This window comes from Leucopleurus acutus (genome assembly GCF_964270905.1).
Source record: "Leucopleurus acutus genome assembly, chromosome: 3".
Lineage (NCBI taxonomy): Eukaryota > Metazoa > Chordata > Mammalia > Artiodactyla > Delphinidae > Leucopleurus > Leucopleurus acutus.
This window is the reverse complement of record NC_139145.1, coordinates 11,993,874-12,133,576: the sequence shown is the minus strand read 5'-3', so window position 1 is coordinate 12,133,576 and position 139,703 is coordinate 11,993,874. Positions and strand designations below refer to the sequence as shown.

The following is a 139,703-nucleotide window of genomic DNA, read 5'->3' as shown; positions in this document are numbered from 1 at the left end:
CTTGTATGATTCCAATTATGTAAAATGTCTAGAATAGGGAAATCCATAGAGATAGAAAGTAGATTCTTAGTACCCCTGGGCTGGGGAAGGGGGAGAGAATGGAAAGTGACTGCTAAGGGTAAGGGGCTTCTTTGGGGGATTATGGAAATGTTCTAAATTTTACGGTGATGTTGCACAACTGTGTGCGTGTGTATGTATATATATATATATATACATACACACACATATATATATCTGTAAATGCAATTTAAAAAACCATTGAATTGTACAATTTAAATGTGTGAATTGTATGGCATGTGAACTATATCTTAATTAAGCCATTATTAATTTTTTACTTAATAAAAAAAATTCTAATTGGGCTCATTTGTCACCTCCTCCAAGAGCCCCCCCTCCTAAAATAAACCCTCCAATTTACCCTCTTTCCTCTTTGCTTTTCTTCACAGCCTGACATCGTGAGTTCTTTCCTTTTCCATTCTCCGTTTCCCCTCCAGGAGAGCCTCTTTTTGCCCCAACAAATTGCTAAGCCCGGAGCCCCTCAAAGGTGGGGCTGCACCTTGATCAGTTCTAGCGCCTCCCCCCGCCCCGCCCCACCCCCCCGTCCCCCGCTGCTCCAGGATCTGTACTGGAAGCAAGCAGATGGGGTTTGAGTATCTGCTACTATGAAACACAAATCAGACACCCCTCCATAATAATAATAACTACCACTCCATCTCTTAATGAACGTTAGCGATTGTTAATCGCTCTGTCCCTGGCGTTTTACTTTTTTTTTTAGTCTATCTAATTTTTCTTTTTTTTTTTTTTTAGTTTATTTTTGGCTGTGTTGGATCTTCATTGCTGCGCGCGGGCTTTCTCTAGTTGTGGCGAGCAGGGGCTACTCTTCATTGAGGTGCGCAGCCTTCTAATTGCGGTGGCGTCTCTTGTTGCGGAGCACGGGCTCTAGGTACGCGGGCTTCAGTAGTTGTGGCACGCGGGTTCAGTAGTCGTGGCTCGCAGGCTCTAGAGCGCAGGCTCAGTAGTTGTGGTGCACGGGCTTAGATGCTCCGCGGCATGTGGGATCTTCCCGGACCAGGGCTTGAACCCGTGTCTCCTGCATTAGCAGGTGGATTCTTAAACACTGCGCCACCAGAGAAGCCCTATTTTATCTAATTATTGTAACATTTCTAGGAGGAAAAACACCAGTATTATTCCCATTTAACAGAAGAGAACTCGAGAACTCCGTTAACACACCTCCGGGAGAAAAGAGACCCGGAGTGGGAAGAAGCGCCGCGACCTCATCATAGCCCCTGGACCACCCGAGGTCCGCTTCTACCTACATAAGGATCCCGGGTAAGTAGAACCCGGAACTGGCCACCGAGACCTCCCGGCGTATCTACAACGCCCTGCATGCGCGCGCGCCGACGCTCCCTTACGTCGCGTTTGAACAGGAGTGCTAATCTCCCCCCGTCTTGGGAGTTGTAGTCTGGCCGCAAACGGAGGCCGGGCTGCGAGAGTTTGGTGGATCTGGAGCCAATGAAGAAGCAGATCTTATTGAGCTCGGGGCCGACGAGCCAATGGGTTCACGGCCTCGAATGGGAGGGACTTCCGTCCACGAAGTCGAGATGAGCGGCTGCGCGAGGCCCGTCACTTCCTTTTCGAGGGTGGCGGCGAGCGTGTATAGGGCGCTATGAAGGCCTCGGGCACGGTAAGACAATCGCGGTGGGGCAGGGAGTCGGGAAACGCGAAGCGGACCGAATCGTGGGCCACGGGAGGAGGCATGGGGCACGCGGGAAGTGCGTGTTCCGGCTAGGTCCCGCGCGCCGCCGTCCCCAGTTGCAGCCAACATGGCGGCCACTGCGGGAGCCGCGTGGGGAGGCCGGTGCATGGCCCTGGCCGGCTCGGGGATCGGGGAGGCCGAGTCTCCTTTCCAGGGGAAGGGACAAGTTGCACGGCGTGGAAACACGCGCCGCGGGACCTCATCGAGCTTCCGAGCCTCAGTTTCCTCGTCAGCAAAGTGGACAGGGTGGTGGGAGGGCGGGGTGGGGAGGAGGGCAATAGAATTCTGTTTCTCCTGGCATGGCTGTGAGAGAAATAGAAGAAATTTATTGTAAGTTCGAGCTGACATGGAGAGTGCGAGCCTTATCGCTGTGGAGAGTACTGGGCAAAATCAGAGGGTGTTAATAGCACAGAGATGGAAGAGTAGGCCCTGGGGAGAAACGGTATGGGTGGGTCATTTTCAGCTTTCCAGCCCCAGTTTCCACACTGGAAAAGGGACCGACCGCATCGGTATCCCTTCCTGAATGGGTGGTCCGGGAGGCCGATGAGTCAGGTTGACAGAAGTAGGAACCGAGTTTGTGAGGTTTGGAGTTATTTTCTATTGATATTAGTAAAATGGTGACGGGTCATCTTATGGAGATGGTTCCTCTCTAGTATAGCACAGGATTTGGACCTGGCAGATATCTTCACCTTTTGCATCTGTGTAAACAGGGAGCTTACACTTGGGAGTCCAAACCCCTTGGACAGCAGCTGGGAAAACTGAGGCAGCTGCAAGTCATGACAGCAGAGCAGGGAGCCCAGAGCTGGGCAGGGAACTGGATTCTTGTCCTGGTTCTGCCTGGAGTTGGCTGTGAGATCCCAGGCTGGTTACTGTCTCTGGGGTCTGGAATGAAAGAGGATCTTGGCAAGTTACTGTGAGCTGCAGAGATGCTCTGGAGGAAGGAGACAGCGTGACTGTTCCAGGCCAGCCCATAGAAAGGGAGAGGAAGGGAGCGGTTGCGACGCTCACCCAGCTTTCCTGAGCCAAGGGCACACAGGCACCTTGGTTAATCCTCCCCACTCTCACTCCCTTTTATGTGGAAGGTTCAGACAGTGGCATGACCCACAGTCAGCCAGATTTCGCACAGAGGCCCTGGGGTGGGACTTGCCCTTCTCCGTCCCCTGATCCAGTTGTCAACGGGCTTGGGAAGGGGAGCAGAGTGAGTCTCCACAGTTACCTCTGGGCTTTGGGTGCCGGCCCCACCTCGCCCCCGTTTCTCTTTCAGCTTCGAGAATACAAGGTGGTGGGGCGCTGCCTGCCGACCCCCAAGTGCCGCACGCCGCCCCTCTATCGCATGCGGATCTTTGCGCCTAACCATGTTGTTGCCAAGTCCCGCTTCTGGTACTTTGTGTCTCAGCTGAAGAAGATGAAGAAGTCTTTAGGGGAAATTGTCTACTGTGGACAGGTATGGGGTGTTTGAGGCTGGGTGGGATCCGGAGAGGATTTACACCCTCCCATGGGACATCTGTCACCCCACAGAGTTAGCAGACTTTACAAACTCTGGCCTGTTCCCTTGTGCTCTTCAGGCCCTAGGTTGGGATGGAATAGGTGGCTCGGTGCCCTTTTCCTAATGAGAAAGCCCAAGGCCCAGGGAAGGCCTGCTGGGACCCCTTGGTTGAGGCTGGGCCTCATCTGTAAAGTGGTGGGGGAGATGTTGGACTCTGCACTGTGAGGCTACGTTGGGCAGCAGATGGTTTTTGGCCCGGGTGGTCCCAGGAGAGTTGTGTTGAGGGGTGGTCTGGAGCTGTGTCGGTCCCCATGGGGGAAGCATCTCGGCCTGGACTGCTCTGCACCCCTGCTGTTGCCATGGGAATTCCCCTTGCACAGCACATTTCCCCTCAGATGTCTGACGGTGCGGGGACTGGGAAATAGGCAAGAGAGGCCTGGGGGCTGGGCTGTCCTTTGGAGCGGCAGGGCGGGGCGGGAGCAGAGGTTCAGGGATGGAGGGGGTCAGATTGAAGCTCACTTGCTGCTCTTGCCTCAGCTGGTCTCCTCTCTTTGGCAGGTGTTCGAAAAATCTCCCCTGCGGGTGAAGAACTTCGGCATCTGGCTGCGCTATGACTCCCGCAGTGGCACCCACAACATGTACCGGGAGTACCGAGACCTGACCACAGCTGGCGCTGTCACCCAGTGCTGTAAGCCACCGGGTCCCTCCTTTAGGCTCACAGGGCAGGCACTTGCGGCTCAGTCTGGCATCCTTCCTGCCAGACTGAGGCAGGACAAACGCAAGAGCTTCCTTGGGGGCAGGTGGGAGTCCCAGGGATGGTGACAGGGGAGGCACAGGAGGTGTTGCTTTGGGGGCAGGAGGAGTGGAGAGGATGCCCCAAGCACACCTTTTTCTGGAACCTTGGCAGCAAGGGGACTTAGGAGATTGGAGGGAGGGTACTCGAGTCATTCCTGAGCTGGTTCAGTCACCCACCACCAACTGCATCTGGAACCTCCTTCTTGAGGTTTGAGGTCAGCCCCTTGTGTAGAGGCAACTGCTGCTCAGAACCTAATCCAGCCCCTGTCCAGTGTTGGGACCTGCCATTCGCAGCCCCAGGTGCTCCCAGGGTGGGTCACCTACCAGGACCAGAGCCCAAGCACCTAAACCCAAGAACTGCTGTTTCTTGTAACAGCAGTTTAAACAGAGGTGCTAACAGCAAGTGGATCTTGTCGCCTTTGGGGGCCTGCAGCCATGCCCCTCAAAGTGAATTTGGAGGTTCTACACACTCGGTAGCCAGTACCTGCTGGGACCAGGTGCTGTGGCCACTTGTTCCCCAAGTGCCCCCATTCCTGATCCTTGTAGACCGAGACATGGGCGCCCGGCACCGCGCCCGGGCCCACTCGATCCAGATCATGAAGGTGGAGGAGATCGCAGCCAGCAAGTGCCGCCGGCCAGCGGTCAAGCAGTTCCACGTGAGTGCCCTCGGGGCCCTGCTGGGCAGGCAGCTCCTCCAGACTTGGGAGATGCAGTAAAGCACCGGGTTTGACGCAGGAGCCCAGTGGGGGTGGCCACACCTCAGTGGTCCCTGGGAGACAAGGTTAAGAGCCTCCCCACAACCCCCTTGCCTGCCTTTTCTTATTACAGGACTCCAAGATCAAATTCCCACTGCCCCACCGGGTCCTCCGTCGCCAGCACAAGCCACGCTTCACCACCAAGAGGCCCAACACCTTCTTTTAGATGCAGGACCTCCCTGTCCCCAGGTCTGCCCAAATAAAACTCGCTGGGAAAACCGGGCGCTCAGATACAGTTGTTTTCTTTGCACACCCTGCAGAACTCAAAAGGGTGCAGCCAAGCTGTGAGTGCTCTGGGAGGAGTCCTCTCCTCGAGTAGGACCCTGACATTGGGTTCTCCAGAAGGGGAGCTCTAGGAATGGCCAGCCCCTGCCCTCCTCAGCTCTCAGTGCCAGCAGGCAGCTCTGTGCTGTGAGCTTCGGGGTATGCTGTATGGCCACAGGTTTGGCCCCCAGATCTTTCTTACCTGCCTTGTTAGACACAGTTCTCAGCTCTGTGCCTCCCCCCGCTGCCCCCCATTTCTGTGGTGGTGAGATGACAGCTGCACCCTGGGGGAGATCAGGTTGATGGGGTTGGTTTCATTCTGTGTGTGGCCTTCCCCACCCAGCCTACAACCCTGGTCAGGATCCTCACAGCAGGCACAAGGGGGCGTCCAAGAGGGTCATGAGCCTGCTGTGCTAGCTTGTTTCCCCTTCGCCAGCTGGGGGCCCCTTGAATGAAGCTGTCCTAATCCTGCCCAAGGAGGTCAAGGTTTCACAGTGGGCATCTGTCTCCTGGAATTCCAGGCATGAAGCTAATCCCACCCTGGCCTGAGCTCCTCAGCCAGGAGGCTGAGGCACAGCTAAGCGCTCAGATGTTGGGAACATCTGTCCTTGGTGTGTCACCCTGGGCAACCCTGTCCCTTTGAACCTTGAGTGTCCTCTTCAGAAGGTCTGGACACTGACCCGATTTGCTCAGTTGACAGGCCTTAGGGAGTCACTACTCTGCAGGCGGTGGGTACACAGGTCAACGAGGACCTGCCTTGTGTTCCAGAGAGCCGTCGATTGGGAAGAAGCTGAGGCACAAAGAGGTAGCTGAGGGGGCGGGGAGAGCAACCAGTCCTGGAGGGTGGTCCTGGATAGGGGCACAGTCTCCCCTTCCCCACCTGTGGCGGTGGGGCTAGTTGGCAGGATGATCCTGGGTGGTGTCCAGAAAACCAGCTCACTTCAGACCCCACCTGTTCTTGGAGAGGTGCCCGAGGCAGGGCTCAGGCACAGCTAGCCATTCTCGTGGGAAAGACAGGCCCTGGGTCCTTGCTGGCTGCTTTGCCTGTTCCGACACCGGTGCTTCTTCCCCACCTCCCGGGCCTTTGCACTTGCTGAGCGCTGTGCCTAGACTACTCTCCACAAATCATCACTGCCTCACTGAAGACTGTAAACCATTGGTTTTCTGTCCCCCACCAGACTGAGTCTGAGAGGGCAGGGACCACGTGTGTCACTGCGTCACCAGGAGGAGTTAAGTAAGTCTGAGAAGAGTGGTGATGACCTGTATCTGCACCACGTGGGGTAAAGTCCTGGGTCTGGCAATGCTGGGTCAAATTTTTGATGTTAACTCTGCCAAAATGTCTTCCACGGATGTACCAGTTCATTCTCAACAGCACTTAATAGGAAGGGGTCATGTTTTCCTCCAGCCTTGCCCACAACTTGGGTTAGCAAGCCGGTGGCTGAAAAAAACCACATCTTAGGATTTGAATTTGCTTTTCCTTATGTGAAAGCCTTCTGCCCTGATACAAAAGTCGTTTATATGAAAGAAAAAAATCTTACGAAGTTGAACCACTTTTTAAAAGCTCTGGCATCATTATTCCCTGGCAGTCAGGTGGTTAGGACTCCGCACTTTCACCTCTGGGACCCGGGTTCAATCCCTGGTCGGGGAGCTAAGATGCTGCAAGCCATGTGGTGTGCACCCACCCCACCCCCCCAAAAAAAAGCTCAGGTATGTGGGGCAAAAGCCTGAAAAAAAATCTACATATGTTGCAAATACTTTTTTCCTCAGGGTACTTTCTGATGTTTAAGGTGTATTTTGGGGGGCCAGGCCAAGTTTTTCTTTGTTTCCCTAGTTGATTTCATTAACCCTGTGCTTTCTGGCAGAAATTCCTAAATATTCCTTCTCTCCTTCCCCAGTAAGAGGAATCTCCATATCTAGATGGTACCCAGAAGTTTCCCAGCCTCCTTTTAACCTAGGGATGGGCATGTGACACTAGCAGTAGTGAGGTGTGCCATTTCCAGGAACTACCATCTGGCTAGAATATAGGCACAATGGCTGGTACTCCAGCAGCTGTTTTTACTCTGGGTCTGCATGACTAGAGCATGAGAAGTAAACACCTTTGTAGGCTTTCCAAAGCTGGCTGGAGGTGAGGACCACTGAGCTGAACCCTCAATCTCCAGTGGGAGTTGAGATGCCAGGACCAACCAGCGCAAAGGCCCAGAGCTAGGAGGAAATGGGCCCATCCATGTGTGGTCTGTGAGGCAGGACTGGCCACTTGGATCACTGACTCCTCTCTGTGGTCATCTGGGGCCCAGGAACAGGTCCTTGCCCGGACTCACCCGGCCAGCCCAAGGATGGGCAAGAATCTGGAACCCAAGAGGCCTGGTGGACCCCTCCCTCCTCCTCAGGTGCTGAGACACTCCCAGGGCTTGTCAAGGTGCTGGCTGTCACAGACTGGTCAGAGCTGGGAGCCCTGGGGAAGAGCCACCCATCCCTGACCCACCCTGCACCTCACTCCTGTGTCAGGACCAAGGGCAGGTGCCAGGGCAAGACGGTGGGGGTGGGGGTGGCAGGAGACCTGTAGTAGATCCTGACACCCAGAGACTCAGAATCGTAGGATCAGAATCCTTAGGACTTGGAATCAGAGAATCTCACAATGACAATGACCATGACAGCCACCAGTGGTAATAAAGGTTTGCTTTTACTGAGCGCAGGGTTAGATGTTCAAGGACAGATACCCAGCAGGTCATGCTAGGGCTAGAGTAGCTCATGACCTCTCGTCTCCGCCCCTTGCCCTGTCACCAGGGAGACGTGGGAACGCTGGAACCAAGGCAGCAGGCAGGAGTGGGGGCAGCAGACACCCACCCAGCACCCCGACATTCCTGCCCCTTTTGCTTAGACTGCTGCTGCTGGGCCTTCAGGGATCGCCCTGCTCCTCTCCCCCCATCGACAGGGGGTCCTGGGGTCCTGCCTGCCCTCCTCCCATTCCATGAGGAATCACACAGTCGGGGAAGGTGTGACTGCTTCCCCTCCCTAATCCCTGCCCTCCTCCATACTTTCTCCTCTACCACGCCCCCTGCAGGGCTTCCAACTCTGGGCCTCCAGTGCAGGAAGTCCAGAACATGTCCTGAACCCACCCATTTCTCCCCACCCCTCAATCGCCGCCTTGGACATGGTGGGCTTTTCAGAACCTAGAACTCTCGTTAGGTCCCTCATTTGCTCCAGACTCTTTAATGGCGGCCCGCCCCCACTGACCAGCGCCCTCAGAATAAAACCCAGAAACCCTCGCCAAGGCTCAAGGTCCACTGCGTCCCTCCCTGTCCTGCTCCTTCCCACCTCAGGGCCCTCCCCCCAGCTCTCTCGAAGCCTGGCTCATTCTCTGCCTGCAGGGCCCCTCCCTGAGACCCCACATTAAGTGGCCCCCCAGGCTGTCTCCATCTTTGACCTTGCTTCACTCTTGTCATCTATTAGCTTCTGAAATGGGTATTCATCTGCTGGCTTGGTCAGAGCCATGAGGCCGTGAGCGGGGTGGGTCTACCTGGATCCTGTTGTGTCCCCAGTGTCCTGTTCCTAGAACCTCCCTGGGGAGATACGACAGGTTTTGCCTGAGTTTGCATCAATTTGCATATATTTGCATTCGCTTGCTTGGCCTTGTGGGAATCCTGGATTTCCCCTTTCCCACCAGGTTTTCCAGGAGGATGCAGCAGGGGAGTAGAAGGAGGAGGAATTCGGTGTCCTCCCCATCCTCCTGGCACAGGTGAAAGGTGCACACCAGCAGGCAGCAGATGCAGGGAAGAGCAGGCTGGCTCTGCACCCTTGCGCGGAGAGAGTGAGAAGACGGTCCTGGGCGAAACATGAGGATGCCTGGGGGACGCTGGACCCAGCTTGGGTGACGTGTGTAGGCCAGAAGAGGCCACCAGGGGGCGGCAGAGGCTGGGGAGGGTTCCAGTGCCCTAGCATGAAACCGGGCAAATTCTTAGATCCCTCTCGCTTATGGAGGAGGGAACCCAGCTTTTGGAGGTCGAACTAGGACTTGAACCCAGAGGTCAGAGCCTCCAGATGACAGTGTCTGAGTTTCTTGATGACATGACCCTAGACAAGGGACTTCCCCTTCCCCCGTACCTCTGGTCTCCTCATTTGTGCGACAGGGACATGCCAGACACTACTTCCCCAGGTAGTCCTGTCTCCATTTATTCAGGTTCATGGCCACAGACAATCCGTCCCCGTGGCCTCCATTATGCACTTAATGTCTGGCACAGCGTAGACACTCAGTGCATGTTTGGTGAAGGAACCAATGAATGGACAAAGAAATGAATGAATGAGGTACTTACTCTGTGCCAGGCTTTTGTTATGCAGGTTCAATTTACTCCTCTGAGGCAAGGGCTATTTTACCCCCATTTACAGATGGGGAAACTGAGGCCCAGAGAGAAGCAAAGACGTCCTCAAATAGGTATGCATTCAGGACTTGAATGCCTCCCACTCAACTTAGCCTGAGAGTGGGGTTTGGTTCTAGAGAAAGGGAGTGGGTCATGGTGCCAGTTGGGGGCGGTGTTTCAAGCAGAGCAAACTTTCCTTATGGGACCCTGCAACCTTGAAAGTAAACCCCACTCCTGTGGGTGAGTGAGCTCCCCGTAGCTCAAGGTGCAAAAAGCACAGTGGGGATTTGAATGGTGCAGCCACTGCTCCAGGCTGTGTGGCCTTGGGTGAGTGACATGCCATCTCAGAACCTCAGTTTCCCCACCTGTCAAAGGGAGGCATTAACAGCTTATGGTCAGCGGAAAGTGCCACACGAAGCAAGCGGGGGGCATTTGGGAGCCTCCCCAGCTCCGCCACCCCACTCCCCCCAGCAGCCACCTACGTGTCCTGTCCCGGCTTATCCGATCGAATCCAGGGAGGAAAGGGTGCGGGTCCTGCCCGCCCCCACGTGTGGGGGCGGAGTTTTGCTGACCCGGGAGCCTAATAAATCCACAGCCCGCCACCGCGAGCTGCCCCTTTGAGCCCCACCGAGACCTCCTGCAGTCAGCGCTGAGCTCAGCTCCCAGGGAGAGGGACAGACGTCTGGGTGGTGGACGCACAGCTGCACCGGGCCATCGGACCGAGTGGGGGGCCAGGTGGACGGACAGACAGACGGTGGAGACAGACACGAAGACGAAGAGGAGGGACAGGGAGACAGGCGACCGCAGCAAGGAGCCACAGATTCCTTGCCCAGGGAGCCCTGGCCCGCGGGGGACCAAAGGGGACAGGCTTGCCGTGTAGCTGCCGAGGCCGAGCATCCTCCCACCTCTGCGCAGTCCTGCCTCCTCTGCCACTGCCAACTTCCCTGGCCCGAGACACGCGGGGTGGCTGGAAGGGCGGAGGACACGCCTGGTCCCCTCACCCACACCTCATGGCCGCCGTCGAGGCAGGGGCGCGGGCCACGTTCGGAGCCTGGGACTACGGGGTCTTCGCTCTCATGCTGCTGGTGTCCACCGGCATCGGGCTATGGGTCGGGCTAGCCCGGGGCGGGCAGCGCAGCGCCGAGGATTTCTTCACCGGGGGCCGGAGCCTGACTGCCTTGCCCGTTGGCCTCTCGCTGGCCGCCAGCTTCATGTCGGCGGTACAGGTGCTGGGCGTGCCGGCCGAGGCCTACCGCTACGGCCTCAAGTTCCTCTGGATGTGCCTGGGACAGCTGCTCAACTCTCTGCTCACTGCCCTGCTCTTCCTGCCGGTCTTCTACCGCCTGGGCCTCACCAGCACCTACCAGGTACCAGGCAGAGGCCCGGCAGCGTCAGGACCTGCCTGGCTGGGAACGCAGGGTCGCAGCGGGGGAGATCCTGAGGATTTGAACTGCTGTGCAGGGGGCCGCAGGGGGCCGCAGGCGGGCTCCTTAGTGCTTTAATGTGGGGGCCCCCCGGGCGGACAGGTGGCGAGGGCTCTGGGAAGAAGCCCCAGGCACTGGGGCCAGGGGCAGGAAGGAGGTAGACGAGCCGGCGTCCGGATTCCCTTTGGTGGAAACCCGGTCAGGGCGTGGCCAGGCTCGGCCAGGAGCGCACTCACGTGCGCACAGGCACACACTTGCAACCCACATGCCTGGGCTTGCGTACACCCGAGTGCTCGCCGGGCGGCGGGCTCAGGATTCGAAATCCGACATCCCCGCCTCCTCCTACCTTCGGCAAGGGGTTGCCTATCTGCTCGGGTTTCCCAAACGTCAAACTGGGCTAATTACAGGACCTCGCTCCAGGGCAGTGAGCAAAGTGATTAAAATCTTGACCAGTGTACGGTAGGCAGCCTGCTACAGGCTCTGTCTGTATCTTGCCAAAGTTGACTCAGAGAGGCGGCAGCCCCGGGGGACGATCAGACATGAATGGGAGTGGGTGGGGCTGATGTGTACACACTTGATGGCTCAGTCCTCCTGGGCACGCGCCATGTGGACAGGCGCGGGGATGGCGCGTGTGCGCAGGTGTGTGCAGGTAGGTCGGAGTGTGTGCTCCGGGCGGGAGCCCCCGTGGGCAAGAGTGAGGAGAGCGCAGTTGCCCTCCCAAGGGCGGGCAGAAGCCAAGAGGGCGAGTGAAGGACCCCAGACGCGTCGGACCCCTGGGTAAGGCCAGTCCAAGTGACCATGAGCCCTCGGCTCCTCCTTGCAGTATCTGGAGCTGCGCTTCAGCCGCGCTGTGCGGCTCTGCGGGACCCTGCAGTACCTGGTAGCTACAGTGAGTGGCCTCGGCCCCGCCCTCGCCCCCATGTTCCAGCTCGGGTCAAATCTTGGTCGGTCCCGCCCAGAGCCCTCTTCCTTCCCTCACGACCCCGCCCCGTGGGTCCCGCCCCCACCCCGCAAAGCCTTGCCTAGGCCCCGCCCACAATTCTTCTGGCCCCGCCCCCAAGAGGCTTCATCTATAATACAAGTTTGGCCCACAGGCCTCTCGCATACGCGCTACCCGAGCCCGCCGCGACCCTACATGGCCCTGCCCATCTGCGCCCAGTCACGTACCCCAACCACCCTTCTCCCCCTATCTCCTAATGCCTTCTTAACCCAGGAGCCCCCCAATCCCCCCGCCCCTACTCACCTGCCCCTGCCCTCTACCTGCAGATGCTGTACACCGGAATCGTGATCTATGCCCCCGCGCTCATCCTGAACCAAGGTTTGACTCGGGGGAGGGTGACGGGGAGGGGACAAAAGCTTAGAGACTGGACCAGGGGAAGGAAGGGGCAGCCCTAGGAGAGACTTGGGAGGGAAGTATCCTCCTGGAGAGAAGAGGGCCCAAGAGAGTGGAGGCCAAATTTACACCCTGCACAGCAGCCTAATGGGAGGGTCTCCTTGCAGTGACAGGGCTGGACATCTGGGCATCGCTCCTGTCTACCGGAGTCATCTGCACCTTCTACACTACTGTGGTGAATGTCCCCCTACCCCCACCCGACGTGGGGCTCCATGTCCACTGAGTGGGAGAGACTGTGGGCAGGCCCATCCACTCCCTACCTTCCCTTCCTCCGGAGGAAGGCTGTGTCCCAACTGGGCCTACTTCCTCATCTTTATTATGAAAGGTGATTTGAAAGGTTTATTGCTGAAAGTCCAAGGACAATCTAGCTTCAGGCATGGGTGGATCCAGGGGCTACAACAGAGTCCTCTGGGTCCCTCTCCCATCTCTAGGGACCTCATTAGCTCCAGGCTTCCATCCCTTTTGGCTTCCTTCCAGCAGCAAGTGAGTTCCGATTTCAGGATGGGCTGGCTGAAGTCCCCGAAGGGCTCTGTTTGGCTGGCTCTGGTATTCTGTGAAGGATGAGCCATTCACAGATGTTTGGGTAGCTAGGATGTTCTGATTGGCTATTCCTGGAGCTGGGAGCAGGGTTAGCTTCACCCAAGTGACCTGGGTGGGGGAAGGGGCTTCTCCAAAGGAAAATCCAGGGGCTGCCAAGACAAAAACATGAAGAACATGCCAAAGACATGAAGGCTGGATGGGTAAAAACAACAGCTAATAATAACAGTAGTACTAATAATGATAATAATGGTGGCAGCCATCACTCACTGAACACTTGTATGTGCCAGATGCTCTTCCAAATACTTTTCTTATAGTAACTAATTTAGTCCTCACAATGATACCCTGAGGAAGGTACTGTTATTACCCCCATTTTACAGATAAGGAAACCGAGGCAGAGAGGGGTATTGGTCCCAGCCACTGCTGGAGGCCAGGCCAGGTTGGCCCCAGCCAGGTCCGCCACCTGACTCCTTCTCCCTCCTACCTCTGCCCTGTCCTGTAGGCCCCAGACAGATTCCCGTCTGACACCCTGTCTCCCTCTCTGTCACATCTTGCAGGGCGGCATGAAGGCTGTGATCTGGACCGACGTGTTTCAGGTCTTAGTGATGCTGAGTGGTTTCTGGGTTGTCCTGGCTCGCGGAACTATGCTCGTGGGTGGACCTGGGCAAGTACTTGAGCTTGCCAAGAACCACTCCAGGATCAACCTGATGGAGTAAGTGAAAACATAAAGGGGGATACTGCCAATCGATGGAGCTGACATCTGTCTGCCCTGAGAGAAGCCAGCCAACGCCTCCTCTTCCAGGAAGCCCTCCTTGCTCCCCTCCCGAGACTCCCCACGGACAGAACCCTGGCTCCCCCTCTCTGTACTCCCACAGCCCCCATCCCTCCATGTGGCCCAGTCTTCTGCACCACCCCACCCCCTAGACCAGACTGGGGACTGCAGGCTCTCTGAGCTCCCAGCTGAACATAGAAAAAATGTTTTCTGAATGCATACGTGGATGATTCAAACTCCTAGTCACACTTCAGAACCTACCCCAAATATCCCTTTAAGGCCCATAAGGTGCAGAATGGCTATCTGGGGCACTTTGGGAGGGTGAAGTCAGTGTGGCATCCCCACATGACTGACTTTCCCTGCCCTCATCCAGCTTTGACCTGGACCCAAGGAGCCGCTACACATTCTGGACTTTTGTTGTCGGTGGCACATTGGTATGGCTTTCAATGTATGGTGTGAACCAAGCACAGGTGCAGCGCTACATGGCCTGTCGCACGGAGAAACAGGCCAAGCTGTGAGTATTTGGGAGGGGCAAAGTGGATACTTCGGGGACGTGCTGCTCCCCTCCCCTTCTGAGACCACCTCTCCCCCCAGGGCCGTGCTCGTCAACCAACTGGGCCTGTTCCTGATCGTGTCCAGTGCTGCTTTCTGTGGCATCATCATGTTCACGTTCTACCTTGACTGTGACCCTCTCCTGGCAGGGCGTATCTCTGCCCCAGACCAGGTGAGTCTGGTCCAGGCTCCTAGGCCACTTCTATCTACCCACCCCCACTGTGAACCTCTGGATGAGTCTCTGCGGGTGAGAGTGGAAAAGTAGAGACAGCCTGTGCAAAGGTCCAGAGGCAGGAAAGAGCTCAGCTCACAGGAGGATCTGGGAGGTGATGGGAAGCCATGGGAGGGAGTAGGGGAGGGGCATTTCAGACTCCCTGAAGGCTATCAAGGAGGAGATGGGACCATGATCCATCATGAAATGATGACATTAACCATAATGACCCTCTCTCATGTCCCAAGTGTCTACTCTGTGCCTTATGCTGTTCCCTTCACAAGCAGTTAATTTCCCATCAAATCTTTCAACATGTAATGAGGCCAAGGTTGCCATGGCCCTTGACTTACAGATGAGGAAACTGAGGCAGGAGGTCGTGGGTAGAGCAATTGCCTGAGGTCCACAGGCAAGTCAGGGGCAGCACCAGGGCCAAGACCTAGACCTGCACACCCTGGCGGGATCTCTGACCCTGGGGTTCAGAGCTGGCAGAGGCTGCAAGACCATCCCATCAGATCCTCCTCTGGGGTCAGATCCTGGACTGTCTGACTGTGTAACCTCAAGCAAGGTGTGTACCTCTTTGGTCTCACTGGCTCCATCAGTAAAGTGGGGATGACACAGGACCTTGCCTCACTCAGGTCCCAGGGCTCTTTGCATGGTATCGCAAAGTCGATCAACAAACACACACACGCTAAGTGCCCACTGTGAGCCTGGTCTGTACAGGGTGCTGGGGACGTGCAGTGTAAGGACAGACAGAAGCCCCTGCCCTTGGGGTGCTGCTGTCCTGGAGGTTGACAACCGACTCCCCCCAGTACATGCCCTTGATGGTGCTGGACATCTTCGTGGACCTGCCTGGAGTCCCTGGGCTCTTTCTGGCCTGTGCCTACAGTGGCACCCTCAGGTGAGTGGCACCCTCAGGTGTGTGGCACCCTCAGGTGAGTGGCACCCTCAGGTGTGTGGCACCCTCAGGTGAGTGGCACCCTCAGGTGTGTGGCACCCTCAGGTGAGTGGCACCCTCAGGTGAGTGGCACCCTCAGGTGTGTGGCACCCTCAGGTGAGTGGCACCCTCAGGTGTGTGGCACCCTCAGGTGAGTGGCACCCTCAGGTGAGTGGCACCCTCAGGTGAGTGGCACCCTCAGGTGAGTGGCACCCTCAGGTGTGTGGCACCCTCAGGTGAGTGGCACCCTCAGGTGAGTGGCACCCTCAGGTGTGTGGCACCCTCAGGTGAGTGGCACCCTCAGGTGTGTGGCACCCTCAGGTGAGTGGCACCCTCAGGTGTGTGGCACCCTCAGGTGAGTGGCACCCTCAGGTGTGTGGCACCCTCAGGTGAGTGGCACCCTCAGGTGTGTGGCACCCTCAGGTGAGTGGCACCCTCAGGTGTGTGGCACCCTCAGGTGAGTGGCACCCTCAGGTGTGTGGCACCCTCAGGTGAGTGGCACCCTCAGGTGTGTGGCACCCTCAGGTGAGTGGCACCCTCAGGTGTGTGGCACCCTCAGGTGAGTGGCACCCTCAGGTGTGTGGCACCCTCAGGTGAGTGGCACCCTCAGGTGTGTGGCACCCTCAGGTGAGTGGCACCCTCAGGTGTGTGGCACCCTCAGGTGAGTGGCACCCTCAGGTGTGTGGCACCCTCAGGTGAGTGGCACCCTCAGGTGTGTGGCACCCTCAGGTGAGTGGCACCCTCAGGTGTGTGGCACCCTCAGGTGTGTGGCACCCTCAGGTGAGTGGCACTGCTTGCTCACTTGGCCACATCTGAGCCCGTGGGTCCTCCTCGTCTCTACCAGCCACTCCCCTGTGAGATGGAATGTTCTGGGCATGTCCATCATTTACTGCTCAGTCCCCATCAGGTGGGCTCTGGCAAAGGGCACACCCTGGGCATCAGGACCCCAGCTCCAGAGTCTTTACCGTCTTAGTCCCCGGCAGGGCCACACAAGACTCCTTTCCCTTCTTTCTGTCCTCCATCCCCCAAACAAATGTTTGATAAGCACCTATGTGGCAGGTACTGCTGTTCTAAATACTGGGGCACAGCCATGGCCAAGCGGTCCCCCACTCTTGCCCTCAGGGGCCTCACACTCTGGTAGTTTCAAATCTTCTACAACTTGTGGCCTGCTCCTGCTGTGACCAGAGTTCCATGAGACTGTTCTCTGCACCCCATTATCGCTCTGTAATGAGAACTTGTGTCATTTGTGTCCTTGGTCATGGGTGTCCTTGCTCCTGCGAGGGTGTCTCAGGTCTATGGGGGAGTGTGGAGATGTGGACATCTCCACTCCTGAGGAATTCTGTCGCCCCTGCCTCTGCCCTCGGGCTGGCTGGGGGTCCTGGCAGGCCAGATAGTGTGGGCAGCGGGGGGCCTCCCCTAGCAGATAGGCCCCAGGGTGTGTGTGGCCAATCCCTTGATGTGGCCTGAGGACACCCCTCTCCCCTCCCGTGTACCCGCCAGCACTGCATCCACCAGCATCAATGCCATGGCTGCTGTCACTGTGGAGGACCTCATCAAACCTCGGCTGCCGAGTCTGACCCCCCGGAGACTTGTCATCATCTCCAAGGGGCTGTGTGAGTTGGGGGGACCCGGGTGGGGGGCCAGGGCAGCCTCTCCCCACTGACAGTGCCATCCCCATCCACTACAGCGCTCATCTACGGCTCGGCCTGTCTCACTGTGGCAGCTCTGTCCTCCCTGCTGGGGGGCGGCGTTCTCGAGGTGAGCCCCGCTCCCCACCCTGCCCTAATCTCCCCAAGAGGTGAGGCAACATCCACGTTGAAATGAGGCTCCGAGAAGGTTACACATGTCAGCGGCAGAACTGAGTTCTGACTGATGCCACAGGCAGGATACTTCCTGCAGCCACCTGGCCAAAAGCGGGGTGGGGGGGGGGTGGGCAGCTAGGAGTGGGAGTGGTGGCCTGGGGGCAAGAAGGGCCTCCTTCTGGCCTGGAGGTGGAACCAAGTTTGTCAAGAGAGAGAATCAGCATCTTTGGGAGAGAGGCAGGAACAAGGAGTCGCCTCCCCTTTAGGGCACAGAGGAGTCTCAAGGTCCACAGTAGAATTCCCCAGGTCTTCCTTTCCCAGCGGGTAAACTGAGGACAGGAAAGGCGGGAGAGCTCTGCTCTCAGTCTCAACCCCACCCACTCTCCCAGGGCTCCTTCACCATCATGGGAGTCATCAGCGGCCCCCTCCTAGGAGCTTTCATCCTGGGAATGTTCCTCCCCGCCTGCAATACTCTGGTGAGTGGGGGTGAGCGAGGTGAGGGGCTGGGAGTACCCTCCACTGACACTGGGTCCCCCATCAGGGCGTCCTGTCCGGGCTGGCAGTGGGCTTGGCGCTGTCGCTGTGGGTGGCCGTGGGTGCCACTCTGTACCCGCCTAGCGCGCAGTCCATGGGGGTCCTGCCTTCATCGGCCGCCGGCTGTGCTGTGCCCTCGGCCAACGCCTCTGGCATCCTAGACCCGCTTCTCGCCGCCAACGCCTCCAGCAGGGCCTCCAGGTGAGCGAGCTGGTGTGAGCGGGAGGCGTGGCCAGGGAGGGATCCTGGCCCGATTGAGAGGAGGAGCGGGGAGCAGGAAGAAGTGAGGGAAGGGCATTTCCAGCAGAGGGGAAAGAAAGTGCAAAGGCTCTGAGACCAGTTTATTTATTTACTTACTTACTTATTTATTTATTTATTTTGGCTGCGTTGGGTCTTCATTGCTGCGGGCAGGCTTTCTCTAGTTGCGGCGAGCGGGGGCTACTCTTCGTTGTGGTGCGCGGGCTTCTCATCGCGGTGGCTTCTCTTGTTGTGGAGCACGGGCTCTAGGTGCGCGGGCTTCAGCAGTTGTGGCTCGCGGGCTTAGTTGCTCCGCGGCATGTGGGATCTTCCCGGACCAAGCATCGAACCCGTGTCCCCTGCACTGGCAGGCGGATTCTTAACCACTGCGCCACCGGGGAAGTCCCCCAGTGTTCACTTTAGTGCATTCCAACTATGGTGAGGTTGGGGTGGATTTAATGCGAGGAGTAAGGATAGGAGAAGAGGTCCAGCCAGAGGAATCTGATTCTTTTCTTTCTAAATTGAGATATCATTTACAGACCATAAAATTAGCCGTTTAAAGGTGGCTTTTAGTATATTCCCCAGGTTATACAGTCATCACCACTAACTGAAGCATATTTTCATTACCTCAAAAACAAACAAAACAAAAAAGACCAAAAAATAAAACTCTGTACGCTTTAGCAGTCACTCCCCGTTTCCACCTCCCCCAGCCCCTGGCAACCACTAATCCAGTTTCTGTCACTATGCATTTGCCTATTCTGTACATTTCATGTGAATGAAATTGTACAACACACGGCCCGTTGTCTCTGGCTTCCTTCGCTCAGCATGGTGTTTTTAAGGTTCATCCACATTGTAGCATGTATCCGTGCTTCATTCCTTTCATGGCTGAGTAATATTTCACTGTATGGATGGATCAATTTTATTTAGCCTTCATCAGTTGATGGACATTTAGTGATTGTGAACGGTGCTGCTATGAACATTTGTGTACAAGTATTGGTGTAGACATATGTTCTCATTTCTCTGGATATATACCTAGGAGTGGAATTGCTGGATCATATGGGAATTCTATGTTTAACTTTCTGAGGAGCCACCAGACTGTTTTCCACAGTGACTACATCATTTTACATTCCCTCCAGCAATATATGAGTGTTCCAATTTCTCCACATCCTCTCCGATACTTGTTACTTTCCCCTTTTAAAAACTCTAGCCATCCTACTGGGTATGAAGTGATATCTCATTGTGGTTTTGATTTCTGTTTCCCTAATGACTAAGGATGTTGACCATCTTTTCACGTGCTTACTGGCCATATTTATATCTTCTTTGGAGAAATGTCTCCTCAGATCCCTTGCTCATTTTTAAACTGGGCCATTTGTCTTTTCATTGTTGAGTTGTAGTTTATATATTCTTTATATCTTTATAATGCTGGATATTAGATCCTTATCAGATGTACGATTTGCAAACATTTTCTCTCATTCTGTGTGTTATCGTTCATTCTGTTGACAGTATCCTTTGATATACAAAAGTTTTCCATTTTGATGAAGTCCTGTTTATCTATGTTTTCTTCGTTTTGTTTCGTTTGGCTGTGCTACGTGGTTTTTAGGATCTTAGTTCCCTGACCAGGGATTGAACCCACCCCCTCAGCAGTGAAAGCAAGGAGTCCTAACCACTGGACCGCCAGGGAATTCCCTCTATGTTTTCTTTGGCTGCTTGTGCTTTTGGTGTCATATCTAAGAAACTATTGCCAAATCCAAGGTCATAAAGGTTCACAGCTGTTTTCTTCTTAGAGCTTACTTTGGTCTGATTCTGAGGGCAATAGGGATCCATGGAGGGTGATGAGAAGCAGCAGGAGGTGATCTGAGTTACATTTTAGTAATGCTCCCTCTGCTTGTGTGTACAGAATGCCTGCGGGTGTTGGTGGGATAGCAGCAGGGAAGGAGAACTGGCACATGGCCCGATGAGCAATAATGGAGGACTGGGCTGGGTCGCGGGAGTGGAGACAGGAGGAAGCAAATGGGCTGGGAGTGGATTTTAGACTCATGCTCAACTCTCCCTCCCCCAGCCTCGAAATGGACCCTGATCAACGCACCTTAACTGACAGCTTCTACGCCATTTCCTATCTCTATTATGGTGCCCTGGGCACAGTGAGCACCGTGCTATGTGGAGCTCTCGTCAGCTGCCTGACGGGTAAGGAGGGCGTGTGGCATTCTTAGAAGTCATCCTGTCCATCCCTCTGCCTCTAGGACCCACCAGACAGGGAGGGAAGGAAGGATCCTTCTGCCAGCCAAGTGGCCACTGTGTGCTAGCCACATCTACACCCTTTGTGCTGCATCACCTTCAGGACAACCATCCACCTCGTGGGACTTGTCCTATTTTGCAAAGGCAGAAACAGAGGCATCCCCTATCCACCTCTCTATTCCCTCTTCGCCCACCAAAATTAAGTCTTTGCTAGAGGAAGGCAGGTAGGGCCACGAGACGCTGTCCCTGGTGCTGATATATCTTCTCATCAAGGCCTTAGCAACTCTGCGCTCCTCCAGGAATTCTGAATCCCATGGAGAAGTGGAAAGAGATCAAAAGAAATCAACAGAGATAATAGTACCTGTTGTCGCTTCCTGAGTCTCAGACTTCACATTCACCAGGCCTTTATTGAGTCTTTCTCTGTTGGGCAATATTCTAGACGATAGGGACATAGGAGTGAACGGAACCATGTGCCGGACCCTCCTGGCCATCCACTGTTGTTCTGTTACAACCCCTCACTGTATAGATGAGACAACTGAAACCCAGAGGGGGGGCAGAGACTTGCCAGTGTCTCCAGTGGGTCACTATCAGATCTCGGATTGGAAACCATCAGAGCTCTCCCTTCCCCTCCCCAGGGCCTGGTCTCCAGTCCCCGCCCCCCACCCCTCGCTAAATAATTCCATTTTCTCTCTGCCCCCTCAGGCCCCACCAAGCGCAGTGCCCTGGGTCCTGGTCTGCTGTGGTGGGACCTCACACGGCAGACGGCATCTGTGGCCCCTAAGGAAGAAGTGGCCACCCTGGATGACAGCTTGATGAAGGTCAGTCTAGGGCTCTGCTCCCGGAGTTGGGGGACGGGCAGTGAAGTGGCTTCGGGTGCTCTGTGTGTGGCCACAACTCAGGGAAGTGACAGGGTGAGTCAGCATGTTTGTCTTTCTCAACTTCTCCTTACCTCCAGTGGAAAGGCTCAGTTGGGAGCTAATGTGTCTTCAACACTTTCCCCTTTAACAAGCACTGAGCAGAATTCATTTTCATCGTATCTCTTTTTACAATTACTTCCAATCTATGGCAAGTGAAACTGGTTTGTCTTTTGGTGTTGATATAAAGTGTCTCCTGAAAAGAAAATGGCTTAATTCAAAAGGGAGTCAACTTAGGAAAACTCTTACATAAGAAACACCACAGGGAGTAGACCAACCTTGGCCAAAGCCGTGTGGCTGCTATTGGAATGTCCTGAGTTTAAGAAACATTGTCCCTGGGGGGTCAATGATCCAGGCCTGCTCTTGCTTTGGAATCCCTGTTTCATTCCCTTATTTATTAAGCACTTGCTGTGTACCCAGACCTGTACTGGCAGGAACAGAAGAAGGCTAAACCAAGAAAGGAATAGGATCTAAGCAGGTGGTGAATGTTAGGAAGAAGATAAAGCAGAATGCTATGATGGGGATAGCCTCTTGGAAGAGGGGGCGCTAATAGAGTCCAACCAAGAAAGGAATAGGATCTAAGCAGGTGGTGGATATTAGGAAGAAGATAAAGCAGAATGCTATGATGGGGATAGCCTCTTGGAAGAGGGGGCGCTAATAGAGTCCAACCAAGAAAGGAATAGGATCTAAGCAGGTGGTGAATGTTAGGAAGAAGATAAAGCAGAATGCTATGATGGGGATAGCCTCTTGGAAGAGGGGGCGCTAATAGAGTCCAACCAAGAAAGGAATAGGATCTAAGCAGGTGGTGAATATTAGGAAGAAGATAAAGCAGAATGCTATGATGGGGATAGCCTCTTGGAAGAGGGGGCGCTAATAGAGTCCAGAATGGGCAGGAGACAGCCATAGGGAAATCTGAGGGAAGGGCATTCTTGGTGGAGGGCACAGCAGGGGCAAAGGGTCTGAGGCCAGAGCAGACTCGACGGTGAGGGCTGGGGAGGGAGGGGATTTGGCTTAAGTGTTTTAAAGCTCCCTCCAGCTGCTGTGGGAAAATATTTATTCTCTGGAAGAACAATAGGCAGAGTCAGAGAGAGGAGGTGGGCAGGCATCCATGGGAGCTCTGATGGCCTGGGCTGTAGGTGACACGGGCATGGGGGAGAGAAGTGGATGGAGGTTTTGGAGGCAGAAGGGACAGGACTGACCTATGCACTGGACAAGGGGATATTGTGCAACTCTGCCCAGGTTCTGTCCTCCCAGGCCCTCTGTCCCCAACTGGAGGATATCTGAGCTGACACAGCAGAAGTGGTCTTTAGACAGGGTCTTTCTTCTCTCCTCCCCCCAGGGTACTGAAGAATTGCCCCCAGGAACCAAGAGGCCTCCTGACTTCCTGCCCACTGACGAGGACCATCTGCTCTTCTTGGGTCAGAAGGAGATGAATGGCGCTGGCTCCAGGACCCCAGGCAGTGAACATGACAAAGGTCTTAACCTGCGAGAGACAGACCTCTGAGGCAGTCAGGGACTGACCACCTGGGATGGAACCCCAGGGGAGCCAATCCCAGGCCATGAGCCGATGGTCTTGGGCTCCTATTGGCTAGGCCACATCATATGCAAATAAGCTCGGGACTGCAGTCCCTACCCTATGGGAAGAGATGAAGCCCCACCTCCAGAAAGTCATTTCATCCTGCCTCCTTCCAGCTGGACCCAAGTCTTAGATGCTGCACCCCTGCCCACTCCCCCAAAACAAGGCCAGATATTTCTCTATCTACAAAAGTAAGATATTGGAGTCCCCTCTGGACAACATGGGAAATCCCCAGGCCCAACACTGGGGTCTGAGAAAGACCCCAGTTCTTCCCTGGGAATTATCTGAACCTTAGCAATGATTTTGGACGTCCTCAGGCCCAACCCCTTGTGCCCACTTCACAGGTAGGGAAACCAAGGCCTGGAAAGGGGCATTGACTTGGCCAAGGTCACAGAACAAACCAGAGACTCATCGAGAGTTGGACACCAGCTCCTTCCTCCCTTCCCTATTTTCCTCCCTTTGGAGGGACAGACGTCACATGGCCTCTGATCTTGTGAGGAGGAGGGAAGGAGAAAGGAAGAATAATGTTTTCAGCCTTCCTTCTGTGCCTGGACACTTTACCCATCTCATCCATTAAGGACCATGAGCCCACTTTACAGAGGAAGAAACTGAGGCTCAGCGACGTTGCCTGAGGTCACACAGTGAGTCGGGTCAGGTCAGGGACAGACCTGGGTGCTGCATGACGCTGAGGCTCCGTTGACGATGTGTTGCTGGTATACAGGCGAGCTCACATACCAGAGACGCGTCTGACCCTTGGTTGGAGACTTCATCCATGCACATCAAATAAATGGACTCTTGATGTTCTGTCTTCTCTGAAAAATCATTTTGGCTGTCACCCTAGATCTCCTCAGTCAGATCTGAGTGCAAATCTCTTTATCACTATCCCCGAGCCTATGATGAATAAACCTGAGGATTTAAAGCATCAGAGCGAGGTGATCACTCCCATGCTAGGGGGCATTACACTGCCTTCCCAGACGCACAGCTTCTCTCCCCTCCTGACTCCCTCCCAAAGGATCCCCTCCTCACTGCCCTTTGTACACTGTCCCTGCACCAGCCCCTGGGGTTTCTGTGACACGGAGAGCTGGCTGTACCCACCTCTGCCCACACTGCCATGGCTCCCACGGCCTCCAGAGAAGCGTCCCCTGCTCACCTAGCAGTTGGAGCCCTTATACTAGGTTCAATAAGGTAGCCCCAAAATTCACGTCTACCTGGAAACTCAGAATGTAAGCTTCTTTAAAAATAGGGTCTTGGCAGGTGTACTTGGTCAAGTTAAGATTAGGTCATACTGGGACTTCCCTGGTGGCGCAGTGGTTGAGAATCCGCCTGCCAGTGCAGGGGACACGGGTTCAAGCCCTGGTCCAGGAAGATCCCACATGCCATGGAGCACTACTACAAGCCTGTATGCCACAACTACTGAGCCTGCGCTCTAGTACCCGCGAGCCGCAACTACTGAGCCCAGTGCCACAACTACTGAAGCCGGCACGCCTAGAGCCTGTGCTCTGCAACAAAGAGAAGCCATCGTAATGAGAAGCCCGTGCACCACAACGAAGAGTAGCCCCCGCTCGCCACAACTAGAGAAAGCCTGCATGCAGCAACGAACACCCAATGCAGCCAAAAATAAACAAATTATTAAAACTAAAAATTAGGTCATACTGATTAGAATGGGCCCTGGATCTAATGACTGTGTCCTTATTAGAAGAGGAGAAAAGACACAGACACACAGGGAGAAAACTATGTGGACAAAGAGGCAGAGATGAGTAATGTACGTACAAGCCAAGGGATGCCAAGGATTGCTGAAGTCACCAGAAGCTGGGAGTGAGGCAGGGGACGGATTCTATCCTAGGGCCTTCAGAGGAAACACGGCCCTGCCAACATCTTGATTTCGAACTTTGGGCCTCCAGTACTGAGAGAAATTAATTTCTATTGTGTTAAGCTGTGGCAGCCTCAGGAAATGAATGTACCCCTCCTGATCTGGCCTCTCGTGACCACTCAGAGACCTGGCCCTCTGTGCAGGCTGTTTTATGGAGACCTTTAGATTTGGACTTAAAAATGACCATCACAAATTTTTTCTTTTTTTTTTTCTTTGCGGTACGCAGACCTCTCACTGTTGTGGCCTCTCCCGTTGCAGAGCACAGGCTCCGGACGCGCAGGCTCAGCGGCCATGGCTCACGGGCCCAGCCGCTCCACGGCATGTGGGATCTTCCCGGACAGGGGCACGAACCCGTGTCCTCTGCATCGGCAGGCGGACTCTCAACAACTGCGCTACCAGGGAAGCCCTAAAAATGATCATCACAAATTTTAAATCAATGACTGAGTAAAGTGGGAACCAGACTTTCAGCTGGTTGATGGTCCTTCCTCAAAGCACAGTTCGGGGTGGGGCAGGGAGCAGGGCTGAGGCTTCCCAGTGCAGGCAGAACAAGCTGGTCTGGCTGCTGTTCTAGAGATCCAGCCATGTTGTCGTGTGTACCGGTAGTTCATCACTTACTATTGCTGAGTAGTCTGTTCATCCATTCACTGACATTTCCAGCTTTGGGCTATTACAAAGAAAGTTGCTAAAAACATTAGTGTACATGTTTTTGTGTGAACTTTCATTTCTCTTGGGTCAATTCTTAGGAATGAAATGGCTGGATCCAACGGGGTAGGTGTATGTTTATTTTAGAAATTGTCAAACTGTTTTCCAAAGTGGTTGACTCATTTTACCTTGTCACAAACAATATATGAGTTCCAACTGCTCAACATCCTTGACAGAACTTACATGGTCCATCCTTTTAATTTTGGCCATTGTCGTGTGTGGGGGGTAGTATCTCAATGTGGTATTGATTTATATTTCTCTGATAACTGAAGATTTTGAACATCTTTTCACATGCTTGTTATCTATCCATATAGTTTTGACCAAGTGTCATTCAAATCTTTTGCCCAATTCTTAATGGGGTTCTTTATTTTCTTATTGTTGCAAGAATTATTTCTGTATTCTGGATACAAGTTCTTCATTGGTTATAAGCATTGCCAATATTTTCTCCCAAATTGTGTCTTGCCTCTTTAGTTGCTTAATACTGCCTTTGAAATATCAGAATTGTAGTTTTGATTTCCGAAAAATTATAATTTTTTTCTTTTCCTCTTTGTGGCAAATATTACATAAAATAAAAGTCATGATTTTAACCATTTTAAAGTGTATAGTTCAGTGGCATTAAGTACATTCATATTGTTGTACAATCACCACCATCCATCTCAAGAACTTTTTACTCATCTGAGACTGAAATTCTATACCCGTAAATACTAATTCCCAATTCTCCTCTCCCACCAGCCCCTGGTAGCCGTCATTCTATTTTATTTTTTGGCTGTGCCATGAAGCTTACAGGATCTTAGTTCCCCAACCAGGGATCAATCCCGGGCCCCCTGCAGTGGAAGCTTGGAGTTCTAACCACTGGACAGCCAGGGAATTTCCTCAGCATTCTATATTCTTTGTCTATGAATTTGACTATTCTATGGAGCTCATATAAGTGAATCATACATTATTTGTCTTTTTGTGTCTGGCTTATTTCATTTAGCATAATGTCTTCAAAGTTCATTCATGCTGAGGCAGCTGTCAGAATTTCCTTCCATTTAGAGGCTGACTAATATTCCACTGTATGTATATACCACGTTTTGTTTATCCATTCATCCACCAATAGACTTTTGGATTGTTTCCACCTTTTGGCTATTGTGAATGATACTGCTGTGACTATTGATGTCAAAATATCTGTTCTATATTTGCTTTCAATTCTTTTGGGATTATACCCAGAAGTGGAAAACTGGATCATATGGTAATTCGGTTTAATTTTTTAAATATTGTTTTACATTCCTGTTTTAAATACTATTTAATTTTTAAAATACTGTTTTACATTCCCACCAAATATTAACAGACATAAAGAGAGAAATTGGCAGCAACACAATAATAGTAGGGGGTTTTAACACCCCACTTACATCACTGGAAAGGTTATCCAGATAGAAAATTAATAAGGAAACACTGGCCTTAAATGACACACTAGATCAAATGTGTGTCACACATTAGGACTCCATATATATATATGGAACTTTCCATCCAAAAGCAGCAGAATACACATTTTTTCCAAGTGTGCAGAAAATTCTCCAGGATAGATTACATGTTAGGCCACAAAACAAGTCCCAGTAAATTTAAGAAAACTGAAATCATGTCAGGCATCTTTTCTGACCACAACACTGTGAGATTAGAAAGCAACTACAAGAAAAAAAAAACTGCAAAAAAACACAAACACATGGAGGCTAAACAATATGTTACTAAACAACCAATGGGTCACTGAGGAAATCAAAGAAGAAATTTAAAAATACCTGACAAATAAAAATGAAAACACAGTGATCCAAATCTATGGGATGCAGGAAAAACAGTTCTAAGAGGGGAGTTTATAGAGATAAAAGCCTATCTCAGGAAACAAGAAAAAGTCAAATAAACAATCTAAATTTACATGTGAAGGAACTAGAAAAAGAAGAACAAACAAAACCCAAAGTTAGAAGAAGGAAAGAAATTGTAAAGATCAGAGCAGAAATAAATGAAATAGAGACCAAAAAAGCAATAGAAAAGATCAATGAAATTAAGAGCTTGATTTTGAAAATATAAGCAAAATCAATAAAACTTTAGCCAGACTCATGAAGAAAAGAAGAGAGAGGGCCCAAATCAATAAAATCAGAGATGAAAAAGAAGCTATAACTGACACCACAGAAATACAAAGGATCATAAGATTACTACAAACAATTATACCTCAATAAAATGGACAACCTAGAAGACATGGGTAAACTCCTAGAAATGTAAAATCTCCCAAAACTGAACAAGGAAGAAACAGAAAACATCAACAGATCAATTACCAGTAATGAAATTGAATCAGTAATAATAATAAAAACTCCAACAAACAAAAGTGTAGGACCAGATGCCTTCACAGGTGAATTCTACCAAACATTTAGAGAAGAGTTAACACCTATCCTTCTCAAAATATTCTGAAAAATTGCAGAGGAAGGAATGCTTCCGAACTCATTCTATGAGGTTGACATCATCCTAATACCCAAACCAGATTAAGATATCACACAAAAAAAGAAAATTACAGGCCAATATCACTGATGAACATAGATGCAAAAATCCTCAACAAAAAAATAGTAAGCCAGGGCTTCCCTGGTGGTGCAGTGGTTGAGGACCTGCTTGCTAATGCAGGGGACACGGGTTCGAGCCCTGGTCTGGGAAGATCACACATGCTGCAGAGCAACTAGGCCCGTGAGCCACAACTACTGAGCCTGCGCGTCTGGAGCCTGTGCTCCGCAGCAAGAGAGACCGTGATAGTGAGAGGCCCATGCACCACGATGAAGAGTGGCCCCCGCTTGCCACAACTAGAGAAAGCCCTCGCACAGAAACGAAGACCCAACACAGCAAAAATAAATTAATTAATTAATAAACTCCTACCCCCAACATCTTCAAATATATATATATATAGTAAACCAAATTCAACGATATGTTAAAAGGATCATACACAATGATCAAGTGGGATTTATCCCAGGGATGCAAGTTTGGTTCAATATCCACAAATCAATCAATGTAATACACCATATTAACAAACTGAAGAATAAAAATCATATGATCATCTCAATAGATGAAGAAAAAGCTTTTGACAAAATTCAACATCCATTTATAATAAAAATTCTCCATGAAGTGAGTATAGAGAGAATATACCTCAACATAATAAAAGCCATATATGATAAGCCCACAGCTAACAACATACTCAGTGGTAAAAAGCTGAAAGCACTAAGATCAAGAACAAGACAAGGATGTCCATTCTCGCTACTTTTATTCTACATAGTATTGGAAGTCCTAGCCACAGCAATCAGACAAGTAAAAGAAATAAAAGAAATCCAAGTTGGAAACGAAGAAGCAAAAACTGTCACTGTTTGCAGATGATGTAATACTCTACATAGAAAATCCTAAAGATGCAAACCAAAAAACTGCTGGAGCTAATCAATGAATTAGGTAAAGTTGCAGGATACAAAATTAATATACAGAAATCTGTTGCATTTCTATACACTAATAACAAACTATCCAAAAAAGAAATTAAGAAAACAATCCTATTTACCATCACATCAAAAAGAATAAAATAACTAGGAATAAATCTAACTAAGGCTATAAAAGACCTGTACTCAAAAAACAATGACACTGATGAAAGACATTGAAGATGACAAAAACAGATGGAAAGATACACTGTGTTCATGGATTGGAAGAAATTATATTGTTAAAATGACCATACTACCCAAGGCTATCTACAGATTCAATACAATCCCTATCAAAATACCAATAGCATTTTTCATAGAACTAAAACAAATAATTCTAAAATTTGTATAAAAACGCAAAAGACCCTGAATAACCAAAGCAATCTTGAGTAAGAAGAACAGAGCTGGAGGTATCACACTTCCTGACTTCAGGCTATATTACAAAGCTGCAGTAATAAAAACTGTATGGTACTGGCCACAAAAACAGATACATAGATCAATGGAACAGAATAAAGAGCCCAGAAAAAACCCACACATTTATGATCAATTAATCTACAACAAAGGAAGCAAGAATATACAATGGGGAAAAGACAGTCTCTTCAATGAGTGGTGCTTGGAATATTGAACAGCTACATGTGAAAGAATGAAATTAGGGGCTTCTCTCGTGGTACAGTGGTTAAGAATTTGCCTGCCAATGCAGGGGACAGGGGTTCGAGCCCTGGTCCAGGAAGATCCCACATGCTGCGGAGCACCACAACAACTGAGCCTGTGCTCTAGAGCCTGCGAGCCACAACTGCTGAGCCCGCATGCCACAGTTACAGAAGCCTGCACTCCTAGAGCCCATGCTCCACAACAAGAGAAGCCACTGTAATGAGAAGCCTGCGCACTGCAATGAAGAGTAGCCCCCGCTCACTGTAACTAGAGAAAAGTCCGTGTGCAGCTACCAAGACCCAACACAGCCAAGAATAATAATAATAATTAATAAAGAATGAAATTAGAACATTTTCTTATGCCATATACAAAAGTACACTCAAAATAGATTAAAGACCTAAATTTAAGACTGGAAGCCACAAAATTCCTGGAAGAAAACACAGACAGGACACTCTTTGACTTAAATCACAGCAATACTTTTTTGGATCTGTCTCCTAAGGCAAAAGAAACAAAAGCAAAAATAGACAAATGGGACCTAATTAAACTTAAAAGCTTTTGCACAGCAAAAGAAACCATTGACAAAATGAAATGACAACCTACTGCATGAGAGAAAATATTTGCAAATGATATGACTGATAAGGGGTTAGTATCCAAAATATACAAACAGCTCGTAAAACTCAATATCAAAAAAAAAAAAGACCCAAGCAAACCATGGGCAGCTGACCTGAATAGACATTTTTCCACAGAAGACATACAGATGGCCCCAACAGGAACACAAAAAGATGCTCAAGATGGCTAATCATCAGAGAAATGCAAAGCCAAACCCACAATGAGATATCACCTCATACCTGTCAGAATGGCTAACATCAAAAAGAACACAAATAACAAATGTTGGAGAGGATGTGAAGAAAAGAGAACCCTTGTACACCATTGGTGGAATGTAAATTGGTGCAGCCACTATGAAAAACAGTGTGGAGGTTTCTCAAAAAACTAAAAATATAACTACCATATGACCCAGCAATTCCACTGCTGGGTATATATCCAAAGAAGACACAAACACTAATTCAAAAAGATACATGCACCCCAATGTTCATAGTAGCACTATTTACAATAGCTAAGACATGGAAGCAACCTAAATGTCCATCAATAGATGAATGGATAAAGAAGATGTGGTGTATATATACAATGGAATATACTCAGCCATTAAAAAGAATGAAAGTTTGCCATTTGCAATAACATGGATGGACCTGGAGGGTATTATGCTTAGTGAAGTAAGTTAGACAGAGATAGACAAATACTGTATGCTATCACTTATATGTAGAATCTAAAAAATAAAACAAGTGAATGAATATAATGAAACAGAAAGATAGTCACAGATATAGAGAATAAACTAGTGGTTACCACTGGGGGGAGGGAAGGGGGAGGGGCAAGATAGGGGTAGGCAATTAAGAGGTACAAACTAATATGTATAAAATAAAATAAACTACAAGGATATATTGTATCACAAGGAATATAGCAATATTTTATAGTAATTTAAATGGAGTATAATCTGTAAAAATTTTGAATCACTACGTTGTACACCTGAAACCAATATAATATCGTAAATCAACTATACCCCAATAAGAAAAAAAGAAATGCAACTGATTTTTGGGTGTTGATTTGCATCCTGCAAAGTTGTGTTCTGAAACTTTGATAAAATGGTTTATTAGTTCTAACAGTTTTTTACGGAATCTTCAGGGTTTTCTACATATGAGATCATGTCATCTGCCAAAAAAGATAATTTTATTTCTTCCTTTTCAATTTGGATAACTTTGATTTATTTTTCATGCCTAATTGCTTTGGCTAGAACTTCCAATACTATGTCGATAAAAGTGGCAAAAGCAGACATCCTTGTCTTATTCCTGATAGTAGAGGAAAAGTTTCAGTCTCTCACCATTGAGTATGATGTGAGCTGTGGGTTTTTCATACATGGTCTTTATTATATTAATGTAGTTTCCTTCTATTCTTGGTTTGTTGAGTGTTTTTATAACAAAGGTGTGTTGAATTTCATCAAATGCTTTTTTTTCTGCATCATTTGAGGCAATCATGGTTTTTTTTCGTTCAGTTTGTTAATATGGGGTTTCCCTGGTGGCGCAGTGGTTGAGAATCTGCCTGCCAGTGCAGGGGACATGGGTTCGAGCCCTGGTCCAGGAGGATCCCACATGCCGCAGAGTAGCTGGGCCCATGCACCACAACTGCTGGGCCTGCGCTCCGGGAACTGTGAGCCACAACTCCTGAAACCCAGGTGCCTAGAGCCCGTGCTCTGCAGCAAGAGGGGCCACTGTGATGGGAGGCCCAGGCACCGCAATGAAGAGTGATCCCCACTCGCTGCAGCTGGAGAGGGCCCGAGCACAGCAACAAAGACCCAACGCAGCCAAAAATAAATAAATTTTAAAAGAAATTTGTTAATGTGATATATTACATTGATATTTTTGTATGTTGAACTATCCTTGTATTCCAGGAGTAAATCCTGCTTGGTCATGGTGTTTAATCTTTTAATGTGCTGTTGAAATCAATTTGGTAGTATATTGTTGAGAATTTTTGCATCAATGTTCATAAGAGATATTGGTGTGTAGTGTTCTTTTTTTCTATAGTGTCTTTGTCTGGCTTTGGTATCAGGGTAATGTAATTTTTTTTTATGTTGATGCCTTTTATGTTCACTCTAAGAAATTTTTGCTCAATTTAAGATCACTAAGGCATTCTCTTTTGTTTCCTTCTAGAAACTACATTGTTTTAAGAGTTAAACTTTTTGTATGAAAAGTTTTCCCATTTCTAATCCCTAGTGAACTACCTTGGCATCTTTTTTTTTTTTTTTTTTTGGCCATGCCCTTCAGCATGTGGGATCTTAGTTCCCCCACTGGGGATCAAACCCGCACCCCCTGCAGTGGAAGCACGGAGTCTTATACACTGGACCATCAGGGAAGTCCCATTGGCATCTTTTTCAAAAAAAAAAAAAAAAAATCAAGGAGCCAAAACACGTGTGGGGTTATTTCTGGACTCTATTTTGGCCAACTGGTCTATTTCTCTATCCCACAGTTTTGCATCCTCAGCGTTACAGGTATTTGGGACTGGATCATTCTTTGTGGCAAGGACTGTCCTGTGCATTGTCGGATATTTAACAGTATCCCTGCCCTTAACTCACCAGATGCCAGGAGCACATCCCCACCCCACCCCCTCTCAGTCTTGACAACCAGAAATGTCTCCAGACATTGGCCAGTATCCCCTGAAGGTGTAAAACTGCCCCGGGTGAGAACTTCTGGTGTATGCCTATACCAGTACTACCTGTCTTTTTTTTTTTTTTTGGCTGCACCGCACAGCATGCAAGATCTTAGTTCCCTGACCAGGGATCGAACCCGTGCCTCCTGCAGTGGAAGCGCTGAATCTTAACCACTGGACCGCCAGGGAAGTCTCCCGGTCCCACCTGTCTTGATTACCATAACTTTATATATAGTAAGCCTCAGCAAGGCTCAGGGACTCTGAGCCTTTGAATGATGCTACTCAACCCTTGTCCAGGGAAATGGGCCAGTGTATGTGGGGAACACAACAGGGTTCAGAAAAGCCATTGAGATTAAAGGAAAAAAAAAAAAATGTAAGAAAATCCAGGTGGCCATCTTGAGAACCTGGAATCCAGGACATGGTGCTTTCAGGCGACAGGAAACTAGGCAGGTGATTAAAAAGATCAGGGTGGGGCTGCCCAGGACTCCAGGTGACAGGAAGATAAAGCAAGTTGCCCAGCGATACCAATAGTCAGGTCTCACTTAGATTAAAAAATAAAAAGAGAGAGAGAGAGTTAGTCCGTGCCAGAATTTCTCAGCCTTGGCACTGTTGACATTTTGGGCTGAATACTCCTATGGATTGTAGGGTGTTGAGCAGATTCCCTGGCCTCCACTCACTAGAGATCAATAACACCTCCTCCCCCCACCCCCGCTCCCGGCCGCCCAGTTGTGACAACCAAAGATGTCTCCAGATGTTGCCGGTGTCTGGGGGGAGCACAGAATCATCTCTGGTTAAGCATGACTATTCTATGCCCACAAAGAGTCAAGATGATATATGTAAGATTTCCTTTCCCATATTGTATATTAGATTTTTAAAGTGATTAATTTTTATAATCAGAAGAATATTTTGAAATGGTTCACATTTCTTGAGCATACACTATGTACCAAGCAGTTTACTCATGTTAGAATATTGATGTTTATTTAGCAATGACTCAGTAGTAAGCACATTTTTTTGGTAATTATTTTATTGATTTTTTTTTAATCAATAGATTATATTTTAGAGCAGCTTTAGGTTTAAGAAAAATTGAGCAGCAAGTTCAGAGAGCTTCCATACATCCCTCTCTCCCCCAGTTTCCCCTATATTTAACTTTTTTTTTTTTTGGCCGTGCCGCACGGCTTGTGGGGTATTACTTCCCTGACCAGTGATTGAACCTGGGCCCTTGGCAGTGACAGTGAGGAATCCTAACCACTGGACCGCCAGGGAATTCCCTATTTAACTTTCATCAGAACAACTGATTGTGCCAATGTTACAATTGCTGAGTGAATATTGATACATTATTATTAACTCTGAAGTCCACAGTTTACATTAGAGTTGACTCTGTGTTGTGCATTTCATGGGTTTGATAAAAGCATCATGTCCTCTCTCCATCATTACAGTATCAGACAGAATAGTTTTACTGCACTAAAAATCCTCTGTGTTCCACCTATATTGGACTTGCCTTTAGTCTCTTCATTAGGTTCTATCCATTTTTGTTTGCTTATTCTTTTTGATTTTCTCTAGACGATCGTATCATCTGGTCTCAGTTCTTTTTCTTCTCTTATTGCATTAATCAGCACTTCTGCATCAGTATTAAGTATTAGCCATGACTGTTAGCAGCCATACCTTGTTCTGGAATATGTTACCTCTTCTGTTTCACCATCCAACACAATGCACGTTTCCTTTCTAATGACAACCTTTGATCAGACTAATTTCTTCCTATTCCCCATTTACTAAAAACTTTTTAAAGGATTAGAAGTGGTTGCTGAATGTTACCAAATGTTTTTCCAGCACGGCGAGATGATCATTTGATATTTTTCTCCTTTCATCTCTTCATTGAGTAAATGAGGTTTTCTGAGGCTGAATTTTTCTTGCCTCCTTGGAATAATACCTTGCACGCCCCTGGTATGTTGTCCTTTAAAAAGCAGCTGAACTCAATTTGCTAATATTTTATTTAGCATTTTTGCATGCACCCAGGGTCCTGACCCCTTCCTGGCATCTCCATAGCCTGCAGCTGAGCTGAGTCCCACAGGGTACATGGGAGGAGGTACATTGTACATGCTCGGAACATCTGCATGAGTTCCACCCGATGACTTCAAGCCAGCAGGTCCCTAGCCTCCCTCCCAGCGACCCTGATGCACCCTGGCACCCTAGGAAGCAACCTAGCCTTCTGCCTCTCCTCACCATCTACACCCCCACTCCTGTTGACTTGTTCTCCTAAATGGGGGAAGGGACAGGCCACACAGCTCCCCGCCCCCCTACACACACCCCAGGGCTGAAGGCGTGTCTCAGTCTCCCCTGCTGATCTTGGCATCTGCAGCTGAGGCCAAGACAGAGGCCCCAAATTCTTGTTTGTTCTGGTGCGGTGGGAGAGTTGTCAAGAAGCCAGACTGAGCGGAAGACAGGACCTGGGACAGGAAGCAGGTAAGTTTCCACTGGCGTGGTCACACCTACCTCTTCGCCAGGTCCACTACTTGTGTTACCTTCAGGTTCAGCTGGTTTCAGGTACACCTGGGGCACAACAGTGCAAGGATGGAGGATCCACCCTTAATTCTGTCCTCCCCAGGGCCGGGCCTCAGATTGGGTCTGGGACCTGGGATGCCCGCTAAACCAGAAACTCCTCAGGAGGCAGCTCACCTCACAGGTCACCACCCACCAGTATAGAATCCTGATGAAATTTGCTGTGCAGTCTGCTGCCACTCTCTGGGTCATCCACAGCGCTTCCTCCAAATCCTGACCTGACAATGAGTCACTCAAGGAACAGGTCAAACTCACAGTAGCCCAGCAACACAGAGCCCCTACATAATGAAAAAAGATCTAAAGAGGGAAAGATTTCCTTTTCCTTTTAAAAAAACTGAATACTGGATCACATTATTCACATTACCATGAAATCTACTTTTTTCCTTTAAGAGTAAATCATAGGGGCTTCCCTGGTGGCACAGCGGTTAAGAATCTGCCTGCCAATGCAGGGGACACAGGATTGAGCTCTGGACCGGGAAGATCCCACATGCCGCGGAGCATCTAAGTCTGTGCGCCACAACTACTGAGCCTGAGCTCTGGAGCCCGCGAGCCACAACTACTGAAGCCCACATGCCCTAGAGCCTGTGCTCCGCAACAAGAGAAGCCACTGCAATGAGATGCCAACGCACCACAATGGACAGTAGCCCCCACTCGTCGCAACTAGAGAAAGCCCGTGTGCAGCAACGAAGACCCAATGCAGGCAAAAATAAATAAATAAAAATAATAGGGCTTCCCTGGTGGCACAGTGGTTGAGAGTCCGCCTGCCAATGCAAGGGACACGGGTTCGTGCCCTGGTCGGGGAGGATCCCACATGCCGCGGAGCGGCTGGGCCCGTGAGCCATGGCCGCTGAGCCTGCGCGTCCGGAGCCTGTGCTCCGCAACGGGAGAGGCCACAACAGTGAGAGGCCCGCGTACTTAAAAATAATAATAAATTAGTTTTTTTAAAAAAGAGTAAATCAGGCTTCCCTGGTGGCGCAGTGGTTGAGAGTCTGCCTGCCGATGCAGGGAACACGGGTTCGTGCCCCGGTACGGGAGGATCCCACATGCCGCGGAGCGGCTGGGCCCGTGAGTCATGGCCACTGAGCCTGCGCGTCCGGAGCCTGTGCTCCGCAACGGGAGAGGCCACAGCAGTGAGAGGCCCGCGTACCGCAAAAATATAAAAAAATAAAAAAAAAAATAAAAAAATATATAAAAAAAGAGTAAATCATAGAAATGTTTCCTGAGCAGTAACTGTAAATCTTATTCATCTTTTGATTTATAAAACTTGGGCTTTTTTGGTTACCTTTTATCACACCATATTAGATTTAGAGAGCCAGATTGTTCTGGAAGCCTTGTTACAACAATTTATAGCCCCTCACAGTTACCATGTTTGATGAAATCAAGAAAAACACAATCAGGGGAGAAATATGAACTTCTCTCTCACCCACTCCCAGCACCCATCGGTCCCCTGATCCCTGTCATTCAGACTCTGAACCAGCCCCTCTGTCTCTCCTCCCAGCACTCTGGCCTTTACCCTGCCCTCCCCCCCACTCCGGAGGGATTTAACGCCTAATTCTCTCCCCAGCTCACACACCCTCCATAGATCTTTATTGCCTTGGAACAAAATCTGTCCGACCCCCTGCTCTCCCTCCTTCCTCCCCTCTTCATCCCGGCCCACAGAGAGATGGTGAGGACTCTGAATGTAAGGCCAGGGTAGGGTTCAAATCCTGACTTTGCTGTTTACTAGCTAAAGTGACTGGGCAGCTCAGTTTTCCAGAAGCTTCAGTTTTCTGGTGCATAAAAATGGGCGCATGTTCGAAGGGCAGTGTAAAAGCACTGCCCTTGACCAGAGGCATTGCCAGGGTGACCACAGGGTCTGAGGGGACCCCAGCCCAGGGTTGTTGGTAAGGACCTATGTTTGATGTAGGGAAAGAGGCACCAGATTGGCCATTATCGGGGCAAAGTGAAAACACACCCGAGGTGTGCAAGGACAGCAGGGAGCCCACAGATTACATCTATCAGGGAGAAGGGTCAACCCCAGAAAGCAAACAGTGACTTTGTGTCCTCGAGGGGGCTGGTCACATGTTAACACCTGATCCCCACCCCAGCCCATTCGGTCGTTGAAATCCACACGAAGGTGCAGCATATTTGCTGAATTCAGCCCTTGTTCAAACATTTGTTTTCAATACAAGACGCCTGCGGAGACCTCATGCCCTTTAGCCAGGGTCGGAGCCCACAGCCGAGCTGGAGGAGGAGCGAGGCACAGGGCCGGGGCTTCACGAGGCTGCACGTGGCTGGACCCATGGGCTTCTCTCCAGGCCTGAGTCTTAGGGCCAGTAGTCCTGTGGTGGGTGAACACGCACCATTCAGAGCCACAGACTCAGGATCTAGAGCCCTCGCCATAAAAAGGAATGAAGTACTGATAGACACTACAACATGGATGAACCTTTAAACGTCATGCTCAGTGAAAGAAGCCAATCACAAAAAACCACAGGGTGTGTGATTCCATTCATAAGAAATGTCCAGAACAGGCAAATCTATACAAACAGAAAGCAGATTGGTGGTTGCCAGGGGCTGCAGAAGTGGGTACAGGGAGAGACTCCTAATGGGGCCTGGGTTTCTTTTGGGGTTGTGAAAATATTCTGGAATTAGATAGAGGTGAGGGTTGCACAACATCATGAATGTATTAAATGTCACTGAATTTTCTAGTGCAATTGGTGAATTTGATGTCATGTGAATTTCACCTCAATAAACAAAAATAAACAAAATAATTTGATTTAAAAAAAAGAATCACAGGGACTTCCCTGGTGGTCCAGTGGCTAAGGCTCCATGCTCCCAATGCAAGGGGCCCAGGTTCAACCCCTGGTCAGGGAACTAGATCCCACATGCTGCAACTAAGATCCACCGCAGCCAAATAAAAAGAATCACAGCCAGCATGGAGCACAGTTTGGGTGTGCCTCAAAACATTAGACATAGAATTATCACATGGTCCAGAAACACATTTCTGGGTACATACCCGAAAGAATTAAAAGCAAATATCAAACAGATTCTTGCACATTCTTGTTCATAGCAGCATTATTCAGAAGAGCCAAAAGGGGGAAGCAACCCAGGTGTCCACAGACAGATGAATGGATAAACAAAATGCAGGATATCATACAGTGGAATATTAGTCACCCTTAAAAAGGAAGGAAATTCTAGGGGTTTCCCTGGTGGCGCAGTGGTTGGGAGTCTGCCTGCCGATGCAGGGGACGCGGGTTCGTGCCCCGGTCTGGGAAGATCCCACATGCCACGGAGCGGCTGGGCCCCTGAGCCATGGCCGCTGAGCCTGCGCATCCGGAGCCTGTGCTCTGCAACGGGAGAGGCCACAACAGTGAGAGGCCTGCATACAGCACACACACAAAAAAAAGAATTATAGGGAAAAAAAAGGAAGGAAATTCTGACACATGCTACAATATGGATGAACCTTGAGGACATTATGCTAAGTATAATAAGCCAATACCAAAAGGACAAATACTCTAAGATTCCACTAATATGAGGTCCCTAGAGTAATCAGATTTATAGAGACAGAAAGTAGAATAGGGGTTGCCAGGGGCTGTAGGGGAGGAAATGGGGAGTTAGCGTTTAACGGGGGCACAGCTGCAGTTTGGGATGCTTCAAAATATCTGTGGATGGATAGTGGTGCTGGTCTTGCACAACAGTGTGAATGTACTTAATGTGCCACTGAACTGTACACTTAAAAATGGTTAAAATGATACATTTTTTGTTATGTATATTTTAGCCCAATGTAAGAAAAAAAAGAATCTAGAGTTTTTAAGTGTCAGATTCCTAGAATTTGGGGACTTTAGGGGTAAAAACCTTTCCTTCTAACCACACTCCAGGCTCTGACCATGGCAGGCAGCACCAGCTGTCTGTTGCACCCTCTCCCAGTGGCCTGGGCAGACCTGTCAGGAACTCTGGTTGAACGATGCTAGGTATGTTGTGTTACTGGCTCCTCGTAACCAGGCAGACACATATCACGGGGACCTGTGAGCATCTCAGCCAGAGTTCGAGAAGGGCCTTGTTCTTATATTGGGGTTCAAGGAGGTACAGTTTTGGGATTTCCCTGGTTGTCCAGTGGTTAAGACTCCACGCTTCCAGTGCAGGGGGCATGGGTTTGATCCCTGGTTGGGGAACTAAGATCCCACACTCCGTGTGGCACAATCAAAAAAAAAAAAATTATAACAAGGAGGTGTAGCTTTGCTCTGGATTAGGCACAAACAGAAAGTGGAACAATTCCCTATTTGGGCCTCTTGATTTTTTTAAAAATAAATTTATTTATTTAATTTTATTTTTCGCTGCGTTGGGTCTTCGTTGCTGCGCGCGGGCTTTTCTCTGGTTGAGGAGAGTGGGGCCACATCTCGTTGCGGTGCACGGGCTTCTCTTACTGTGGAGCACAGGCTCTAGGCACGCGGGCTTCAGTAGTTGTGGCTCGCAGGCTCTAGAGCACAGGCTCAGTAGTTGTGGCGCACGGGATTAGTTGCTCCGCGGCATGTGGGATCTTCCCAGACCAGGGCTCGAACCCGTGTCCCCTGCATTGGCAGGTGGATTCCCAACCACGGCGCCACCAGGGAAGTCCTCTTTAATAGTCCTTATATTAGTCCTATTTTAGTTTATCAGGCCCTATATTAGCTATCTACTGATGCGTAACTAATGACCCTAAAACTTAGCAGCAGAAAACAACATTTATCTCACGGTTTCTGTGGGTCAGGAATCTGGGAGTGGCTTAGCTGGCATTGACCTTAAAAATAAAACAGCCGGGGGCTTCCCTGGTGGCGCAGTGGTTGAGAGTCCGCCTGCCGATGCAGGGGACGCGGGTTCGTGCCCCGGTCCGCAACGGGAAAGGCCACAACAGTGAGAGGCCCGTGTACCGCAAAAAAATAAATAAATAAATAAAAAATAAAACAGCCAGTTATTTTACCAGCAAAATAGGTTTATGCAGGAATAGCAGAGAATTGCAATTCGGGGCAAGCATGCCATAGCAAAAACTGTAGGCAAGTCCAGCAAACAAAGGAGAGGAATGTTATGTTTAGAGAAAAGGGGGAAGTTGAGAGGGGTTGCTTTGAAGGAAAGTCCATTGGAGGACAGTAAGAGTTCAGGGCAGAGATGGCTTCTGGTTGGCTAAGTTGTAACAGTTCCCACTGGCTGGGCTATTGCTGGGCAAGACGAAAACTCCCTTCTTCCTGCTGGGGCAGTAAAGGACAGACACTTTCCTGCTGGGAACTCAAGGTAGGTCTCTTCCTGTTGGGATGTGTAATTGACATCAAGTGATAGTGCATGAGAGCTCCCCCTTCTGGCCTCCTGACTCCATTTTAAATGAAGTTTCCTTTACTCAGTTTCACACTGGGTACTTGTGGCTTAAGGTTTCTTATGAGAGGCTGCAGCCAGGGTTGAGGTCAGTTCAAGGCTCCACTGGGGTTAGAGGATCCACTTCCATGCTCACTCGCTCCACAAGGCTGCCTCATGACACAGAAGCTGGCTTCCACTAGGATAAGTGTTCCAAGAGAGAACACCCAAGATGGAAGGCATGTTCTGGTCTTTTTTTTTCTTAAACACATGGACGTATTTTTATTATGTAACAAGAAGTCCAGAATCCAGAACTAGGTAGCTCCAGGTGCCCTTTCACCTACTCCATGATACCACAGACTTTTTCTTTTTTGGCTGCCCCATCTTTAGTGTGTCCTCTTTATCCCCAGGCTTGTTGCCTTCTGATTGCAAAATGGCTGCTGCACGTCCAGGTATCACATTTACATTCAAGACAAAAATGCATCTCCCTGGGACTTCCCTAGTGGTCCAGTGGTTAAGAATCCACCTTCCAATGCAGAGGATGTGGGTTTGATCCCTGGTCGGGGAACTAAGATCCCACATGCTGTGGAGCAACTAAGCCCACAAGCTGCAACTACTGAGCCTGCATGCTCTGGAGCCCGTGGGCCACAACTAGAGAGAAGCCCAGGCGCCACAACGAAAGATCCCATGTGTCGCAATGAAGATCCCACATGCCACAACTAAGACCCAATGCAGCCAAATATAAATAAATATTTATAAATAAATATATATATTTAAATGCATCTCCCTTTTATCAGGATAGAAAAAGCTTTCCTAGAAATCCCTACAGCATACTTCCATACATGGCCACCCTTACTGCAAAAGAGGCTAGGAATTTGGGGCATAGGAACACATAGTCTACGAAACGTAATCTTGGAAGTGACATCTCATCACTTTTGCTGTGTGATATTCATTGACTGCAAGTAAAGGGGCTTCCCTGGTGGCGCAGTGGTTGAGAGTCCGCCTGCCGATGCAGGGGACACGGGTTCGTGCCCCGGTCCGGGAAGATCCCACATGTCACGGAGCGGCTAGGCCCGCTGAGCCTGTGCGTCCAGAGCCTGTGCTCCGCAACGGGAGAGGCCACAACAGTGAGAGGCCCGCGTACCGCAAAAAAAAAAAAAAAAAAAAATGCAAGTAAGGGAATTCCCTGGTGGTCCAGTGGTTAGGACTCTGCACTTCCACTGCAGAGGGTCCAGGTTCGATCCCTGGTGAGGGAACTAAGATCCTGCAAACCGTGCAGTATGGCCAAAAAAAAAAAAACAAAAAAAAAGCAAGTTAATAAGTCCGACCTGCTCCAAAGGGAGGGACTTACACAAAGGCATAAAATACCAGATGGTGGGGGATCACTGGGGACAATCTTGAAAGCCTCCCTTACGGAACCCAAAGCCAGGAGCCTAGATGACCAAATCCAGGCAAAGGAAACATGCCCCCAATTCAACCTGGGCTCTGTTCTAGAGATCCAAGCCGCTTTTTCTTTTTTCTGGTCACAGACGGTTTTGCTTGACCTGCAGTATTATCTTGTGTAGCAGGAAGTGTTTGTAGCAGGAAGTGGTGTAGACTGCCCTGGGCTGGCTACGACGAAGAAATTGACACTGGCGAAGGAATTTAAAGGGGTTTGTGGGACTTCTAGCGCAGAAGCTGGACCTCCTAAGAAGCAGTAATACAGAACAGGAGAGGTTGAATGGGAACTGCTTTTCTGCTTTTCTGAGCAGAATGGGGTGTCTCTAATAGGAACACATTATTATACCTGAGATAACCCAAATATTTGTCTCTACTCCTGATGGGCTGGGTTTGCTGATACAGTTGTAATGACCTCAGCAGAAGCCTTTTGTTGACCTTAGATCAACATCCAATTTTTACAAAATGCCTTTTGGGATTAAGTAGGTGAGGAAAGTGTACATAGTAGGAGCGGCCTATAGAAGGAAATCTACTATGTTAGTTTCCTGAGCCTGCTGTAACAAAGTTCCACAAATTGGGTGGCTTAAACTGACAGATATTTATTTTGACTTTCTCAGTTTGAAATCAAGGCATCGGCAAGTTGGACCCTTCTGGAGACTGAGAGAGAAAACTGTTCCGTGCCTCTCTCCTGGCTTCTGGTGGCTGCCTGCAGTCCTTGGAGTTCCTTGGCTTAGAGCAGCATCACTCCAGTCTCTGCCTCTGTCCTCACGTGGCCTTCTCCCTCTGTACGTCTGTGTCCAAATTTTCCTCTTCTCATAAGGACACCATCATTGCCTTACAGCCCACCTTAATCAAATATGACCTCATTGTAACTTGATTGTATCTGCAAAGAGGCTATTTCCAAATAAGGTCGCATTCACAGGTACCAGGGGCTAGGATTTGAATAGGTAGTTTGGGGAAACACAAGTCAACCCTCAACATCTATCTTCTGAATTGTTTAGAGGCATAGCTATTACGTTTTTGTCAGCAGGATCAGGTGGGGAATGAAGACGCAGCAATCAGCTATTATCCAGAAGAGTAGCTGCAGTCTGTGAAACACACACAAGAGAGATTTTTTCTTGTTTAAGTGGCAGAAGGAAACCATAGGAGGTCTCTAGTCCAGGATGAAGATGAGAAAGAGCATATTGAGAAAACTTTCAGCCATTTAATAGAGGGTGCCAACATACGATAATACGCAAGATGAACAGGGGGAAAGCAAAGTTAAAAAATGACTGTGGAATCAGAAAATTAATCTTGGGAGGAAGTCGTCCACAGCTGATGCTTTATGTGGTGGTGGGGGGTAGGGGGTGTCAATCTTTAAAATAGCCAGTTATTTTACTAGTGAAATGAGTTTACTAGGGAATGGCAGAGGAATTGCAATTCAGCCCATGCAAGCTCCGGCAAATCATGTGCAAGTCCAGAGAACAAAGGAGAACATTTCTTTACAGAGGAAAGTGGGAAGTGGGGCGGGGGGGGGGGCGCTGCTATGAAGGAAAGTCCACCGGAGGAAAGCAAGAATTCAGGGTGGTGACAGTGGTGAGTTGTGGTAGTTTCTCATTGGCTGGGCTGTTGCTGGGCGAAGAAAAAACCTTTCTCCTGTAGGGGTAGCAGTCTTCTTCCTGCCCAGGAGTGTAAAGTAAGCTGCAACAGAAGGTATATCTGTGAGAGGGAGAGCTCCCCCGTCAGGGCTTCCTGACTCCATTTTAAATGAGATTTCCCTCTGTTAATTTTCACAGGGACTTGTCTATCTACTGCAGCTGTAGGTTTCTAGAGCGTGCCAAGAATCCTCAGTTTAAGGTCTCCCAATGGAAGGGATATCCAGGGGTCAGGATAAGATGAACTAACTGTTTTTAATTGGGAAACACAGATCACAGAGCCTGATGAAACTCTTTCCATCAATACTCAATGGCAGGGACTTCCCTGGCAGTCCAGTGGTTAAGATTCCGTGCTCCCAGTGCAGGGGGCACGGGTTCGATCCCTGGTTGGGGAACTAAGATCCTGCATGCCGCGCTGCACGGCCAGAAAATAAATTTAAAAAAAAAAAAGATTCGGGCTTCCCTGGTGGCGCAGTGGTTGAGAGTCCGCCTGCCAATGCAGGGGACACGGGTTCGTGCCCCGGTCCGGGAAGACCCCACATGCCGTGTGAGCGGCTGGGCCCGTGAGCCATGGCCACTGAGCCTGCACGTCCAGAGCCTGCGCTCCGCAGCGGGAGAGGCCACAACAGTGAGAGGCCCGCGTAACACAAAAAAAAAAGATTCAAGGGCAGATTTCCTCTGATGACTTTTTCAGAACACTGTCTCTTGAGGTTTCAGGTGATGCTGGGATTGCTTACGTGGACAATGTGGAAAAGCAGCTTGCACGTGTCAGTGATACTGTGTGGCCAACCTCCGAGTCTCCTGCAGTATTTAGTCACGTCAGCCTGTGATAGACTTCAGGATTGGGAGTGGAACCATCAAATGCAGGTCAGACTACTATTTACTCACAATGAGATAACTTGAGGTGTTTGATTTTTAGTGCCAACAAGGCTATCGGCAAGTTTAGACCTTGGAAGATGGGAGATTTCTGAGATCTTTGCTATGTCTTGTTTTAGAATTCCATTAGTTGTTGAAGTCACAATATCTTGGCTCCATTGGGCTAAGTGAAATTTATCAGGAAATGAATTCCACCTGTTTCTTTTCTTTTTTAATGTGGTGCCTAGGAAGTATTAGACCCAATCAGTGGCCCACCTTACCTTTATTTCTAATGGACAGCACAGCTCTATAAGATCACCCCTGAGTCAGGATAATTCTTTTATTTTTTATTTTTTGGTTGCATCAGGTCTTTGTTGTGGCACGCGGGATCTTCATTGTGGAGCATGGGCTTCTCTCTAGTTGTGGCATGCGTGTTTTCTCTCTCTAGTTGAGGCGCTCAGGCTCAGTAGTTGTGGCGCACGGGCTTAATTGCCCCACAGCATGTGGGATCTTAGTTCCCCGCCCAGGGATCGAACCCACGTCCCCTGCCCTGAAAGGCGGATTCTGTACCACTGGACCACCAGGGGTGTCCTGAGTTGGGATAATTCTTTAACATGGGGAGGCAACTGTGGATTCCCCTTCTTTGAGGAGGAAAGGAGGGTGGCAGGGTTTAGAGTGTTACGGTGATGGAGAGTGACACGTGAAAGGGAAAACAGGAATATCTCGCAGGAGCTGAGAATGCTGAGTGTTTTCTATCTGAAGCACAGTCTGCAGACAGGCATGGGGTCCAATTAGTTGAGCAGAGACCTCAGAACCCAGTCACTGAAGCTTCCACAAATTCTGCTGCTGCTGCCCTAGTTCTTACACAAGGTTACTGAATCCTGGCTACTGAATCCAATGAAAGATTGAAATAAACAATGGTGCTGGACGACTCCCATGTGACTGAGTCAAGATCCCTACTGCCTCTCCATCCCTTTCACTGAACAAAAAGAAAAGAATTTGTGGATCTAGAATCCAAGAAACAAATACTTTTGCAGTTGCTTTTCGTAGCAATCTTTGTGCTTCTGCATGGCCATGCTTCTTGTAACCTGAAAAGTATACAATCATTGAAAGATACTTATCTTAGCAAATTTTACATCAGTACAACCAACGAAGGAATATGGCTCTCTTTTTGTCACATTTTAAAAAAAAATCCTAAATTTGGTAAATGAAAAAGCTCTCCTAACAGTTTGGAGTTAATTAAAATTTGGAGAATACTAGACTTTTTTTTTAAATATTTATTTATTTATTTATGGCTGCGTCGGCTCCTAGTTTCGGCATGTGGGATCTTTCGTTGCAGCGCACAGGCTTCTCTCTAATTGTGGGGGGCTTCTCTGTAGTTCTGGTGCACAGGCTCAGTAGTTGCAGCACAGGCTTAGCTGCCCTGCACGGGCTCCTCTCTAGTTGTGGTGCACAGGCTTAGTTGCCCTGTGGCCTGTGGGATCTTAGCTCCCCAACCAGGGATCGTACCTGCGTCCCCTGCATTGGAAGACGGATTCTTAATCACCGGGCCACCAAGTCCCCAAGAATTCTAGACAAACTTGATGATACTTTTGTCCTTGCTTCTATAGGTGAAGGAACAAATATCTGTGTTAACCAATGGCAATCTCAGGATGCCCAAGAGAGTTGAGGCATAAAAGACATCTTCAGAGTTGTCTTATTCTGAATTTGGAGACTGAATTTGGGAAAGGTAAAATCATGATAGTTGCTGGAGAAAAGATTTAAGTCATAAAGACAAGAAATATTTTCCCGGCAATAAACAATGGTTATGAGGGACTTAATTTTTTTCAAAAGTAAGGAATCTTTTCAAAAAACAAGTTGGGAACATTTCAAAAAGCATAAGAGTTAACAATATTTGGGGGACAAAAGGCAATGTCTGTGCATCTTAACATGAAGTAACAGCCACTTTACAGGGAAAAAAAGACCCAAATTTGAATTTTCCTCATTGTGTACATTATTCATGTAACAATTTGCAGTGCAGTATGTTAATATAGCTCTCTATGTGTGTATTTAGGCATACAGGGGTATATGAATATACAAATATATAATAGAGAAATAAAATTTATCACTGTATCAGATAAAACCGTGTGTGTCACATAAAATCTGCCTGCAGGCTTCTATAGCCCACTCTCAATACGGCGCACATCTTCCAGCCAAGGTTCGGATCATAATTTTTTGTATGATTTCCTGACTGTGAGCCCCAGGAGACCAGGGACTGTGTCTGTCTCATTCACTGCTGCGCTCCTAGCACAGGCACAGAGTAGACCCTCAATACTTACTAGAGAACATGAGCCTCTAAGAGCTATAGAATGTCACAGCAATAGAAGTCAAGAGTTCTCAGGAATGCAAGCCATGCCCTGTGGCCTGGGAGGTGGCAGAAATCTCCTTGTAGAAGACTTAACTTGTTCTGGAACGATTCACTTGACCTGCACCCCTCAGATATGTCAACAGACACAAGAGGCTCCCGCCCTCAGGAAGATGTGACAAGCCTGGCTCGTTTTTTAAATTTAAAAAAAAAAATTTTTTTTTTCTTTTTAAAACCTGGATCTTTACCAGTAGAAGCTTAACTAGGTGTTGCCTTTGGCACTTTCACCCCCAACCCCCGTACTGAACAACAATAAATGTTTATGCTGAGCCCCTTCTTCTTGGTGACAAATATTCCAGGTGAAGGGGTTCCATCCTCCAGACATCACAGCCATAGGGGAGACTGAAAATAAACAGGTAAACCAACAAAGCAAGTTGATGCTATGAAGGCAATAAAGAGGGCTGGGGGCGGGGCACCAACTATTGATCCTTGGGGAGGTCAGGGAGGTCTTTCTCAGGAAGGGATATTTGAGCCAAGGCCTGAAAGGAGTGAAGGAGTCATCCGTGCAGAAAGCTGCCGGCTGAGGGAACAGCACAGGCAAATTCCGAGGCAGGACTGTGTCTGGCAATTGGGAGAAAGGAGGCTGGTGTGGCTGGAGCTGAGAGAGACTGGGGAAGAGGAGGGAGATGAGATGGGAAGGTGGGGTGAGTCCTGCAGGGCAGTGGGGACCCACTCGAAGCTTGAGAGCAGGGGAGGTAAACAACCCGACTCAGGTGCCAGCAAGTGTCACTGGGATTGCCTTTTGGAATATGGACTCCGTGGTCAACCCGTCCTGCCTAAACTGCTCCTAAATCCATGCCCTGCTTCTCTCCGTACAGCCAGGCCCAGTATAATCATTCTCAGCCCCCTTCTACTACCATTTTTACAGATGAGGACACTGAGGCTTCGTAAGTGCAGAAAATCTAAAGCATAGGTGCCTAGGACAAACTGGTCCCCAAAACCTAATTGTTGAATAAAATAAAAGAGCAAGGTGTGTGCGCGGGTGGATAGCAATCCAGGAGGAGGGATTCTGAGTCCTTCGATTGCACTTTGGTCAAATTCAATTCCTCTCTGAGCCTGTTTCCCCACCTGGACAGCGCGGAGTGTTTTAACTTCTCGGTCCCTTTCTCCTGCTCCCCCCCCACTTCAACTTCGCAGGAGGGAGGCAGAGAATGTGTACTAGGAGAGCGTCTTCAAAGCACAAAGCGATGCCGAAGGGCCTGAGTCTTCCTCAGGCGAAGCGCGTCTACTCACCACTCGCGGACCGCAGGTTCTGGCGCGCCCTGCCGGCCAAGCAACTCCTGACTGACGCCGCCAGACCCACATGTGAAACCGAGGACTCCATTTTTCATCTGGGCAACGGCCATCTTTGTAGAGACAATGGTCCAGATTGCAGTTTCTGCTCTCCTCTCCTGACTAGCTAACATATGAAGTGAGCGCAAGGGATGAGGGTTTATAAAATATTCTCTTCTTGAAGACAAAAAGAAACGGCTAACGCCCTTGGCTTGGAGACCAAAGCAGCATCTCCTCTACCAAGATGGCGACGGAGCCGAGACGTAATCAGCACGCGCCCCCCTGGGGCCCAGCGCGCAAGCCCTGCGGTGACGTCACGGAGGTGCGACCGGGCCGGCGCCGGGGGAAGGAGGTAGGAGCGGCAGCGGCGCGGGCGGAGCCGGGGGGCGGGGTGCGGGTGGGCCCAGCGGGGCTGCTGGGCCTGGGACCACCTCCCCGGGAGGGCTGGAGATGGGGTGCTCGGAGACGGAGGCGCTTTTGACCACCGTCTCCAGGGCTCCCGCAGGGGCTATGCCCATTTCCCGGAGCGGACGCTTGAGACCCAGAGGGACAGCGTCGTGCTCGAGGCCACCTATCTCCGGTCCTGCTCCTGGGCAGCTTACAGGCCTGGGGGTGACAGAGCTGGGTACGGACGTCCCTGGCCTCTTGCAATGGGATCAGGGCTGGGGAGAGGGACGACGGGCTGGGGGAGCCTAGAAGGGGTAGCGTGAGGACTTCTTGGAGGAGGCAGCGTTGAGTTTCATCTTTTATTCTCTTTCTTACTTTCACATCCAATCAACCACGAAGGTCTTGATTCCCCCCTAAGTGTACCCACTGCTTAGCCAAAGCCACTCCTTAGACCCCCTGTTTGAGCTCCATGCTTCTGTCTCAATCCTCCAGTTCACCTCCTTACCAACCCCAGAGGGCTCTGACGCCCTGTGCACCTTCCCATACCCTGGAATACAAATCCCCTTCCCAGCCTGCCTCCCCCACACCCCTGGGGGCTTGGATCTCCCCACTCCCTTAAGTCTTTCCTTTGATGTCTCCTCCAGAAAGCCCTTTGACACCCCCTCCCCATCCCTCCCCAGGCTGGGTCAGAAGCCCCCTCCCGACTTCCTCAGCGTCCATATGGCCCCATTACAGCTCTGATCTGGAGTTACCACTCTTATTGTCTATCTCCCAACAAGCCTGGGAGTCCCATTCTGTCAGGAAGCCCATCAGCACTGCCTCTTTCCCCAGCATCCCACACATACTAGGTGTACAGTGTGTGTTTACTGAATGACAAAGTGTCTGTGTGTGAGTGTTTATCAAACAGAGGAGAAAAGCTGTCTGTATTAGCTCTGGCTGCCATAACAAAATACCACTGACTGGGTGGCTTAAACAACAGATTTATTTGCTCACAATTGTGGAGGCTGGGAAGTCTAAGATCAGGGTGCCAGCCAGTTTGGTTCCAGATGCAGGCTTTCCTCCGGACTTGCAGATGCGCACCTTCTCACTGTGTCCTCACATGGTGGAGAGAGCAAGCTCTGGTGACTTTTTCTCTTCTTATAGGGACAGCAGCTCTACTAGATTAGGGCCCCACTCTTAAGACCTCATTTAACCTTTATCACCTCCTCACCGGCCCTGTCTCTCTTTTTTTTTTTTTTAAAGGATAAGGTACCATTTTTTTTAATTAGTTAATTTGTATTTTGGCTGCATTGGGTCTTCGTTGCTGTGCGTGAGCTTTCTCTAGTTGTGGTGAGCGGGGGCTACTGTTCGTTGCGGTGTGCGGGCTTCTCATTGTGGTGGCCTCTCGTTGTGGAGCACAGGCACTAGGCGCACAGGCTTCAGTAGTTGTGGTGCGCGGGCTCAGTAGTTGTGGCTCGCGGGTTCTAGAGCACAGGCTCAGTAGCTGTGGTGCACAGGCTTAGTTGCTCTGCAGCATCTAAGAGGGATCTTCCCGGACCAGGGATCGAACCCATGTCCCCGCATTGGCAGGCGGATTCTTAACCACTGCGCCACCAGGGAAGTCCCAGCCCTGTCTCTAAATACAGTCATATTGAGGGTTAGGGCTTCGACATATAAATTTTGGAGGGACATAAATATTCAGTCCTGGCCTGAAGAGGGGGTCAGAAAAGCCCTGTCAGGCTTTGGGATGGAATTGGGGGTCTTAAGCAACACGAGGAGGAGGAGATGCTGGGGCTGAGTCTCTGTGAGTGGGCAGGTTTTCACAGGAAGAAGGGACAGAGGAGGGTGTGTCGGGTGAAGGCATAGCAAGAGCAAAGGCTCAGAGGCTGGAGAGGGAAGTGAGTGGGAAGAGAAGTGAGAAGCTGAGTTTGGACACAACACAGAGTGTGAAGTAAATACTGAGGGAACCCTGGAAATAGATGCTTGTTCATTCATTTGCGCAAAACATTTTTTGAGCCCCTACTCTGCAGGGCACTGACTGAAGCAGTCCCAGCCCTGCCCTCATAGAGCTCCCAGCCTGGTGGGGAAGATGGACATTTGTCGAATAATCCTGTAAATGAACATAGATAGCAACCTAAACAAGTAGCTCAGAGAGAAGTTTATGGTCTGAGAGTCAGGGGGTGTGTCAGGGAAGGCTTCCTGGAGGTGGCAACACCTGAGCTGAGCCCTGAAGTTTAAATAGGAATTAACTGGGTAAAAAGAGGAGCAAAAGTGGTGGGCAGGGCAAGTGCAAAGGCCCTGAGGTAGGAACATGTAGGCTTGAACAGGTAGGCTTGAAAAAAGGCAAGGAAGTTGGTGTGGCTGCTGCTGAGAGAGTGAGGGGGAGATGGAGGGAGAGGTGGCATGTGGGGAGTTTCCTCACCTGACACTTAGACTGTGACCCCCACCCACTTCTTAGTGCTCTTCTGGGGAATCCAGGTGAGGTTTTCTGTTGGGTACATTGTAGATGCTCAGTAATGAATGCTTGATTCAGGGGGCCCAGGAGCAGCTGGGAGAAGTACAGGATCAGGTTGGCATATCCAGCCCTGCCATGGCAGCTCTTGCATCCTGTGCAGGGAGGGACTGGAATCAACCCTACTTCTCAGATGATGGGAGCCCCCTCCCCCATAAGCCACACAGCTAGGAGGTTGGTGGCGGGGGGCGGTTGCCTGGTGGTCCTGAGTCAGGATGGCCCCCATATTCCTTCCCCATCATTCTCGATGCTGGGCCTACTTCTCTAAGGTTCAGCAAGGGACTGAGCTGGAGATTCTCAGTGGGGAGAGGACAACCAGGAGTGATGGACATCAGCCCATTTCCCAGATGAGGAAAACTGAGGCCTGGAGAGCTGAAGGCTTGCCCTGACCACACAGTGCTTGTATCCTCAGTCAGCACTCTGGAGGTGGGGTGATCTTAATTTCTTGTCTTCCCTTCCTCACCTGAAAGGCAGGCTTTAGAGGTGAGACTCCAGGCTCAGCCCTGTGCAACTTAGCCAGGTACCTTGACTTCCCCACCTTCGAAAGGGAATAAGGACAGTCCCTGTGTTTAAGGCTTTGAGAGCATTCAATGTAGTTGGGCCATATAAAATGCTTAGTAGGGGACTGGGTGTGGGGAGGGTGGCACCTCCCATTTGGTGTCATCATTTCCCCAGCACCCAGTATGGGACTCACACAGACCAGCTGGACAACAGCTTTACGATTGTTCTAAAATCTCCTGGCTGTGTGAGCCTGGGCTGGATCACTGGGAACAGTTCATGGCAGCTGCTTACCCAGGGCGAGGGGGATTCGGCCTCAGGGCTGTGGGGCCGGGACACTGAGGCCTCATAGCCGGCAGAGTGGGAGGGTCCACACACAGACTGGCCCGCAGGGATCTAGAGCAACATGACTTGTAAGAGCTGAAAAGTAGAAACAACCCACGTGTCCATCATGGACAGATGGATAAACAAAATGTGGCCCATCCGTACAATGGAATATTTTTCAGACATAAAAAGGAATGAAGCACTGACAGATGTTCAAACATGGATGAACCTCGAAAACATGATGCTGAGTGAAAGAAGTCCAGAATAGGGAAATCAATAGAGACAGAAATTAGATGAGTGGTTGCTGGGGGAGGGAGGTGGGGAGGGACTGCTCATGGGGACGGGTCTCCTCTGGGGGTGATGGAAACGTTCTGGAGCTAGATAGAGGGGACGGTTGCACAACACTGTGAATGTGCTGAATGCCACTGAACTGTGCACTTTGAGATGGTTCATTTTGTATTATGTAAAATTCACCTCAGTAGATTTTTTTTTTTTAAAGAGAGATTAATAAATCCAAAGCCCTTGTTTTATAGACAGAGCTACTGAGGCCCCAAGGGGGTCGTAGCTGCACGGGTGTGAGTCTGGGGCTGCCAAGGGTGGATGCCCCAGAGTCACTGGTCCCTGCCCTCCACTCACAGCGTTCTGAGGGATGCCCAAGAAGTTCCAGGGCGAGAACACTAAATCGGCAGCGGCCCGGGCACGGAGGGCTGAGGCCAAGGCAGCAGCTGATGCCAAGAAGCAGAAGGAGTTGGAGGATGCCTACTGGAAGGATGAGGACAAACACGTCATGAGGAAGGAGCAGCGCAAGGTGGGTGGGCCCTGGGCTCCCACGCCCCACCCATGGGCAAGGTGGGCGGTCAACACAGTAGAAGGCGGTGAGAGGCCCCTGGGTCTTTGGCCTGAAGGGTGAGGAGTCATTGGACATGGAGCAAAGGCAAGAAGGGAGACAGAAACAGAGGCAAAGTCTCGTGCAAAAGCCCTGGGGTGGCCAGGACTTGGCACGTTTAGGAAATGGCAAGCCCTCCACGAGCTTGTCTCTCTCCTTCGTGTGATGCCAGGGCTGGTCTAGACTGGCACAACCTCACTCTGGAGCGATTCCGCACCCAGGGGACACTTGGCAACATCTGGAGACATTTTTGGTTGTCACAACTGGCAGCTGGAGGGTGCTACTGGCATCTGGTGGGCAGAGGCCCAGGATACTGCTCAACACCTGGCAGTGCACAGGATGGCCCCACAGCAGAGTGAGCCAGCCTGACGTCAGCAGTGCCGAGGCTGACACATGCTGATAGATCCTGTTTCAGACCTGCTGACCTGGCCTGGAGGCATTTCCAGGTGTTTATAAGAACACAAAAGAGGGCCAGGATGGTTGGCCGTCTCCTGCGGGGCCCGCAGTGCCACACACACAGCGAGTGGGTGCTAATTGGTGTCTGGAGTGGTTCAGGGCTGATGCTGACCCTCTTGGCCCAGTAGGTGGCACCAGAAACCATTCTTAGCCTCTTCTAGCCCCCTGTGCTGGTGATAGGCTCCAGCTGGGACTGTTAAAGGTTCTGGAATAGCAGTGGTGACACACCATCCCTGCATGCCCAGTTCAGGGGGCGCCTGGGCACTTTTGTCAGTTTTTCCCATTGTCTTTCTGTGCAGGGCTGGATCCTGCCTTGTTTTTAGTCGGAATTGAATATCACTGGTTCCCTCCCCTCAGCGCCCTCAATGTTGCACTGGGTCCATGGAGGTCTTTAAATTTCCTTTTTGACTGTCAACATTTTGACAATATAGGAAAGTTGAAAACCCAAAAGGAAAACTAATGTCTGCCAGGGATCCATTATCTAGACAGAAAAGCCGGAGACCTTTCCACAGTCCGGGAGTGGCAGCAGCCCAGCCAGGGCCCCAGGAGCCCTCCCCAGGCCTGCATCTTGGGCCTCGGTGTCATCCCCATCCTCTAAATGAGGAAACTGAGGCACAGACAAGACAGGAAGTCCAGGTCACAGGGCTGTGAGGAGGGGCTGGAGCCGGGCTGGAGCCAGGCTGTCTGGTTTGTGATGAGGTTTGACTAATAGCCTTGCAAGCGTCCATGCCCCAGGGGTGTGGCCCAGGGAGCATTTGCCTGTCCACTCCCCTGTGTAGCACACACCTGGAAGAATGCACAGGGCAGAGGTCCGACAGGCAATAGGGGCCAGACAGGCTCTCAAAGCTACTCGACCCTGTCGCTGTAGCACAAAGCCACCGTATGCAAATAGGCTAAAACTTTACCAAAACAGGTGGAGGGCCAGAGTTTGCCAACCCCTGCTCTCTAGAACATTCCCAGCCCCCATGCCCCTCCCAGGCAGTCCCCCCGCCTGAGTGTTTTCCTTTTTTTTTTTTTTCGGCCGTGCTGCAGGGATTGAACCTGGGCCACAGCAGTGAAAGCGCCAAATCCTAACCACTAGACCACCAGGGACGCCCCCCCCCCCCCCCGAGTGTCTTACCTGGAGCCATTGATGGTTCTCCTTCCCCATGGGGTGGTTTTCTGGGTTTTGTTTATCCCTCTTCCTGCTGATGGGTGAGGGGGGCCCACAGTCTACACAGCACACCCGGTCCCTCTTTCTTTCCTTACGTGACAGCTGCTTTAAAAAGATACTGTTTTTATGAAAAAGAAACAAATCCACATTTGTTCCAAAACACTAAAAGAAAACGAGCATCTCCCGCCCATGTGACACCAAAGGCTCTTCTCACCCAATGCCATACCCTAAAGGCCATGCCCTCCGTTAAATGGGGTCACACAGCCAGATTTCTGCCAGCCGCCAGCCATCAGCCTTGGGCTGGGCCGTAATTCATCGCCCCGCCCAGAGGTTGGCATTTCGTTTCCATTTGTTCCATATTAAGCAACTCGGCAGTGAGCACCTGACTCTCTGGGTTCCATCTCAGTCACTTATGAGGCTCATTTTTGATGGCTGCAGAATATTCTGCCGCAGCCTCATCCTTCACCCATCACCAGATGCTGCCAATTGCTAATTGGCCTTTATAAAAAACTGCGAGCGTCTTTTTCAAAAAAGTCTGCCGAACGTCAAAGTATAACCGCTCATGTTCCCGCCTCAGTCCCATGTCCCTAGAGACTAATGGCCCCATTCTGTATGTCCTTCCTGAGATTGGAGCCTTCTGGAATTCATTCACTCATTCATCCAGCACACTACGTAAGCACCTACTGTGTGCTGGGCCAGGGCCTGCCTCCTGCCTCAGGGACTAACCAGATAACCGGAAGACTAGAAAACAGGGCTTTGTGGAACACAGGAAACAGCCATGTGGTAGAGCAGAAGGACAGAGAGCCAGGAGCTCAGGATGAGCCAGAGTTAATCAGGAAAGGAAGCTGGCAGTGGTGCTCCAGCAGGGCAGAACAGCTAGTGCAAAGGCCCTGAGGCAAGGCCGTGCTGTCGACAGGGTGAATGTGGGCTGTACACGCACCATGCAGTGGTCGGGGAGCCTCAGGAGGACATTACCTCTGACCGATGGGGAAACTGAGACTCAGAGCACGATGGCCCTACCCCAGGTGTCTGACCACAGACATGGGATCCTCGCAGCTGTGCCCAAACAGCCTTGATCTTTAACCACCACCCTCCCCGTACCCCCAACCCCCCCGGCTTTTTTCCTATCAGGCAGGCAGGTTGGAGGTCAGAGGCCCAGTACGTGTCCTCAGGAACCCCTTTTTCTGGGGCAGTTAGCCCTGTCACGGGGGACACTGCAGCTGTAGGGACTGTCCCTGAGGCCTGGCGGACAGATGGCAGAGTTGCAGGCAGTGAGTGGGCAGGTGGGAGTGCCTGCAGTGCAGGGCCCTTTGGGAGTGCTGGGCGGGAGGCGGCAGAATATTCCAAGCCTACGGCCACACAGCCACACTGCACTACAAAGGAACCAGAACCTCGCTCTGTCCCTGTAGTAGTGGAGGGGCAGCGGCCAAGGACAAGTCCTACAGGCCACATGTCCCCTCGACCAGCTGGCATCCAGGCCTCCCTGGGGAGCCAAGGTGGGATCAGTCCCAGCCCCTGTGACGCTCAGCTGGGAACACTTCGATGGTGCCTCCCAAGGGCTCCTGGCTATAAAGCCAGAAGCGCTGTCCCAGCTGGCAAATGGGTCCAGACCCCAGTGGCTCCTGTCACCTTTGGAATCCAGTACAAACCCCTCCCCATGCCCTTGAGACTCCCCATGGTACCACCTCTGCCCTCCCCACGTCTTCGTCCTCCACACTTCCCCTCCTCCCTCCAGCCACACCAGCCTCTGTGCTGTTCTTCTGTCATGCTAGGTGGTTCCTGCCTCAGGACCTTTGCACCCACCATTCCCACCACTAAGGACTCTCCTCTTCCCCAGCTCTTTTCCTGGCTGGCTCCTCCTCCAGCCCAGGTGTCACTTTTTCTTCAGGAGCCACCCACCCACTGCCTTGGCCAAGGTTCCCTGTTGTTCCCTAGTCATATAGGATGGGAGCCCCCAGGTAGGCTCATCGTGCTCCCATCCGTGTCCCCTACGCCCATCATGGGGTCTAGCACACAGCAAGGCCTCCATCCACACTGGTTGAGATGGAAACTGGACCCCATGCCAGTGGGACGGGGTCCACTCCTGACTCCCAATCCCCCAGGAGGAGAAGGAGAAGCGGCGCCTGGAGCAGCTGGAGCGCAAGAAGGAGGCACAGCGGCTGCTGGAGGAGGAGGACTCAAGGCTTAAGGGCATCAAGGCCCCGCGAGTGGCCACCTCCAGCAAGGTCACCCGCGCCCAGATTGAGGAGACGCTCCGCCGAGACTATCAGCACAAGGAAGCCCCGGACCCAGGTGAGGGCCTCGGCCCACTCTGGAGCTGCCCTTTTACCTGATAAACAGTAGGCAGTGGGCCTACCCCCTGGACTGAGTCCAGACCCCACTCCCCACCTCCAGAGAAGCTGCCTGGGCTCTGCAAGGTGAAGGGTGGGTGGGCGGTGTCTCGGCAGGCCTGGCTCTGAGCACGGACGCCATAGGCACACAGGTGTGTAATTACTCTGCACCTGACCCTGGCCTGTGCTCCCCGGGGTCCCCACAGCTGATGTGGTGCCCCGAGGTGAGGAGACAGCAGCCACGTATGAGGTGCCTCCTGAGTGGTGGGCTGCAGGGAAGTTAGTTTGGGGACTGGGCGGGCAAGACTGGCCCATCCCGAAGGTAGGACTGGGCGGGGAGCTCAAGTTGCGTTTCCATTCTCCCGCATCCTTCTCTGCCTGCCTGCCTCCCTCCCTTTCTCCCCTACTTCTTCCCCTATGGTGTCTCTCATCTCCATGGAACTCTGCGTCTCTGCTTATTTCTCTCTGTTTCTGGTATGTCTCTGTCCCCCGGTCGCTACCGCCCCCAGCCGAGAAAGCCAAGAGCCACTTGGAAGTGCCGTTGGAGGAGAATGTGAACCGCCGCTTGCTGGAGGAGGGCAGCGTGGAGGCGCGCACCATCGAGGATGCCATCGCAGTGCTCAGGTACGGGGCAGGGCCTAGGTCTTTGGGGTGGGGCTTGGGGCCCAGAGGGGAGCTTGAGACTCTGGGGGCGGGGCGGGCCACGCCCCAGCCCCCCTTGACGCCTGCGCCTTTACCAGCGTGGCGGAGGAGGCGGCAGACAGACACCCTGAGCGCAGAATGCGGGCGGCATTCACTGCCTTCGAGGAGGCGCAGCTGCCGCGGCTCAAGCAAGAAAACCCCAACATGCGGCTGTCACAGCTGAAGCAGATGCTCAAGAAGGAGTGGCTGCGTTCGCCGGACAACCCCATGAATCAGCGCGCCGTGCCCTTCAACACCCCCAAGTGAGCCTGGAACTGCGGGAGACGCCCCGTGGCGGCCAGGGTCACGACCCCACACGCCCTTCCGCTGGGTCAGCTCCGAGGGTCACAGAGATGTCTGGGGGCCACGGCGCGTGTCCTGGGGGCCAGGAGGCATCACTGGCCACACCTCCCGCCCGAGGGTCCCTGCTCCAGTGACACCCCTCGCCCTTCCCGCACGCGCCAGTGCCCTGGGGCTGAGTGCCCAATAAAGGCAGTCGGTGAGGCAGAGTGTGCACTTGAAGTCTACGTGACTGGGTGGGTGGTGGGAAAGAAGGGCTGGAATGAGGTGGAATGCACAGGCCACAGCCAGAGAAGACAGGGGCCCCCAACCGCCCTCCTGTCCTAGCAGGCTAGCTGAGAGCTGTGCTCGGCTCCCGGCTGCGCCAGTTATTCAGTGAGAGATCTGTACCATCATCCCCTGGAAGCCTTGCTAGGGGTAGCACAGAGAGGTTGAGGCACTGGCTCCAGGTCACACAGCACTTCAGAGGCGGAACCAGAGGAGAGCTGGAGGCGAGTTGTTGGCACCCTGAGATTCTGGTTCAGAGTCAGCAGCCAGGTCACATACTGTGCTTGGGGTCAGGAGATGCAGGCTGTTCTGCTGTTATTCCAACATGGGAGGCATTTGGAATAACAGGGCAGGCTTTCTGATGGAGGATTTCTTTAGAGCAGGCCTTAGTGGAAGATGAGTCAGTTTCCGTCGCAGAGGCAGGGCACTGGGCAGGCAAGGGCCTGGAGGCTGGAGTGGGCAGGTGGATCCGGGTAGAAAGGAGTATCCCATCAGAGGCCGAATATCTGGGAAGGGCTGGGTGAGAGCTCAACTTAGTTCTGGCTTCCTACAGCTTAGTTGGCCTCAGGGAGTCAGTAGGGAGGAAGGGTAGCTGGGAGATGGGCCCAAGTGTCTGGGGCGGGGTCCACGCATTTACCAGGTCACTGCTATGGGCTCCCATCCAAGTGACACCCTCCCTGCACTCACAAGCCTGCCCCTGCACCTCTGGCCCCTATCCCCCTCACTCTCCACCAGCCCCCCAGCTCTGTCCCCACTATCTCCTTGTTCCCAACTTCTCCAACACAGCAGACTTGTTCCCTCTCAGGCCTATGCCAAGAACTCTATTCTCCCAGGTGTCAAGTCTCGGATGCAGATCCTCACAGATGTCCCCAACTCTGTGGGATCATGGCTGAGCCTAAGGGAGCCAGGCTCTGCCCAGAAGTAGGGAGGTAAAAGTCTTCATGGAGGGAGGGCCTTGAAGGATGGGAGTTTTCCACACAGACAAGGGACAGAAAAGGCTGAAGGAACCACACATGCAAAGGCCTGGAGGTCACAACTCCCGTTCAAGGGCGGGCGGGGGGGGCGTGCCATTAATAATTGGGTACAGCTGAAGTGCAGTATGGCAGGTACCTGAAACAATGGTAGCTGACATAAAAACTAACCAACATATATATATATATATATATATATATATATTTTGTTGTTGTTGTTGTTGTTGCGGTACGTGGGCCCCTCACTGTCGTGGCCTCTACCACTGCGGAGCACAGGCTCCGGACACGCAGGCTTCGCGGCCATGGCTCACAGGCCCAGCCGCTCCGCGGCATGTGGGATCTTCCTACACCGGGGCACGAACCCACGTCCCCTGCATCAGCAGGTGGACTCTCAACCACTGCGCCACCAGGGAAGCCCAAACCAACATATATTGAGCGCTGGCTTAGTTTGGGGATTTCCCCAGGAACCAACTCTGAGACAAGGACTAGGGGGCATGTGAGGGATCTAGGATGGACACCAGGAAGACCCCGTGGAGGTTGAGGGAAGTGAGACAGACAGAAGGAGCCCTACAGGGGGTGCCAACGAGCTGAATCCTCCCCAGAGAGGACTGTGAGAAGAATCCACTGTGAGATGCTGTGAGAAGCATCCACTGGATGCTGGGCCCTGGCCTAGCACATGGTAATGTCATTTAACGGAGCCCCGGGGACAGCCCTGTGTTATATTGATCTTCTTTCTAGATGGGAAAACTAAGTCATCTGCCTGTGTCACATAGCCAGGAAGCACCCAGGCTGTTGGTGAGCCAGCGGGGTGGAGGTGGGGCCCGGAATTGGGGCTTGAGGTGTCAGCCGAATAACGGGTGGAGGAGCCCAGATGGCTCCCCACAAGTGGAGCCATTTGAGCTCCCCCTCTTACCTCTGGGGCCCTTAGGCCAGGGCCTTAATGGGTCTGAGCCTGTTTCTGCCTATATAAAACAGGACTGAAATAGTATCTAATCCTAGGCCATCTCGAGAATCAACGAGATGGTACCTAGGAAGGGCAGATACTGAAGAAGAGCTTGGCAAAGGAACCTCCTGCATGGCCACGTTGGGGTATTTGTGGCCGGCGATTAGGGAAGATCGGGGACCAATGGTGATTAACTGGAGGGAAGAAGCCAGCGGAGCGTGCACGGCCTTGGACACCACGCTGAAGAATGAGGCGATGAATGGGACTTCGCCCCAGGGCGACGGGGAGCCATGGCAGGTGTGTGAGCAGAGAGTAGGAAGAGCACCGGAGCTGCGCGTGGCAAGCTCTGCTGGGGACTTGTAGGGGGACGGCTGGTAGGCCAGAGAATGAAGGTAAAACTTAGGACAGCTGCTGAGAGGGCCGCCTTCATTCCTCACACATAAAGACGACGGTAATAACGACTGTTCTGTTTCAAAGAAAATCCTCTTCTGTCGCTTTCTGGCCTCATCCCCGCGGAATCCCAGGCTCGCGCATGCGTGCAGGCAGCAGGGAATCCCCGGCTTCGCCGCAGTGCGCGGGAGGGGGCGTGAGACGGGAGTTCCGTGCGCTCCCAGCCCTCCCCGCGCGCGTTGCCTTGACGACCAGGCGGTGCCACGGGGACGCCGGACACTCACTGCGCCTGCGCGGGGGTTGTCTCAAAGGCGCCAGGGCTTTCCCGTCGTGCGCGAGTCGGGGCGGGAAAGCCGCGCCCGGCACGCATGCGTGGACCCTCGCCCGACCCCCGCCCTGTGGGCCAGGGAATCCTCACCTGCCGCAGTGCGCACTGGGGGCGGGGCGGGGAAACTGGATCAAACTGGAGTGGGTTTCGCTGAGGCTTGGGTTGGGGAGGGAGCGAGCGCGGGGTCTTCCCCAGGTTCCCGCTCCGGCCCTCGTCGTCGCCTTGGCAACCGGGCGCGCCCGCCGCAGTGCGGGGGCGGCGGCAGCCTCGGGGAAGCCGGGCGGCTCTGCGCCTGCGTGGGGCTCCGCGCCTGCGGCTGGGGTTTCCCTTCGTGCGCCTGAGGGATCGATGGTGGGGGCGGTGTGTGGGGAGGACTGGAGAAGGTGGGCGCTAGGGAAGGGGGTGAGCGTGGAGGGAGGGGCTGTGGGATAGGGGAGGATTGTGGTGGAAAGAGGAGGCGGAGTGGGTGCCCAAGAAGGTAGGGGGAAACGGGAAAGGGTGGGGGTGGTGGGGAGAGGGGTACCGGAGGAGATCGGAGGAGGGGGTGATGAGGGAGAGAGTAGAGGGAGGGGGACAATAGAGGAAAAGGAAGGAACGGAGGAGGAAGTTGGGGAGCAGTTAAAGGACACGGACAGTATGAGGGAAACAAAGAGAAGCTTATTGAAGGGAACACGGTGGGGTGTAGAGGTGACTGGGGGAGAGGACGGACACCTTCAGGACAAAGCACACCCCAGGTTTGCTGAGCCAGGAAATCCAAGTCTAAGATTTCCAGATTTAGAAAAAAAAAAAAAGGTACAGGACACACCAGTTAAACTTGACTTTCAGTTAAGCAATGAATAATTTTTAAGTATGTCTCATTCCGTCCACTGTTTTTACTGGCAGCCCTAATCTTGGTCGGACCACTTCCCTCTCCTCACTGCCCTCCCCCGCCCCCCCCCCAGCCTGTCCCTTGAGGCTTTTTGAAAGCCACTGGGACCTCTCAGATGATGCCTTTGTCCCTCACCTCCCTGGTGCCCCACAGCCCTGCATACTGGTGCCCTCCCATGCCATCTCCCATCCTCCTGGCTTCGAACACCACCTTGAGGTGGAGTCCTGGCCAGGCAGTGAAATGCTCAAAGGCACGTCTCCCACAGCACCTTCAGGTTCTCCTGTGGGCACTAATGCTCTCTCTCTCTCTCTCTCCCCCCCCCGCCCCCCCCATAGCCCCTCCAAACCCTCTGCCTTGGGGCCTGGCCCTGCTGAGGTGACATAATGTCCCCGCCCATGCCAGCTGCCATCACCGCCTTCTCCCTGAACTTCCTGGGCTCCTTACTCTCAGCCTGCGACCCAAGAAGCTCCTACTCCAGACTCCCCCTCAATCTCTGGGCACATAAGCATATAGTAGATACTCGGAAAAACATTGGAGGGTAATTTTATGGAGGCAAGTACTGGGGGGAGTACTTGATTTTTCAACACAGACAGCTGCATTTTCCATCCCTTAGGGCCACACACCCTCTCCGAGCTTTTGTACCCTCCAGCAGCAAAGCAATTTTCCTTTTATCCTCCCCTTTGGTTTCAAAAAGTATAAGACCATAAAACATTATGGGAAAGCTAATAACGGGGAAAGGTCAGCCCCTGAGAGCCCCTGGAGCTGGGCTGCCCCTCACTGCCTCCCCCTCTCCCCACTTCTCATCTTTGCTCTTCATATTTATTTCCCACCGCACCTCCCGCCTGGCTTCTGCTTAACAGGCCAGAAACTCAGCCCCATGGATCATTTTTCCCAGGGGCATGTTATTCTGGTAATGGGTTAAGCAGTCCTCAGATGGGGAACATTTGAGCCCCTGATTGTGCTTTTAGTTTCAATGTCCTAGGCGGTGCCCCTGCAGAATCAGGCCCTGCATCTTTTGTGCCATGTCCTAGGGGTGCTTTCTGGGGCAGCTCACTGGACAGAGGGTGATGCCATCCCTTTATTTGAAGCTGGGTAACTCCTGGGGTGGTGCTGGATCAGAGTTGGCCCCCTCCTCTCATCAGCCAGGCCCAAGTTGCACCGGGGGCCCCCATTCCCCTGGGGGAAACAGAAGGTGAATAAGTGAACAGACCCGCTCCCACCAGGAATGAGGACAGTAACCTAGGATGATGTTGCCAGATAAGGAACGACTCTAGGCAGGAGGTGACATTGGACCGGGCTTCTGAAAGACAATAAGAGGTGAGGAGAGCCAGGAAAGGGTGATCCTGGAAGAAGGAACAGCAGATGCAAACGCCCCTGAGGCTGGACAGGGTGACAGCTGAAAGGCTGGGGTAAAGGGCCCCCACGTGGGGGCCGGACCACGTGGCCTTTTCAGGAGCGGGCTGAGTCAGGATCCTCCTCTTGGTTCAAGCAGGAGATTGCCTGTAATGTGGGGCAGGACATGACCAGTCAGTCACATGGGTGAGGATGGAATTCTGTGGCTGCATCACAGAGAAGGGACTGTGGGGAGACACTGGGGACACATGAGCTGCGGGACTGGGAGGGGACGTTCTGGGGGACCCATGGGGCAATTGTGGGTGTTCAAGGGCGGGGGACACCCCAAATGATGCGTGCCCTGCCACCACTGGCTCGCGACTCTCCCTCACACGGGCCTCAGCATCCCACCAAGGGCTGGAAGCCACCCCCAGGGAGGTGTTGGGTGAGGCCCCTCCTCTGTCGAGTCCCCGCTGTTCCCGCAGCCCTCCCCCTCTCTGCCTCCACAATGCAGACCCCAGAGGGCCCCTGCCGCTTTGTTCTCTTTCCCTCCACACATGGTCACGGTCACGCTGGCGGCTCCCTCTGAGCGCGGCTTACACACATAATGGGAGGGGGGAGAAAGCGTTCCCAGTCGCCCCCGCATCCGCCCCGCGGTCCGCCTCCCCCAGCCCAGCCCGCACCGCGGAATCACCGCCTCAGGACCCCGCCCGGGAGAGCATTACCTTTCACGAGATGCTAGGGGTGGGGAAGGGGGAGGGCTATTTTTAGAATGAATGGAAGAAAAGAGGGGAAAACAACAACAACAAAAAAAAGGATGGAGGCTTGTAGAAGCCTTCTGGCTCCCAAGAGGAAAGCCCCCTCACCCCAGGCCAAGGCAGAAGGGGGTGGGGGCTGTTTCAGAGACGGGGCGGGCGGAGCAACGGGGGCAGAAGGCGAAGAGGGAGAAGACAGTGGTCTGAGAGGGCGCCGCGCTTCCTCGAGGTAAGGGGGAGAGCTGGAGGAGACCAGGAAGACGTAGCCGGCAGCCCTACAGACTCCCGAGAGCTGTAGGGACCCCAGAGGTGGGCGCTGTCCAATCCAGAGACTCCGAGAAATAGACTCGGAGAGGGGCCTGGGCAGAGCCAAGGTCACTGGAGGGCTGAGCCCTAGACTCAGTGTCCCATCCCCTAGTGACCCAGACCTCGGGAGCCGCATTGTTCTAATTTGGCAGAGTGACCTTCACAAACCCTGCCATCCAGGCCTCTGCGGTTCATGTTCGGTGGGGTCCCGGAATCGTGCGGGAAGAGGGCGAATATCAGGATATCACTATGCAACAATAACACGGAGAAGTTTTCTGTGGTTTGTTTTCTGACCACCCCGGGTCCCTCCTCCCTCACTGGGACCTTCCAGTCCGGGCAATATCACCAGCTGCTCGAAACCCCCGGGTTCCCCCTGTAACTCCAGGCCCACTCAGGGTATGTGTGTGGGGGGAGGTTAATTGCCTTCTTCTGTCTCCCTGGCCTCTGCTCCTTCCCCGGACCCCGGGAGAGGCCCCCAGAGTGAGGGGGGCAGCCGTATTCTGTGCTGCTGGGTCTCTGGGCCTTGGCCAGAGGCTCCCCCGGTCTGGGTCTCAGTTTCCCCATCTATGAAATGAGCGCCGCGGGGTAGCGGCGGCAGAGGGTCCTCCCGGCTCTTTGAGCATCCTAGGAGATTTGCTGGCACGCCCCTGCGAGGAGGGGGCTTGCGCGAGACCAGAACGGGGATTCCCGCCCCCCACTTCTAGAGCAGCGTGGCGGGGGAGGGGGTCGCGCGGTGGCAGCCTCCGGCTGCCTCTCCCTCTGCGCGGTCGGCGCCCCCTCCCCGGGCGGCAGGGCGGGGCCCAGAACGGCGGGGAGGGGGTCAGCTCTGCGGCGGCGCGCGCACACCCTCCCGGCTCACACGCCCTTGCCCGGCGGTGCACTTGTCTTCGCGCTCGGGCCAGGCGCGGGGGCTCCAGCTGCTGCGGCCGACTCCGGCCGGTGAGTAGGCAGTAGGGGGGTGGGTTTACAGGGTGGAGGTCTCAGCGGCGCTCCCCTTCTCCTCGGTGGGAGTATAGGTCTGGGTTTGCCCGACTCGGGGAATTCAAAGGGGGAGCTGCGGGAGGGAAGGAAACCCCTTCCATTCTCCCCCAACACCAAGCCCCGAGTCAGCTCCAGGGCCCCCAACCCCTGGAGAAGGGGGCTCCCGCTCCCGGAATTTGGGATGCGGAGACATCCTCCCACGGAGGAGAGGGTGGAGACATGGGCACCCTCCCGCGCCGCCCTCCGTGTGTGTGTGTGTGGTGGGGGGAGGACTGGTCCCACTGCCCCTCCCCATTACCTCCCCCTCCCCCCCAGGCCTTTCTCTCCCACTGTGTGGCAGGGATTCCCCCGGCCGGCCTTGCTGCAGAGTGGAAGGGAACCCCCTCCTGCCAGCCTACTGTGCGTTTGAGCGCCTGCCCTTTGGAGCTCACGCTCTTCTCTCTTCCCTGAGCTTCTTCTCCTACCCCCACCCCCATTGACAGGGAGAGAGGCCCAGGGAGGGTTAGCACTTAGCCAAGGTCATGCAGCTGGGCAGGAGCAGAGCCGGGTTTGTGGCTCACTAACCTCAGAACCCAGCGGATGGTGTCAGCTCTAGGGTCCTCCGCTCCCTGCATTTAACCACAGGTGTGAGGGCCCTGTCTGGGGACCCTGGAACTGGAGGAGGGTTTCTCTCACTCTCCCCAAGTCTCTCCGCCCTGCTAGAGGCCCAGACAGGAGTGAATGCAGAAGCCCCACCACCACCACCTGGCTCCCTCCTTTTGGCTCCGAGGTCCCTCGTGCCCCCTAGCCCCTCTCCCCAAGCCAGCCCAAGACCTTGAAGGAAATCCCTGGGACGTGGGGGGGATTCCAGATGGGCAGGCCGAGCATCGTGAGCCCGTAGAATAATGTCCAGTCTGATTCACCCATCTGCTGGTTGACCTTCTGTCATCCCCCTGCCCTACCAGGGCCAGAGTCAACTCCAAAGTCCCCCTGGCTAGAACAGGCAGCCCCTGAGCCATGCAGGCGGCCATTGGCTCCCACCCCAGACGCTGGCAAAAGAAAGGACAGCTGTGATGTTCACAGCCAGCTGAGTTTTCCCTTCAGTCCCATTCTGGGGTCTCCCCCACCCCTCTGCACCATGGGGCTGCCCTGTGTCCCCTTCTGCCCTCTCCTCCAGGGCAAGACGGGCACTGTGGTCATATGGGGATTCTGGAGACAGCCCTGTATAGACAGCGAATACTGTGAGGGAGCTACAGTTCCCAGGGCAGCTGCAGAAAGGGGAGGACTTAGGGGCGGCCAAGAATAGAGCCAGGCAAGCCAGAGGTTCCTGACTCCTTTATCCTCACACCAGCCCCTCTTAGCCTCACCCACCCAGCTCTCCCTGTGGTGAAGGAATTGGTGGGGGCAGGGGGGGGAGAGGAAGAAGACAGGGAGCTGCATGAGGAAAGGCAGATAGAGCGTTCAGTGTCAGGGGAAGGAGGGGGGCCTCCAGGGAGGGGGCCTGGGGGGAATGTATCAGCCGGGGTTCATCAAGGGGCATGCGGGAGGAAACAGGGCTCCACTGGACAGACAACGCCACTGATCCTGAGTTTCCCTAAAACTTACAAGGTAACCCAGCTTGTCAGAGTGTAGATCTGTTCTAAAGACCATGGCCGTCTGGGAGCTGTCCATCCCCTGCCCTCCTGGGGCCCTGCTCCACCCCACAACCCATGTCTGGTCCTTACAGGTCAAGGGGGAAAGAAAAGCGGCCACAACCCCCTGACAGCCAAGTGGTAGCCCAGCGGGACTGAAGGGGACAGGCCGTTTGGTGGTGCCTCATCAGGAAGACCCCTGCACCCGAGGGAGGGTGAGTGAATCGCAAACTCAGGTCACATTTGGGGGTCGGGGGCAGGGGACCAGGAATTGGATAGAAAAACTGGTGATGTAAGAAAAAAGTGCCAACCTTTGAAACAATACTAATAATTTAATAATAATTATTATGAATATGCATTCTAGAGCCCCCTGGAGAATCACTGTCCACTTTCTTTGATCACTGGTGGTGGGGAACCTGCTCAGAGAGGCTCGGTGATCCACCCAGAGTCACACAGCCAGAAGGAGGGAGTTGAACTGGGTTGGAGGGACCCTAACCCCCACGGTCCCCACCCCCCAGATCCCGTGGCCTCACTCCCTGGGGACAACCCTTGGGGAGCAGCTCCTTTGCTGCTTCTTTCTCCTGCAAATGTTGATGGACATTCTGGCGTCGGCAGTGAGCTGCCTATGTGAAGAGGACAGAAGTGCCAGTCCCAGATGTGTGGGATCATTTAGTCAAGCAACAAAGACTAAGCAGTTATGGTATGCCGGGCCCGGGACTGGGCACTGGGAACACAGCAAGGACTGAGGCAGGGCCAAATATGCCCTTGTGATATGTGCTGGGAGGAAAATAAAACATGGAGATGTATTAGAGAATGACTGGGGCATAGGGGAGGCTCCTGTAGTTGGGCAGAGGGACCTCTCCAGGGAGCTGACCATGAGCTAAGACCTGAAGGAGGAGGAGTAGCCAGCCAGGCAAGAGCTGGGAGAGCAGCATACCAGGCAGAGGGAACAGCATATGCAAAGGTCCGGAGGTGGAAAGAAGCTTGGCATGTCTGAGGAACAGTGAGGAGGCTGGTGTGGCTGGAACAGAATGAGCAAGGAGGAAAGTGAGGGCAGGGGTGTCTGCAGGAAGGGGCTGAGGTGAAGGAGTGGAATGCAAAACACTGGGGAGCCATGGAGAGTGTGTGAGCAGGGGAGAGACATAGTCTGATTTATGATTCTCAAAAGCCCCTGTGGCTTCCGTGGAGGACAGGGACTATTGGGGGCAGGAGTGGAAGTGACAGAAGGCCAGAGGGGAGGCCAAAAGGGCATCTGAGTAGTCAGCTGGGCCAGGACCAGGGTGGGGTCTCAGGGATAGAGAAGAGTGGGCAGATTCTGGGACTGAGCTGGCCATGGAGGATGAACTGTTTGTGGCCAGGTTTCTGCCTCATGCTGAGGGACCATGGGGAGGGAAGGAGGGATTCACTGTGCCTGGGGAAATCTAGGAAGGCATCCTGGAGGAGGTGTTCTTGCTCTTTGAGCTGGGTCTTGAAGGGTGAATAGGAGTTTGCCAGTGGCCAATTGGAGCCATGCCCGGGATCTATCCATACAGATGCCGTGCAGGCCACGGGGAGCCACTGAGCACTAGGAATTAGCAGCAACATGATCATATTTTAGCAAGGAAAGATCCCTGTGGGGGCCTAGCAGAGACTGGACTGGAGCCCGAGCGGTCAGGAAGGAGCTTTTGAAATGGCCCAGGTCATGATCAGGCCAGTAGCAACTGGGAGCATCCAGTCAGCCATCACAGTATGTCTGGCACGTTTAATGGGGATTAGCTCCCTGGCCCCTCCCCCTGCCCTTGGAGGATCCTCGTTGCCCTGCTGAGGAAACTGAGGCTCAGAGAGGGACAGTCTGTTGTCCATGACCACTGTATGAGTTTCCAGGGGCTGCTGTAATAAATGACTACAACCTGGGTGGCTTAAGACAGCAGGAATACATTCCCTCACATTTCGGAGGCCAGCAGTCTGAAATACAGGTGTTGGTGGGGCCACACTCCCTCTGAAGGCTCTGGGAGAAGCCTCTTCCAGCCTCTGGTGGCACCAGATGTTCCTTGGATTGTGGCTGCATCACTCCAGTCTCTGCCTCTGTCTTCATGTGGTCTTCTGCCCTGTGTGTGTGTCTGTGTCTTCTCATGTGGTCTTCTTGTAAGAACACCAGTCATCGGATTAGCACCCACCCTAATCCAGTGTGACCTCACCTTAATTTAACTACATCTTTCAAAGACCAATAACGTGGCGAAATGAGGTCACATTCTGAGGTCCTGGATGAACTGGAATCTGGGAGAGATACTGTTCAAACCAGAACAACCATGCAGCAGGGCGCTGTGCTTGACGATCGAGCCTTTGCCCCAGGGCTTATGCCAAGGCAGGGGCTGTAGGGATGGGGACAGAGGGGTGGCCTGGAGCGAATTTAGGTGGACAGGCCTGGGGTCCCATTGGATGTGGGGGACTCTGGGGGGGAAGAGTTAGTCTGGAGCCTTCCAGATCGAGAGTGAGGAGGGAGGGAGGAGAAGTGAAGTGTCTGGAGCAGCGACGCCGCTGCCAGCTGAATGAACAAGACAGCCCCAGGGCAGGTCCCCTGGTGGATGTGGCAGGGTCTCCCAGACCTTGGCTGCTTGCAGGAACTCCGTGCTAATGACAAAGCCGATTCCCTGCCTGCGTGTCACCCCCAGGCTCCCACCTCCTCCTTCAGAGTAGGGACTGAGGGTTCCTCACTGGGCTGCCCGCGGCGAGGACCAGGGGATGCCAGGCACAGTCCCTTTCCACCCCTCCCTGGCCTCATTTCCGCTGTGAACCATCTGCAAGGGCCAGTTGTATATATTTATTGATTCAAGGTCTTATCTTGCCCACTGGCCCGAAACCGTGAGTTTGGGGGATTTTGTGTGACTTTGTCCACAAGTATCCCCCGCTTGGGGTGCGAACCCTGCAGGAGGTGCTCAATAAATGCCGATAGAATAAATGAAGCTTCTCCAGGTCCCTGTACTGGAGAACCCAGGAACAAGCCCTCTGTGATGCCTGCCCCAGCTGCACCCGCCCCCCCCCCCGACCTTCCTGTCCCCTTCCTGCCCTCATAGTTCACAGGACACTAGGGGGCTTAACCCTCCAGGAGTTCCGCTCTGCTCAGAGCCCTCCCACACACAGCCCTGTGAGTGGGACCCCTGCCCGCCTCTGGGACTCGCCCCACCCTGTTTACTCCTTCTCTCCAGCCCCACTGGTCTCCCTTCTCTTCCTCCAGCACACCCTCCTCTGTCTCACCTCAGTACCTTTGCCCTTGCAGTGCCCTCTGCCAGGTGTACCCTTTTCCAGCTCTTCCGGGGTGGCCCCTTGGCCCCTTTCAAATGTTCTCTTTTCCGAGAGGCCTTCCCTGACCATTGTAGTTAAAGGCTCCCCATCCCCATTCCTATTTTTCTCAACTTCATGGGATCCTTTTCCAATGCTTTTGTGTGGAAGCCTTAGTAGTCCTTTACGTGGAGAGGTTTGTTCCCTTTCTCTAGAAGATCAGCTCAAAGAGGAGCAGGTTTGTATCTGTCTCAGACTCTGCATCCCCAGCACGAGACTTAGAGAAGGAGCTCAGTGGGTATGTGAATGAATGGGTGGATGAATGAATGAATGAATGAGAGAGTGAGTGAATACCTTCCCCACTCTGCTATCCCCACACTCACAGGGGACTCAGGGTCCTGCCTCCTTCCAGGCAGTCATTGGTTAGACCCAGGATGGGTCTGAGATTTCTGTGAATGCGCAGCTTGGGGGTGAGGGGGCAGGTGGCCAGTCTGCCCCTCCTCAGGCCACTGCCTCTGGGTCCTTCAGTTCCTGGGAGGTTCTCCCAGGTCTCCTGCACCCAGACCCATGGCAACTGCCCTGAACTTGTGGCCCAGCCCTTGGGCCCCTGGAGGAGGGGCTCTGTGTTTAGCCTCCACCCCCTCACCAGTCTGTAGGTCATTTTCTGGGGCTGAGTCCTGAGGGCCTCCCAGCTGAAGTTCATTTGCATGTTCCTCAGGTCCCTTCCAGCCGACTGTGGGCTGTTGAGAGGCTGTCTGGAATGGAGACTCAGGTATATCCCACCCAGAGCTTCACTTTCATCCACCCCCTACCTTTGTCCACCAATGCCAGCCTTGTCTCAGAGGGGTGAGATTCAAGCAGATAGCATGGCCAACTTGGGCAGGAGGTGACGGTCACCAGATTGACTGTCAGCTCCTTGAAGAAGGTCCCTGATTCCTCAGGGCAGGTGAGCCCAAAAGGGAAATAGGGATGTTTCCGGAGAGAGAAGGTGGATGCAGAGCCTACAGGGCCTGGGCAGGGTGGGAGGGCTGGAGAAGCCTCTGGGGGCTGTGGCCGATGCTTTTGTGAATTTCTGGATGTTTACCTGTTGGACTTGAATTCAGAAAGCATCAGATGCTGCAGGGACACCCGTAGGCACGGTGAGCATGCTTCTCGCGGGGCAGGAACCCATACGGGGGCAGGCTCAGGCTGTCAGGGGACAGGGCATTGCATGCGGCACAAGGATGTGTGCCAGACCCTGAGAGAGATGTGGGTGGCTCCATCACTGTTGTGCTTTAGAAAGAGCTCCCAGTGGCTCAGGCAAGGGAACAGCAAGTGCAAAGGCCTGGAATGAGCTGAGGGGAGTCTGAGGAGGCCTGGGATGGGGGGCTGGTGAGTGGATGAGTGGGATGCAGGCTGGAGCAGGGTTGAGAATGCATCCCTTTAGGGTTCCCACAACCCCACTCCTGGAGCCCCTGTGGATACAGCAGGGTGGTCCCCAGGCCTCTACTTCCCACCTATTACAGACCTGTGCACTGTCACCATGGCTAGGCCTTCTTCAGGGTGTCCCCGACAGCCTGGGCTAAAGAACAGGCTCTCAAGAGGAGGGAACAGGAGTCCCATCTGCTGACCCCTGGCCATCACCTGGCTGTGCTCAGCCTCACGACCATCACTGCCCCAGGACACTACCCCCTGCCCAAGCAGCTGTCCGCTCATTTATTCATTCAGCTCAGCTATTTTCTGGGTACCGCAGAAGAAACAAAACAGATCAGCTGCCCTCAGGCAGTGATGAGCAATCAGATGTTCCTGACCTGGTCCAAAGCTCAGGGCCAGGAATAAAACAGATGGGGGGCTGGGAGAGAGATGGGGGGAAGCTGCTGCCCCCAGGAGCCCCTGGGCTGGGGAGGACAGAGCCAGACTCAGTCACCCAGGTGACAGGGTGGGGACAGGGTGAGGCTGAGGTAGTGAGGCTGCCTGGAAAAGGAGGAGGTAAGGGCTCCCCACCTTCCAGTCCCCACGGCTCCTCTGAGCCGCCATTAACATTGAATGAATGTTGCCCAAGGCCATCCTCAGTGCCAGGGGAAAGGGACACCATTTGCGGGACCCCCAAAATAGTCTCCTGCTGTTCTGCCATCCTGGCATTGGTTTGGGGAGTTAGGACTGGGGGAGGGGGCTAAGTCTGAGTGGGCGCTCTCCTTCCAAAGAAGATTACCTTTGCCCCAGCAGGCACCCCCCTCCACCCCTGGAAGCCCCCATACCCAACTCCGAGGCATCTTCTACTTGCCAACATCCTGCTTCCCACCCCAAGACTCCCCCACACGGAGAGGACTTTGATGAGGTCATTTCAGGAGGGAGATGTCCAGTCACTTTGCAAAGTTGTCCCCTCAGCAAGTGCGTGGTGTGATCAGCCCCCAGGCGCGCAAATGTTGAGAGGTGGCTGGAGTTTGGGGACCTGATTTTGGAAAAGGAGTGGTTAGTTCTCAAAGGCTGTCGAGGTCGGGAGTTTTCGCTTCGCTAAGGTCCTCTCCACGGCGCGGGGCAAGGGTGAGTTTGAGGAGCAGCAGCTCGCTGGGGAGCGAAGGGGGAAACGGGGAAATGAGGGATCTTTAAATAGAGGCGGGGCTTGCGGGGTCGCCGGGGGCGGTGCCAACCCGGGATCGGCCAATCGGCTGCGCCGCCGGCGTCGCACCGCCCCCTCCTCTCCCTGCCCGGGCGGGCGCTCGACCCCCGGCCGGGCCCGTGGGCAGGGCGGCGGGGGATGCGCACGCTGCCACCGCCCCCGGCCCCACCAACCCGGGGCCTCGCGCCCGCCCGCTGCTGCCCGCCCCGCCCGCGACCCCGTCCCCGGCCCCTGCCTGGGGGTCCGCGGCCGCGCGGGACCCTCTCCCCTCCAGCCTCGTCCGCCTGCCCAAGACGAGTCCCGCAGGTACTGAGTGGGATGGGCAGGGGCACCCAGGGCGGCATGTCCCAGAGTGAGATGCGGTTTTGGGCAGGGGCTAGGAGGGTTTCCGTGGGGTCCGCAACCCAGGGGATACGGCAACGGGGGGAATGTGTGTATGTGCACTGCCCGAGTGAGGAAAGATTCACGGACCCCCATCCTGGAGGGGGAGGGTACTGGGTTCACTTTGGCGGGGGCAGAGCAGTGAGTCTCTAAACTCCATAGATACGGTGGAGGAGCTCTCGGGGTGGAGGCAGTGACCCAGGACTGACATGGTAATGGGAGGAAGGAGACCCTCACCACTGGCCCCTGTATCCAGCCATTAGGGGCAGCACGGCCGGGGTCGGAAAGCCGGGTCCCCCAGCTCTCCCTGGACAGAGGTTGGGTACCCAACACAGTGCACTGCTTGGGCTGTCCTGGAGGGTGGGGCCACAAATGTGAGTGCTGAAGGCTGGGGGTGAGCCAGAGATGCTAATGGAGATGCATCAGAGTGGAGGGCACTGGGGACAGCAGGCTAGGGCAGGCTAATTGCACCCTGTTGGCTGCTGGCAGGTTCCTGACGGGTGGTGATGGGGGGAATGCCTAAGGGATGGGGCAGTCAGCCAACGACTTGCTGCACCCACTGTCGGGCAGCCCATGGGGTTGGAAGGACGGACAGATCCTGTCCACCCTGCAGAGCTGTGGCCCCAAGAGTGCTGGTGGAGGTGTGTCCGAGGGTCCTACCCCACCCTCCGCAGGGACACACAACCCACAATTCACCCACATATCCTGGAAGGTTCTACCATGTGCTGCTCTGGCCATGATTCCTGGGAGTAATGGGGTGGGCATTTGCCCCAAGGAGGCTCTGCCTTGGAGACTGATGGGCAGGGGTCACGTTCTCCTGGTCCAGCTCTGAAGGACAGATCACAGTGTTCGGTAGTGTCACCACAACAGGCGTACCTATGGCTGAGTGCTAAGCATTTTCCACATGAGATCTCACTCCATTGTGGCCACTGACCCTGCTGGGATGGCACCGAGACGCCCCTTTACTAAAGAGGTAAATGAGGAAGTGGCAGTGACTTCGTCCTGGCTGGGACACCCAAAGGTCCCTCTGCAATCAACCCATCATTTGTAAAAGAGTTCACCCGAGGGCCTTTCGGGTCTGGCCATTTTCTTTCTCTTCCTGTTGGGTGGGACAGTTCGGAGGAGTCGGCCTCCGTGCTTCCTGCTCTCTGCACACCTTCGCCCACTCCTCAAGAGCCCTCCTGGGTCCCCCCGGCCCTGCTCGGCCTACAGGTTTCCCACAGCATCTCGTGGGATGGGACACGAAGGCGGGGTTTTGCTCATCCCCTCACCCCAGCATTCAAGGAACAGAGGTCTTGTGCCCCAGACATGTTAGACAATTTGGGGAATTCCAGGAACCCTCAAAACCAAATGCAGCCTATAGGATGTTTGTTGCTTTTTAGAGGAACTCCTTGGAGAACCCAGGGCCTTCACCCAGAAAAACACACCCTTTCATGGACATCCAAACCTTGGCTGGGGTGTCACAGGGACTTCTGGTTCTTTGGGAAATCTCTGAGGGTCCCGGGGACCCCAGCTTTAGGCCCAGATTGCATTGAGGGAGGGGAAGGTGAATCTGGGGAGGGGTGGGGTCTCTTGTCCCCATGGCCCTAGGGTCCCACCCAGTCTTTAGAAACGGGCTGCCCCCTTCTCCTGTGGGATCGCAGGCAGGCCACTCTATCCTTCCATTTCCTATGAGGTCGTGGGAGGGGTGGAACAGTCACCATGCCTGTGTTCTGAGCTCTGTGGCCCCTCAAGGACAGGGCCAGGCTGGCTCCCTTTCCAAACAGCCACTCATCAAGAGGGACCCAGGCAGATCCTGCCATCCACTGCCCCCAGACTGCACTAACTTAGTCCCTGCCTTTCCTGGCTGTGTGACCTTGGGCAAAGTGCTGAACCTCTCTGAGCCTTGTTTCCCCTCTGTAGAATGGGAGTAAGAATGCCACCTGCCTTGCTGAGTGGCAATAGGGATTAAATGTGGTAATTCTCATCAAGGTCTTGGCCCGCAATAAGCAGTAGGTCCGCATTAACAACATGGGCACTAAGAAGGCCCTCCCAGAAACCACCTGCCGCCTGTTCACATGCCCTACCCCACCCCCTCCCTGCCCAGGACACGTTAGGACACGGCTGCCAGGCAAGGAGGAGCATGGCGGAAACACGGCCGAATTTGGCCTGTGTGTTGGGCGGCTGAGTCACATCCCCAAATTGCATCTTCATCGGTGCATTTTGGAAGGTCGTTTGCACCGCTCCCACCCGCTTCCGGTCCTGACTGCCAGGCCACCACCTCTCCTGCCTTTGCTCCCCAAGCCCTGGGCAGGAGCCTTCTGCACCTTCAGGAGGGAAGATGGGAGGGGTGCCTGAGGTTTCCTTGTGTCTTGGGCGAGGGCAGGGTCTGGGGCCACTGTGTGTGTCCTGGTGGCAAGCTCTTAGCCCTGCCTAGCAGCTGACAGCCCTTCAGGTGGCAAGCAGGGGCTCTAGCCTAGAGGAGAGTGGCACCTGAGTGCTTGTGAGAACGAAGAGAGAGATCAGGGCCAAGGTCAGCCTTATAAACTGTGAAGTGCTGGCCCTGCAGGAGATGAGCCTATATAATCTGTGATGTCCTGGGACCACATGGGGCCAGCTCTTATAAACTGTGACGCGTCAAGTCACAAGTGACATGGATGGAAGTGGGACACATTCTAAGACTCATGTTTCTTGTGTTCCTACTGTGTGCTGGCACCCTCGTCTGGAGACGTGTAGTGAGTGGGACAGATACCGCCTGGGGCGGGGCACGGACACAGGCACAGGTGGTTCTGCAATGCATGCGGTAGTGCCCTGGCCAAGGTCACCCCTGTCCCGCCTGGCAACATGGCTCATCTTGGCAGGTCCTGATGTGACACTTTCTGAGCCTGTCACCCCCAGGAACATGGCTTCAGGGCCAGGGAGATGTCCTCTCTGTGCACGCAGCCCCCTTTCCTGGGCCCCCAGCACATGCCAGCTTGGCCTTTTCCAAGGGGACACCACTTGGCCCACAGCCCACCACTGCGTGGCTTCTTGGGAGAATCCCACAAGGCAGCCTGGTTCAGAATCTGCCTTGTAAGGAGATGGTCCCTTCACCACATGGTACCTCAGTTTCCCCATCTGTACAACTGGCCAAATCCCAGGACCCTCTTCTTGGGGGTGTTGTGAGGATTAAGGAGAAAAATCTGTGCAAAGGACAGAGCCTGGCGTGTAGTAGGTGTTCAGTAAACGCAGGCTGTGGTGGCAGCAGGAGGTGCCTGCAGGGATGGGGAGTGAGAGAGTGGGCTGGGGGTGGGGGTGGCAGGGGAGGATCTGGCAAGTTGGGACCCAGGAGATTGGACTCCAGGCAGCCTCATCATGTGCGTGTCATCGTCTTCAAGGTCCTTGCCCTTTCATGTGACGCCAGGGGACACTGCCCTGTGCAGGAGCAGGGGGCAGATCAGACAGTCTCCTCCTTGGTAGCCAGTTTCCTTGGTGGGGAAACTGAGTCTGGCCCGAGGTCACAGGACCGGGCCAAGCACGTCTCCCAAGACCCTGTAGCATCAATTCTGGGATCTTAGAGTTAAATCCTGGATTGCTGTTTTGGTCCTGGAATGTGTTTGGAGATCACAGACCTCCCTCCATCTAAGCAGGAGGGAGCTGAGAGTCTCATAGCCATGGCCGTGGCCCCAGTTTCCCCCTGGCCGTATCCCGTGGCTATGTTCAGGCCTTTGGACGGCTCTACGGGAGGAACTGGAGTAGAGCGAGATTAACTTGTCCAAGAGCCTGAAGGTCAGAAGGAGACAAGCCTGGATTGGAACCGCCTCCCAGCTGCTCATTTACACGGCCTCTAGTCCTCCCAGGCAAACCAGCCAGCGGATTCCATCTTGAGGCATTCAGAAGTGTTTATTGAATGCCATCTGTGTGCTAGGTACCTGGAGACACAGAAAAGTCAGTGGGCAAAGGTCTGGTAGGAGGGTGTTCCAGGCAGAGGGCACAGCAGGTGCAAAGGCCCTGAGGCAGGACCAAGCTTGCCGGGATCTGGTGATGGGTAGGCCACCATGGCTGGAAGGGAGTGACTCTGGGGAAAGTGAGAAGGATAAGGTGGGTGGGAGCCAGACCACAGAGGCCTCCTGGACACAGTGAGAAGTTGACTTTTTATACAATGGCACTGGAGAGCCATGGGGAGGTTTGGAGCAGAGGAGGGACATAGGCGGGTTTCTGGAGTGGCCAATCCACGTGTCAGCCGCAGTCGGTTCCTGGCCTCTCCAGCCTCAGAATGTGCTGGGGTGGGGTCCGTAGCCCTCTGGTCCGTTGCTGAGGCCCTGACACGACTGTGTCCCCCATGCCCTGCAGGTCAGCGCGGGAGCCCAGTTGCTGAGCCATGCCGGGCCCCGGGCGGCCGGCAGCAAGCCCAACCCCAGCACCCACATAGTCATGAACAGCCACAGACACAATGGCTTCGGGGGACGGCCACTGGGTGGCGGGCTGGGTGCCCTGGGCCGAGACCCTCCGGACCCCGAGGCCGGCCACCCGCCTCAGCCTCCAAACGGCCCAGGCATCCAGGTGGTGGTAGCCAAGAGTGAGCCGGCCCAGCCCTCGCCCGGCAGCCCCCGAGGGCAGCCCCAGGACCAGGAAGAAGAGGAAGATGAGGAGGAGGATGAGGCGGGTAGGCAGAGGGGCTCAGGAAAGCCCCCCAGCGTGGGCCACCGCCTGGGCCACCGGCGGGCGCTCTTTGAGAAGCGGAAGCGTCTCAGTGACTACGCCCTCATCTTCGGCATGTTCGGAATTGTTGTCATGGTGACGGAGACGGAGCTGTCCTGGGGGGTCTACAGCAAGGTAGGTGTGGCCCTTCCCCCTGGCACCCCAGGGAGGCCCTGCTGGTCCCACTGGGCTCCCTGAGACCCCTTGGGCACGGGGTGGGGGGCCACATCAGCCCTAGGAGAGGGGGGTGGGGGATGCTGAGGGGTCCCTGGAGGTGGGAAGGTGGGGGCCCCTGGGCCTCCTGTTGTGTCCACCCCGTGGGGGCAGCAGGAAGGCTGCAGGTGGGCCCAGAAGCCTCCAGCCCGTTCCCTCTGCCCTGCAACAAGGGGCTGCACCTTGGCTGAAGGTGGGGATGGGGCTGCCTCCCAAGGTCAAGTGGGGGGATGGGGGAGCCCCGGAGAAGGGCTGCACGAGGAGCAGGGAAAGAGCTTTCCCTTTTTCAAGAGCGGTCAGGACCAGGTTACATGGGTCCCCAAGTGGATGTGAGGACAGAGGGAGATGAGAGCCATGTCAGCCTGTAAACTGGGAAGTGCTACGTCTGCATGAGGTCAGTTTTTGTAAACTGTAGAGTGCTGTACCCACGTGAAGCCAGGCCTTATAAGCCGAAGTGCTGGGCCCACCTTGCTCTCAGCCCAGGCCTGAGGAGTAAGGACCGGAGCTTCACTTCCTGAGTGAAGTGACCAGGTGGGGGGTCAGGAGGGCTGCCTGCCTTGACAGTGTCTGTTCTGCCCTCTCTCTTTGTCCAGGAGTCCCTGTACTCATTTGCACTCAAATGCCTCATCAGCCTCTCCACCGTCATCCTGCTGGGCCTGGTCGTCCTCTACCACGCCCGGGAGATCCAGGTCAGTGCCCAGCGGGGTTGGGGCAGCTCCCCTCCCCCCAGCCACCTGGGACCCCAGCCCTCTAAGACATAAAAGTGTCAGTAGCCTCTTTATAGTAAAAAAAAAAAAAAGGACTTCTGTGGAGACACACTGTTTAGATCACTCTAAATTTCCTTGGAATGCATATCTTCATTTTAATTTTCATTGATTCTTTGGTAAAGAACACCAACATTGGGGGAGCAGGAGGTGGGCTGGGGTTCTGGTGCACGTGGGTTGTTTTCACAGCCCTGGGTCTTCTGAGGTTTTGCAGCCATGGGGTCCAGTGTTTGTAGCACCAGGCTCCTTTTCCTAGTCCATCGGACCCTGTTTTTGAAAGATTTATCTTGTGCCAGAGAGTTTATTCTCCTATTTCAGGGGTTGATCAAAACCTGGTCAGGCTCCTGGAGAGCCCAGTTCAGGGCTTGTCAGGGCAGGCGTTGCCACAGCAGGCTGGCACCAAGGCCTGGGGACACCAAAAGGTGCCAGATGTGGCTCTTGAGTCTGGCCTTTGACCCCTGACCTCAAGGAGCCACAGTATGGCAGGAGATGGGTGTAGGAAAATCCTACCTGCGTTGCACTGTATGCAGACCTGTCAGGGGACACCCAGGGTCTGGCACACAGGAGGGGTCCCTGATCTGGCTGGGGGTTGGGGGGAGGGGGACAGTGACCCCTGAACTAAAGGAAGCGGTTCTGAAGATACAGCTGTGGACAACAGTCTGGCAGTTCCTTAAACAGATAAACATGGAGTTACCATATGACCCAGCAATTCCCCTCCTAGTTACACACCCAAGAGACACAACAACCTACATCTGCACAAAAACTTGTACACGTATGTTCATAGCAGCATTATTCACAATCGCCAAAAAGTGGAAACAACCCAAATGTCCACTGACTGATGTATGGATAAACAGAATGTGGTCCGTCCGTACAATGGAATACTGTTCAGCCAAATGAAAAGAGAATGAAGCACTGTGTGTTTGTAGCACCACAGCCGAGTGGCTTAAACAACAGAAATGTATTCTCTCACAGTTCTGGAGGCTGGAAGTCCAAGGTCAGGTGCTGGCAGCGTTGGTTTCTCCTGAGGCTCTCTCCTTGGCTTGCAGACGGCCACCTTCTCATTGTGTCCTCACATGGCCTTTGCTCTGTGCTCACACATCTCTGGTATCTCTTCCTCTTCTTATAAAATGACACCAGTCCTGTAGGACTGGGACCCCACTCCTATGACCTCATTTAATCTTAATTATGTCTTTAAAGGCCCTATTTCCAAATACAGTCATACTGGGGGCTAGGGCTTCAACGGATGAATTTTGAGGGGACGAAGTTCAGTCCATAACACTCCACCCTCTGGCCCACCTTGCAAATCTTTGTCCTTCTCCCATATGCAAAATGCACTCATCCCATCCCAGCAGCCCCCAAAGTCTTAACTCATTCCAGCGTCAACTCTAAGTCCAAAGGCTCATTTAAATATCATCTAAATCAGACACGGGTGAGATTCGAGGTACTGTTCCTCCTGAGACAAAATTTTCCTCCAACTGTGACTAGACAAGTTGTGTGCTTCCAAAATACAATGGTGGAATAAGCATAGGATAGACATTCCCGTTCCAGAAGGGAGAAATATGAAAGAAGGAAGGGGTGGCAGGTCCTACACTTCTCTCAGACCTAGCCAGCCAAATTCCGTTAGATTTGAAGGCTGGAGTATGGTCTTCCTTGGCTCAGCGCCCCACCTTCGAGGCCCACTGTGGTGGCAACATTGCCTCGTTGGCCCCGAGTGGTGGCCTTTTGTGACTGCCTTCTTTCACTCGGCTTGATGTTTTCAAGGTTCATCCACATTGTAGCATGTGTCAATGCTTCATTCCTCTTTATGGCTGAGTAACGTTGCATTGTGTGGAAGGACCACATTTTGTTTATCCGTTCATCCACTGATGGACACTTGGGTTGTTTCCACTTTGGGTGCCTGTGAACAGCGCTGCTGTGATTGCGTGCACACAAGGACGTGTTTGAACGACCATTTTCATCTCTCTCGCCTATATGAGATGGCCGGGTCATTGGTAACTCTGTGTTTGACTTTTGGGGAAACATCTGTGCCACATCTAGCTTGAATTGTGGCCGACCCTGAGAACTAGGGAGTTTTGCTCTTGAGGCCGTGTTTCTTGTAAAAGCCGACGGGGTTTTCGGCTGGGATCTTGCTCTGGGGCCTGGCCTCGTGTCCGAGGCCCACCTCATCCCGCCCGCCTGACCTCCGCAGCTGTTCATGGTGGACAACGGGGCAGACGACTGGCGCATCGCCATGACGTGCGAGCGCGTCTTCCTCATCTCCCTGGAGCTGGCCGTGTGCGCCATCCACCCGGTGCCCGGCCACTACCGCTTCACGTGGACAGCGCGGCTAGCCTTCACGTACACGCCGGCAGCGGCCGAGGCCGACGTGGACGTGCTGCTGTCTGTGCCCATGTTCCTGCGTCTCTACCTGCTGGGCCGCGTCATGTTGCTGCACAGCAGGATCTTCACGGACGCCTCCAGCCGCAGCATCGGCGCCCTCAACAAGATCACCTTCAACACGCGCTTCGTCATGAAGACGCTCATGACCATCTGCCCGGGCACCGTGCTCCTTGTCTTCAGCATCTCCTCCTGGATCATCGCCGCCTGGACCGTGCGGGTCTGTGAGAGGTGCGCCCCTGACCCCTGATCCCACTGACCCCCATGCCCACCCACGACTTTAGTGACCCCAGGGCTCTCCCAGCCATCACTCTGTCCCCATGACTTCTGACCCTGGTGAACCCCATGCCTACCCACGACTTCAGACATCCAAGGCCTCCCCCCAGCCATCACTCCATCTCCATGATTCTGACCCTGGTGACCGCCCCCCCATACCCAGTTCCTGGCCTCAGTGACAGTCCCTCAAGTGCAGCTCCCTCATCCCTGGGACTCCAGCCCCGTGTCCCCACTCCCCTCCAGCCCCTACCCCGCACCCCTCTAGGACCCCATCCCTCTTCCTCCTCCCCCTCCCCCAGGGGCCCCTCCCCTGGCCCAACCACTGGCCCAGGGTGGCGGAGGCAGCAGGAACAGGGCCCTCCCCTCATCCACCTGTCCCCCCCACAATTTAACCTGCTCTCCTTCTCCCCTCTGCCCGCCCCACCGGACTGTAGGGAAAACATGTGAGTCCTACCCTCAGCTGAGCTATGTGTGCAGAGCTGCCAGCTGCCCTGCCCGCCAGGAATTTAAGATCCGCTGCCACCAGGGGAGGGAGTGGGGAGGTGAGGCAAGTGGCCGGGCCCTGCCCCGAGCCCACAGGGCCCCGCGGAGAGACTGTCCCAGTGCTGCCAGGCAGGTGGGTCTGGGGCCAAGCCCAGGATAGCGGGAGGCAGGCCGCTCTTCGGCTGTGTGCACACGGCATCCCTCGGGTCCTTGTCACCAAGGCGGGGCAGTGGCGGGGAGAAGGGGGGAGAAGAGCGTACTTAGCTCTGGTGCCTTGTTGGGGCAGCTGGCCCCAGGGGCTCAGACAGCTCCTTTGGAGAGTTAAGGGGGTCTGGGGTGAACGAGAAGCCCATCCAAGCTTTTAAGACCCCCGTAAGGGGTCTGTTCTGAACAGCCTTGGAAGGTGCAGGGCCATCCACCCGACTTATCTATGAGGACGCTGAGGCTCTGAGGGGCAAAGGGACATCCCTGAGGGCCTAGTTCCTGATTGTTTCCAGAAACCCCCAGCGGTTCCAGGAGAAGGAGGGGCCCCACTGGACCTCTCAGGGCATGGGGGTGCCTTGTCTGGGAAGGGGTCTCTCCTGCCTTGTGCCTAGCTGGGGCTGGGACTGGGCTTCCTAGGAGGTTCCTGGGCTGGACCTGCCCCCAGATCCCCAGTCCTCACCCCTTCAAGCGCCCCCTCCATGACCCCTGCCTCAGCCTGATGTCGGGCTGATGGGGGTGAGGGCCTAGCTCTTTCTGTCATCAAGGTTCACTGTCTGAGGATCCCACAGGGACTCCTTGGACCCCTAATGTGCCCCCGTGCCAGTTCCCACAGACCTCAGGACTGAGATCTGGGGAGTGGGAGAGGGTGCCTTGCATCGGGCATCCCTGGGGTCCAGGCTGGGTCACTGCAGGGGTGCCTGGTAAGGGTGGGGAATAGGGCAGGGCCCGGGGGGGCAGCCAATCCTAAATTCTGAGCCCTCTGACACCGCTTGACGCCCTCTCGCCTGCCTCGCTCCACCCCTGTGGCTCTGTCCCACCCCACCTCCTGCATGCCCCCCACTCCCTGGTCCTGGGTGGTCCTGTAGCACCCACCATAGCTCCAGCTGGGCCTGGAGCCTCCCCCGGTGGCTGATGGGTCCCCCACTCCTCCTGCCTCCTGGGTGTGGAGCCCTGGTCTCCTGAGAGGGGGAAGCGGGTGCCGCTTGGGGCTCACATACCTCCGTGAAAGATGGGGTTCAGTCCCTGGTCCCCCTTGTCCAGCAAGCAGCCTGGAAGTCCAGGCTGAAGGGGCCTGGAATGGCACCCGACCCTCCAGGGGGGCAGGGACTCTCAAAGCCCAGACCTGCTGGGAAGGCCTCCAACCCTCCTTCCCACCTTTTGGGTTTCCATCTCCTCCTTATCTTGAGCCCCTGACCCCAGCCCCATCTGCTTGGGACAGCCCTACCCGCCAGCTCCCCCTGCCCTGCCCCTGCGGCCTAGGAAGGAGGGGTCAGCTGGAAAGGGCTTCCTGACCTCCCAGAGCTGGAGGGAGCTTTGCAGGTAGGGGGCTGAGCTGGAGCAGAACCTTGAGCCATCCCCAGACCCAGAGAACCAATCCCTTAGTCCCCCAGCCTGGGCTAACCATAGGTAGAAACAGTTCATAGCCTGTGTGGCCAGGGTCCCAGGCCACACAGCCTGGGATTGGGACAAAACCATGTCCTTGCAAAGCCTTGGGGTCTGTCCCTCTGAATAACAAAAGTTGAGTCCCAGGCCTCTCCCCAGTGCCATGCAAGCTGCCCCTTCCCTCCTGACTGCCAGGAGAGCCCCAGGCCCAAGGTTGGGGCAACTGCCCTCCACAGATCGACTTTCCTAATACTCCCAAGCCCCAGGGTGTGGTCCTGTCTCCCCGTAGGGTCCTCCTCCCTCCTTGGGACCTTGCTGGCTGGGGAAGTTCTTCCTAGTGTCTGAACTGAATCCTCGCCTCTACTTCCTGCCGCTTCTGGTGCCCGTGGCCACCCGTGTTCGCCTCTGTCTGTGTGTCTGTCTTTGGGAGGGGGATTGTGTGCACACGCGTGAACACGTGCATGCCCCCTCATGTGCGCACGCTCATGTGCGTCACCCACATGTGGACCACTCTCTGCCCAATAACCAGCAGCTTGGGGGTCAGGTGAAAGAAGGTTGGAAGGGATGCTGGGCAGGAGTGGTTGCCCTCTGCCCTGTGGTACCCTCAGGAGGACCACAGGGCTGCCCCTGGCACTAACCATCCCCCCACCCTGCCCTATAGTGGTGCCCTGGACACTTTGAGCCTCCAGAGTGATCAGCTCCCTGCAGTCAAGGCCCCCATGCAGCCAGGTAGACCCAGGGCCCTGCCTTCCTGGGGGTGTGATGAAAGCAGAGGGACCAGTGTGGATTGACTGGGCCCTCCCTGGCTCCCCCCAACCCCCAGGTATCACGACAAGCAGGAAGTGACCAGCAACTTCCTGGGGGCCATGTGGCTCATCTCCATCACCTTCCTCTCCATCGGCTACGGCGACATGGTGCCCCACACTTACTGCGGGAAGGGCGTGTGCCTGCTCACTGGCATCATGGTAAGGGCGAGGGCCCTTGCACATCCCCACTGATGGGGAGCCCACGCCGTCTCAAGGTGGACCTGTTCAGAGATCCTCCCTGTGTCAGCCCACCCCTCCGCCACCCTGCTCCTTCCCTCTGATGGGACACAGAAGACACCCTCAGGCTTCCCGGGGACATCTCCTCTTGGGTTCTTCCAGCCCTAGATATGTAGCTTCCACTGTATTCTCCAGTCCAGATGCTGTGGTCCACTCTGAACCAAGAGTCATTTTTGCCCCTTTATGCTCCGCAGCCTGCTCAATTCACAGCCCTTGGATCCAGGGCAACAGGCTTGATGCTTCTGTGCCTCGGTTTCCGCCACTCCCTCTGCTTGTTGCAAGGACTGAGTCCGTTCATTTATAGGAAATGCCTAGAGTCATGAATGCCTCGGATACCCAGTCAATACCCTCTGAGCCCTGCCGTCACAGCCCAATTCTCCATCATTCCCTGACTACCGGGGTGTCCTGAGCACCCCACCGAGCCCCTGGGTGTAAGGTTTATCTCTTGTGACTCCTGTGGGCCCAGGCAGCACCGCTTCTTCCCTAAAGACTTCTCAAGTCCACCTGCTTATATGGGCAAACTTTGGCGTCTGGCGCCTTCCCTTTACCCTGATCTGATCATTAGGTTCCCTGCCCATCCCCTCCTTCTGGAACCTTCTTTCTCTCTCTTCTTGCATCTCCACAAGTGCTTTTCCATGTTTTGAATTATGAACTGTTCGACGTACAGTAGGGAACCCCTCTCCCCAGCCCCCAACTAGCATGTTCATTTTGATGCCGAAAACTCAGCCTCTGTGCACTGGTGCAAATCCTGGAGGCAGAGTTTGGGGTGAAGTAGGAAAAAGGAGCTGTATTGCTTTGCCAGGCAAAGGGGGACACAGCAGGCTCATGCCCCGCAAAACTGTGTGTCCCAACCTGGGAGGATTTGGTGAGGAGTTTTATATGATGGTTCATGGACGGAGCTGCTGATAAGGCCCAGAGTGTGTGTGCAGGGCCTGCATTCCTTTAATCTGACCTTAGGTGATCTCCTGATGAGCTTCTGTGGTTCTTGAGGTTATCAAACTTACGACCTTCTCTCTGGAATGAAGACTGCTTCATCAAATAGTTCATCTTCCATTTGCTGGGGGCCTTAGTTCTGCAGAAGAGCTCAACGATACTCTCATGTGCATCCTTTAAGGTGGAGCCAGGACCTGCCCCAAGGCTGCACTATGGTTTCTTGGCTGCTCCTCCCTTGTCTCTGCATCCCTTCCCCTCCCTTCCCTGATTAGCAACTGTTCCAAAGGCTTCTGTTGCCCAGGAGCCCCACAGGGCCCTGCTTGGTTTCAATTTGTGAAAAAAAATCAATGAACACCCACAATCCAAAGGAAGTCAACCAACCCGATTCCCCCCAGGGTCCGCCCCAGGCCACTTCCTTTTCTTCATAGAGAGATGCTTTTGTTCTTGCAGAAGTACTATGCTGGGCTTCCCTGGTGGCGCAGTGGTTGAGAGTCCGCCTGCCCATGCAGGGGACACAGGTTCGTGCCCCGGTCCGGGAGGATCCCGCATGCCGCGGAGCGGCTGGGCCCGTGAGCCATGGCCGCTGAGCCTGCGCGTCCAGAGCCTGTGCTCCGCAACGGGAGAGGCCGCAACAGTGAGAGGCCTACGTACCACAAAAAAAAAAAAAAAAAGAAAAGTACTAGGCCATCCCCACCGTGGTTTCCTTTCCTCCTGCAGAGGGAAGCGCTGTCTTTCCATTGGCTCCTCCCAGCCCCCTTCACTGAACGTAAACTGACCCTGTTGTCACCATCTCCCGAGGCCCGTGGCTCTCTCCTCTCTTCACCTCTTGTCCCCTCCTCTTTGGACACAAGCTGGGGGTCCACGTCCTCCTCTGGCCCCCACTGGGGCCTCGCTTCTCCTGGACAAGCTGACCTAGACCCTCTCTCAGTTAAAAGGCATTATGCCTGTTTGCTTATGTTATTTTGTGAGATTGGAAGGGAAAAAAACTAAAGATCGGCCACAATTCACTCCCCTACCCCCATCCCCGGCAAATGAACTTTATAAACGAAAAAAGAAGAGCTCTCAGATAAGATGATGGCTTTAAACCCAGAGAACCCGCAGCGAAACAGAAAAGCCAGGTTCTCTTCTCTGGGATGAGGCTCCTTCCAGAAAATTAGTTCCATGTTTACCCTGTGGCTCATTCCAGACCCTCGCCCCCGGCACGAGCAGGAATGTTTACACCCAGGGATGTTTTTTGCTTTTCTCTGTCACCACACAGCCAGGTATCACACGAAGCCACACACTGGTCTTTCTCTCTCTCTCTCTCTCTTTTTTTGGCCACACCGCATGGCTTGTGGCATCTTAGTTCCCTGACCAAGGGTCGAACCCGGGCCCTCGGCAGTGACAGCGCAGAGTCCTAACCACTGGACCACCAGGGAATTCCCCACACATTGGTCTTTTAAGCCACCTTCAAATTCTTCTGTTAGACCTCTCCTCTTCTACCCTTGCCCAAGTGTGTCCCCTCCCAGTCTCTGCCCCACGGACTCACCCCCTTCCAATAGCTTATAAAGCACACATTGGCTCATTCTTGAACTTCAAGGCATCCCAGCATGGCCTCTGAACTCAGTGTCTTTTGCCGGACGTGGCATCCATGCTATTGTGCGGAGTCATTGGCTGGTCCTTTTCCTGGGGGCATAGTGTTCTACATGGAGGTTTCCAGTATGTTTCTTTGCCCCAGTTGACAGGGCTTTTCTTGAACACAGACTCCTGAGTCTTCCCAAGACCTTCGTCCTGGCCAGGAACGCATGATGGGGTCTCCTCAGGGGGCGATTTTGTGCCCACCCTTCCCCATAAATGTTTCCTTCCATTCGGAAGAAAAACTAGCCACTCCCCTGGCCCTCAGAGGCTGAGCCCAGGTCTCTTCCTTCCATCCTGTATGCAGTAGCTGCAGGAGGAAGCAGCAGGTGGATGCGGTGCCAAAGACAGCCTCCAGCGCATGTGGGGAGCCACCTTCTGGCCCCCCTCATTGGCCCCTGCCACCTGCTCCACACCACTCCTGGGGCTGATGACACCTGGATGTCCTGGGCTCCCCGTCTCCTGATTCTCAGTGGCAGAAGGTCCCCCTTTCCGCCCTCCTTCTGCATCACTTTTCACTGCCCCCCACCCCTACCTCTCAGCCTTGCCCTCCCCCTCGGGTCCTCACTCCTGCCCTTCTGCCTCTCAAGTGGCCCCCAAGTGGACAAGCAAGTCCCCTCTGGCCTCTTTCCCTAGCCGGGGGACTGGCTGCCATTCAGAACATACTGGGGAGGGTGGTTGCTAGAGCGGGGAACCCATCACGGGGGAGATGTCCCCTCCCTTTACTTCCCCGCATCCTGGGTCCAATACTTTGCCTCTTTCCTCCTGCAAATGCCCCACCGCAGGCAGCTGGCCTGACCCTTCTTTCTCGCCACCCTTCTGACCCTACCAGCAGAATCCGCCCCCATGACTGGTCAGCAGCATGTCAGCCGGGTCTCTGTCCCCATCATCCAGACCCCAAAGCCTGGATGGAAATGCTTCCCAATCCTCCCACCTCCGTGGGCCTCAGCCCCAATGTACACGCAGATCCTGCCTGTTTCTTGTGCTTTCTCTTATCTCCGAGCCTCACTTTCCCCCTGTGCCCGATGGGGATAAGAGCGGTCCTACCTCCCGCGGTTGTTGGGGATCAAATGAACTAATTTATGGCACAGGCTCCCTGGACGTTTGATGGATATTAAGCTAGTGGGGTTGGGAGTCAGTGAACTCAGAAGATGGGATTTGCCAACCCTGCAGGTTTGGAGGGCAAATGTGAGGGGGAGGAACCAGGAGGGCTTCCTGGAGGAAGGAGGGTATCCTACTTGCAACCCATACGAGGTGGACCCTGACATGCCCCCTCGCCCTCTTCATGCAGGGGGCTGGCTGCACGGCGCTCGTGGTGGCCGTGGTGGCCCGGAAGCTGGAGCTCACCAAGGCAGAGAAACACGTGCACAACTTCATGATGGACACTCAGCTCACCAAGCGGGTAAGGACGCCAGCCCCATCACAGCCACTTCGCCTTCTGGTCCTCAAGGGCAGATCCTCCTCACCTTACTTCTTGCACACGTGCCCACGGGTCATGCCGCGCTGCCTGTGTGTGCCCAGACTGCCCTGGGCTGTACCACCATGTGAACACCCTTGAGCTGTGCACAGGTGTCCACTTCTGTGCCCAGTCACGGGCCCCTCAGCAAGAGTCAGGGATTCGTGGTGAGGCAACCAGATGCAATTTATAAGCCGGATGAGCTCAGCGGGTCAGCTTCTCTGTGCCTCTGTTTCCTCACGTATAAAATGAGAGAGATACCGGCATGTGTAGATGCACTGAGTTAACATTTGCAAGTTGTATAGAAAGGGTCTGGCCCATGGTGAGTGATGTGTGTTAGGCAGATGCGTGCACACAGACAGCACAGATGTGGATGTGTAAACATGGTCCTGACCTACAGTCCCAGGACCCCAGAGGGGCATTTCCAGGAGTTTCTGGAGGTTTCCAGAGCCTTCCATAGTTTTGTGCTACTCTAAGGAACTGTCCTTTCTCTGGCCTCAGGTAAAAAACGCCGCTGCTAACGTTCTCAGGGAGACGTGGCTCATCTACAAACACACCAGGCTGGTGAAAAAGCCAGACCACGCCCGGGTTCGGAAACACCAGCGTAAGTTCCTCCAAGCCATCCATCAGTAAGTCCAACACCTTTCCCACTTGCATTTCTGTGTCCACCTGGCACGGAGGCAGCCCTGGCCCCCGGGGAGGAGGCTGCAGACTAGGCCAGACAGCTCGTCATGGCCACATCATGGCCATTCCCATGCCAGGTGGTCAGTTGGTTGGGGCCTGCAGCTTCTGTGCTGGGTGGGATAGTGGGTTGGTCGGAGGGAGGCAGGTGATGGACCCAGCACTTGTCCAGAACAGTCACCTCTGATAAATCATGCAAACCACCCAACATAGTGGCAGGTAGCATATTTTATTCTCTGAAATAGCCAAAATGACTCTCCCCTTGGACACTGAAGCAATTTCCCCTTTTTGCTTTGGCTTCCAGGAAGCTCAGAATTAAATCTGTGGCCTGATTCATGTGATCATGTAGGATAATTAGAGATTACTTAATTTTCTCTGTTGTCCCTTTTTCCTGAGAATTATTTAATCAAGTGGTTCTCATCTTGGCTGCTCATTGGGGTCACGTGGGGGTGCTTTTTAAAATCTCACAGGCTGGAAATTCCCTGGTGGTCCAGTGGTTAGGACTCCACGCTTTCACTGCTGAGGGTGCTGGTTTGATTCCTGGTTGGGGAACTAAGATCTCAGAAGCCGCACAGCGTGGCTGAAAATTTTTAAAAAATAAAATCCCACAGGCCATACCCAACACCAGTTACAGTAGAGTCTGGGATACAGCCTGAGCTCAAGTTTAAGTTCCTCAGGTGAGTCCAGTGTGCAGCCAGAGTTGGCAGACTTTTTCTGTAAAGGGCCAGATATTAATTATTTCAGTCTTTGTGGGCCAAAATGTCTCTGTCACAGCTACTCAACTCTGCTGTTGTAGCAGGAAGACAGCAAGGATGAATGGGTGTAATTATGCTCTGATAAAGCTTTATTTTCCAAAGCAAACAGCTGTCCAGATTTGGCCTATAGACCCTAGTATGCCAATCACTGTCCACAAGAAATATGTGAACCACATACATAATTTAAAAGTTGAAATTAATTTTAATATATTTATTCAATCTAATATATCCAAAATGTTATCATTTTAATATGTGATTAATATAAAAATCATTAATTAGATATTTTAGAAAGTTTTTTATACTAAATCTTTGCAGTCTGGTACGTATTTTACACTTACAGCCCGTTTTTATTCAGACCAGCCACATTTCAATGCTCAGTAGCTACATATAGGATGTATGGGATGGTACACTGTCTAGAATTTAAACAGTTCCAAATCTTGTGGGATTGGGCACTCACATATAAATTACAGTTGAGTCACATAGTAGCTGATTTAAAATAGAAAACAATGTGTTTTTAAGCACTTTTCAGAATGGGCCCATGCATTCCCAGCTCTTACATCCTGGAAAACCTCATTCACAATTGGGCTTCCCTAGGAAAATCAGATGGATCCCTGCCCCAAGAACCCTCAGGCCAGACTCAGGGGCTGATGAACCAGAAAGCGAGGCAAACAATGTTAGGGTCTGAACTAGTACAACAGGAAGGCAACCAAGTCACCCATAGGGAACAGAGATGAGAGGCAGCACAGAGAACCCTGGTGTGAGCGGTAGAGCCAGGAAGCTTACTGTGGGGAGACCCCAGGGTGTGGCTGGGACGGTCAGCTCCTGGGGCACAAGAGGGTAATGGAGTGTGACCATAGCGAGATCAGGCCATGGGAGAGGAAGCTCAGTCAGCTTGACTTTAATTTTTTAATCCTATTTAATAATTTTGCCTCTTTTAAAAGAATAGCTTTATTAAGGTGTAATCGACATACAGTCAACTGCAGCTATTTAGAGTGTACAGTTTGATCAGTGTTAACATATGTATACATCCATGAAACTAGCCCCACAGTCAAGATAATGAACAGATTCATCACTCTAAAAGTCTCCTTGAGCCCCTAGCATCCTTGTCTTTTAGCTAGAGAGTTTAGTCCTTTTACAGTTATTGTGTTTACTGTTATGATTGGATTAATTTCTCATGATAACAGTCCCTATTTCATGGGACTGTGGGGAGGTCTAAATGGAGTGATGTGCAGAAATGCCTGGCATAGTTCCTGGCATAGAGCAAGCAGTCAGTAACACATGGTACCCCCAACCTCTGCTTCACCTATCACCTGTGAAGCAGGGAGAGGAGTTGGTGCCCCACCTGCTTGACTTCACTGTGCCCAGGTGTTAGTCCTATTTCCTCATAAGACCCCAAGGCCCTCCTTGTTGACCCTTCAACAGTTGTCTACTGACCACTGGGTCCCAATCTAGTCTCTGCCACCTAACTGTGGGGCGTAAGCAAGTGACTACAGTAGTCCAAGCTTCGTTTTCTTATCTGTAAAGTGGAGACAATGGTGACATGCCTCTTCTCCAGGAATGGAGTGTGGATCAAACAATTGGGGTGACCAGATGATTTGTCTGCACCTGCCTGTCACACAGTATTTTCTGAAAATGGGAACTGTTGTTGTTGTTGTTATTACCACCCTCGATATGTTCATTTGGTCATTCCACAAACATTTCCTGCACCAGCTGGTGTGCCAGGCATGGGGGACACAGACATGGCTCTGCTCTGGACCTTGCCCCAAGGGATGTCCCAGAAGGTTCTTTGGGAGAAGTCGGAGGGTAGGAATTGAGGAGAGTTAGGTCTGTGGAGAAGGCACCTGCTCTGTGAGTGACCTTTGTCCCTTTGTTCTGGGGAAGGACTATCTCGCTCACCCTTAGGTCCCCCTGAACACCTCCAAAAAAACAGTGGCCTTATGAGAACAGCTGATGAAATCAAGCAAGTTTGAACTAGGGCCTGAAGGGTGGATGGGATTTGGGTAGGAAACCGAGAGGCGGGCAGGCATACCAGGGAGTGTGCACAGTTTGGGCAAAGGCGGGGAGGTGAGAATGAGCACAGTGCCAGGGAGACCAGAGGTACCACCTGCAGGTATGAGGGAGCCACGGCATCTTCTTGAGCTGGAGAGTCCCCATGATGGGAATGCAGTATGAGCAGCCAGTGAAAGGGAAACAGTGGTCTTGGAGAGGACAAACTGAGGAACACAGCATAGGTTTGGGAAGCGTACACATTTCCCAGGGCTACTTTAACAAAAGTACCACAAACTGGGTGGTTTAAAACAGAATTTATGATCTCACTGCTCTGGAGGCCAGAAGTCCAAAATCAGGGTGTCGGCAGGGCCGTGCTCCCTCTGAAGGCATCGGGGGAAGATCTGTTCCAGGCCTCTCTCCTAGCTTTTGGCAGCCTCAGATGCTCCTTGGCTTATAGAAGCATTGCTCCAGTCCCCCATCTTCATATGATGTTCTCCCTGTATCTTCACATTGTCCTCCCTCTGTATGTGTCTGTCCAAATTTCCCCCTTTTTATAAGGACACCAGTTATCTTAACCTAGTTAAATCTGGAAAGACCCTATTTCCAAAGAAGGTCACGTTCTGAGGTTCTGGGGGTTAGGACTTCAATATATCTTCTGGGGGGACACCATTCAACCTGTAACAGGAAGGTTCCAGAGATGCCAGGAATGACTTGCCCAGGGCAGGCATGTCAGTGGCTCCTTAGCAAGTCTCCGCCAACTTCCAGGGCTAGGGGTGTCTGTATCCACCTCCACTTCTCCAGACCGAGGGCTGGGTCCTCTCAGGGGTCCTGGCAACACCCAGCATAGGTGGGCCCCAAGGGGCCTCTCCGAGCATCTATCACATGTGGGTGTGCAAGGGTTGAGTTTGGACTAGCGAGGAGGAAAGGAGAGTCCTACCTGGAAAGGTCTCCCTGGGCTGGTTTAGCTACAGAAGGGGTGAGGACAACACCCCCCCCACCAGCCCCATAGGCAGCTGTCCAGGGGGCCAAGGTCTCAGAGGCTGAGTGGCAGACTCAGGTGCAAATCCTGCTAGGATGCCAGTGGGCACCGGCTTTGCCCCTCTGAGCCTTGACTTCCCCTTTGGGAAATGGTACGGGCATAGTTTTCTGGACTAAATGTCACCTCCAGGGCCAGGAGCTTGGCACAGGCAGGCATACAGTGGGGCTGCAGGGCCGGAGGCAGCTGCATTTGCTGTGAGGCACTGCTGGAGGGAGGGGACAGAGGGAGGTTGCATCCCTGAGGGCTGGTACCACCCCCTCAGAGGCTGGACCTCTCCCTAGAGCAAGGGCAGCAGCCCCTCCGCCGTCCAGGGCCCCCAGCCTGGCCCTGGGGTGGCGCACGTGGGAGGGTTGGGCATGGGCTGCCCAGGTGTGCTGAGATTAAAATTGCCTTGTGGTTTCTCCCTGCTCCGCTGGGTCCTGCCAGAGCTCAGAAGTAAGTCTCTTCCTGGGGGTTAGTGCATGTGGGCACTGTGGGTGGTAGCTGAACTGCCCTCCAGGCCCTGCTGCCCCCTGCATGCCAGGAGGGAAGGGGCTGCAAGGGGGCTAACCTCCAACTTGCCCCTCACCCCCCACTGCATATCCCACAAGGTGACTCTGGGTGGGGTGGGTGCATGGAGGAACCCTGACCCCACTGCAGCCTCTGCACAACCCCACCTTCCCACCTGTCCCACAGGCTCCGGAGTGTGAAGATTGAGCAAGGGAAGCTGAATGACCAGACCAACACGCTCGCAGACCTGGCCAAGGTGAGCAGGGCAGGGTGAGGTGGGGCAGCCCCCTGGTCCAGAAGGAGTTGGTTAGGCCCTCAGAGGAGGATGAGGGATGTTCAGTTAAGGATAAGGCCCAGCTCCTGCCAGGGAGGGAGGGAGGGACAGGGCTGGTGCCCATAGTATAGACAGGTGACCCAGGCAAGTGATGCAGGGCAGGCAGGGACCAGCCACCAGGGAATAAGAGCCCTGTCTGCAGGGGTCCACTGTGACCAGAGGCTCCAGTTGTTAGAGTGATGCCAGAAATCTACATCTGTGTGTAAAATCTTTACTTTTTAACATTGGCGGCTGTTTTATCAGCCTTTTTTTTTTTTTTTAATTTCTTGGCCACGCCATGCGGCATGTGGGATCTTAGTTCCCTGACCAGGGTTCGAACACACGTCCCCTGCAGTGGAAGTGTGGAGTCTTAACCACTGGACCACCAGGGAAGTCCCAATTTTTGTCAGCCTTTTTTTTTGGGGGGGGGCATCTATTTTATATTTTTAATTAATAGCTAATAAAAAGTTTTAATAAGAATATGTAATAAGTGGGCTAAATTGGTGAAGTGGTACTTTCGTATTTAGAAATGTCATCTACATACAAGCTCTAAAATCTAAGAAAAAAACAAATTTCTTTTGCTAGGGTTATAAATTCAAATTATAGCATCAGGAGAAAGCTTATTTGTATAGCAATTAAACATCTTTCAGGAAATTAAAGTTGATTGCAAGAGCTCTGTAAGATCGGTGTGTGTTATAAATGAATCTATTTGTTGGTTCTAATGTCAGGTCCCATCCCGTTTCCCGCTTTTTATTCATCCATTAGAAGATATGTCAACTGACTCAACTTCAGTTGGGCAAGCTCTTAGAATATTTGTCACACTCTTCTGAACTCCCTTTTGCCCTTTCATAAATAGTTCATGTGTGAACTTTGCAAATTGGCTCCAATGCAATTTAATTAAATACTAATGGGGGACTTCCCTGGAGGTACAGTGGTTAGGACTCTGCAGGGGACAGGGGTTCAATCCCTGGTTGGGGAACTGAGATCCCTCATGCTGCACAGAGTGGCCAAAAAATAAAAAAAATAATAATAATTTAATACTAACCCACATAAACTTAATTTGAAAGGGAACATTACAGAGGAAAAAACATATTCTAGAACCCTGAAGAAATAATTCAATCGGTAGTAGAAAGAACATAATCCTAAGAGCATGTAGAAATCCTTGGCCAACTAATTTGATGTCATATGAGATTACAGCTCCAAATACATATCAAATGCCTTTGAAAAATTCAGGTACTAGATATTATAGTTTGGATTATCCATATCACACTTCCTTCATTAGTACAGATGATTAAAATGTGAATTTATAAAAGTTAGTTAAACCTTATAATTACAGCAGTATACTCCTCTCAAAATACATTTAATGAAGGCTTCCAAATAAGCCTTTCACTGGATTGGATTATAGGGTTTCTAATTTTTTTTTAATTTAACGAGGTTAAAATGTTTTCCAGTATTAAATTTTAATGCTTTCCAAGGTTGCTGATTTAATTTGTATCTCTCCAACAAAAACAAAATGTATATTCTAATAAAAGTTTAAACCTCAGAGAGGGCCCAAAAAGAACCATCCAAGGGCTGGATGCCTCCAGATGTTACTCTCTGGCTCCGGGGGACTGTGTGACCCCTTGAAGCGGGCTGGGGTGAGGGTCTGCAGCCCTACGGGGGTGGGGTGGGGGGAAGCGGGCAGAGGCATTTGTTCATCCTTGGATGGGGTTGGCCTACCAGTAACAGGAAAGGGTGGAAGGCAGGGCTCAGGTAAAGGCTTTCGGACCGGAAGGGAGAGGCTGCAAGTACAGTGCGGAAAGAAGGAGCTGTGGGGTGGATGACCTGTCTCCCTCCCACAGATCGAGAGGTTGGGGTGGGGTAGGGTGTGGCACAGCCCCTTCAGCCCTCGCATCTGAGGCCCAGGACGGGCGGTGAGCTGCGGTCTGTCTGGGCGTCTAGACTGCGCGGAGCTGGGCTGAGACTCGGAACGGTGATCTAGCGCCACCTGGTGGTTACAGCGGCATTTGCAACTAGGGCTGTTCTGCGTGTCCCGCCTACCCACTGCAACTCCCGGGCCCATCTGGACTGTGGCAGAACCAGCCCCTGCTTGCTGGGTTGTGGGGAGCAGTCGAGGTGGCAGGGATGCCCCACGACCTGCTGTAATGTAATTGTTGTGGCTGTCGTGTTGCCCGGTCTGTGATAGGGTCAGATTCTTGGGGTGGTCACCTCTCCCCCCAGACTTCTATCCCCTCCCCAGTCGAATGTGGAAAGCAGGGGATAGTTCACAACCGAGCCTCCTCCCCCTCGACCGTGTCCCCAGCCTGGAGCAACACCAGTCCAGAATCACCCAAGACCACCCTCTGGCTTTACAGGCGATGCAGCTAGTTCATCCCCTCACGGCAACTCTGGTCCCATCCGCTGGGCCCCAAGACCTCCCTTGACCTTCCCCTGGTCTGCTGGCTCCGAGCCTGGCACTCAAGACCTGTGTCTCCGCTCCCCTCGCCTATCCTCCCACCGCTCCCTGGGGCCCAGCAAGATGCCTTTGGCTGGTTTGGGGGTGTGCTCACAGTTGCTCCTCACTTGGGCCGCCACCCAACTGGGGCTGGCCTGCCATCTCTCTGCAACCACCCCTCCCTCTCTCTCACCTGGCCTCTCCTCTCTCCCACCCTCCCTGTCTCTGACAGACCCAGAATGTCATGTACAACCTCATGTCCGAGCTGCACGCCCAGCACGAGGAGCTTGAGGCCCGCCTGGCTGCCCTTGAAAGCCGCCTGGATGCATTGGGCGTCTCCCTGCAGGCCCTGCCGGGCCTCATCGCCCAAGCCATACGCCCGCCTCCACCACCCCTGCCTCCCCGGCCTGGCTCCGGCCCACTGGACCAGGTGGCTCGGAGTCCCCCACACCGGCGGCCACCCACGGCCCCTTCAGACTGCGGGTGACGGCTCTGCCTGCCACCAGACTCCTCAATCTTGGCCATCGTGTGGCCGCCACCTCCACGCCAGCCAAGAAGCCCTGTACAGTGGCGCCTCTTGGAGTTCAAGGAGCTGAAACCGAGTTGGGCTGATTGGACTGGGGCCCGCCAGACTGTCCGGGCAGAGGGCAGGGCCATACAGCAGGCAAGGGCAGGGGCGGGCCACCACTGGCTTCCTCCCTGATTGGAGCTGGGAGAGCCTGGAGCTTCCTCTGGTCCTCTGCCACCCTCAACCCCCGGCTCTCCCCAGGCTCCCGGTGGGTGCGGAGCAGCCAGGAGAGGGGTCCTTGCCAGTTCCAAATAAAGCAGGACCCACCCACTTGCTGCCTGTTGTGCGTGGCTGGGGGACACTCATAATCACAACATGGGGAGTAGATACCCGGCCCTGGGGTTCCAGACCAGATGTGGGGGTCAAGGTGAGCCCATCCCCATCCCCATCCTAGGCAGGTTGTCTCCCGGGCCTGAACTCAATCAGAGACACCTCCCTGAGGACATCTGCGCTGGTCCCACCTGACACCGATTGAGGGACGCTGCAGAGAGCATGGCCCAGCCCTGGCCTACAGGAGGCAGCAGAGAGTCAGGACTTCCAGCTGGTTTTGCTGGAGCACCCACTAGGGGCCAGCAGAGCTGTGGGTCAGGGTCCAGTGGGGGAAGTGACATGGGTGAGGAGGGCCATTCAGTCTTCGGCAGACATGGATTGAGCACCTGCTGTATGCAGGCAATGTAATGTAAATTATGACACTGACTCTTCACCAGAACCTGACCAGGGTAGGATGGGGAGACTCAGAGGAGTCAAGCCACCTGCCTGGGGCTACAGAGTGAGGAGGGAGGGGTGAGCCAGGATTTAAACTCAGGGGTCCATAGGCCAAAGGGAAGAATGGACTTGGTGGAGGGCACTCCATGGGGAGGGGAGTGGTGTGATCCTGGCGTTTGAGGGGCCCCTCTGGGGCAGGATGGAGGGGAAGGTTCTAGACATAAGTAGAATCAAAGGGTCCCTCCAGGCCTTGGGCTCGGAGTGCTGGAGTCAGGTGGGGGAGGCAGGCAGATGCTGGGCCCTGGGTGGAGAGGGAGGCTAATCTTGGTCCAGCTGAGAGCCCAGGCTCTGGCAGCCTCCGATAAGGCCATGGGCCACCTGGCTGGAAGTGATAGGTGGGGCACAAGAGCAAGAAGGGTCTGGGGAGGTGTCAGTGGGCTGTGGTCAGATGTGAGTTCGAGTCCTGACTCTGACACCGGTGGATGCCTCTAGGCGGTGGCTGCCCTTCTGGGGGCCTCAGTTTCCTCTTCTGTAAGATTGGATGCCGAAAATAGGGCACAGTGTTCACCCTTGGGAGCACCCAGTCTGACGGAGGAGGCATAGTAAACACACAGCGGTCACAAACACAGCGACCAGAGCCGTAAAGAAATAAGTCCAGAGCATGACTCTGGTGACATTCGGGCGTGGGTGGGTGGAGAGCAGATCTGGGGAAGGGCGTTCCTAGCAGCGACAGCCAGTGCAAAGGCTAAGAAGCAAGACCCGAGCTTGGTGTGTTTGCGGAACAACCAGATGGAGGCTGGGGCGGCGCCTGGTCCAAAGGTGCCGTGTAGGAGACGAATGAGTCCACAACACAGAGCCCGGTGGCTGCCTCCGCTCCGCGCCAGCCACAGCCGCCCCCGCCCGCCTCTGACTCAAAAAAACAGGGCCCGCCCCGCCCTGGGGTAGCAAAGTCAGCCGCACGGACACGCGGGCGGCACGTCCCCGGAGGCCCGAGCGCGTCACGGGGGCCGACGCGGAGGACCAGGAAGTCCGCCAACTACGCGCCGGCCGGGTACGGCGGCGCCCGCACAAAGTTCGCAGAAGCAAGAGAACGATCGGGGGGCGCCCGGTGCGGCGAAGACCAACACTGAGACCAGGGAGGTCTGCAGACGCGCCCCAGCTGTGCGCCTGGTCGCCGGGTGCCCGGCGGGCCCGCGCCGGGTGCTGCAGCCCAGCCGTGCGCCCCGGCCCGAGCCATGCGCCCGGGGGGCGTGCGCAGCTTCGCGCTGGAGCTGGCGCGGGACCCGTGCGGCGCGTACCGCGGCGGGGAGCGCCTGTGCGGCCGGGTGCTGCTGGAGGCAGCGTCACCGCTGCGGGTGACAGCTCTCGAGGTGGCGGCGCACGGCGGGGCGGTCACCCACTGGCTCGAGGGCCGAAGCGTGGGTGTAAATGCGGTGTCCAGCGACTACGCGGCCGCCGAGACATACCTGCGGCGGCGGCAGCTGCTGCTCCTAGGTGAGCCGCTCATCCCCCCCACCCCGAGCCAGGATCCCCCGGGACCCTCTACCCAGGTCTGGGCGCCCCTCTCCAAAGCCAGCCTTTCGACTTAGAGGCTGTGTGGTCGGGTGACCTTTCTCAAGATGTGGAGACCTCCTCCTCAGGTTGTGGACCCTCCTACAGGGTGGGACACCCACCTACCTACCCCCCTCCAAAACCCTCTTTTCCAGGAACTCCTCCTAGGGTCTGGGTGCGCCCCCCCGCCTCCAGAGCCGGGACGCCCTCGACCTAGAGGCTATGCTGTGGGGAGACCCCCCATATGGAGTCTGGGGGAATCCCTTGGTGGAACTGGGAGTTCCTCCTCTCTGGACCCTAGGATGCCACGTTAGCCCCAGGCCTGGTGTCTCTGATTCCCAGAGAAGGCACTGTCTCACGCCCTGCCAGTGCCCCTTACCAGTTTTTACAGGAAGGGTTGTTCGCTGGGTTGGGGGTTCTGGTGGTGTTTGCAGGTGAGTGGGTGGGACTGCATCCCAGGCAGGGAGAAGACTTGGGGTGGGGTCACATCAGGCTGGGAGTCTTAGGTGTTGGGCATGTCCCTACCTTGCTCTGAACCTCAGTCCCCCACCCTCAGGCCATACAGCCAGTCGGGAGCAGAACAGGGCCAACAGAAAGAGTAAGTCTGTGCCCCAGCACTGTGCTATGTGGCTGAGGAGGGTGTTGGCCTCTCTGGGCTGCCCTGGCCACCTCCTCTTGGGGAAGGCAGACCTCACCATACCCATCTGCAAGATGGGCGGAAGCAGGAAGCAGCTCGAACCTGGCTCCCCACCCGCAGCCCCCTTTTTTTCCATCAGTGCACACACTAGATGCTTTGCCTACAGGCTTGCAAACTTGTCCCAACGGCCCCCAGGTGTGGGGACTCTTGCCTGAGCAGCTGTGGAAACCGAGGCATAGCCGGCAAGGGGTGAGGCAGGAAGGGGCCCTGTAGTCACTTCCCTTTCCCTGCGACTCGAGGGAAATTGGGGCTGGTCTCACCCTACAGTCCTCCTGGTCCCACTCACTGGTAGCTTCCTTAAGATACTGGAGGGGTGAAGCTTGTGGAGTTGCTGTGTGACCTCTAGTGAGGCCCTGCCCCTCTCTGGGCCTCTGGGGACCCATCTGTGAAGCGGACTGAGGGCACTGGCTCAGAATGAGCCTTCCTGGGACTACCCTGGCCGTCCAGTGGTTAAGACTCTGGGCTTCCACTGCAGGGGGCGCGGGTTCCATCCCTGGTTGGGGAACTAAGATCCCTCGAGCTGAGTGTGGTGTGGCCAAAAAAAAAAACAAAACAAAAAACCCAAAAGAAAGAGCCTTCCCATCCCCCCAGGGTCACTCCATTCCCCACCTCCTCCTGGGCTTATAGCCTCTTGACCTCTTTCTAGGCTCTATTTGGCCCTGGGAGAAGGTCCCGGCCCCTTATTTCATCCCCAGAGCCCCCTCCTCCGGGTACCCCCCCACCAGGGTGATCACTGAGTGGACAGCCTCTACCCCTCTCTTCCGGCCTGCCCTTACCCCTATCACTGATTGGTTGTGTCCGTTTATGGCCGCCGGCCCGCTGGGTGTGCCTTGGCCTCAGGGGGTCCCGGTGTGGCCTGAGCCAGACTCAAAGGGGATGGCCAAACTAGGGGGTGGGTTCAAGCAGCAGTGCATCCCTCTGTCACCAGAGGGCGCAGGCGCTCCGCAAATCGCGATCAGTCTGCTCCCAACTAGGAAACCGCGTATGTGGTTCTTCTCCGAGGAGACTGAGGTCCAGAGACGGGTTACCGCCCCAAAGGCACACCGCAGCCTTGAATCAGGGGATTCCGTGAGCTTCCCCGGTACTCGGCTCTGTCTGTGAGGGGAAGAGCTAGGCCTAGAGGACAAGTAGGAGTTTGCGGAGGCGGAGGAGGGAGGGCAGGTGCTGAAAGTTTGGAAAGGAACGTCGGGGCCAGAGCGCTGAGGCGCAGCCGAGTGGCAGTGTGTCAGGAGCGGGCTGATGACTCGGGAGAGAGGCTCTGGGAGGGGTCGAGTAGGGGCTACACCGTGATTCATGCACAACCCTCTGAGGTCGGGAATGATTTTCTTCTGGCTCTACAAACGTGGAAACTCGGGTTCCAAGTGGTTGTCACTAGCCCGGGTCAGCCAGCTGAGCGGGTTTCAAATCAGAGGAGGGGGTAGTAGGCGCCCGAGTGGAGGGAGGCCCCATCCACTTCTTCCTCCCTCCCCCATTGCACAGAGCGGGGGAGACTGAGGCCCGAGGTGGTTAGTCCTAGGCTTTCAGGGCCTCGATTGGGGCCTGGCTGTTAACACACCCCTCCAGATCGGGCTGGACGTGCATCGAGTCACGTCTGCAATTGGCGGCCGGTTGATAATTAAACCGACGGCAGTATGATCTTGCTGGGTGACCTCAGGCCCGAGTCCTCCAGGCCTCAGTTCTTCCTCTTGGCCCCCGGAGTCTGAGAGATACTTGCTCTGTCCCGCAGTGCTTCAGCCTCACACCAGGGTCCACTAGGGTAGAGGGCAGCGGGTCGCGAGCCGGGGCGTTTGTTATTTTGCTCCACGCGTGGGCGGGGCCACGCCTTTCGCCGCGCCATTGGTGTATTCCTCTCCGGGGGCGGGACCTGCGTCTCGCTCCGCCCCTCCCTGCCGTATAAATGCGGCGCCGGCGCAGGCAGTGAGGAGTTTCTGGCTCGATCAGCGAGTGCGCCTGCGCGCGCTTGGTGGGTTTGCGTTCTCAGGCTGCAGCGTCCGCATCTCGCGCCTCCGCGTCGCGGGTTCGAAGCCAGGGACCGCGCGCCGCGAGTTCGTATCCCAGCCGCGATGCTGTTCGACAAGGTGAAGGCCTTCGTGGTGCAACTGGATGGTGCGAACGCAGGCGCCGAGCCCGTGTTCAGCGGCGGCCAGGCGGTGGCCGGCCGGGTGCTGCTGGAGCTGGCGGGCCCGGCGCGCGTGGGTGCCCTGAAGCTGCGCGCGCGGGGTCGCGCCCACGTACACTGGACCGAGTCGCGCAGCGCGGGCTCGAGCACCGCGTACACGCAGAGCTACAGCGAGCGCGTGGAGGTTGTGAGCCACCATGCCACACTACTCGCGCCAGGTACCACCTGGGGACCCCTGCACGGCGCGTGCTGCGCGCTCCGGGAGCCCCTCACAGCCACTGAGCCTCCCCTTCTTGCTCCTACCTGCAGACACCGGAGGGATCACAACGCTGCCTCCTGGACGCCATGAGTTTCCATTCAGCTTCCAGCTGCCACCGTAAGTCAAATGGGGTGGAGGATTGCAGGGGAGTCCCTAAGTCTGCAGCCCCTTCCAGGTTTGGGACTCCACTGCTCGGTATCTGGGGACCCCCGAGCCGCAAGATTGTCTCCCGGGGGGGGGAGTGCCCAGGAGTGCCTCGTGTCTCTCATCCCCGTAAGTCTTTGGGAATCTCCCACCCGGGAGTCTGTGGATCTCACCCACTGAAGCCCCTTCCCTCCACCCCCAGGACGCTAGTGACTTCATTTGAAGGCAAACACGGCAGTGTCCGATACTGCATCAAAGCCACCCTGCACCGGCCCTGGGTCCCTGCCCGCCGGGCAAGGAAGGTGTTTACTGTTATCGAGCCTGTGGACATCAACACACCAGCTCTGCTGGTGAGTTGCTGCCCTTGGGGAAGGTAGGATGGGAGCATCACAGGCAGGGTCCTGGCTATTTGGTGACTGGCTCCTCACTCCCTTCTCAAAGTGGGGGTCACAGCTGAGCCCTGGCAGGGAGGGAGGCAGTGGGGGAGGTAGGCATGGGAATGCCTGTGGAGTCCAGTGGAGCCAGGTGCAAGTCCCAGGAGCACCAGTTGGCTGTGTGTTTCTGGCTGAGTGTCTCACCTTCTCTGAGCCTCCTGTGCCTCCTCCATGAAACGGGACTCAGTCAGAGCTTGCAATAATAATGGCTTACTAAGCGCTCATTACGCACTAAGTGCTTGGCTTGTTCACTTCGTTTTCAGTTTAACGAGATGAGTCATATTCCTGGATCCATTTTACAAATAGTTTCTAGATTGTTAAAAGGAAACCAGGATACTAGGCCCTGCCCCAAATCCTCCTTCAGCTGAGGGTGGTTTAGAGGCTTCGGGGGGTCTGTGGTTGGCACGATGGGATGCGTTTCATGTCCTTTCCCTCCACCCCACCAGGCCCCTCAAGCGGGAGCTCGGGAGAAGATCGCCCGATCCTGGTACAGTAACCGTGGCCTTGTCTCTCTCTCAGCCAAGATCGACCGCAAGGGCTACACACCAGGTAGCAGGTGGGAGGGGCTGGATTGGGAAGAAGGTCCGTGTCAGGGTTGCAGGTGGGGAAACTGAGGCCCTGCTGTCCCACCCTACAGGTGAAGTGATCCCCGTCTTTGCCGAGATCGACAACGGCTCCACGCGCCCCGTGCTGCCACGGGCGGCCGTGGTCCAGACACAGACCTTCATGGCGCGAGGTGCCCGCAAACAGAAACGAGCAGTGGTGGCCAGTCTCTCAGGGGAGCCTGTGGGCCCTGGGCGGCGGGCACTGTGGCAGGGCCGGGCGCTGCGGATCCCTCCTGTGGGTCCTTCTATTCTGCACTGCCGCGTGCTACATGTGGACTACACCCTCAAGGTAGAGTATCCTCGGGGGCTGGGGTGGCTGCGTCTGCTCTGTCCTCCAGGCTGGGGTTCCCCCCGCCCCCCACCAAGACCTCCTGCCATAGAAGGAGGGTGTGGCCGGGGCTGCCTGGGCACCCTCTCTCATGGCTCCTTCCTCCAGGTCTGCGTGGACATCCCGGGCTCATCCAAGCTGCTCCTGGAGCTGCCGCTGGTCATCGGCACCATTCCTCTGCATCCTTTCGGCAGCCGCTCGTCCAGCGTGGGCAGCTATGCCAGCTTCCTGCTGGACTGGGGACTGGGCGTCCTGCCAGAGCGACCTGAAGGTGAGCTCTTCATCCTGCTGTGAGGGGCATGGGTGGGCAGAGAGGCAGGTGCCCGGCTGACTCTCCCTCCCCCAGCCTCGATGCCCCCTTCTGTAAAAGTGCTCAGTAACAGTCATGTTGGGAGTATGAATTCCCCCAGGATCCCAATCCAAGGGCACACAGCTCAGCAGCCCCGGAACTGGCACAAGCCAGCTCCCAGCCATTGTCCCCAATTCTGGGGCTGCCCGCCTCCTCTACCAGCCTCACCACCCTGTCTCTCGATTCCAGCACCTCCCGAGTACTCGGATGTGGTGGCCGATGAGGAGGTGGCGGCCGTGGAGCAGAGCCCCTTCCGACTACTGCAGGACCCTGACATGGGTGCTGAAGGCCCCTTCTTTGCCTACATCCAGGAGTTCCGCTACCGCCCGCCACCCCTGTACTCCGAGGTGAGCTTGGGGGATTCAAGAAGCCCCTGTGGCTCTCCAGGCCCTGAGAGCCAAGATGAGTTTTAAGTAATGATGGAACTCCTATACATCCCCATACAGGTGCAAGGGCCTGAACCCGCCTTGCACCTTAGTCTGTTCCTGGGTGTCACCCCCGGGCCAAGTGTGGGAGTGGAGATGAGGAGGGTGGGGAGGGGTGTTTCTGAGCCTCCAGGGCCTCCTGAGACTTGATGGGATCGTTTCCTCCCCCCGCCCCCGCAGGAGGATCCAAACCCACCCTCAGAGGCCGTGAGGCCCCGCTGCATGACCTGCTGAGTGGCAAGTGGACACTTCAAGGGATGAGGTTGTACACATGCTTCCATCAGCGTGGACATGAGTGAGGAGTGGCTGGGTCAAGAACAGACCAGCCTGACTGCACTGAAGTTGGGGAAACCGAGTCTCAGAATGGGGCAGGGCCATTCCAGCATCACACAGAGCAGAGGAAGAGCCAGTCTGGAGTCTGACATCTCTGGACTGGTTCTCATAAGGTATCAAATGCCCACCATAAGATCTGAGAGACTGTTCAACCTGTCTTTGCCAGCCTGTGGTCCCCCAGAAGCCTCCAGTCTGGGAGAGACAGAGCCAGACATAAATACTTCCAGGCCCACAGGACCAGAGGAAGGGACCAAGAGCTGGGAGAGTCCAAAGGGGGAGCAGGAAGGCTTCCTGGAGGAAAGAGCATTTTAGCTGAGGCTTTGGTGCATGAATAAGAGCTCAGAGGGCAGGCAAGCAAGGGGAAGGAAAAGTCGAAGAAGGTCAGAGCCGAGTGATGTGTGGAGACCGCGCCCTTCATCTTAGAACTGGGGCTCAGAGAGCAAGTGCCTCTGTCGAGGCCACACTGCAAGGTCCGGCAGGCGAGAGGGCCCAGGAATGAGGCATTCAGGGAAGCAGGTTATCAGAGCTGTGTGGGGCAACAGGGCAACAAGGGCAGCGACTCCAGCCTTTGAAACCTTTGAAAGCCAGAGATTCCTGGCCCAGGCTAGGCTTCCTGGGGGCCCCTCCACACACTCCAGGACGTGAGAGCTGTCTGGGTATTGTATGGCCCGAGAAACCCAGGTTCGGAGTGGGACAGACAAGACCAGCTCCATCACTTGCAAAATGAAGATGTGGGGCCCCTTGTTCAAGAATTCAGAATTTCAAGACGGGGACAGCAGAGCATTAAACCAGGCTGCGGGGACAGAGGTCAGCCTGGGGTGACACAGCAGGGCCAGTGTGCTTCTTCTGGGCACCCCCTGTGTCCTGGAGGGACAAAACATAATGGGGCAGCTGGACAAGCCCCCAAGTGCAGAGTCCCAGCCCAGGCTGAGGCAGGACCCTCGCCTGGGACTCTGCATTTCCGTTAAGCCTTAAATCGTTCTCTTTTGTACAATTATTTTTTAAAAATAAAAGCACGGAGGAAGAGACTGTGCTTAGTGGTTTGTTGCCCTCAGGTGCCAAGGAACCTGGGGTGGCCTCGTCCACCATCTTGAGTCTGGATCTCAGATGGAATTCCAGGCTGAGGAGGGTTGAGGGGCCCATTGTCCAGAAGGTGAAGGTGAGACCCAGGGACACATAGGGAGACAGCTCGGGCTGGCGCCGGATGCTTTCACCTCGTGCAGTAGCAGAGGCTGGGACCGTGGACGGTAGAGGGCAGGCAGAGGCCTCATCTGTCCCCACAGAATGGAGATGAGGGGGCAGAGGGGTGCCAAAGGCAGGAGGAGCCTGCCTATCTATGCAGTCTGGGCTGGTTTTGCTTTTACTGTGGTTCAATTCATACACCATTGGAAACTGTACAATTCCTTGGCATCCCTTTCCAGTGTTGGGCCACCATCACCTCTAGCTAGTTCTAGAACATTGTCATCAGCTGCTAAGGAGATCCTGTCCCCATGAGCAGGCCCTATTCCCCCTCCCTTAGCGCCAGGCAGCCACTAATCGGCTTTCTGTCTCTGGATTTGCCTGTTCTGGACATTTCGTGTAGATGGCATCGCAGGATACGCGGCCTTTTGCGTCTGGCTTCTTTCGCTTAGCATATTTGAAGGTTCAGCCCCTTTTGTTGCAGCATGACGCAGTGCTTCAGTCCTTTTTATGGCCAAATAGTATTCCATTGTGTAGACGAACGACATTTTATTTATCCACTCACACCCTGTTGATGGACATTTGGGTCGTTTCCACCTCCTAGTGGTTGTGGCTCACGCTGCTGTGGTCGTGCTTGTACGAGGGTTGGTTTGAATACTCACAGCACTTTAAGGCAGCCCTAGCGGTGTGGAGGTTGTCATTTTTCTGGAGTTGCAGGTGGGGAAAGTGAGTCCAACGGAATGAGGTAACTCACCCAGGGTCTCACAGTAAGGACTGATGGAGCTGCCACTCAAAACTGCCCCTGGGGCTTCCCTGGTGGCGCAGTGGTTGAGAGTCCGCCTGCCGATGCAGGGGACGCGGGTTCGTGTCCTGGTCCGGGAGGATCCTGCGTGCCGCGGGGCGGCTGGGCCCGTGAGCCATGGCCGCTGAGCCTGCGCATCCGGAGCCTGTGCTCCGCAACGGGAGAGGCCACAGCAGTGAGAGGACCGCGTACCGCAAGAAAGCAACAACAACAAAAAACTGCCCCTGGAACTCTGGAATCCATACCCTATAGGCCGTGTGACACCCACGTGACACTCCCTGACATCCTGGGCTCCACCCCAGACCCTAGGCCACACCCATATGGGCGGGACCCAATTAGACCACCCTCTGATAGCCCTGGCTGTGCCCACCAGCCTGCCCAAGGTAGTGAAAATTAACTAGCAGCCCAGAGTGGCCATGGGCAGGGCTGACGGGCAGGGACAAGGGGTGGACACTGGGAGCTCTGGGGTCAGGCTTTGCTCTCTGTGTGATGATGGGCCGGTCACTTGTTTCTGAGCCTCAGTTTCTCCATCTGAGACTCTGGAGCACCTCCTCTCCACCAGTCTAAATTTGGGCGCTGATTCTCAGTGATTCCTAGTCGTGGGGTTCACCCAGCCCTCCTAGTCCAGCAGCATCCACCCTGGGCCGCTGGTCTGCCATCAAGCTTGGAGCTTGTCAGACTTGGGGTTCCTTGGGGCCTGGCAGCAGAGAGGAGATGTTCCCTTAACACAGTCACCCAGATCCAAGACGGCAGCCTCAGGAGGGGCTGAGTTTCCCCTCAGCTGGATTGTGGGAGACACAGATCCCAGTTTCCAGATCCATGTTCCCAAACTGAGAAGAGTCTTAGGTGTTTACTGCATTAGCGGGTGTGGGTACAGTTCTATGAAAGGTTCCCCCAGGGGGCTTGGGAGGACAAGCCACCTCATGACCCCAGGACTCCTGCGTCTGCAACTGTCTGGAACCTGATCCCTAAAGGAGGCAGATTTTTCTGGTTCAGATAAATGACCAGCAGGATGGAGCTGGCCCAGGCAGCCCAGAATTTGGGGAACTCCCTGAACATAGAGAGGGGCCCACAGAGTGTAGAGAAGGGTGGCCAAATGTTCTTCTAAGATAAAATCCCTCCCCTCCTTGGTCCCCTAAGACCACCCACCCACCTCTCCCTCCAGCTCCCCCTCCATCCCTGGCTGCTACTCAAACACCCCAAGCTGGTTCCCACCTCAGGGCCTTCGCACATGCGGTTCCCTCTGCTGAAAGGCTCTTCCCTATAGCTGGCTCCTCTTTACCCACCAGCCTTATCTTGTCAGGGATACCCCAACCTAAAGTCACCACCCCTCATCACTCCCTCCCCCATCCCCCTGTCCTATTGTTTTCATAGCCTTCATCAGTCTCTGAAATTCGTATTTAGATATTCACTTGTTTGTCTGAGACCTTGAGGGTGGGGCTGGGTCAGGGCTGTGTCCCTGGACCCAGCACACAGCACGTATGAGTGACTGGAAGGGACTTCCCATCAACTCTGGTGTGAACAAAGACTCTGATGGGGGTGGGAGTGTCACTGCCTCACGCTTTTTCCCAGGACCCCTTAGACAGACCTGTCACCTGTTCAGAGTCTTTCTGTCTCACCATCTTTGCCTCCCCCATCTCCGCCTCACGTTGCTCTCTCACTGTCTCTTTGGCTGTTTCTCTGTCACTGTCTCTCTCGTATCCTCTGTCTCCTCCTGTCTCTGACATACCATCTCTGCATCTCTGTGTGTCTCGCTCACCATCTCTCTTGGTCACCATCTCTCCATCTCTCTCAGTCTCTGACTCTTTCACCGTCTCTGTCTCCTGCCCTGGCCGGGCCAAGCCTGGGGCATGGGGTGACAGGCAGGCAGGGCGCCTGCTGCTTGTTTTCTACCCTCACTGGCAACAAGCCCAGCCGGGCTGCTGTTCAGGAATCCTCCAGCCGCCCTGCTCCAGCCACCAGGCTCAGCCACCACCAGCCTCTCCTCCCAGCACATTCTGTCCTGAGCAGGGAGCGCTGGGGCAGGGCGGGCGGGCGGGCGGGCAGATGTGTTCCTGCCTGGCTCCAGTTACAGGACAGCCCGTCCCGGTGACCCTGCTCCCCACCAGCGCTGCCGCCTGCCGCCTCCCCTCCTTTCTCTGGGCTTAGATCTTCCTGAATGGGACCCTCTGCCAGCTCATCCCCACCTCAGGAACTTTGCACCTGCTGAGCCTTCCACCTGGAGCTCCTCTGCCCAGGACGTCTCCCTTGTAGACCTCCCTGTCCCTAGATCAGAGAGTCTCCTCAGTTGGATCTTAGTTCCCCGACCAGGGATCAAACCCGTGCCCCCTGCAGTGGAAGTTTGTGGAGTCTTAACCACTGAACCAGCAGGGAAGTCCCATACTTATATGTTTGATTTACGTGTCTATTACCCCCGGGCCCCACTATATCCGCAGCACTGGGCACACGCAGTAGGTGCTTGGTGACTATTTTAGAATTGAAGAGAGCCAGAGCCTCCCAGGCTCACACACACGGCTCCCCAACCCCTCAGCCTGCCTGATCTACCCCAGCCTCTGCCTCCTTCTGACCCTGCCGCCCCCCTGCTGTTTCCCACGCCCTCTCCCCCATACCAGGAATCTCCCAGCCCTCCCATCTTTGCCCAGGGAGTTCCCTGCACCACCAGATGCACCTTTTTCTCAGCAAGGGGCTGGGTCTGTCTTTTAAGTCCTCTGGGCTGTACACACAGGGCCAGCCATGATGCACACACACGTGCAGACACAGAAACGGGCCCTCAAACTCCGGCACACGCAACCCAGAAACCACTAACAGACCCACATGCCCTCTGACACCTGTCCAAACAGGTACGACAGCAATGACCGTGCTCATCCCAGCGCTGGGCGCCCATGGCTTGAGGGTCTGTGGGGTGTTCACGTGTGGAGTCCCCCAACTCTGAGGAGGTTATGGCCTCTTTATAGGTGGGGACAGGACGTGGGATTTGAACCCATGCCAAGGTGTACGCAGTCTTGTCCACACGCGCTTCTGCCCTCGCTTCCCCAACCCGGGAGTCATCCCCAACCTTGTTTTTGATGTTCGGGTAAGGCCAGGAAAGCCCCCAGAAAGCATCAGGCTGGGCAAGGGGCCAGGAGGAAGTGGTGACTCAACTGGTGGCCATCAGTGCCTGCCACGTCGTGCTGCCCCGTCTCGGGGGGGGAATCACAGAGAGCAACATGAAAAGATGGGGGAAGGAGGTGCATGGTAAACTGGACCTCTGAATGGTGGGGGGGTTGGGGAGTGCCTGGGTGGCCCCTCTGTGCTCCAACACCTCAGCCATGCTGAGCCCGATTCACAGGTGGGGAAACTGAGGCAAAGAGAGCAGGTGATTTGGCCCAAGGCCCCCCAGCCAGGATTGAGCGGGCAGGGGACCCCTAAGTCCTTGGTAAAAGGGTCTTGAGGGCACCTACTCTCCCCGAACACCTTTTGGTGGGCAAAAGGACCGGGTTGGACTTCCCCAGTGGCCAGTGGTTAGGAATCCACCTGCCAATGCAGGGGACACGGGTTCGATCCCTGGTCAGGGAGGATCCCACATGCCGCGGAGCAACTAAGCCCGTGAGCCACAACTACAGAAGCCCACGTGCCTAGAGCCCGCGCTCCACAACAAGAGAAACCACCGCAGTGAGAAGCCCGCGCACCACAGTGAAGAGTAGCCCCCACTCGCTGCAACTAGAGAAAGCCTGCGCACAGCAACGAAGACCCAACACAGCCAAAAATAAATAAATACATAAAAGAAAAGAAAAGGAGCCAGGTCCACTTCCTGCTTCCAGATGTGGACATGTGACCAGGTCTGGCCAATTAGAGCTTTTTCTTACCACAGAACCAGGGACTGGTTCAGGGATGGGCATGTGACTCTGGCTGGGCCGATCACTGTGGGAGTTTGGGGACTCCCTGGAGGTGATGTTAGTGACCATCTTTGCCACCATGACAAGGACAGCAGAACAGAGTCCGGAGGCATTATGGTGGAGTCCACAAATACCCCCCCACACCCTGTGAAGTCAGGGTGGGGCCAGAGGGAAGGATGAGGGCTGGAGGGTCCTGGGAGGGCTTCCAGGAGGAGAGGACACTGGAGTTGGGGCTTTGATGGATGAAGAGGAGTTCACTGGGGGAACTAGAGAAGAGCATTCCAGGCAGAGGGAACAGCCTGTGCAACCCAGCAGACAAAAGAGAGCCAAGCATGTCCTCAGTCATCCCAGTGGCTCTGTGGGGCTGGAGCATAGAGGGGACAGCTGCAGATGTTTGTTTATTTGCTCCTGGGCTGGGTCCTTCCCCACCTTCACCAACCCCTAGAGGGTGAGACCAGTTCTGCTTCGTTAGCTGCTGAAGTTCCATTAATGTTTGTGACGTAGGTGGCCCTCCTTTTGGAGACACAGAGGATGGGATGGGTAGAGTGGGTGGTGAATGGGGGGATTGGATTCAGGGGGCAGGAGAGCCTGTGGTTGCATGGGCATGGCCCCAGGAGCCAGGAGGAGCTGGGCCACAGTCCAGGCAGAAAGGGGCAATTCCCTATCTGTGAATCCTGGGCCCCGGGAATGGTGCTCCAGAGGGAGGCAAGCTAGAGCTCAGGGTCTGGACTCCAGGCACCACCTCTTCCTTCCTGTGTGAACTTGGGCTAGTGGCTGTACCTCTCTGAACCTCAGTTTCCTGATCTGGAGTCTGACCTCACTGTAGGACAGGGTCAGTACTGGGGTACAGAGGGGGTGCAGGATCTGTGGAGCTAGATGGGGGGAGGGGTGCTGAGGCAGTAGGGGAAGGGCTGGGCCTGTCCAGAACATTCCACCAGCAGTTCCCAGCCTCTTTGAAAACAGGAAGCCAGTTCTCAAGGGAGCCCCCAGCAGTGCTTCCTGAACCTCCTAGTGACTCAGTCTGGGGGGTGTGCTCACACACATGTGTGTTTGCAGACGGCCTGGAAATAGGTGGAACCACCAGTGTGTGCATGTGTTTGTGTGTCTGCCTTGTCCGCGGAGTTGCCCAGAGGCGCATGCACACAAGTGTTATGTACTTGAATGTGGTACACATCTCAGTCAATTCAGGAAGCAGATGCGGGCTGATTGGTGCATCTGCAAGTCTGGGTCCAGGTGTTAGGCTGGGTGTCTGTCAGCAGTGGGTACTGGTGTGCCCTGGTAAGCGCTAACTTGTACTGGAATATACTGGCTTGTGCCAATACGGGCTGACAGATAGGAGCCTATGCGACACTCCCCAGGACTCTGAATCCCCAGGTAAGCCCTGATTCAGCTGCCGGTGGTCACTCTGGGTTCCATCTCTTCCCTGCTCCAAACACACTATGGCTCCTCCTGGTCCCCAAGGCCCTGCAGAGCCCCTGTGACTGCTCCGCCCTCCTTTCCTTTCATCTGCCCCTCACACGTCAGCTCCTGGCTCACCTGCCTCCTTGCTGTTCCTGGAGACTGCCAAATATGTTCCTGCCTCAGGGCCTTTGCACCTGCTATGCCAACTGCCAACCTACTCTTCCTTCCCCTCCTCCATCTCTCAGGCCTCAGGACACTGGCCTGGGGCAAGACACCCCTCTCCTGATTCTGTTGCAACTGTCTTCCTCTCCTCCCCTAAGTCCTGACCACAGGCCCCAGCTTTGGCCACTTCTCTCTGCATCTTAGGATGGATGAGTGGCCTCACTCTATAAGCCTCAGTTTATTTTCCTGTAACCTGGGGCCAATCTTGGTGTGGCCTCACTCACCCAGAGTCACCGGGAAAGTGGAAAAGCCTGGATTCAAACCTGGGCTAGCCTGATCTAAGAGGCTTTGTCCTTTCCCATATTAAGTGGGAGACAACCGAGGGTCCAGGACAGTCTAGGGTTACTCAGCCACAGGGACCAAATGGGGCCAAACTGGGGCCTCCTGCAGGTCACATTCCTGGGATGCCTTTTTCTTGCTCTCAAACTTCTACTCATCCTTCAAAACCCCATCTCCAATGCCCCTATTCTCTAACCCAGTTCTGATCTCACAGGCTGAGGGCATTTACGTCTGGCCATGCCTATCCCCTCCAGACACGTCAGAGCTGAGGCCTCTCAGGAGGCTAGCATCACCCAGACAGGTGTGCAGGACCATGTTTCTCACATGCCAACTTCCTGGAGCTGGCTCAGGCCCCCCCGCCATGCCTGATTCCCAGGAGGGGCCTCCTGCTGGCTTATCACTCTCAGGACCTGCCAAACTCTGTGGTTTAGAAGGGCAGGCAAGATTTTTCCATTCCACCCAGAGGCCCCTGTGTTCTGGAAACTCCCTTACCCAGGCCTTCAACCCCCCTGGCCTTGGCTCACATCAGCTCCGCGCCAGGCTGATTTATCTGTGAAATGGACCTGAGACATTAGTGCAGTGGGGGTTTCTTGCTGGTGTCTCAGTGCCCCAGCCCCAGGGCAGCCATGGGGGCTATGAAACAAGGCTCAGATCCCGTCCCTTCTACACCCTCCCCAAAGCCTGTGACGTCCCATGTGGCCCAGCCCCCACAGCTTCCATCACAACAGATTCAGTCCCACCTCAAGGTCTTTGCACTTGCTGTTCCTTCTATCCAGAGAGCCCTTCCCTCACTCCTCCCAAGACGCTCACCTTCTCCTCCAGGTCTAAGTTCAAACATCAATTTCTCGCAGGCCCCTCGGTCTCCCTGACCGAAGCCGCGCTGCCTCATTCGCTCTCTCAGCCCTTCCCTTGTGCTTCTGACAATTCATAATTATGACGTATTGGTGAGTTCATTGTCGTCTTCTGCCTCCCCTCTGTAATGGGAGCTCTGAGAGGGCAGGGCTGCAGCATGCAGTGAGTGTCCAGTGGACACGCAGTAACAAAGGAGAGTGCAGGAACCTAGAGCATGTCCTCCTAAAGGAGAGTCCCCAGCCTCACCCCTGGCCTCCAGATCCTTGTTGCTGCCCTCCCGCAGAGCTGGCTTGGTGTTTGCGGCGGTGGAGGGGAGTGGAGCAGAAGGTCCTGCTCAGTTATTCACACACTGGCCTCTCATAAAACCCTCCCCATCATGATCCGGAGCCCCCTTTCCTTCCAGACTCCAAGCCTAGAAAGGCCCTCATTTTGACCTCCTCAGCCCCATAGCACAAGTGGGAAATCCAAGGTCAGGAGAAGTTCCGCCCCTGCGTCCAGGCTGAGTGTGCCCCTCCTCTACTCATAGTCTGGCCATACCTTACCATCACCTTCCAGAGGAAGTCCAGCTCCTCGGTGCAGGGTTCAAGGTCCTGCCCAAGTGTGCCAAGATCCTTCCTTTTTCCTTTGCCTAATTCTCAGTCATCCTTTTGGTCTCATCTTGGTTGCATTTCCCAGTATTGACTGTTGACACAGTCTCGGGACACATTAACTGCTGTTAGAGACCAAATAGTCACTGCACCCAGAGTGTCATCACATCACGCTTAATGTGACTCGTACAAAGTACAGGGATGCTTTGCACGGTATACAAACATCGTGGACCATTGAACTCGCTGTTTGCACAGTATATGAACAACAGGAACTATTGAACTCGTTGTTGACCCAGTACATGAACACCATGGACCACTGACTACTAACAGGATACTAAGCATAGCATAAGGAACAGCCACTGCCTGAGAGCTTAGATCAGGAGTCAACAAACTTTTTCTCTAAGTGGCCGGATTATAAATATTCTCAGCTCTGCGGGCCATACAGCGTGTGTTGCAACTAGTCAATTCAGCTCACTTGAAAGCAGCCACAAACAATACTCAAAGGAGTGAGCATGACTGTAACCCCATAAAACTTTATTTGTGGACACTAAAATTTGAATTTCATGTAGTTTTCATGGGTCACAACATGGTCTTCTTTTGGTATATGTCTTCAATCATGGAAACGTGTGGAAGCCATTTCTAGGTCTGGCCAGAGCTGCCGTTTGCCAGCATCTTGATGAGGCGCTAGATGGTTAACAAAGTATCAGGATTCACTGTTTACAAAGTATCAGAACTCTATTTAAAGTGCTTCCAGATCTCCAGCTAAGAAATATTAGGGCAGGTTGATGACTAACAGTGTCTGACCATTGACAAGTTAACGGGTATCAGGACTGGATATTTACAAAGTATCAGTACAAAGCAGCTGGGATGGCTAATGGGTGTCAGAATCTGGGTTTAAGTCGGACTCAGCCACTGGCCCCAGCACCGTACTGACCAGATGGGGCGCTGCTACCCATTCTCAGAACCCTGTTTACCAAGTATCCAGTGACGGGGCTGGCGGCAGGGTATCGAGTCACAGGGCAGTCACACTGAGACTCGGGCACTGTGACAACTCTAGACACCAGCTGTTTACAGTGACATGAGACTGGCTGTTTACAGGAGACTAGCCACCCTACTTCCGGATGCCGGAATCCGGATGGTGGGATGGGTTCCTCCTGCTTGCAGAGGGCCCTGGTTCTGGGGACCCCTTTCCTTCAGCTGCTTCCAGCACCAGGAGTGAGAGTGAGGAAAGTGCCTCTGACCCAGACGAGGTGGGGCTTTTGCTCATTCAGGCTGGGATCTTTGGAGGCAGGAATTGAGCACTGAAGGCAGTGGGTCCCATGGTACCAGCTGGATTCTCCATCTGCCCATCCCTGGCTGTGCCACTTCAGGGACATCAATTAACCTCTCTGGGCCTTCGCTTCCTTATCAGTAAAATGGGCACAATGATGGATCAGGGTTGCCAGACAAAATACAGTGTATCCGGTTAACTTTGACTTTCCGATAAACAATAAAAAAATTTTTTTTGGTATAAATTTAGACCATGCATCATTTGGGGATATACTTCTGCTAAAAAATGTATTGGTTGCTTATCTGAAATTTGAAGTTAACTGGGTGCCTAGATGTTTATTTGCTAAATCTGACACACACACCCTTTTTTTTTTTTTTTTGACTGTGCCACATGGCTTGTGGGATCTTTGTTCCCCAACCAGTGATTGAACACAGGGCCATGGCAGCGAAAGCGCTGAGTCCTAACCACTGGACCGCCAGGGAATTCCCTGACCCCACTTTGATGAAGCCTCAACCACAGGAGATTGTGAAGATCCTGAGGGGATCCCAGGCACAGAGAAAGTGGTACCACTGACGGTTCACCATCCTTGTCTCTCCCAGGAGCTCATGGGGATGGGTAAGTTCTGACAATTGGCTCATAAATACATCATCTGTCTCTGAGGACCAGAGCCTGGGTTACAAGAATAGTGCCCTTATTCAAGAGTTTTCACTAGAACCATTAGCAAGAGGCCCGGGACAACAGGGGTTCCACAGGAGGGCAGGGGGTCTGAGTTTCTTCATTCACAGTGTGTCCCCAGAACCCAGAGTCTGGCCCGGTGCCCTGCAGGGCTCGATAAAGAGTTACTGAGTGAATGGCAGATGAGATTCAATAAGTAGTTATTGAATTCAGTGATGGAGCCCATCACTCTTTATTGAATACTTACTGTATGCCAGGCACCCCAATTCTTTTTTTTTTTTTTTTTTTTTTCTGGTACGTGGGCCTCTCACTGTCGTGGCCTCTCCCATTGTGGAGCACAGGCTCCGGACACGCAGGCCCAGAGGCCATGGCTCACGGGCCCAGCCGCTCCGCGGCATGTGGGATCCTCCCGGACCGGGGCACGAACCCGCGTCCCCTGCCTCGGCAGGCGGACCCTCAACCACTGCGCCACCAGGGAAGCCCCAGGCACCCCAATTCTTGCCTGCCCAGGACTCCCCATCAATGAAGGAGATGGATATTAACCCAGTCATCACCATAAATGCAAAATTATAACTTGGACAGGACCTGCCAAAGGAAGACCCGCCCCCCCCGCCCCCCAGTGCTTGGACCCCTAGCATGGAGTCCAGGAGGGCTTTCTGGAAGATGTGATGGAGACCTGGAGGGGGAGATCTGTAAGTGTAAACAGAGGACAGAAAGTTCCAGGCAGAGGGCACAGCATGTGCAAAGGTCCCAGGGTGGGAGGAACATGATGATTTCAAGAGCTGTTTTCATGCCAGGCCCAGCTCCTCTTGACCATTTACAGCCTCCAACTGTAAATTGGATAGTTGGTAAAGCTATGTTTATGATGCAGGGCAGGGCAGGACAGGACAGGATAGGACATTGTGTCCTGAATCGCCCACAGAGAGAAGGATGAAAGCCCTAGCACATCCTCAGCCCTGGCAGGGGTGAGACAAACAGCAGCTAGCAACGTCTCTGCCCTGGAATTTCCAGAGTCGCCTGCCTCCCAGGTACCCCAGGTATACAGTCCTCTCCCATGATGCCCTGGCCACCTCAGGAGACAGGCTCGGGAGGAATGGGACAGGGCCACAGGCTGCTGGGTGGGGTCAGGAGGCAGAGAGAAGAGCTTCAGGATGCCCAGCTGGGAAGTCTCAAGGTCAAGAACCAGGGCTGGGGTGGCAACAATGGCAACCACTATAATGGTAATAGTAACAGCTAACACCTATGAGTGCCCAGCCAGGCCTTGCTGAGACAGACCTCATTTAAAAGCCACAGAAACCCCACCAGGAATGTAAATTGGTGCAGCCACTGTGGAAAACAGTATGGAGGTTCCTTAAAACAAAACAAAACAAAACATAACATAGAGCTACCATGTGATCCAGCAATGCCACTCCTGGGTGTATATCCAGAAAAGAGGAAAACTAATTTGAAAAGACGCATGCGCCCTAATGTTCATAGCAGCACTGTTTACAATAACCAAGACATGGAAACATCCTAAATGACCATCAACAGACGATTGGTTTAAGATATATATACACAGTGGAGTATTACTCAGCCATAAAAAAGAATGAAATATTGCCATTTGCAGCAACATGGATGGACCTGGAGAATATTATGCTTAGTGAAGAAAGTCAGACAGAGAAAGACAAACATTAGATAACATCACTTACATGTGGAATCTAAAAACTAACACAAATGAATCTATATACAAATCAGGGACTTCTCTGGTGGTCCAGCAGTTAAGACTCTGTGCTCCCAATGCAGGGGGCCTGGGTTTGATCCCTGGTCAAGAAACTAGATCACGCATACCACAACTAAGAGCCCACATGCCACAACTAGGACCCGGTACAGCCAAATTAATTAATTAATTTATAAAAAAATGAAATCAGACTCACAGACATAGAAAACAAACTTATGGTTACCAAAGGGGAAAGGGAAGGTGGGAGGGATAAATTAGGAGTATGGGATTTTATGATACAAACTACTCTATGTAAAATATGTAAGAAACAAGGATTTACTGTATAGCACAAGGAACTATACTCAATATCTTGCAATAACCTATAATGGAAAATAATCTGAAAAAAATACATATATATAACTGAATCACTTTGCTGTACACCTGAAACTAACAAAATATTGTAAATCAACTATACTTCAAAAAAAAAAAAAGTCCCTCCAGGCTGGTTCCATAACTATGCCCATTTTACACACAGAAAAACAAGGTCCGGAGGAAGAAGCTGCTGGCTGAGGACTTGTAGTGACCCCAGGATGCAGCAGGTCTTAGTTTCGGTTGTTATGACAAAAATACTAAAGGCTGGAGAGCTTTAACAGCAGAAATTTTTTTCTCACAGTTTGAGAGGCTGAGAAGTCCAAGATCAAGGTGCCAGCAGATCTGGAGTCTGGTGAGATCCCACTTCCTGGTTGGCTGCCTTCTTGCTATGTCCTCATGTGGCAGAGAACAGAGAGACGAAAGAGACTCTCTCATGTCTCTTTTTATAAGGGCACTAATCCCATCAATGGGGGCTCCAGCCTCATGAGCTGATCACCTCCCAAACACTACATCTCCTAAAACCATCACACTGGGGATCGGGATTTCAGTTTATGAATTTTGGGGGGACACAAACATTCAGTCTATAGCAACACCCAGCTTCCCTTTTAATCCTCACTTTTGAGGTGAGGAGATGAAAGCCCAGCATCCAGGACCAAAATTGAAGCCACTGGACCCACTGGGCCATTTGTCTCTAGCCTCAGTAGTACTGGCTGTAAAATGGGACTTTGGCCAACTGTGGATGTCCACAGGTAGACCCTTCACGCCAGGCCCTGGGCCCACTCTGGGCTCAACTTAAGGGGAGTGGGACTGTGGCAGGAAGAACCCCCATCTCCCCTCCAGTTGAATCTGTAACTCTCTCTAACTTACTGTATCCAGTGGGAAAAAACAAACGTGCTCACTCAGTACTTATCATTAACTGCATACCTGCAGTCGGGAGGGAATGGCTGTAAAGGGGGCCTGATGGAATTTTTGGGGTGATGGAAATATTATATCCAGATTGACAGTTCCAAGACTATGCATTTGTTAAAACTCATCCAACTGTAATCTATTGTATGTGAATTATAACCTAACCAAGCTGACCTTAAAAATAGGTATATGATATTTTATTTCGAGATTGCAGGGAAAAGGCAAATAAGAACAAAATCTAAATGCATTATACAAAGTCCCCTGTTTTGGAAACTCGTGCAAGGAAGAAAAGTGAAATCTTAATTATACCTTTTGTAACAGTCTTTATGTTAAAGTCTATTTTGTCTGATATGAGTATTGCTACTCCAGCTTTCTTTTGATTTCCATTTGCACGGAATACCTTTTTCCATCCTCTCACTTTCAGTCTGTATGTGTCTCTAGATCTGAAGTGGGTCTCTTGTAGACAGCATATATACGGGTCTTGTTTTTGTATCTATTTTGCCAGTCTGTGTCTTTTGGTTGGAGCATTTAATCCATTTACATTTAAGGTAATTATTGATATGTATGTTCTTATTGCCATTTTGTTAAATGTTTTGGATTTGTTTTTGTAGGTCTTTTTTCTTCCTTTCCTCTTTCATCATTGTTTTCTCTTGTGATTTGATGACTATCTTTCGTGTTGTGTTTGGCTTCTTTTTCCTTTTTTGTGTGCAAATCTATTCTAGATTTTTTCATTTGCAGTTACCATGTGATTTTGATACAGCAGTCTATATATATACATGATTTTTTTTTTTTCAGTACGCGGGCCTCTCACCGTTGTGGCCTCTCTCCCGCTGCGGAGCAGAGGCTCTGGACGCGCAGGCTCAGCGGCCATGGCTCACGGGCCCAGCCACTCCGTGGCATGTGGGATCCTCCCGGACCGGGGCACGAACCTGTATCCCCTGCATCGGCAGGGGGACTCTCAACCACTGCGCCAGCAGGGAAGCCCTACATGATTGTTTTAAGTTGCTGGTCTCTTAATTTCAAAGGCATTTCCAATAACCTGCATTTGTACTCAATATCTTACTATATACTCTAGCTGTCCAGGCGTGCCAGTGAATATTCTTTTTCTCCCTTCAAAATAAAACACATCTGGGGCTTCCCTGGTGGCGCAGTGGTTGAGAGTCCGCCTGCCGATGCAGGGGACACGGGTTCGTGCCCCGGTCCGGGAAGATCCCACATGCCGCGGAGCGGCTGGGCCCGTGAGCCATGGCCGCTGAGCCTGCGCGTCCGGAGCCTGTGCTCCGCAACGGGAGAGGCCACGACAGTGAAAGGCCCGCGTACCGAAAAAAAAAAATTTTTAAAAATATCAATATCAACATGTTATACATGAAGTATTTGTGAAAGATATGTGAGCATACCATTATATAAACACAGAAAAAAGGTTAAAAAACAGTTGTTTGGAAATGGAAATATTACAGCTGTCACAGCTGTACAGAGATGCTGTCTCAGTCTCCTCATCTGTACTATGGGGGTAATGATACCCCCACACGCTGTGTGGGTCTGTACTGGGGACTGGGTAGGTTGGGGCTGATGCTGTAGGTACCGTCAGGGAAGGATAAATAAATCTTTGGTTGGATTGAGTATCTTCTGCTGTCTCTGCTGCATTTATTTGTTTTATGCTAACGAAAGTCAACAAAAGGCTAGATGGTACATCTCACCATTGTCCAAATGCTCGGGTTGGGTTGATAATCTACAAGACAGGAGCCTTCCCTGCATGGCCAGGGCCACCCCGATGAGGCAGCAGCACAGCCCCAGCCACGCCCCAGTGCACAGCTGCCCCTTGACAAGGTCCAGTCCTGGGGCAGCTTCTATTCTGGAACAATCTTGGGGGTGGTGAGGAGCCCAGGCCGGTATCCTGAGACTCTGGTGTCCCGGGATAACCAGGAAGTTGGACTCAGGGTTACCAGTGGAGGAGCTCATGAGCTGGCAAGGGGACCTGGGGAGGCTGCTTTGAGGACCCAGCAATGTGGCCCCCAGGGTGGGGGGATGTACAGGGTCAGGGCAAGGTGGCCATAGCCGGGTTGGGCCCAGTGTGTGCAATTCTGGCCTCACTGGAAAGTTCAGCCCATCAGCCATTCACTGGAGGTTCAACAAGAGCAGATGCAAGGGTTGCTGGGAAGTCAGACAGCGGACCCAATACACCTGTGAGACAGACAGACAGACGGTGGGAGAGAGAGGGAGACACAGAGACAGGAGAGAGTTGGAGATACAGGGAGAGACATACAGAGAGATAGGAAGAGAGAGAAACAGAGACAGAGAGAGACACAAATAGAGAGACAGAGTTAGTGAGAGACAGGGAGAGACACACACAAAGAGAGATAGGGAGAGACAGGATGAGAGAGAGACACAGGAAGAGAGATACGGTTGAGAGACAGGGAAAGAGAGACAAGGAGAGACAGAGAGATGAGGAAACAGAGAAAAGGAGGGAGGGAGAGAGAGAGAGGGAGAGACAGAGAGACAGAAACAGAGAGAGAGAGAAGAAGATGGCGGGGGTGGGGGAAGACAGTGGAGAGACAGAGAAAACAGACACAGAGAGGGAGAGAGAAATAGAGAGACAGGGAGACAGTAGGAGAGACGGGGGTGGGGAGAGACAGAGAGAGCTCTTGGGCCATTAATTCCACCCCCCAGGTCTGGCCCGTGGACCTCTCCCCAACGCCAACCAGATTGGCACCCCTTGGACATACAGATGGGGAAACCGAGGTCCCAAGCTCTCATCCTGCAGCTCCAAGGCTGTGACATAGGCCAGGACCCTCAGGAGGGAGAAGTGCAGGTAGGACTCCAAAAGCTGGGGGGCAAGGAATGAAAGGGACCCTAGTTCCTGGTGGGTTTCAGGGGTGATTTTGCTTTCGGAGCCAGGTTTGTCCAGTAAGAAGAATTCCACCTCTTGGGTGAGGACCATGACCTTGGGATTAGCACGGACCTAATAAAGGTCGAGGAGGGTGGGGGGCCGTGGACATGTGGTGAGTGTGGCCTGGGTCACTGTGAACCTGGGGATGGCCCACAGGTCACTGTGTGTTCTCGACTGCAGGGAGTGTTGAAAGTTTCCATGACACAGAGCATTTTGAAATGACCTCTGGGCTTCTGAGGCCGATCCCAGGCCTGATGTGCAGGACTGAGGAAAACCTCAGCTCTTCCTGGAGACTGGCCCAGAGGCGCCAGAGTGGGGATGCCGAGAAAATTTTGAGAATGACCTGGGCCTGAGATGGAGGCGCCAGAGAGCCTCGAGGGGGCGGCTGGGAATTCTGCTCCTGGCATCCTCCGCCCCTCCCCCTGGCCCCCGCCACTGCAGGAGCGCGCGGTGCACCTGCCAGAAGAACGACCCGAGCAGGGACTACTCCTCCTCGCCCCTAGGGGGACACTTGGAATAGAGTGACACCCACCTACTCCCGCCACGAGCTGCCTCCCTGGGAGATGCTGCTGGAAGCCGGGACTCGGGGAGGGAGGGGAAGGGAGAAGTAATGGCCTGAGGTTTTAGGGGACTTGGGGACTCATCTCATTCCCTGAGACTGGGGAACTGGGGCTGGCCTTATCTTTGATGTTCTTGAGGAAATGGGCTGGAATCAAAATGACCAGATCTGGAGAAACCCATTATTTCACCAGGAAAAATCTCTGAACCGTGGCTTCCACCAGGAGTGAGAACAGGAGGACAGAGAGGCCAGGAGCTTAAAATGAGCTTGACGTGCATCCCAAAGCAGGCAGGGGAATATGCCGGCCACGTGAAAGTGGGTCCATCTGAACAGAACAAAGCAAAACAAAGCAAAACAAAATGCAGAAAAGAACCAGGCAGAAATCAGAAATACCAGGTAAGGAAAACACCTCATAGTGGAATCGAGAATGCAGTGGTATGGGCTTCCCTGGTGGCGCAGTGGTTGAGAGTCCGCCTGCCGATGCAGGAGACACGGGTTCGTGCCCCGGTCTGGGAAGATCCCACATGCCGCGGAGCGGCTGGGCCCGTGAGCCATGGCCGCTGAGCCTGCGCGTCCGGAGCCTGTGCTCCGCAACGGGAAGGGCCACAACAGTGAGAGGCCCGCGTACCGCAAAGAAAGAAAAAAAAAAAAAAAAGGAAGAAAGAAATACTAAGGAAGCAATGGGGATAGTGGATGTACCATATTCACGGACAGGGAGGCTGAGGCTCAAAAGACACTGATTCTTTCCATCTAAAGTTTTATTTATTTATTTATGGCTGCATTGGGTCTTCGTTGCTGCGCGCAAGCTTTCTCTAGTTGCGGCGAGCGGGGGCTACTCTTCGTTGCGGTGCGCAGGCTTCTCATTGTGGTGGCTTCTCTTGTTGCGGAACACGGGCTCTAGGTGCGCAGGCTTCAGTAGTTGTGGCACGTGGGCTTCAGTCGTTGTGGCTCGTGGGCTCTAGAGCACAGGCTCAGTAGTTGTGGCACACGTGCTTAGTTGCTCCACGACGTGTGGGATCTTCCCGGACCAGGGCTCGAACCCGTGTCTCCTACATTGGCAGGTGGATTCTTAACCACTGCACCACCAGGGAAGCCCCTCATCTGATGTATTAACACACCCCAACCAAAGTCACAGCGGGGTTTTTTCCCCGGGAACTTTAAGATGAATCAAATTTTTATCTGGATAAGCAGAGGGTTGTGAATAAGCAGGATGCTTCTGCAGAAGAACAGGGTGCTGTTACCTGTTCTAACAGATACTGGGATCCATTACAAAACCTGTAACTGAGTCAGAGGGGTGTTGGCACAGGGAGAGACACATTAACCAATGGATTGGATTTAAATGCCTACAGACACCCAATGCAGGTCAGGAATTTTGCTCCAAAATAGAGAGGGTCTGTCCCAGCAGTGAGGAGGGGAGACTATCTCATAAAAGGATCTGGGAAGTAAGAGTCCATGCTAAAAACCATTAAATTGAATCCCTACATCACACAAAACTCAATTCCATGTGGGTGAAGGGGTTACGTGCAAAAAAAAAAAAAAAGAAAAGCTTGAATAAAGCTTAAATGTAAGCTTTATTGAAATGAAAATATAGGTGAGCAGGACTTCCCTAGTGGCGCAGTAGATAAGACTCTGTGCTCCCAATGCAGGGGGCCTGGGTTCAATCTCTGGTCAGGGGACTTGATCCCACACGCCGTACCTAAGAATTCATGTGCCGCAACTAAGGAGTCCACAAGCTGCAACTAACACCCGGAGAAACCAAATAAATGTAGAAAGAAAGAAAGGAAGAAAGGAAGAAAGGAAGAAAGAAAGAAAGAAAGAAAGAAAGAAAGAAGATATAGTTGATCTTCACTAAGGAAAGACTTCCCCCAAAAGAGCCAACAGGCACTGTATACTACATGAGAAAATATTGACCAATTTGTATATATTAAGATTAAAACTCTTTGTTAATCAAAGTACCTTGAAGAAATTAAAGAGACAAATTACAAACAAGAGGAAGATATTTGCAATATACACGACTGACAGAGGAATAGTATTGAACATATATAAAGAACCAAGGAGGAAACCCATGTGGCAAGATGTTCAGAATCGACTGGAGATAAGGAAGATGTAAATCAAAACACAAGTGAGATGCCATTTGATTGACAAAAGCCACAAAATCCAACAAAGCCAGTGTTTCCCAAGTCACATATTCATGAGAAACTCAGACTTTCCAACACTTTAGAAAAGCGTCTGGAGTTTTTGAGCATCTCAGAGTCCACAACCCACAAACCCCTGAAATCCCCAAAAGAGAAAGACATGCCTCCCTACCCCTGGCCAGAGTGCCCTGGGGGTAGGCACTGCCCTCTCAGGGCTGGGGTACCTGCGGGAAGACAGGGGGGTCGTTATTCGGGATGAGAGTAGTGTGGAAGTTTCCTGGGGCTACCGAAACAAAGGACCAAGAGAACTGGGTAGCTTAAAACAACAAAAATGTATTCTTTCACAGTTCTGGAGGCCAGAAGCCTGAGATCAAGGTGCTGGCAGGGTTGGTTCCTTCTAGAGGCTCTGTCCAACACCTCTCTCCTGTCTTTCGATGACTGCTGGAAACGCCTAGCATTCCTTGACTTATAGCAGCAACATTCCAGTCTCTGCCTCTGTCTTCGTATGGCTGTCTCCTCTGTCTCACATCTCCCCCTCCTTTCCCTTATCTTATAGGGACACTTGTCATTGGATTTAAGACCCGTCCTAATCCAGGCTGAGCTAATCTCGAGATCCTTACGTTAATTAAATCCACAAAGACTTTATTTCCAACTAAGTTCCCATTCCTTGGTACCAGGTGAACATGTCTTTTGGAGGATAACCATTCAGCCCACTACAGAAGAGACCCTTGATCCTAAGATCACTCCCTAACACACGGAAGAGTCATCAGCCTCAGGTTCAAAAGCCACGCGCCTGATACTGCAATTCTTGCTCCCTTCTGTGTCCCCAGCTCCCAACAAGGACCTGGAACACAGCAGACTGGAGGTGATTCCAGAGCAGTGAAATGAGTAGATCTAGTCTCCAACCCGCTAGGTTTAAGTCCTAGCCCTTTAGATCAGCAACTTGACCTCTCTGTGCCTCGGTTCTCTGACCTGTAAAGTAGAGCTGATAATACCTGCCCGGAGAGAGTGGAATCGTGGCCCCCACAAAAATCTGCCTACCCAGAACCTCCAAATGTGACCTTATTTGGAACAGGGGTCCTTGCAGGTGTAACTGAGGATCTTGAGACAAGATCATCCTAGAGTAGGGTGACCATAAATCCCATGACAGGTGTCCTTATAAGAGACAGAAAAGGAGAAGACAAAGAGAGACAGAGGAGAAGACAGAGACAGAGATTGGAGTGATGCAGCCACAAGCCAAGGAATGCCGAGGGTTGCAAGCGGCCACCAGCAGCTGGGAGAGAGGCAAGGGGTAGATTCTCCCTCAGAGCCTCCTGAAGGAACCCACCCTGCCCACGCCTTGATTCCAGACTTCCGGCCTCCTGAACTGTCAGAGAATACATTTTTATCGTATTAAGCACCAGGTTTATGGTCATCTGTTACAGCGGCCACAGGCCTATATCTCCTCTTAGGACCATCAGGATGCCTAAATGAACAAGACCTGGTACACAGCCTGGTATGCACTTAATTTAGGATCACCGGGAGAATAAAATGTACTCATACAGCAAAGCATGAAGTAAGCGTTGGCTATTGATTGAATGAGTGATCGAGGCTAAATGAGAATGAGGCGTCAGTGACCCCCCCACCCCAGACTGCTGACCCCTGGCCGCCCCCAGGCCCAGCGGTGCCCTGCTTCCCCAAGTCAGCAGGTAGTGCGTCCTCTTAGCACAGAGAGTGTCCTGCAGGCAGCGGCCCAGCAAACCTCCCAGGCTGCAGCGGGCGGTTGGAGACGGGTGCTATTTGCAGACTGAAACCCAGGCCTGCAGCTTTGGCCACCCACTTGTGAAAACAGCTGCTGCTGCTTCCTCCCTGTGAGAAAGTCCCCTAGTGAGGCTACGCAGGGGAAAGGCAGGGAGCGTGGAGGGGGCTGACTCCATTCCCAGGGGGGTCTTGGGGAGTGATAGCACCTCTGTGCCTCGGTTTCCCCATCTACATCTGGGCCGCACAGGGGCGGGGGTGGGGGTGCGTGGAGTGGGAGGGGATCGCAAGCTCCAGGCTGGGGAGATTGGACCTGGGGATGCTGAGTAAATCTCTTCGCGTCTCTGAGCCTCCGTTTCTCCATCTGTGAACTAGTGAGGAATACACGGCCACCAGAGTAACCACACACAGTCATGTCTTTCCCTTGGGAGACACCAATCAAGTCCTATGCGCCGCCGCCCCACCGCCAGACCCTCCCAGCGCGCCCAGTTGTTTTTGTTTTATTTGGTTTTGTTCTGTTGTGGCCGCGCAGCAGTGGGATTTTAGTTCCCTGACCAGGGATAGAACCCGTGTCCCCTGCAGTGGAAGTGGGGAGTCTTAACCACTGTACTGCCAGGGAAGTCCGCCGATTCTTGTTTTTTTTTGTTTGTTTGTTTGTTTTTTGCGGTACGCGGGCCTCTCACTGTTGTGGCCTCTCCCGTTGTGGAGCACAGGCTCCGGACGCGCAGGCTCAGCGGCCGTGGCTCACGGGCCCAGCCGCTCCGCGGCATGTGGGATCTTCCCAGACCGGGGCACGAACCCGCGTCCCCTGCATCGGGAGGCGGACTCTCAACCACTGCGCCACCAGGGAAGCCCCGCCGATTGTTTTTAAGGTAAAGACTATCGCCCTCCCTGTGGCCCCCAAGGCCCCATGAGGCCCAGCCCTGCTGCCCTCCCCGCATCATCTCCTTCCATGGCCTCCTTGAAAACAAGCTCATTCCCAGGTCAGAGCCTTTACCTCTGCCTGGAACCTTCTCATCACACCTCCCACTCTCTCCCTCCCTTCATTCAGGCCTGGGCTCCAATGTCACCTCTACCAGGAGGCCCTCCACGACTTCCCAATCTGAAAAGACCCTCCCTCTGCCACATCTGGTCGTGTGTCCCACTTTATCCATACTGTCCATCTCCCTCCCTGCCTCCAGACCATGAATCTCAAGGGCAGGGATGTCTCAGTTGTCCCCAGCTGTGTTCCCAGCCACCAGCCCAGGGCCTGGCACACAGCAGCATGTGATAAATGACTCATTATCAGTGTGATTATTTGTGAGCACATTGATTTGACACTGCTGTGAACAAAATCTAGACTCCTGATGGTAGGAGAGGAAGAAAGGGCATGTGGGTGAGAATGGCATTTGAGCCAAGACCTGAAGGAGGTGGGGGAAACATTTGGGTGTCTCAGGGAAGACGGTTCCAGGGGGAGGCACAGCCTGTGCAAAGTCGCTGAGGCAAGAAAGTGCCAGACTTGTTGGAGGTAATGTGAGGAGGCCTATGTGGCCTGAGCCAGGTAAGAGGGGAAAAGAAATGGGAGCAGTAAGACCAGCAGGGCCTTGTGGCCTCGAGGAAGACTTTGGCTTTTACCTTGAGGGAGGTGGGAGCCATAGAGGGTTCTGGAGGAAGGAAAGATGAGTCTGACTCTGGTCACTACAGAGTCTATGGGGGATGAGGGCAGAAGTGAGGAGGCCAGGAATGCCTGCTCTGGTCCAGGGATCAATGACAAGGCTGGACAAGGTGGCGAGGAGAGGTGGGATTTGGGAACAATTTCACTGGTGGATGGGGTGGGGAATGAAGAGTGTCAGTGATGCCTGTTTGGTCCTATTTCACAGAGGGAGAACTGAGGCTCTGGACACAGAGATATCTGAGTAAAGGAGAGGCTGAAAGGGTTAGTAGGAAGTCAAGAGGCAACCAGGACCTGGGAGGGAGCCTCGTGCCCCACCCCCCACCGGAGTCACCAGGGCGTCAGCTTCCTTCTGCACGACTACCCTCCTTCCATCTTTGATTTTATCGCTATAATTTCAATCCTTGTCAGAGGGAGGAGGCTCATCGCTCACAATTGAAGATAGGCCTGACCCTGCTTCACACAGATTCATTCACTTCCCCCAACAAGCCTGAGACAAGGGCACCATCCCCATTTTACAGATGGGCAAACTGAGGTTCCGAGAGGCGAAGTGGTCCAGGTCAATGAGTGGCAGAGGCGAGATGTGAACTTAGGGCTCCAGAGCCTGGTCCTGGGACCGCACTCCACCTGAGTTGGGGTGGCCTGGGGGTGCAGACACATACCGTCAAATGTCCCTCCCACCCTGGAATGTATTATTCAGTTCCTGGCTTCAGATGCAGGTTGGGGTGGGAGCCCCCTAGGTGTGCTAAGAATTCCAGTTTCGGTGTTCATGGCCTGCGTTTCTGTGGTTCAAGGATGCATGTATATCATGTGTTTGTTCACTCATTTGCTCATTCATTCCTGGCTACTTTCACGTGCCTGCCTTGTGTGGGAAGATGTCCAAGGCCCCAGTTTGGGAGGGTCAGGGCCCAACATAGATACCCCCAGTTCCACAGGGTCAAGGTTGGCCCAGAGGGAGGTACTCGGAGCTGGGGACCCCCAGGAGTCTGGGAGGTGGTGAGGGATGTTTCCTGAAGAAGGGACCCTCGGACTGAGAAGCGGCTCCCTCCCTGCCCCACCCCCTACACAAAGATGTAAGCCAGGGAGGGTGGGGACACTGTGGGACTTCCTGACCCCGGAGTCTCCTGGGCCTGAGGCCCCACCTCAGACCCCACCCTCTGTTCCCCATTTCCAGCTGGCACCAGGCAGCTGCCAGTGCCACTGGGACATGGCCTGGGCCCCTGCCAAATCTGCCACTGGGAAACCAGCTCTGGGAGGTGGGGATGTCGCCACCCAGCCTGTCCGGGTGGAACAATCGCGACCTTTTATGGGGTAGGGCCAGGGGGGCCACAGGCTGGGGACCAGGGTGGCCAGTGGCAGCCCTGGAGCTGGGGGCTCTGGATGGGATTTTTCATGATGCAGGCCTCAGTTTCCCCATCTAAGTAAATGGGGCGGGGGGGCAACTCTTGTGTCTTGAGACTGTGGGTTCTGAGCTGCTAGGCTCTCAGGCTTAGAGAGGGATTCTTATGCCATGCGGGTTTTCCAGGCGGCAAGTGAGGGCCCCAAGATGCCTAGATCCCGACCCTGAGGCCACAGTGGGGGGTGGCTGCGGGGAGATTAGGATCTGGGCTTGTCTCAGGGAAATGTGGGCCTAAGACACTGGCCAGGCCTGGGCTGCCCCGGCGGCTGACGCAGGCCTAGTCTGGGAGATCTGGAGGAGGGTTGAGGGAGAGACAGAGGCGGTGAGAGATAGAGAGAGAGAGGGAGAGACAGGGACAGGTGAGGTGGAGAGAAAAGGGAGAGATGAGACCGAAGAGAAAGGGAGAGAAACAGGAGAGCTGGAGAGACAGAGACAAAAAGAGACAGACAGAGAGAGAGGTGGGCAGTGAGGGAGACACGGTCGCCCCCCACACCTGGCAAATCACGGGAAGCTGGGGCCGTAAACACAGCCAGAGGCGCCCCTACGTGGAACAGATCTCTGCGTGCTCTTGAACAAACCGTGACTTGCATATTATTAAGGATGATGTTAGGGACAGGTCCCTGAGGTGCGTGCCCCCAGGGCCCGGCACCCTCTTCACCTCTCACAACCCCCAAGGAGGGTTAACCACCCCCATTCCACCGATGGGGACACTTAGGCTGGAGAGCCCCAGGCTGCACAGCTAGTTGGAGGTCGAGCAGGACTCGGTCAGGATGTGAGAGACGTTTGTCCACCTACTGTGTGACATTCCGTTCCTCCAGCCCCCAACCCGAAGGCGCATCCCAGGTGGCAGAGGAGAAACCCGCCCTGCCCCTCCCCCCTGGCCCGCTTCTACTCCCTCTCCCCCCCTCCCCATCCCAGCCCGCAGAGTGTTTTTCTTCTCCTCCTGGGTGTTTTGGTTTCAGCAGGAACCGCCTTGCCCGCAGGCGGTTCCCGCTGGGCAGGGTCAATCCAGGGAGGGGACAGAAGCCAGGAGCAGCTCCCGGCCGAACCCAGGGCACGACCTCGGCCATCGCCCCAACAAGGGGACCAGGCAGTTCCCTCCTGCTCCCTCCGTATCTTGGTTTCTCCACCTGGAAAGCGGGGCCCTGCCTGGTCGCAGGCTCCCACGTGTGGCCAAGGGGCAGATGCCTCCTGGCGGGGTTTCCCACGTCCGTGCCAAGGTTCCGAGCGCTCCGTTATTAAACATTGATGGAAGCTGCCTGGTGCCTGCCCAAGAGGCCTCCCAGTGCGGGGACAGGGTTGGACACAGATGCCCCAACCCGAGTTAGTGCAGGGCGGCGGGGACTTGGGGGAGGGGGTGTAGGTCAGGGCTGCCAGAGGGAGAGGCTGGCGTGGGGCAGAGAGAATGGGGAGGGGGGCCTGCAAGAGGGGGCATCAAACACAAGGAGAATTCTTAGCTATGAGGTCTAACACCCAAGTAACCAAAGGAAAATACATAAATTGAGCTCCAAATTTAAGAGTTTTTTTGACAAAGGACATTTAAGAGAGTGAAAAGACAACCCACAGAATGGCAGAAAATATTTGCGAATCGTATATCTGACAAGAGATTAATATCCAGAATATGTAAAGAACTCTCACAACTCAATAAAAGATAAATAACCCGGGGGCTTCCCTGGTGGCGCAGTGGTTGAGAGTCCGCCTGCCGATGCAGGGGACACGGGTTCGTGCCCCGGTCCGGGAAGATCCCACCCCCCGCGGAGCGGCTGGGCCCGTGAGCCATGGTCTCTGAGCCTGCGCGTCCGGAGCCTGTGCTCCGCAACGGGAGAGGCCACAACAGTGAGAGGCCCGCGTACCGCCAAAAAAAAAAAAAAAAAAAAAGATAAATAACCCAATGAAAAATGGGCAAACGCCTTGAATGGACATTTCTCCAAAGAAAGTGTACAAATGGCCAGTATGCACATGAAAAGGTGCTCAGCATCGTTGGTCCTCAGGGAGATGCAAATCAGACGCCATAAGATACCACCTCACACCCACTAGGATGGCCAGACTCAAAAAGTGGGAAATAACAGGTGTTGATGAGAATGTGGGAAAATTGGAGCCCTCACACACTGCTGATGGGAGTGGAAAATGTACAGGCACTTTGGAAAACAATGCGGCAGTTCACCAATCATTTAAACCTAGAATTACAATGTGATCAAACAATTCTACTTCTAAGTATATACCAAGAGAATTGAAAACAGGTGTTCACACTCATGCCTGTACACAATGTTCATAGCAGCACTAGTCACAATCGCCAAAGGGTGGAAATAACCCAAATGTCCATCAATAGATGCATGGATAAACAAAATGCAGTCCATCCATACAATGGAATATTACTCAGCCATAAAAAGGAATGAAGTGGGAATTCCCTGGCGGTCCAGTGGTTAGGACTCAACGTTTTCACTGCTAGGGCCCGGGTTCAATTCCTGGTCTGGGAACTAAGATCCTGCAAGCCGTGCAGTGCAGCAATTAAAAAAAAGGAATGAAGTTTTGTTTTTTTTGTTTTTTTTGTTTTTTTGTTTTTTTGCGGTACGTGGGCCTCTCACTGTTGTGGTCTCTCCCGTTGCAGAGCACAGGCTCCGGATGCGCAGGCTCAGTGGCCATGGCTCACGGGCCCAGCCGCTCTGCGGCATGTGGGATCTTCCCAGACCGGGGCACGAACCTGTGTCCCCTGCATCGGCAGGTGGACTCTCAACCACTGTGCCACCAGGGAAGCCCAGGAATGAAGTTCTGATATGCGCTACAACATGGATTAACCTCAAGCATCGAGAACCTCAAGCTGAATTTCTTTTACAAAAGAACCACCTGTTACATGATCCCATTTATATGAAATGTCCAGGACAGGCAGATCCGTAGAGACAGAGAGCAGATCAGTGGTTGCCTGGGGCTGGGGGAGGGGGAATGGGAGTGACGGCTCATGGTGCCGGGGTCTCTTTTGGGATGATGGAAATGTTCTGGAACTAGATAGTAATGGTGGTTGCACAACATTGTAAATGTACTAAATGCCACTGAATTGTTCACTTTAAAAGGGTGAATAGTGTGGTATGCAAACAAAAAAAGGAGGAATGGGCAAAGGTGCACAGTTGGGGGAAGGGCAGGCTGTGACGCGTAAGAAGCTAGGCCAGGCCTGTTCTGTGTCATCTCCTGCAGCCACTGTCCCCAGAGGCTCCTGATACCCCAGCGCCATCCTGGTGCAAGGGAAGAGGCGGAGACAACATGTCTTTGTGACCAAACCACCCACAGGCTGCTGGAGAGACAGAAGAGGCAGGTATCTGGGGAGGTAAACTGAGGCAGCCTGTCCCCCTGATGGAAACATGCATCCTGACTCATGGTGGGAGGAGTCTCTTTCTCAAGAGAGAAAGACTCAGAGGAAAGGAAGTTGAGAGTGGAGGCAAGTGCTCTGGAGAAGCCACCTTACCCATTTTACAGACTGGAACACTGAGGCCAGACAGGCTGAGTCATCTGTTCTGGGCTGAACTGCAGCAGGAAGAATCTTTGAACAACTCACAAATCAGGTCTCTAACTCTTCTGCTCCAGAACGTCCACCCCCACCCCCCACCAACTTAAGAATAAAACTCTTAGGTCCCCAAGCCCCTGGAGGCTGTGACCTCTATCCATCCCCCTCACCTACTCCCCACCAACCACATCTGCCACAGGGCCTTTGCTCTTGCTGTTCTGGCCTCTCTTCACCATTGGGCCGTAGCACCACCTCTTCCAGGAAGCCCTCCCTCACTCCTGTTCCTCCCACTTTCACTTGTCACTCGCCCAGGTTTATTATAACTCTCTTTGTGATGATTAGATTAACAACTGCCTTCCCTACCCAATCAGGAACCCCTCATGCCTGGACCAATTCTGACCTGTTCGGGACAGGAATTGGTATACAGTAGGTGCTCAACACTGATTTCCTGAATCAATGAAGGAATGAAGCTGTGAAAGGGGGTCTACTCCAGTCTTGATTCCTGGAGCTGCTGGGAGGAGCTGAGGGATCAACACTCAGAGGAGCACCTGAATAATGAGTACACAGCAAGCGCTCAATAAACACTGGACCAGGGTTCTGCTAAGTAAGGTTGTCCAACCCACTGAGGTAGGGCCCTCAAGCCAGTGCCCTGAACCCCTTCCTCTATAAAATTAGAGATGGACAAGTAGAGGCCCAGAAAATGACCCTCCTGTGGGTAATTTTCTAGCAGCAGCAGAAGAACTCAACGTGGCTTTAACAAAAAGAGAACCAGAGTGGTGGGCTTCAGGTATGGCTGGATCCGGGAGCTAGGACTCCACCTCTTTCTGTTCCTGTCCTCCCTGCAAGCTTCTCTTCCAGGCAGACTCAGCCTTCCCCCAGTGGAAGCAGGGTGTTCATTTTTCCCATTCATTTCAGCAAGAATTTCTGGTGGTGCTCAATAAACACCCAACTCCTACCCCTTGGACCCAGGGGGTGAGTTTGCCAACACCAAGAGCACATAACTGGGTCGTGTGCTACCTGTGGGCCCAAGAATGGGATGGCCAGGATGGGGGCATTTAGCTCCCTGGAGGTTCTGCTGTGTATGTGTGTTGGGGGGTGGGGGAGATGCTGGACTTGAGGTGGGTAGCTCTGAGCCCCCGGGGGTCAGGTCAGTCTGGTCTTTCTCATGAAGCTGCTGACCCAGCATCCCCTCCTTCCTGTCCACTTGGTTCTGCCACTGTCCGGGCCTCTTCCTCAGGCTGGAGTCCAGCCCTAAGGAATGAGGAGGGCTGATCCTCAAGGGAAGGCATATCTAGCAGAGGGCACTTGAGCAAAAGCTGCGAGGTGGCGAATCCAAGGGAGGGAACATTCGCAGAACAGTAAGCAGCGCTGTAGCTGGAGCACTGGGACCAAGTCTTCTGTTTCCCCATCTAGATGCATAGATGGGGAAACAGAAGACTCCCAAAGAGGAGGGGTCTGGACCTCTCGATTCCCGGCCCTACTGGCTGCCAGACCTCCCTCACCTAGAGGTCCCATCTCCTTTTGCCACAAAATTCAGTGGTACTGGGTTTTAATCTCCACCCAGCCCTCGTTTAAAACCGGAAAAGTCTGTTTTGGAAACTCCCTGGGAGGTGGGAGGGGGGCTGGGCGGACTGGGCCTGGGAGACACGTGCCGCTGCTGCCACCTGGTGGCCATGCGGGGAATCAGAGCCAACTCGTTTAAGAATGAGGGGAGGACTTCCCTGGTGGCGCAGTGGTTAAGAATCCGCCTGCCAGTGAAGGGCACGAAGGTTTGAGCCCGGGTCCGGGATCCCCCATGCTGCTGAGAAACTAAGCCCGTGTGCCACAACTACTGAGCCTGCGCTCTAGAGCCCGCGAGCCACAACTACTGAGCCCACGTGCCACAACGACTGAAGCTCACGTGCCGCAAAGACTGAAGCCCACGTGCCTAGAGCCCATGCTCCGCAACAAAGAGAAGCTACCGTAATGAGAAGCCCGCGCATCACAACGAAGAGTAGCCCCGGCTGGCCCCAACTAGAGAAAGTCGGTGCGCGGCAATGAAGACCCAACGCAGCCAAAATTAATAAATAAATACATTTATTTTTTAAAAAATAGAATGAGGGGAGGTCGGGTGGCAAGAGTACAGGAAGCGGGCAGATTCAAGGTGTGTCTGGGGGTCACGGGTCCTGCTGCTGGGCGTTGGGTGTTAGGACCAAGGAAGAACCCCAGGTCCCGGCCTGAGCCCTGGGCAGAGGGGCGGGGTTGGGGGACAACAAAGACTCCTGTTACTAGCGGTCTCAGCCCCACTGCCCCTTGGGCTGGTCCACCACCCCCACCCCCGCCTCCCAGTCCTAACTTTGCAGAGTTCCAAGTGATCATCTAGCTCTGTCTCCCCCAGATTGGGTTCTCCTGGGGGCACCCAGAGGGAGAGATTAATAAATGTGTGGAATGAATAAATTAATTCTCAGGCTCCTATTGGGGGATTTTGAGCAGGACATTCAGGCTTTAGTCAGGGGAAAGATACTCATTTATTAAGTCTCAGACACCCGCCCCCCCCCCCCAGCAGCTCTGTGAGGTCAACATTATTATCATCCCCATTTAATTAATTAATTTTTGGAGTTTAGGTGAATTTTATTCTAAATTGGGTAAAAAACTAAACAACAAAACAAGTTAACTGTTACATTCAATTTAATTACTGAATCAGTAAGTTTATATTAAAGTCATTTTTTTTTTTTTTTTTTTGCGGTACGCGGGCCTCTCACTGTTGTGGTCCCTCCCGTTGCGGAGCACAGGCTCCGGACGCGCAGGCTCAGCGGCCATGGCTCACGGGCCCAGCCGCTCCGTGGCATGTAGGATCTTCCCGGACCGGGGCACGAACCCGCGTCCCCTGCATCGGCAGGCGGACTCTCAACCACTGCGCCACCAGGGAAGCCCTAAAGTCCTTTATTTTAAGATTTAATTTCATTTATTTTGGGCTGCATTGCGTCTTCATTGATGCGTGTGGGCTTCAGTAGCTGTGGCACGTGGGCTCAGTAGTTGTGGCACACGGGCTTAGTTGCTCCGGGGCATGTGGGATCTTCCCGCACTAGGGATCGAATCTGTGTCTCCTGCATTGGCAGGAGGATTCTTATCCACTGCGTCACCAGGGAAGTCCCCGTCCTATCTTTTTAAACCACTCGGTGATTTTTAATATTTAATACAATCAAACCTAATGAAAACTCTTTTTATATAAATCTTTAAAATTACTGGGAAACTAAAATTTAAATCCCATTCATAACTGCACTGAAAATACTTGATATGCAATAATCTACGTCTTCCCAAAGATGTTGTGGCTTATAGTAGGGTATTTTCTTCCTCTCCACCATAAGTTTGCTGAACTTTCTCCTTTGTTTTCAGTTTTTTATTTTCTTCTACAATTGCTTCATATTTCTCTTCCATTTCTGCCAATTCTAGGCGAAGCAGCTCTATTTCTAGATTTTCTGGGGTAGCACCTCCTAAGCAATGTTTTAAAAAATCCAAAGCACTATTAGGTTTCTCTGGTTCTTCATATAAGACTACCAATACCTTGGTCAACGTGTCCAGCACCTCCGACTTCTCCAGGTACCTCCGTAACTGATGGGCGGCTTTGTAATGAGCCGTAGTGAAAGCAGCAGCCGCGTTTCCATTTTATTTTATTTTACTTTTTCACCCCCATTTTATAGGGGAGGAGTCTGAGGCCAGGGAGGTGCCAATGCCCCCCTCAGAATGCTTAGAGCTCCCATTCTTTTCCTCACACCTAGATCCTCCAAGCCTGGAGACCCTGCAATGCAGCCAGGAACTCTGTGCCCAGATTCCCCATCCAATGCTTCTGGGACAGGATGCCCAGCCCAGGACCCTGGGATCAGCCTGAGACCGTTTGGGCCCCCCTCCAGTCTATCCCACACACCCCCAACAGGCCAACAGCGCCTTGCTCCATGGATGCCAGGCCCTGGCCCTGGGTAGCAGCTCCCGTTTCATGGTGGTTTGTAGGGTTCCCACCACAGGACATGTGGCAACCAGTGCTGGACAGAGTGGGTGTTGGTGGGGGGCACTGACGCCAGAGCCTGGGCAGTGGGGATGGGGTCTGAGTCACTCCGCCTGGGTTAGACTCCTGCCTGTGTTGTGTGGCCACAGGCCAGCCACTCGCCCTCTCTGAGCCTCACTGAGGCTCACTGAAATAGGTTAATAAGACAGCCATGTACCTCAAGGCGGTTATGGGGATTCAGGGCAGCACGTGCCTAGAAAGAACAGGCTGGGTATGCAATAAGTACTTAATAACCGACTGTCGTGATTGCGATCGTTGGTCTTCCTATCTGTAAGGGGAGGCAGATGTTTCTGTTTCTCCCTGGGAATGGAATTTGGGGGTCTGCCTTAGGTCTCCCAGGAGCAGCGGGAGTCCAGCTGCCTGGGCAGGGCTGTCCTCCAGACTGTCCTTCCAGCCAGGCCCCAGAGTCCCAGCCTCAGGGCATCCCTGCACCCATTTCCTGTCTTTCAAGGGCAGCTCCGTGTCCAGGGCTGGCTCAGGGGCACCCAGAGGCAGCTCCATCTTCTCCTTGAGAAGCCCAGCTGTGTCGACGTCAGTTCGCTCTCCTTTGTCCCAGGATATGTTCACCACCAGGGCCCCTTGCTGGGACACCTCCTCTGGGAAGTCTGCCGGGCTGTTCCACTGCCAAACCTGGAGACGGACGGTGGGGTCAAGGCTGTGGGCAGGGCCCTATTTCTCATCCACACAAGGATGGAGTGGACCAGGTCCCTTCTGGCTTAATTCTCTAAAACCCGAGACCAATTCAAGGATCAGTTGGAAGGACCCCCCATTTCTCTTTGGAAAATTGTCCCTTCTCCTCTCTTAGTTGATGTGGTTGGACAGGGCAGTAGCCCCACGCCAGCTCTTGCCATTGACATGTGATCCTGGCCCAGCCAATCAGAACACTCCTACCCCCTGGTTCTAGTGATAGGCTAAGGGATGGGCATATGACCCAAGCTGGGCCAATCAGTGATGTCCGAGAATTCTGCTCCAGTTAATGGGAAAAATGGATACCCTGCTTCCACAGGGGGAAGGCTGAGCCTGCCTGAGATAGAAGCCTGAAGGGAGGATAGCACCACAAAGAGATGGAGTCCTAGTTCCTGGATCCAGCCATGCCTGAAGCCCACCACCTTGGATTTTTTTTTTTTTCCATCAGTTCCTTTGTGGAACTCACTTCAGTTCTGTTTCTGCTACTAGTAAATGGCCTACACGAGGTTCCCCTTTGGGTTTCTATTTGCCTGTCTATAAAATTGGACAGGCTTTTGGAGTTCTTGCACCAGTGGGTTGGGGGAAAGTAAAATGAGTTAATGCATAGCCATTACTCTTCAGAGCCCTGGTCCAGATATGGACCCAATAAACAAGACCTGGAATTAGAAAGGGGGCCCTTACCTGCTTCCCCTGGCTGCCAGAGAACTCGACGGCAGTGCTGGCACAAGGTGTGGGCAGGGGTGGGCACAGGTGCCTTACAGCCCTGGGGAAGGAGGAGAACTGGTCAGTGCTTCTGTTCGTTCTTACTTTTTAATTGTTCTGACTTATTTTTTTTTCATCTCCATTAGGTTATAATAAGGGGAGTGAGGATGTGGCCAAGGGGTCAGGGGTACGGGAGACTGACAGACCCAGATTGAAATCCCAGCACTGTCGCCACTGCTGGATGCCTGGGCCTGACTATCTGGGCCTCAGTTTCCTCATCTCGAAAGTGGACATAAAAACCTACTTGGGGGGGAGCAGTTATTACTATTCTTACTATCACTATTACAGATCATCTCGGGGGAAGGGGTGCAAGTTACCTGCTCAAGCCGAGGTACCCAAAGATTCCCAGGAGAAGGATGCTCACGAAGCTCCCAAAAGATGCGAAGAAGATGGACAAATCGGACAACTCAGAGACCTGGACTTCTGGGAGCAGAAGAGCTTGGGCTGGGGGAGAGCCGCATCCTGCTTCTCATTGAGGAGGGAGTGGGAGGGGCGGGCCCTCCATCAACTCCCTGCTGACTCTGGCATACTGTGAATCCCTCTGTGCCTCAGTTTCCTCCTCTGTGAGGTGGGACCCCGCCTGCCCTGTGACTACAGGATAAAGCCCTGGCACACAATAAGTGCTCAGGACACTGTAGCTCCAAGAGCCTGCAGGTAGGGCCCGTGTGGTTGCTCCCCCGGACCCAGACCAGCCCACCGCACACCCAGTCTGGCTCACTGGTTCTCTTGGGACCAGACTTCACAACAAGGACAACAGGCAGGGACCGTGGCAGGAACAGGGATCATTTGGTCTCCAAATCTCTCATTGCCACACACCCCAAGACAATGGAGCCCACCTCCTTATGTTTGTGATGAGATACTCATTCATTCATATTCATTCATTCACTCAATAAATAGCCCCCCTGCTCCCTTCCTTTCCCCAGGAGCTCCAAGGCTGGGGGAGGCAGAGCCCACACAGACACCCACACACACTCCCAAGGTGTCAGGCCAGGTAGGAGGGGCAGCGGGGGGGGGTGCCCAGAAGGAAGCCTGGAAGGCTTCCTGGAGGAGAGAGCTTTTGAGCTGAGTTTTGAAGGATGAATAGGAGTTTGACAAGGAGACCAAACATTCCAGACAGAGAAGCCTGCAAGGAAAAGCCAGCGTAAGAGAAGGTTCATGAGGGGAAGCTGCAGCAGAGGGGAAGGAGTTGGGAGCAGGTCAGCCTGCGACTTTCTCCTGAGAGGGATGCATGGGGAGCCATGGAAGGATGGAGGGTCAGGGTGGGACTGCTTGCTGACATGTGGGATGGGGCAGTGCATGCTGGGTAAGTACCCGGGCCCGCCCCCTCACTCACCGACGGTGAAGCGCAGGGCCTGGCTCCAGGCACCCCGCCACTTGGCTGTGTCTGCTCGAACCTGCACCTTGTAGGCGGTGGCAGCCCGCAGGCCCTGGAGGGTGATCTGGGTCTCTGTGGCATTCACTGACAGCTCTGTGGGCGGGAGGCAGCGTGTGTCCCTAAACCCCCTTTACTCTGGGCTCCACCCTGGGGGTGGGAGTAGGGGCTCACAGACATTTTGCTGAATAATCTTCCCTAAATGCACCCATTCACATCAAACTTATTTGGAAAATATTCTTCATCAAAATATTCAGTGAATGATGCTGTTTTTTCTCAAATTCTGACCAATTTGCCCTTCACTCGCTCCTAGCCCACTCCTTTCCAGCGCATCTGCCTTCTCCTCAGAGCTCCCTAAAAGGCACCAGGTTCAATCCCAAACCTCAGGGCCTTTGCACTGGCTGTTTCCCTGGCCTGGTTCACCCTTTCGCCAGATAACTACATGCCTTCCTCCCTCACCTCTTTCTCATCTTTAGGGACAAGGTCAGGGTTAACTTTGTCTAAGTTGTTCCCCGAGTGTCCCCAGCACCTCAGCACAAAGTTGGATCTCAACAAGTGTCTGTGGAATTGGATGACTTTTAAAAAATAAAGCACCCCATAAAATTCTTTAAAATGAGAATACAGTTGTTGGCTGTCGTACAGAAGAAAAATTCCTAGAACCCTAAATCCATATCCATTGTAAATATTCAAGAGGAATATTCTTCCAAAGAAATTTCAGGGACGTTGGTACATTTGGCCAAATGGGCATTTGGTGCATAAATCTTCAGCAATTTGACTTTTGGCAAACTGGTTTTCAGCAAATGGGCTG

The 139,703-nt window shown here is 53.5% G+C and overlaps 6 protein-coding genes across 9 annotated transcripts in view; 5 read left to right on the top strand and 1 right to left on the bottom strand.

Annotated features, from left to right (window-relative positions):
* The first annotated feature begins 1,599 nt into the window (after nt 1-1,599).
* On the top strand, nt 1,600-5,018 carry RPL18A (ribosomal protein L18a). Its single transcript, XM_082837465.1, has 5 exons — nt 1,600-1,681; nt 3,018-3,197; nt 3,798-3,927; nt 4,581-4,690; nt 4,863-5,018. The coding sequence occupies exons 1-5, from the start codon at nt 1,664-1,666 to the stop codon at nt 4,953-4,955; spliced, it is 531 nt and encodes a 176-aa protein (XP_082693591.1). The 5' UTR covers nt 1,600-1,663; the 3' UTR covers nt 4,956-5,018.
* A 5,400-nt stretch (nt 5,019-10,418) lies between these two features.
* SLC5A5 (solute carrier family 5 member 5) lies at nt 10,419-22,457 on the top strand (the record flags this gene model as incomplete). The annotated part of the gene is made up of 15 exons (XM_082835794.1): nt 10,419-10,775; nt 11,656-11,721; nt 12,099-12,150; nt 12,333-12,400; nt 13,320-13,474; nt 13,908-14,048; nt 14,129-14,258; nt 15,107-15,195; nt 16,732-16,844; nt 16,919-16,989; nt 17,423-17,509; nt 17,575-17,768; nt 19,864-19,988; nt 20,742-20,857; nt 22,293-22,457. 15 exons carry the CDS (start codon nt 10,419-10,421, stop codon nt 22,455-22,457), a joined length of 1,929 nt encoding a protein of 642 aa, XP_082691920.1.
* A 25,792-nt stretch (nt 22,458-48,249) lies between these two features.
* On the top strand, nt 48,250-57,638 carry CCDC124 (coiled-coil domain containing 124). Of its 3 annotated transcripts, none has more exons than XM_082835574.1 (5): nt 48,250-48,288; nt 52,275-52,444; nt 56,234-56,423; nt 56,971-57,085; nt 57,202-57,638. In XM_082835574.1, exons 2-5 carry the CDS (start codon nt 52,286-52,288, stop codon nt 57,407-57,409), a joined length of 672 nt encoding a protein of 223 aa, XP_082691700.1. In that variant the 5' UTR covers nt 48,250-48,288; nt 52,275-52,285; the 3' UTR covers nt 57,410-57,638. The 3 variants fall into 3 exon arrangements, with proteins under 3 accessions (XP_082691700.1, XP_082691702.1, XP_082691701.1); XM_082835576.1 differs by lacking the exon at nt 48,250-48,288 and adding an exon at nt 48,542-48,561; XM_082835575.1 differs by lacking the exon at nt 48,250-48,288 and adding an exon at nt 51,100-51,240.
* An 8,740-nt stretch (nt 57,639-66,378) lies between these two features.
* KCNN1 (potassium calcium-activated channel subfamily N member 1) lies at nt 66,379-96,022 on the top strand (the record flags this gene model as incomplete). Its single annotated transcript, XM_082835328.1, has 9 exons — nt 66,379-66,408; nt 76,743-77,225; nt 77,897-77,992; nt 80,256-80,674; nt 83,613-83,754; nt 87,671-87,781; nt 88,337-88,464; nt 92,975-93,044; nt 95,768-96,022. The coding sequence occupies exons 2-9, from the start codon at nt 76,824-76,826 to the stop codon at nt 96,020-96,022; spliced, it is 1,623 nt and encodes a 540-aa protein (XP_082691454.1). The 5' UTR covers nt 66,379-66,408; nt 76,743-76,823.
* Nucleotides 96,023-98,043: 2,021 nt separating this feature from the next.
* ARRDC2 (arrestin domain containing 2) lies at nt 98,044-105,066 on the top strand (the record flags this gene model as incomplete). 2 transcript variants are annotated; one of them, XM_082835173.1, is made up of 9 exons in its annotated part: nt 98,044-98,302; nt 101,103-101,393; nt 101,485-101,551; nt 101,781-101,928; nt 102,459-102,561; nt 102,650-102,906; nt 103,054-103,216; nt 103,484-103,641; nt 103,900-105,066. In XM_082835173.1, the coding sequence occupies 9 exons, from the start codon at nt 98,044-98,046 to the stop codon at nt 103,951-103,953; spliced, it is 1,500 nt and encodes a 499-aa protein (XP_082691299.1). In that variant the 3' UTR covers nt 103,954-105,066. The 2 variants fall into 2 exon arrangements, with proteins under 2 accessions (XP_082691299.1, XP_082691300.1); XM_082835174.1 differs by lacking the exon at nt 101,103-101,393.
* A 31,230-nt stretch (nt 105,067-136,296) lies between these two features.
* IL12RB1 (interleukin 12 receptor subunit beta 1) overlaps nt 136,297-139,703 on the bottom strand; it is an 18,260-nt gene continuing 14,853 nt past the window's right edge. Inside the window, exons 13-16 of the mRNA XM_082835100.1 lie at nt 138,857-138,991; nt 137,841-137,946; nt 137,443-137,524; nt 136,297-136,704 (exon numbers count right to left, since the gene is read on the bottom strand). Coding sequence (XP_082691226.1) covers nt 136,339-136,704; nt 137,443-137,524; nt 137,841-137,946; nt 138,857-138,991 — 689 coding nt within the window. The 3' untranslated portion in view covers nt 136,297-136,338. The remainder of the gene's footprint in view (nt 136,705-137,442; nt 137,525-137,840; nt 137,947-138,856; nt 138,992-139,703) is intronic.

Bases quoted from the DNA above. Each gene is read 5' to 3' on its own strand.
- RPL18A (XM_082837465.1), top strand. The intron at 3,198-3,797 runs GTATGGGGTGTT...TCTCTTTGGCAG, and splicing joins AAATTGTCTACTGTGGACAG to GTGTTCGAAAAATCTCCCCT. The intron at 4,691-4,862 runs GTGAGTGCCCTC...TTCTTATTACAG, and splicing joins CAGCGGTCAAGCAGTTCCAC to GACTCCAAGATCAAATTCCC.
- CCDC124 (XM_082835574.1), top strand. From the start codon at position 52,286: ATGCCCAAGAAGTTCCAGGGCGAGAACACTAAATCGGCAGCGGCCCGG. The intron at 56,424-56,970 runs GTGAGGGCCTCG...TACCGCCCCCAG, and splicing joins CAAGGAAGCCCCGGACCCAG to CCGAGAAAGCCAAGAGCCAC. The intron at 57,086-57,201 runs GTACGGGGCAGG...CGCCTTTACCAG, and splicing joins GATGCCATCGCAGTGCTCAG to CGTGGCGGAGGAGGCGGCAG.